The following is a 136,772-nucleotide window of genomic DNA, read 5'->3' as shown; positions in this document are numbered from 1 at the left end:
ACAGAGCTTCCTTGTCCTCTCTGAGCATGCCACAACCTCCCACATTCACCAACCCATTAGCTCTCCAAACCCCATCCTTTCCTGGGTTTTTTATGGAGGCCTCATTACATGGGCACCGTTTATTAATTCACTGGTGACCTGAAATCTCCAGCCCCTGTCTTCTCCCCAGAGCTGGGGGTGGGACTGCACAAGGTTAGGTCCCCAGGTAAACAGCGCCCATCCTCAGGTGACCAAGGACCAGTGGGCATTCCAAAAGTCACCTCACTGACATAACAAAACCCCTTTATTATTCTCACCGTTTAGGAAATTCCAAGGGTTTTAGGAGCTCTGCGTGAAGACTAGATATATATTTCTTATATATCACAATATCACAAGCCCCTAGTTCTTTCTCTCCACATCCTTGAAAAAGACCCAAATGGCCCCAACGAGGGCTGCTAATCTGTAAGCACACCCCATTCCGACCAGCTGTTCCTGAAACCAGCTGAACTTCCGCTCCCCCCACTCCTGCTGCAGCCTATAAAACATTCCACTCCCCTTCCCAAATTAGAAGTGAATAAAGGCTCATGCTAACGCTGTGCTGGAAGAGTTCATTACACACTGTACTCCTTGTGATAAAATGGCCCCATCTGGGGGGGGGAGGGTCTTCTATTTACCCCAAGCAAAGGATGAGCAACATGGAGGGGGGAGGGGACAGGGACAGGAAAGGAAGCTCATTTGGCAGCTTGAGGAGGGATTTGGAAGCACATGTCAGGAAGGGTGAATGGGAAATAGTGAGGTGGGTGCAGCCTGCACCACTCCCAGCGGCTGGGCCCGGCAGGGCCCCTTGCAGGCTTCGCCCTCCCCCCCCCCCGCATTGGGTCCACTAGGCTCCCAGCTCCCTGAGCCCCACCCCATCCCACTGTGCTTGCTCAGGACCTCAAGTTCCCAGCAGAGCCGCCCATCACCCATCTGCTGAGTTTGCTTCTCCACCTTTCGCCTTGGAAGAGTGATTGGCCAGGGAACTGGCACGTTGCAGAGGAGATGACCCTCTAGAGAGGCAGGCTCAGAGACTCCAGCTCGGGGACTGGTCTTGATCCCTGCATTGAGCTGTGGGCCTCCCAGGGCGGAGGCAAGTCCTGGTTCTCTCCACATGGCTGCTGGGAGTGAGGGCAGAATTCCTTGGAAGGGATGAACAGGATGACTACCAGGCCACGGTCCCACCTGCAGGGTCCACTCCTCGGCCACGGCCTCTGAAGGGACAAGGGGTTGCTCACTGACCACAGCATCCTGCTCCTGCTCCTCCGGAACACAGTCCAAGCTTATTTGCAGAGCTGAGGAGTCTGCCAAGGCCAGAGTCTTATCAAAGGGCCTTTGTCTCCTGAGCTAAACATTGGCTCATTGTTACCTCTCCTCCTGGCCCCTTCCGGAGGTGGGAGGCTGCCGAGCGTCCATCTGTGTGCGGCTCTGAACGCAGTGGTGCAGGAGAAAGAGAGCAGCCCCGGTCCCAGAGAGAGAGAGAACCCCGGCACTGGGGACAGGCCAACGTGATGTCAGCGCTCAGGGCTTCCTGTGCGGGATGACAGGGATTCAGCTGAACGGCCGACCGCATGCCATTGTCTTCCTTCAGGATAAGGGATTCCTTACGTCTTTTCCTTCCTGCCTTCTAAACTCAAGCCCTGCAGAGAATTTTTCTTTCTTTTCTTTTCTGCTTGCTTCTCCTTCATCCTTTAAAGATGGAGCTCAACAGGGGCACCTTGGTGGCTCAGCCAGTTAAGCATCTGTCTTTGGCTCAGGTCATGATCCGGGGGTCTTGGGATGAGCACCTCATTGGGCTCCCTGCTCAGCAGGGAGCCTGCTTCTCCCTCTCCTTCTGCAGCTTCCCCTGCTTATGCCTGCCCTCTCTGTGTCAAATAAATAAATCAGAAAAAAAAAAAAAGAAAAGAAAGAAAAGAAAAGAAAAAGATGGAGCTCAACATCCTTTGCTTCCAGTTACTCCCTTTGATGTAGCAACACTCTTCCACATCCCGTGAGCGGTTATGTACCTCACCTGAATTGTGCTCATTTGCCCTCTTTCTCTGGTGCTTTTCATCTGCATGTGTGGCTCTCACATTGGAAAGCTTTCTGAGGGCACAATCTACGTCTCCCCATTAGACTGGGAACCCCATTCTTTGTTACTCAAAGCCTGAAGACAAGAAATCATGTCCTTTAGATGTTTGTTAAGTTCTGATTCTAGCCTCGGCTCTCCCTGGACAGTGTTTGGAGGGTCTGTGTGGAAAGTCTGTCTCTACCTCTGTCTCTTGCTCTCTCTAGTCTGGACATAAGCTGCATGTTATTTCATGTAGATCAATCATCCACCCGTCAACAAGTTATGGCGATGACTATGGGAAGTGATACAAAATGAGTTCAGTTAGATCCCTCCAAGCCTTGAAGGCAATTGCAGGTTTCAGGAAGGGGTTAATCACCTCCTCTCCACCAGGGCACTCCCCGAACTCTCATTCCTGAGAAGTGAAAACTTCAGAAGGAACAATTTCCTCCGGCCAGTGTTCTGCTGTTCAGACCCCAGACTCCTTGGACACTGACACACCTAGGAAGGACCTTGGCCTGCCCAAATGGACGTCATGGACGCGAGCGCTCCAGTTAACTCCTTGTTCCAGGCCCCGCATTTTCTCCTAGATGCAAAACTCTGACATAGCCTCGATATTTCACCGAGCACTCCTACTTTCTGCCTTAATTGAAACATGCCTCCCCACCTTCTATCCCTCCCTCCCCTACATCAAGGGACTGGGATGGCCCTGGAAGGCAGTATTAGTGTTCTGCTTATCCCAGACCACTTCCAGAAAATGCCTTTTCTGCCCTCTGAAGTACAGTGCCCACTGACAGCAGCTTCAAGCACCGTCAGGACTCCAGGGGGTGTGCACAGGTTCTGGCAACAAGCAAGGGTGGCAGCAAGAGCTGTGGATTTAGTGTAATCGAGTGGAAAACTGGGGCAGTTGTCTTTGCAGAACGATTGTTTTCTGCTAGGGTGTTTTCTACCTGGTAACTGGGTAATAGTGAGGGAGTGGGCCTCAGTCAGAGCACCAGGGTTGAGGACAACTGCGCACTCCCTCCACCTGCATCGACCCTCACCACCTTCCTTTCTCTGCACGCCCACACTTTCCTTAAGGATATGTGGGTCCCTCTGACGTCATTGGGGGCTTCCGAGTCACCACACATTCTTCTCTCTGTCATTATTCCAAATGCACTTTATTTCTCATCCCTGCCTACAATGGTTATTTTATACCTTTTCTCTTATCAAGTGCCTTCTCCTTTCCCAACTTCTCTTGCTACCAGGAGTTGACATTATTTTTTTTAAGATTTTATTTATTTATTTATTTATTTATTTATTTATTTATTTATTCATGAGAGACACACAGAGAGAGATAGAGGCAGAGACACAGGCAGAGGGAGAAGCAAGCTCCAAGCAGGGACCCCGACGTGGGACTCCATCCTGGGTCTCCAGGATCACACCCTGGGCTGAAGGCAGCACTAAACCGTTGAGCCACCAGGGCTGCCCAGGAGTTGACATTAAAAGGGAAAATATAAAAAATAATAAATAAATAAGTAAATACATACATACATACATATAAAAGGGAAAATATAATCCAATAAGAGGGAGCTCTGTCCATTTATTTCTCAATCTTTGCCCATAAAATTGGATGGGTTTGGTTTTTTGTGTTTTGTTGTTGGTGGTGTGTGTAGGGTTGTTTTGTTTTGTTTTGTTGTTTTACCTCTCTCCATGCTTTCCTTCTCTTGCCCTGACCTGGAAGAGAAGGTGCTGACCCTTACGCCAAGAAGAATTCATTCTTGTCCATTAGATTCAATCCCTTTTTTCCTTCAAGAACTTTGTTCTATAGTGATCACCTTTCCTATAGATTTTTAATTTCTTCCTCTGTTGACTCTGTCCTCCTAGCAAATGATCATGCTCAATTATTCTATCTCAAAGCAAAAACAAACCAAACAACGCTCCTTGACCCTGATGGCCTATTAATTCCCCTGGCTTCCTTCCACCTTTATAGCTAAGCTTAAGTCTATGCTGTCTCACTTCCATATACTCAGCTCTCAAGTTAGCTCTCCACACTCAACTCTCCACCAGAATTGCTTTTGCTGAGATCGTTGGTGACCGCCAAATTTCCAAATCCAATTTAAATGTTTTAGTTATTGTCATATTTGCTGTATCTGGGCATTTATTTGATACTTTTGACCATGTCTCCCTCTAGAAACTGTTGGGTGTTTTTTTTCTTTTTTCTTTTTTTTTTTTTTTAGCTTTCAGAATCTCTCTCTCTCTCTCTCTCTCTCTCTCTCTCTCTCTCTCTCTCTCCTGCCTTTCAAAGAAAACCTTCCATATGTTTATTAAACAAACATTTGTCAAATGCTTGTTATGGGCCAAGAATTCTTCTACAAGATAGGCAAAGCCCCTGCTTTCACAGAGTTTACTTTTCGTTGAGTGTGAGGGAAAGAGAAAGCAAATAAAATAAGCAAACACATCAATAAGAAAATAGGAGATAGGGCAGCCCGCGTGGCTCAGCGGTTTAGCACTACCTTCAGCCCAGGGCCTGATCCTGGGGACCCGGGATTGAGTCCCACGTCGGGCTCCCTGCATGGAGCCTGCTTCTCCCTCTGCCTGTGTACTCTGCCTCTCTCTCTCTCTCTCTCTCTCTCTCTGTGTGTCTCTCATGAATAAATAAATAAAATCTTAAAAAGAAAAAAGAAAATAGGAGATAGCGGTGAGTGCCAGGCAGAACACTAAAGTGTGGTTTGATGAAGGAAAAGATTGAGGGCCATCTTTAGATGGAGCATTAGCAAAGGCCTCTCTGAAGAGCTGAAATTTAAGACATGAAGGCTAAGAAGGAACCAGCCGCATAAAGATGAGGAGAAGAGGATTCTAGCAGAAGGAACAGCCAAGACAGAGTCCAGAATTGGGTCAAACTCGATGTGTTTGAAGAACATGCAGACATGTTCTGTAGAGAGCCCTGGGCCCAAGAGGATGAGCGACAAAGACTTAGAAGAAGCAGATAGCACCCAGAAAACAAGAGAAGGAAATATTGCAGAAAGAACGGAGTTGTCAGCTGTGTGAACACTGCTGGGAGATAGGATGAAATGAAGGCAAGGAGGACCATGAGATCTGCCAACACAGGCATCACTGGTGACGTTGACAAGTGCAGTTTTGGGGGCATGGAGGAGACAGACGCTTCTCTGAAGGTGGTAGAGGAGTAAGTGATGGATGAGAAAGGGAAATCCAGGACTATTTCAAGGACCATTTCCAGAGGAAAAGCAGAGAGATTATAATCACATTTTATTGTCTTTTCCTCTCGCTAGAATATGAGCTCCTTTCTAATCTGGATTAGTTTTCCCAATATTGGGTAGAGGGCTGAAGCTCAGGAAATTGTAAAATGAATGAATGAGTGTACTGAAACCGGAGATCTTGATTCTATCCCCAGTTCTATTTTTTGTAACTTCATGAACTCTCCCAAACTCATTTTCTTTCTATGTAAAACAAGAGTAATAATTCTACCTTTGCATAGATCACAGGGTTGTCTGGTGTTCAGATGAAATCATTTGTTTGTGGCAGCTCTGTAATGGCAGAGACAGTACTAGCCTTGCTGACAGGCAGATGCAAGTTCAAATCCATGTGTACTAATTATTAACTTATGAACTTGGGCAAGGTGAAGAGGCTCTCTGAGCCTCAGTTTCCTAACAGGAGGTTGTGTATAAATGTGTGGAGCTGTGGTGAGAATTAAATTGAGATATTGGAAGTGAGAATTTCTGATTCATAACGGGGGTTCAAGAAATGTTAGGTGAAGAGGAAGGGAGGGGAGGAGGTCTTCACCCTTGGTGGGATCCCACCAGGGATGCCCAGTGCCTGGAGAAGAGCTGTAGTCCAAATGCTACTGAGTAGTCAAAGCCACAGATCTCTGCTTCCTTTGAGTGTGTAGACAGCAGCCGCCAGGCCAGCACCTCCATGCAGAACTGCTCTGGTCCTTCATCCCAGCACAGAGGAGTAAGAAGAGTTACTAACATCTGCATAGCACTGAGAAGACCTCCTGGTGCTTCCCTGTAAGTCTCTAAACAACTCTGTGAATCAAGAAGGTAGTAGAGATGTGATGCTAAGTGATGGAAGAATCAGGTCTTACAGCTCCATATTCTAGAACCTTTCCCTGCTTCCCCTCTTCCAAGACTGAAGGAGAAGAAATCAAAGGTTTGAGCTCCTAAGGAATGAGGAAGCCTTGCACATGGCCAACCTATGCTATCAGGAGCATGAGAAGGGAGATGGAGGGTTGGGGAGAGAGCTCACTGGAGGTGCATGGAAAGGATCACCAGCATGGGTGAGCAGGAAGCCAAAACCAGCCCCAAGCCTCCTATAGTTGACAGTCATTTCTTTGAGATGAACCCTAGGAAAAGAACTGGACCCAGAGTTGGGGTGGACTTTCTGCCTCCCATGCAACTCATGTGCCCACCCAGAAGGTTCTTTCTTAACCATGTGTCCAATCTTCCTGGGCCCAAATTCCTTCCACGGAGTCACTTACCAGTTAAGCTCAACAGAGGAGATGATGCTTCCAGATGCTGTTAAAAGTGCATAGTCCTATCTTGATGTGACAGGCGATCAGAGCAGAGAGGCCACAGGAGCGGACGCCTAAGAGACCTTTCCCACTGGAATATCTCCTGCAGTTGGACAGTTTTCACCTCCTTGAAAAAAAAATGACGAAGAAAGGACAATTTTAGGAAGTTTGTATAATAGCCAGAGTTCAAGGCCTGACACCACTTGTTAGCTGTGCGACTTGGGCAAGTCTCTTAACCTGTTTATGCCTCAGTTTCCCCCTCCACTGGGGCTGTCGTAAAGACTGAACAGGATAGTGTGAATGAAGTGCCTACCTCTGTGTCTTGTTTGCATTTAACTTCAGTACAAGTTGCTTAGCATTACAACTCTCAAGATGACCTCTAGGATCTGACTCCAGAGTCTACCCTTTTTACCCTGTTCTCTGCCACCTTTCAGGAACATGAGTGTGTTCCTGCGGAGTTAGGATGAAGTTCCTCATCTCTGGTTAGGAGTTTCTCAGTAAAGTCCCAGGCTCTGGGTGGAGACAATGTCCACACATTTGCTTCTCAAAGCCTGGCAACCAGGAGGACCACTAGAACACCTGGTTATCTACCACCTTGCAAGGATGAATGGGGCATATCTAAAAGAATTTAAAGGGTGCACCTGAGACATGGTAAATCAGAATTGTCCCATCTTTGGTTTAACCTGTAGGAATTATGTGCCTTTGTGGCACCCTGCACCCAATACCACCGTGCATTCCTTTATTCATTCAACAAATATTCATTGAGTGCATACTATGTGCTGGGTATACAATCATGACCAAAAAGAGAGGTAGTCTTTGGTCTTATGGGACTTAGTTTAATGAAGGAGCAGACATTAATGAAACAGTTATGAGCAAATGATTGTTGGGGATGAGAATGACTATTTCAATGAACTACAAGAGTGACTAAAGCTCCGAGAGAGGTAGGGGAGGCTGGAGGGACAGCCTGGGGCTGGAGTCCATGTTTAAAATTTTGGACTGTATCTTTTTTTTTTTTTTTTTGGACTCTATCCAAAGAGCAGTGGGGAAGCCAGGTCATGACTGCTTCAGGTCTTTATTTTAAAAATGTTTTTTTCTTAAAAACTTTTTAATTTTAAATAATTCCAAACTTTAAAAAAGTTCCAAAAATAGTTCAAAGAGTTCCCACATACTCTTCACCCAGCTTCTCCAAATGTTAGCATCTTATATAAGTACTGTGTGGAGGTTCCTCAAAGAGTTAAAAATAGACCTGCCCTACGACCCAGCAATTGCACTCTTGGGGATTTACCCCAAAGATTCAGATGCAGTGAAACGCCGGGACACCTGCACCCCGATGTTTCTAGCAGCAATGTCCACAATAGCCAAACTGTGGAAGGAGCCTCGGTGTCCATCGAAAGATGAATGGATAAAGAAGCTGTGGTTTATGTATACAATGGAATATCCCTCAGCCATTAGAAATGACAAATACCCACCATTTGCTTCGACGTGGATGGAACTGGAGGGTATTATGCTGAGTGAAATAAGCCAACCGGAGAAGGACAAACATTATATGGTCTCATTCATTTGGGGAATATAAATAATAGTGAAAGGGAATATAAGGGAAGGGAGAAGAAATGTGTGGGAAATATCAGAAAGGGAGACAGCACATAAAGACTCCTAACTCTGGGAAATGAACTAGGGGTGGTGGAAGGGGAGGAGGGCGGGGGGTGGGGGTGAATGGGTGACGGGCACTGAGGGGGGGCTCTTGACGGGATGAGCACTGGGTGTTATTCTGTATGTTGGCAAATTGAACACCAATAAAAAATTAATTTATTTAAAAAAAAAACAAATCAGGGTGTCCTTTTCTAATGCAAGATCCAACCCAGAATCTTAGATGGCATGTATTTGTCACTTCTCTGTCTTCTCCAATGTGTGATGGTTCCTCGGTCTGTCTTTCAATATCGTGGTGCTTTTCAAGAATCCTGGCTGTTTTTGTAGAATGTCTCTCAGTTGGTATTTGATGCTTTCTCATGTTTAAGTTCAGGTTGCGCATTGCTGGGGCAAGAACCTTGTGACATTGTGTCCTCCTCCGTGCAGTGTAATGGGAGGCACTTGATATCAATACGCATCACAACTGGTGGTGATGTTCACTTGGATCACTGATTCGACTTGTGTCTGCCAAGTGTTTTCATTGCAAAGTTACTGTTTTTCCCTTTTCAATGCACATGTAGGTTGCAGACTACACAAAAATCCCATTTCCCATCATAGTTTTTCCCACTAATTTTAGCATATAGTAATGATTTTTGCCTGCAACAATTATGACCATGGTGTCTGCCGAATTGTAATTTTTCTATTTCCATCATTCTTCAACATTTATTGATTGGAAATCTACTGTAACAAAGAGTTGTTTCTTAACTCCCATTTAATTACCTAGTCAATAACTTATTTATATTTATATCAGTATGGAATCACGTATATTTACTTTATTCTGTGAGTAATAGCCTATGGTTATCATTTCTTTTGTTGCTTAACTTACTCCATATTTGGCTACAGAGAGACCCTTTATATTGGCTCTTCTGTCCTTCTGACATGCTCCCCACCTTACTCTTGGCATCATAAAATGGTTGGGGCCCCTCTCGCTCTTTCTTTGTTCTCACCCTGGAGTTTTTTAAGGACCTCTGGACCCTTTTTTGGAATTATATTAAGAAGCCAAGATCAGGGTGCTAGACATGTTCATTGTGCCTGGGGTGTCATTGCTTCTAGACCCGCTCAATGAACAGAACTAGGAAATATATGTGGGAATATACACACACATCTCTAGCTTTGTCTATACTTACCTGTCTATATACACACTTATATATATATATTTAAAGATTTATTTATTTATTTATTTGAGAGAGAGAGATGAGGGGGCAGTGGGAGAAGGGAGTGGGGAGCCTGTTGTGGAGATCTATCCATGACCCCAAGAGCACGACTGGAGCCAAAATCAAGAGTTGGACACTCAACCAACTGTACCATCCAGTGCCCCGTCTACATATATATTAAAAATCATGAGTTCATACTGATACCTCCAATTCTAATCCGAAATCACAGGTCTTTCTTGTTTTCTTATTTATCGTCTCTTCTCCAATAGTGAGAAACCTAGTGCTTTCATCCATGATAAAGTTACTTATTTGCCCAATTTTGTAATTCACATAAATTCAGAATGCTAACCTGCAGGGGCACCTGGGTGGCTCAGTGGTAGGGCGTCTGCCTTTGGCTCAGGGAGTGATCCTGGGGTCCTGGGATCGATCTTGCATAGGGTTCCCTGCAGGGAGCCTGCTTCTCCCTCTGCCTATGTCTCTGCCTCTCTCTGTGTGTCTCTCATGAATAAATAAATAAAATCTTTTAAAAAAGAATGCTAACCCATAAATGTGAAACACACCTTCATCAACTAGAATCTGTCTTTAGCCTTTGACAATACTGTGTGAACCGGACTAACACCATCTTGGACCCATGTGCCATGATGACTGCTTTGTGACCTGCAGCCTTCTCCACTACAGCCTCTGCTTCCACATTCTTCCCTTTTTGTCTAATCTTACCCTTAAGTACATCTTTGGGGCATAATATCTTTTATCTACTCCGAAGATACATTTCCTACCTGGTGGTCTACCAGCATGTACTCCCCAGGCTCTAGAGCTATAAAAACATGTCTTAAAGAACTGAGGAAAAAAAAAAAAAAAAAAAAAAAGAACTGAGGTTGCAGAGACCTACGTGCTTTGGGTCTTGGAAACGCCCAAGACATGCTTCTGTCCCCACGGCTCCTTAATAAATCATTTCTCATCAAGGTGGATGTGTCAGCCGGTCTTGTAGCTCCTTGGGCCCTTGGAGGTGGTTTTGCATGTACCTCCCTTTTATGGAGCAATCCCATAGTCAAAGTACATTTTTTTCAAAGTTAGACTAGTTCTTTCCTTCCTCACTCCCTTCAGTGTGGTGTGACATTCATTTTTAATATAACTACATTTCTTTGCCATTGTTTGCATGTCATTTGGGATCCCTCCACCCTCTTCCTCCCAGCCCCCGCCCCACACACATCCTGCTTACTTACTTATCATTTATATTTTTATTTCCTGGAGATATGAAACATTACCACAGTTCTAAAATCTGAGCTCTATAGGAAAGGTATCCTCCGAGAAGGACCGTCCTCGCCCTCCCTCCTACCTCGTTCCCCTTCCCTCTTTTCCCAACTTTTCCGCCCACCCTCTGTACATAATCAGTCCCATTAGTTTTTGGTTTATCATTGCCTTATCTCTTCTTGCACATATATGAAGGCACATGTGTATTTTCCTAGAACCTTTTACTCCTCCCATGAGAAGTAGTGGACTACAGATGCAAAGATAATTCTGGCTGCTGGGTGGAGAGGAGCCTGGAGGCGGGCTTGAGAGGAAGTAAAGGAAACAGCTAGAGAGTTGCCACCCAAGTCCAAGAGAGAGATGCGGGGGTGGGGGTGGGGGTGGGGGTAGGGGTGGGAGCCCTGTGCAGCTGTGGTGGCTGCAGAAAAGAAAGGAGGACAGGTTTGAATGTTTGGAGGTGACACGGCCCTGATTCGGTGACGGATTACCGAGGGCCAGGGAAAGGGCAGATGAGGTTTCTGCTTCTGGCTTAACTGATTGGATGGATGATAGTGTCACTCACTAAGATTCAGAGCATTGTAAAAGCATCAGATTTGGGTGGAAGCATCCCTACTTGGGTCTGTTTGGACATGTTGAATTTTTTTTTTAAGATTTTATTTATTATTTAAAAAAAAAGAAAAAAAAAGATTTTATTTATTTATTCATGAGAGACACACAGAGAGAGGCAGAGACACAGGCAGAGAGAGAGAGAAGCAGGCTCCATGCAGGAAGCCCGACGTGGGACTCGATTCTGGGACCCCAGGGGGCTGAAGGCAGGTGTCCGACCGCTAAGCCACCCAGGCGTCCCTGACATGATGAATCTGAAGTGGAAACAGTAGGCACTTGAGGCATAAAGCCCAGAGATGGGGTCTGAAGAGAAATGCCTTCAGGCTGTACAAATTCTGCCCTAGTTTTCTGGATACTTAAGTCAGAAAATAAGAGCACAGCTGCTTAGGGGGTATGATCTGCACCCAATTCCAGTAAAGGGGGAGGGTCCTTACACTGCCAAGCAAGTGTGTGACATCATTGACACTGCTACCTGGAGACACCATCAGATTCCACAGGCGGAGGGCTCAGTCCGGTAAGACTGCTCCCCACTTCAGATGCCAGTGTCAAGTCCAGCTGGGCATCTGTGCCTCTGACCAGGTGGCTATACAGGAGAAGCTTCCACGCCCCTGTCCTGGGTCTGATTAATTTGCTAGAACGGCTTGCAGAACTCGGGAAGCCCTTTTACTCACGAGATTACCAGTCTATTACAAGAGATATTAAAGGGTAGGAAGCACCATCCAGGTGAAGAGATGCACAGGGCAAGGTCCCGAACACAGAGGCTTTACCCTTGTGATGGATGTGCCTTGGTTCACCAGCCTTGGACGCTTTCCAAACCCTGTCCTTTGGGGTTTTAAGGTGGTTTCGTTACAAAGGCACGGTTGATTAAATCACTGACCAATGGCAATTGAACTTCTCCTTCAGTCCCTTCCCCTCCCCAGAGGTGGGGATAGGGTGGGGGTGGAACTGGAAATTCCAACCTCTCATCTCTGGGTTGGTTCTCCTGGAACCAGCCCCCTTGGTAGGTGATCTAGGGGCTTTCCAAAAGTCACCTCATTAATATAACAAAAGATACCTTTATCTCCCTCATCAGAGAAATCCCAAGGGTTTTAAGAGCTCAGTGCCAGAAACAGGGACAGAAACGAAGACCAATGTGTTTCTTACTGCAGATCAAAATATTGCAGGCAGGGATCCCTGGGTGGCGCAGTGGTTTGGCGCCTGCCTTTGGCCCAGGGCGCGATCCTGTAGACCCAGGATCGAATCCCACATCAGGCTCCCGGTGCATGGAGCCTGCTTCTCCCTCTGCCTATGTCTCTGCCTCTCTCTCTCTCTCTCTCTGTGACTATCATAATTAAAAAAAAAAAAACAAAAAAACAAAAACAAAATATTGCAGGCAGATATTGCAGTCCCACGCAGAAGAGGAAAACCTAAACCAAAGCCTTGGTAGTCACCCCAACCTCTCCTTGCAGGAGGCTGGCCACTCAGGTCAGCGCACCTCCCAGAAGACTGTGCCTTCCCAGTGGGTGAGGTCAGAGGCACAGGGGAACCCCTCGTCCTCCAGGTGGAGGTGGGATGACAGAAGGTCGGGGCTGCCTTTGTGCCTGATTTCAAGTCACCCTAAAATGTGAATGATGTTGTATTTGAACCTACTTCAGCTAGATCAGATCCCCACAGCTCAAGACCTACCAGGGGCCTTGGCTATTACAGGGCAGGGCCCCTGCCCCAGGGATTGAGGTTGGGGGAGTCTAAACCTCTCCTCATATCCAAGCAGATGGACACAGCAGGGAGCAATCGAAAGGAAGCCCTTCGAATTCCTTAGGAAGTGTTTAGTGGGGGTCAGTATTGGTGTCGGATGAAGTAAGTCATCTTATGTTGTTGCCTCCTCCCTGTTTTCAGGCCTGAAGGTAAGGAGGTAGAGAACATTCCAGAGCTCATTTCGAGGAGATAGCCCTATCCGTGGATAAGAAATTTTTTGAGAAGCCTCTTGGAGCAGATGCTCAGATCATGAGGGGCTTTGAGTGAGGGTGGGTGGTGGGGGGAACTTCCTGGTTGACCTACAGGACACCAGGAAGGAACAAGAAGACGGAAAGGGTGGCATGGGAGGTGGAGGCAAGTGTGTGCCTTCTGTTAGTTCCCTTGACATCTCTTACCTCAATCTTTAGTTAAAAACTCAGAAAACAGCAAAAACCCTTGAAGTCCCTTGATTTCCCATGCAAATCAATTAAAGGCTCGGGCTTTGAGTCTTGCCTGGCGTGGGTCTGATTAACTTGGAGAGAGTGGGGACCGTGAGGGTCAAATGGGGCAGCAGCACATGGAGTGGGAGGGCAGGCTGTGTGGGGAGGCCTTGGTACCGCACCCCCAGACAGAGAGAACACAGGGCCATGGGGAGGTTGGTTGTAGGTTCTGGAAATTGGAGAAGGGCTTTTGACTGTTCCAGGCTGAAGAATTCAAGTGTAGGCTAATATTAACCCCGTCCTCAAGGGCACCCACTGGCGTCTGAATTACATATGTATATGACACTAATATTAATAGATTCCATATTTTGAATAATGTGCTAAATGTTTTTCATATATATTATCTCCCTTGGATTCTGTTTTCATAACAACTGCAACAAGTATTATTACTGCTTCTACAGGGTTCATTCCTATTAAAAGTTTGTTTTTTTTTAAATACTCTGTATTCGAACTGAATAACTATAGGATAACATATAGTTTCCTAAACTTCCCAAGGAAGTTGAAGGAATCAAAAATAAACTGAAGAGGAAATCAAGGTGCAGAGTACCTGGCAGCCTGACTCCTAAGTTTCCACTCTTAGTCAGTAAATGTTCTCAATCCTTTCCCCTCCTCTCTTGCATCTATCACCCACCCATCCACCCAATCACCCATCCACCCATCCTTCCACTCATCCATCCTTCCACCCATCCACCCACTCAACTATCCACCCATCCACCCAGCTATCCACCCACTCTCCCATCCACCTACGCACCCATCCATCCACTCATCCACCCATCCACCCACCTATCCACCCATTCACCTATCCACCCACCCACCCATCTACCCACTCATCCATCCACACATACATCTTTCCGACTATATCTATATCCACTTATAGATGTAATTCCTTTTTGATTGGGAAGTTGGATTAGATAATTGAAAACTTTTTTTCCAGGTCTTAGGTTCTATGAGGTATATTTTACCCTAGACTCTACTGTGATGTTTGGGAGAGTGTTTACCTTCCTAATTAAGTTGCTTGGATTCATTTTAACATATGTTTCAGAGCTGGCATGGATCTAGGAGATAGTCCAGTCCAAGCTCCCCATTTTACGAGTGAGACTAAGTGACTCACTAAAGTCCATCTTGCCCAGAGCTTTGCCAGGGTTCCACTCTGCTTCAGATTATTTTGAACCCTGGATACATGGCAAGTGCTGAATAAGGACAAAGATCCATATAAGCAATGAGCAAGAGGGAATGGCAGCCTGGAATTAGAATGTCACATGTCACCTCACTTAAATGTCAAGGGTCATTGATGACAATGATGATGGTGGTGGTGGCAATGGTGATGATGGCAAGGTCTCCTGCAACTCACCAGGCCCTAATGACAGAAGGGATGTGGGGAGTCACCCAATACACCTTCTTGCTTCCTGCCAACTAATGCCTGATTCATTCCCGAAAGATGCCTACCTTATTTAGAAAATGCCCCAGAAAGCTTGAAACCTTTCCTAGTCTCTATCTCTTCCTGATTTGAACCATCATTCGTTCCTGCTATGTGTATTTTTTCTTCATTTTAAAAATGAATAACTATAGAACAGCATTATAGTTCACTGAACCACACAGCAAAAGGAAGTTGAAGAAAGGAAAAAAAAAAAAGTAAACTACAATGGTCACGGGCCACAAGACCTTGATGATAAATCAAAAGCTGGGTTTGGAAATAGAGAAGTTGGCTTCACTGAGACATAAACACTACATTCACACTGATCCCTTTCTTTTCCAATTCCAGGAATCCTGGCGTGGGTGAAGTTGAGTCACCTGGAGGGTGTGCCAAAGCCTCATTGGTACTTTGTACTTTTTCTTGCAATAAGGTCTCTCCCATTTCCTCTCAGAACTGAAATTGGGTGAGCTCTTGGCTTCCAACCCTGTCTCCGTTTGGTCCCTTTGAGAAGGAAGAAATAAGGTGCAGAGGACAATACTATCATTTATTGAATATCTACACCATGTCAAGCACTGAGCTTTACACATGTCACTTGTTTACCTCAATGATATTGAAAGGATGGTATGATCATCCCCATTTTACAGATAAAAACTCCAAGGTCCAGAAAGTTAGAGTCTCAACCCCAGGGTTCCCATATTGGTAAGTGACGGAGGTCAAATTAAGTCCAGATCTTTTTTTTTTTTTTATTGTTAAATTTTATTTTATTTTTTAAAATATTTTTTAAAAATTTTTTAATTGGAGTTCAATTTGCCAACATATAGCATAACACCCAGTGCTCATCCCATCAAGTGCCCCCCTCAGTGCCCGTCACCCAGTCACCCCCACCTGCCGGCTCACCTCCCCTTCCACTGCTCCTTGTTCATTTCCCAGAGTTAGGGGTCTCTCATGTTTTGTCTCCCTTTCTGATATTTCCCACTCATTTTTTCTCCTTTCCCTTTTATTCCCTTTCACTATTTTCTGTATTCTCCAAAAGAATGAGACCATATAGTATTTGTCCTTCTCCGACTGACTTATTTCACTCAGCATAATCCCCTCCAGTCCCATCCACGTCGAAGCAAATGGTGGGTATTTGTCATTTCTAATGATTAAGCCCAGATCTACATGCTCCCTAGTCACTCACATGAGGAAAAGAGCATGGGAGCATTAGAGCCCCATTCCTCCTTAGATTCTGAAATGACCATGGTTTTTCCTGCCCATCCCACTGGTCTCCAACTCCTCCAGTCTGTGACCTTCTTGTTCTGACAGTATGGCCCTCCTCTTCCTGTACATATGATCAGGGATCAGGGATGGAGAGGTTCACTTGTACACTTACACAAATTGTAAAGTCTTAACTCTTCACCTCCAGCTTTCGCTCATAACATCAAGTAGGGCCTGCTCTCCACTCCTTCACCTGCCCTTTCTTCCGCGGAATTAACACCTACTTTTCCACACCTGTGCAAAGCCAGGTTGCAGGGCCGCCTCTGCCAGACTATGCCTCTCACTCTGGAGGGAGGCACCTGGAGGTGTCTGGGCCCATCTCCTGACTTCTGTGTAGGAGAGCGCTTGTCCTGGTCACACCACGTTGGAGTGCAGGACTCCCAGGGTAGCACATGAGTAGTGATTCAGAGAAGCAGCTGTCAACACAGGTAAGAGGGCAGAGCCCACTGTGCCAGGCTGAGGAGAAGCCAGCTTCAGTGTTTGGCAGATACTTTGTTCCCAGCAGCAGCAAGGCTGTAGCTGAGTTACAAGGCCAAGTGGAAGTAGAGTTGTCATTTGGATTTTTAACATCAAATGACCTTTACAAACTTCCATCCAAAATCTTTCAAAAGGGATAAAACAACAGTGACTCCACTCTCACCTCCACCCAGACAGTTCAGGCTGAGTGAAGAGCAATCCTACATGGATAAAAGAGGAGAGAGAAAACTCTGCGGGTGGGTGTAGCCTCACCTTGGGGATGGCAGGTGTCCCTAGGTGGATTCCCTTGCTCTTCTTCAAAATGATGACAGCTGGGTTCAGGTTTATTATCTTATTCTTGAATCCCAAAGACCTTCTGAAGAGCAAGATGTGCCCTCTGAAGGACGAGGACATGGGGAAGCCAGAAGGGAGTCGCCAGGGTAATGGGCATGTCACCAGATGAGGATGCAGAGCGGGAAGACAAACTGTATGTGACTCTGTTTTCTTGGGGAGATATTACCTTTACCTGGGAGTGAGGGTTTAAGAGGCTAATTGTGAAAAGAAAAAGAAAAAAAAAAGAGGCTAATTGTGCTGATTAGCCTTGTACTGATGCTCCCAAGCCTGACAGTCTAGGGAGCACCGAGTTTCCCTCTTAATCAGGGCAATTGAAGAAAATAAAGTGACCAATCCTAGGTTCTCTTGAAATGCACACACGAAGCAGTTCAAACAAACACAGCATGTGGCAAACCAGTCCTCCAGGAGGGCGCCTTCTCTCTTTGGGGGAGTCTGTAATAAGGAATGGCTTGGCCAGTTGTGGGAGTCCCGATCAGCTCTGACAGACCAGGCCCTTACCCAGGGCCAGGAAGGCACCAGGATTTTGGGTGTGTGTGTTTGAGACTGCGAACAGAAACTGTCACACCCACACCCCACATACCATGACTGGGTGGGGCCATCTGTTGTCTGTACCTTAATCTTTTCATCATTTTCAGAATCACTATGCTTTGACAGTGCTGGGTCCCGAAGGACACAGCCCAGAATGGCTCAGCAGACCTAACGGGCACCTTTCCGACCGCAGTCCCCTTTTGTCCGCCCCTCACATCTGGGGCTTCTGGGCTCCAACCACAGCCAAGAAGGATATTTCTTTCCTTAGGGGAAGCAGGGGTCATGTCTAGCTGTGTCTGATTTCCGAACTTGTGCCCACAAGCCTGTACCACCTACTCGTGTTACCCTCCTTTGGCATTTTGTCAAGTTGCACAATGTGGTCGGGGAATTGGAGTTCCTGGTGAGTTATTATATCGCTGCTTTCCAAAGACGTGGTAGGAAAAAAACAACACTCGACATGGTCTTGAACGACATTTAATCTCTGACGTTCCAGGAGACACTCGAGGATCGGGAAGGGCCTGAGAGTCGAGTCGTTGACGGTGACTGCTGAGCCTGAGGGTGCGTGTGGATGCACAGAGGCACCGCAGGAGGAGGCATCGTGCGGCGTGGCCTGAGAAGCCAGAGTCCCTGTTCTGCTCCTGAATGGCAGAGTGACCACAGGGGAGTCCCTTCCCCTCCCTAACAGTATGGGACAGGGTTGTCTCTTCTCTAGGACTCCCCCCAACCCCCAGCTCTGATATTCAGGGAATAGCAGAGAATGTACCGTGTTGCCTTCCCATAGAAATGGGCACGTCTACATGCAGAAGCCACGGCTTCCCTTTCCCCGCGGCCTAGGCAGAGGCGGCCCCGAGTTCTTTGGTATTTATAGGGCCTCAGGGCTTAGACTCCCATCTCAGCGTGCCCGGGCCTGGGATCCCTCACGTCACGTGCAGGCTGAGATAGGGAGCAGGAGAGTCGGGGACCGCGGCACAGTTCACTCTTGGAGATCTGTCCGGCCCACGACAAGGATCCTCCCCACTGGACGGGTGCTGGGTGGTCACCTCTCCTGCCTTCCCAGGCCAACCGGACCTTGCCTGCTTCCAATCAGCTGACAGTTCTCGTCACAGGGATGTGTCCCACCCTTGGGCCCGGTGGGGAGAAGGCAGTGGGGCAGCAGATGAGACACCCACCCCTGCTGGCACCCCCGTCCAGAAGACCAGAGCGGAGAGAGGGATCCCCCAAGGCATGAGCCGGCCTCCTGCCGTGGGGGCATTCTGGGAGACCCGCATTTCACATGACCCTGACACACCCATCGTGTCGTCGGGCTTTTTATTCCTCGGGCTTAGCCGCCCATGTCTTCTCAGCTGTGGCTGGGCTGAATCCATCCTGCATGAGCAAGTCTCCAAGATGAGCACAACTGTGAGCGACGACTCGCTGCATCCTATAAATAGCTTCAGTGATACACGCAGCCCAGAATACACACATGCACATGCACATGCACACGCACACGCATGCACACGCATGCACACGCAGGCTGTCTCGTGGAAATCATCTTCGGGATGATTCGGGCAGGCACTCGACAGCACAGCGCGCTGGGTATGAACGTCCGCGTATGCTCGGAGTCCCGTCTCCCCCCTTCGCCCCAGCGAGGGGAGCCCCCTGGAGAGAAGCCTGCTCACCCGAGCTCTGAGCTGGAGGCCGGGAGGCCCGGGCCTCCTGGTCCTGGTGTGGCCGTGACTACTCCTTCAACAGGCCCAGCTTCTTCAGGGCTTCCCTTCTGTGCTCGTCAGGGACGCCTTTGGGGGAGATCTTGACACTGATGCAGGGGGGGCGAGGCAGCCTGTCGCGGCCCTGCCCTTGGAAGGACGAGCGCTTGGAGGCGCTGGGCTGCTGCAGCTCGGCCAGCTCGGCCACCCGGACCCCTGCGAAGTCCTTCCCGGTGCCCAGGGACGCCGGGCGGGGCCGTGTGTTCCGCAGGACGTTGGGAGACACCTTGCCCAAGAAGGAGTCTCTGCCCAGGGACGAGCTGGTTTGGGGGCTGGGGTCCTTCTCAGCCGGGAGGCGGCTGCCCAGGCCCACGCCCGAGCGCTCCAGGGTGTTGGACTTGAAGCTCATCTGTCTCAGGCCGGGGATGCTGCTCTCCTGGAGCGTCAGCGCCGGGTCGGGCCTCCGCTGGGTCAGGGGGCCGCCGGCCGCCGGGGCCTTAGGGATGGGGATGGGCCTGGATTTGGCAGTGGGCAGCGGCGGAGAGGCCTGGGCCGGGGCCTGGGCTGGGGCCGGGGTCGGGGTCGGGGCCGGGGCTGGGGCCGAGGTCAGAGCCGAGGTCGGGGCCGGGGTCGGGGCCGGGGCCGGGGCCGGGGTCGGGGCCGGGGCCGGGGCCGAGGTAGGGGCCGAGGTCAGGGTCGGGGCCCGCGTGGGGGCAGGGCCCGGAGCCGCGCCAGCAGGTGCAGAGGCCTGGGGGCCAGGCCTGGGCCACGGGCCGGGGCAGCCGGTGCGGCCACTGAAGTGGGGTCCAGGCTGGTCCTGGTCCTGGGGTAACCCCAGCTTCTCCAGCGCCTCCCGGCGCGCCCTCCTCTGCTCCTGCAGCGAGGTGGCAGCAGGGCCCGAGTCTCCGGGGCCGCCGTCCGGGTGGCGGGACAGCCAGTTCTGGGGCTCGCCGTGGAGCCCGCTCCGACTGCTCTTCAGGACGATATTGGGGGGCAGCTTCCGGGGCTTGGGGGCCGGGAGCGGGGCCAGCCGGGCACCGGGGTCCACGCCCGCGGGGCTGGCAGCATCGTGGGCTCTTGCAGCCTGGGACCCCGGGGTGGGGGGAGGCGCGGGGCCGCCCTCCTGGGGCTCCTGCCACATGGCCTTTGTCGCCGGGGGGCTGAGGGCCCGCGGCCCCGGGTGGCTGTCGCGGGAGGCCCCGCCTGCCTGAGCCTCAGCACCTGGGCCCTCCGGCAGGTGCTCAGGCTCCCCGGGGCCGCTGGTGGGCCGGCTGCTCCTCCCGAGGTCCTGGCTGCTGCCGATGCGGATATTTCTGGGGAGGCTATAGGAGCCAGACCTGGGGCCCAGGCCCTGGGCCTCAGGCAGGCGGGGTGGCCCGGCTGGAGGCCCTCTCCTGGGCTCTGGGCCGCGGGGCGCGCTCCTCTCCGCTGGGTGTCCTGCAAGGGTCGGGAGAACAGGCACAGAAGAGTGGGTGCAGTGAGAACCCCCTGCCCAGGGCAGGCACATCCTTCCTGAGCTCCCACCTCGCCTTAACCGCGGGGTGTGCGCTTTGCGGAGTCTCTGCTAAGGGGCCCCCTGTTGCCTGGATATCACTTACACGGACAGATGGACACTAGCAGACTCCCTACAACCAAGGAGTAATTTTTCATGGCGGTTGGGGAAGGAGCAGCTGCACAGAACTCCCGTCCTGGCCTCGGGCTCCTCCCAGCCCTCTACAGAAACACGGGAGGGGGTGGGGGAGGACACACGGACTCAGCACGCCCGCTAGCTATCCTGGGGAGCCCAGGTCACCGAGTCTTGGGGAAACTCTGAACACGAATAGCACCAACAGCTGACATGCTCTTGCTGTGACCAGACTTGCCTTCCTCCGCCTTCACTTTGTTTTCTTTTCTTTTCTTTTTTTTTAAGATTTTATTTATTTATTTTTCATGAGAGACACAGAGAGAAAAAGGCAGAGACACAGGCAGAGGGAGAAGCAGGCTCCATGCAGGGAGCCTGATGTGGGACTCGATCCCGGATCCCAGGATGACAGCCTGAGCGAAAGGCAGATGCTTAACCACTGAGCCACCTGGGTGTCCCCCCACCTTCACTTTCTATGAGCACCTGAATGGCTCTGTGATGGCCACAGCTGTCCCCACACTGGAGAGTGACATGGGCTCTTTCCAGCAAGCGAGGCAGGTGCCTCAGGCCCCCTGGGCCAGGGAATCAGTCTCAGGGAGCAGTGGCGTCCTCGTCCCCACTTACTGGCCTATGTCCATGGAGGGCCTAACACACTGTCGGGACGCCTGGGTGGCTCAGCGGTTGGGTGCCTGCCTTCCCTGCATGGAGCCTGCTTCTCCCTCTGCCTGTGTCCCTGCCTCTCTCTCTCTCTCAGTCTGTGTCTCTCATGAATAAATAAATAAATCTTTAAAAAAAAACCACACACATTGTCAATCAATGTTTGCTAAATGAATGAATAAATGGTCGTAGTCGCTATGCCAGCGGGCTGTCCTCAGGAGTCAAGTGCCCGCTCACGCTGGGACACATGATCCCACAGTCACAGCCACACGTGTGTACCATCCTGTCCCCCTTCTACTGAGCCTCAGTACCACGGGCTCTCCACACTCCGTCACAAGAGCCACGAGGCACCACCCACTGAGGCTAAGGGAGCCCTTCCCTCCTATCTCTTGCAGCCTCCTTCTTCTGGATCATCCAGATTAGCTCTCCAGAATCACTCAGTGTCCCCAGAGCAACACCCACCCCTCCCTGCCTCCCTCCCCCGCCTCGTGGTCAAGTGTCTTCAGGATGTCTCTGGGAGAGAGTGGGAGCTGGTCAAACCCTCCCAGGCCTCCGACAATTCACAGGCAGCCCGAGAAGCCGGCCTGTGAGCAGTCCCTCGTCCTCTCCCCAGGACAAGGCCTCATTCCAGCCGGGAGGGAGCGGGAGAGGAGGCCTGTTGCTCCCTCTCAGCCCAAGGCCCTGAGAGCGGAGGCTGCCCGGGCCTCTGGGTCGGGCCTCTCTTACCCTGGGGGGCAGGCTGGGCTGCGGGCGGCGCTCGGGGGGCTCGGGGAGCTGCGTCTTGCTCAGACTCGTCGGTGGACAGCCCGCTGTCAGCCTCAGTGTCCAGTGAGCCGATGGTCTCCTCCAGGAAGAGCAGACACTCTTTCTCTTCAGCGGACAGGAAGTCGTAGCTGCTGTCACCCTGGAATGAGGCGTGGAGGACCGAGAGGATGAGGGACTGTGAGAGGGAGCTCCCCTGAAACTGGTGGGGCCCAGAACCACCCTGCGCCCTGAAGGAATGCTGAAGAGCTGGAAACCTTTCCAGGAGGCTTCTCCGCAAACTGTGCAAACTGTGCAGGTGTTGCCGCCTGAAACCGCAGGCCCGGACGGGGGCAGGGATGCGGGGCCGAGGGCCCACGAGCACCCATCGTGGGGCAGCCAGGGGGCAGTTGACCTTTCTTGGCTCAGTCCTGGGTGGAAGGCTGGGGGAACAGATCAGAAGCGGTCCCAGGTTCTAATTCCAATTCCTCTGTGTGAGGAATTGCCAAGCATTTCACGTTGTGTGTCTCCGATTTAGCTCTAAATTACACGGACAACAGAATGATTTGACCATAAACTTGAACGGTATGTTTTTAACTTTCAAAGTACTTTTGCATACGCGACTGGTATGTCAAGGACAGTATGAGGGACAAACAAGAAACTGTGGCCAACCACCGGCCGGCAGGCCAATGGGAACTGTGGTATGAGTAGCCACAGATAAATTTACTAAATAATGTACACTTGACTTTGCAACGCATTCCATGCAGGATTTTTTCCTTTGTGTATTTGCTCTCTTGATGGCATTCGGCGCTGGCTAACATTCAAATAAGTGTGCATTTCTTAAGCAAATATTAACTTGAGGAGGGGAGGGCAGAGAAACTGGACGGGTGTGGGAGGAGGAGAGGGCAACATGGTGTGAAATATCAAGTAGATTTTAAAGTAAATAATTGTCATGATGAAAAAGCACAGAGGGATGTTTGGGAAAGAGTATTATGGCCACTTCCAATGGTTACTGCTTGTGTCCTATGAGGCCAGCAAGATCCACAGAAGAGTCCCTCTCTAAAGTTGGAAGTTGAAGGGAAAACCAAAAAGGCAAATGGAGATGTAGGAGATTTGGCCTGAGTCCCTTCTTGGCATGTATCTCCACCTTCTTCCTAATATTTGAGATACTTCAGAGTTACATATTCTCCAGACCCACTCAGATGGCCTGGGAAGATTTCGAGACGGCCCTAAATATATCCTAGGATATGGATATAACCCTAGGATAGGGTTGGGAAGATTTCGAGACGGCCCTAAATATATCCTAGGAGATGGATATAACCCTAGGATAGGGTTGGGAAGATTTCGAGACGGCCCTAAATATATCCTAGGAGATGGTTGTTGGAATAACCCTACCAGCTCCCCTGGCTCCTTAAGGAGCCACCTGTCTGTTGACAAGAGTGAAGATTCCATGTTTAAGGAAGCCTCAGACATACCCTTGGGAACCCCGAAGTCAATTCCAGGGGTTCCCTGAACAAAATCTTCTTTACTGCCCTTTTCTTCCTCAAGTAGCCAAGGATAAGCCAACCCTGACTTTCTCCTTTCTGGATGATGTACTCGGGAAACCTTTAATCCCCGTCACATTCTGTGTCTAGTATGTAACTGCTCATATTGTTCTCAGCCTAATAGAAACAGGAAATTGTCTCTGTGGTCCCACCGTCTCAGGTCAAGAAGAAATTATACCCAGGTTGCCTGCACTTTGGATTGTGTGTGTGTGTGTGTGTGTGTCCTGCTTTCTCTGCTCGATTTTTACATATGTTGGCATTTGGTAGAGATTCTTATAATCCTTAAATTTCCAAGCACCTCCATAGGATATAAAGCAATAAAACATAAATTGTCAAGGCTTATTATGTATGTGACGAACACCACGAACAAAGCAACGCTTACATCCGGATATAGGGCAGACCTACTCTTTCACACCAGCCTCACAGCAACTGAGACTTAAATTCGTTCCCAGAAAAATTACAATTTACTTCACGTCACTCACAAACAGTTACACACGGTGACTTTGGAAGATTCTGAATCTCTGCTGGTAGACACGGGCTATTTCTTTTCTCTACAGAGGCATGTGCTAAGTGTTTGTCATTCACTCCCCCAGAACCCCATGAATTCCGTGTTTGCATTATCCCCACCTTAAAATTGAGGAGACGGAAGCTTACAGAAATTAAGTAATTTGCCCAAGGCCATCGGGCTTGTAGGTAGAGAAATTCAGACCTGCTTGGCTCCAGAACCCAGGCTCCTAATTACTCTGTCCCCTTTGATCTCTGCGAAAGGAATGCGGCCTGCTGCAGGGGACTTCAGGACTACAGGGCTCCAGGGATCTGCGATCCACGATCCATCCGGGTGCCACCAGGCCCCCAGATCGCTGGCCCTCACCCCCACCTCAACTTTGTCCCCAATGAATGAAAACTGGGAGCAAGTCTCATGGGTCCTACTGCTCTCAGGGGCCGTCCCACCCTCGTCTCTAGAAAACCAGGGTGACTCAGAGGCAGAAATACCAAGGGGTGTGATTCACTCTCTGATGAGGAAGATGAAAGCGGAGGAGCAGTGAGGCCGGGCGGGCGGGCAGGGCAGGGCAGGGCAGGAGCAGCGAGCAGGCCAGGCTGCGGACAGAGGGTACGTACAGATCCCGAGCGGGTGGCCGTGGTGCTCATGATGCTGTCGCAGCTGCCGACGCGGGTCCCGGGTTCCGAGCCAGGCCCCGCTGGCCACAGCTGGCTCTGGGGCATCGCCCGAAGCAAGTGCAGGGGCGGTGAAAGGGGCTCCCAGGGGGGAAGAGAAGGCAGTGGACAATGTCCCAAGCCGGCCTGAAAAGAGAAGAATCAAAGCCACGTGTGAGCCGGGCTGAGGCTCTCCGGCAAGGCGGCAGGGACACCAAGCAAGCAGGGGGCTGGCGGCAAGGGGCCGGCAGCGCCAGCACCCAAGGCCCGGCCTGGGGAAGGGCACAGAAGCGGGCTCACCCACATGCGGGGGGGTGGGGTGGGGGGCAGTGTAGGCAGGAAGGAAGGAGATTCCATCACTTCCCCAGTGGCCGTCGCTCTCGGAACCGGGGGCCTCCCCTACATGTCCTCGACTGCGAGCCATCAGGACAGAGGGGCTAGGAGCTTGGGTCCTGGAGGTAGTCAGATCTGGATTCAAATCCCACTTCTGCCATCTACAGTTATGTGACCTGAGGCAAATTACGCCTGGACTCCGTTTTTTCTCCTTAAAACAGGTTAACGTAGGATTGAAGGAGAACAGTTAGCACAGCTTAGTTGGTAGTAAACACTCACTTGATGAATAAGAGAAGAGCTGCTACTGTTCTCGTAATAAGAACAAGGCAAGATCCATCTAGGATCCACGTAAATCGAGGTAAGGCAACGAGAGTTTAGAAGAGGAGGGTTGGGGTTAAATGGGAGAGAAGGAACTCGGGGCCGTCAATAATAGCAGCTGCAGAAGGTCGTCATGAGCATGGACTGAAATAGTGCACACAGAACACGTCGTGCAGTAACTGCTGGCTGCCGTCAGAGCCAACACCGTCCCCCTCCCACCCCCACCACAACTGCCACCAAGCGGCTCCCTGAGCTGGGGGGCAGGCACAGGACCCCAGAGGCTGCCACAAACCCAGTCTCCCTCCTGTGCACCGCCCCCTGACGCTGAGCTTATTTCCAGTGAGGTTCCCCAACCCTCGCCAAGTGAACAAGAGAAATGTGCTGTGTAACTTCCTCCCGGACTCCAACCCGTAGGGGAAAACGGTTTCAACTTCGCTGTATCAATAGTGATAACAAAGGAAGGCAGTGCCATCTTCCTTCTGAAGATCTCAAGCTCTGGAAAGGCCACAGGTGACTCTCCCATGTTAAAATGAAATCCCGGAACAGTTACGTTCAAAAGACGGTTGCAAGGTCCAGTTGAGAGTTTGGGGAGAGCTAGGATCAGAATCCAGTTTGTCTGATTCTGAATCCTACTTTTTCCTGTGACACCATGCTGGATTTTTGACTACCTTTTGACTACCCGATACTAGGTAAAATGTCCTAGGAAAAACGTGTTCTACTGGAGATCTTGGGACCTGGGGTTTGGATCCCAGGGAGGTTGTCCCTTTGGCCTCTGCCAATAACTGCTTCCAGGGCCAAGTCAGGTTTGGGCTGGGTGAGTCAGCCTGCCAACCCTGCAGAGCTGATAAGCACAAGGTCTCATGGGGCTCCTCTCCTGCTTTCAGGGAGGCCTGCAAGTGGGGCAGGTAGGGAGGAGCAGGACAACGGGGGGAAAAAGAGGAAAAAAACCCCAGTGAGCCAGACACATGGAGTTCATAAGGGTCCATAGAGACAGGACCAGAGGGGACAGAGATGCCAAAGAAGCCCAGAGAGAAATCAACTTCGGGCAAGACGGCTCATAAGGTTTCTTCCTAAGGCTACTTTCCCAATCTCCAGAACCCCAAAGAAACAGGACCATGAGAAGTCATGTGGATGGGGTTCAGTCACCTTAGCTATCCACCCCATTCATGACCATCTAGATTCAGAAGGTACTAACTCATCCTTGACATTCTGCAGGGCTGAGGCCATTACAACCAAAGAGACCCATTTCTCACAAGCCTAGGCACGCAGAAGGCACTCGAAAAATGCTAGACAAATAGCCCTGTCATCTGTTCTAGTAACTATTGAGTTAAGCTGTTGGAAGATCTCTATTTATTTATTTTTTTTGGCTTCTACTCTATTACTATAAACTCTTAAGTATTTTACTGCCCTGAGAACAGGTGGTTCGGTGGCATTGGGGCCACGCTTCAGTTAAACTAACATTTCTGAGCCCCTGAGAGGCATGGGGCAAGCAACACTTGTGAGGCAAAGACACTGTTTCCAAGCAGTCAGTGTAAATCCAAGGGTCTACTTTTTTTATCTGTAAAATTATAGATAACTAATGGCAATAATTATCATTACCGTATTAATCATTGGGGCTGATATAATATTCTCTGTGAATGGGTGACCAGATGTTGCCTCTTTCTTTTCAAAGACAATTACTACCCTTGATCTTCCAAGGATGCTTCAGACTGTCTGGCAGCTTGTAGCCTCTCCTTCCTCCCAGGGCCACCTATCACACGCACATTTTGGAACTAAGGACAGCCTAAAGTAGCCAGGAGAGAGACGCAGTGTCAATAGCACTGCTTCAAAAACACACAGCGCGGTGAAGCCCCCAAAATGCCTTCAGATATGCTAATGAGATCTTCAGAATAGCCCGATAACAGGCAAGATGCGATACTTTCTTCTTTGACAGATGAGAAATCAGGGGCTCTTTCCCCTTCTCCCTCCCAAAGGGAAACGGGATGACATATAACGGCATAGACAGGGCTGCCTGTGGATCCCGGCCCCTCCGGAGATGCAAGAGGGTCTTGAACCTAAGGAAAGATCATTGGTCCCCCTGACTAAACACTAAGAGCTCTAAGGTCACCCTTCTACTTCACGCCTTAAACCCTCTAAATTACCTGATTCCACGTAATGCTTCCAGATCAGCTTTTTGCCCCCGCAAAAGGTATTTGCAGAGTAAACAAATGACACCAAATGCCACTGAAGACCCTGTCACCCACCAGACACTACATAATCACCGCAGAAGTGAACCTGAACCTGAAACCAAGGCCAAATGAGCCCTGAGGCACTTGTCTCCATGCCACATTTTCTGATCCAAAGAGTCAGAACCCCAAGAGTCTCTTCTCTTCGTCCCACCCTTGCACCCTTGCACCCTCCCTCCCCGCTCCGGCCTGACCTGGATGTTACATTTCCTTCCACCAACTTTACAACCTTGAAACTTGGGGGCTATTTCAGGGCAGCCATTGAGACCTGAGGTATTCCGACCTGATAAGAAGCCAGAGAAACAAGCAAAACACTCAAGGTGAGAGTTTGCTATCTTTGCACCCTTGACCTCTTGGAGGGGTTGGAGGGGAGGAGGAAGTGGGTTGTAGAATACACGCGCAGCCTATGGTCTGGGCCACCCGTGCAAAAGCACGTTAAATATTAACTACTCCACCGAAACCAGCCAAGTCTTGGAGGAGAGTAAATAAAGAGCATGTGGAGTGCTGGCATGGGGGGTGGGGGGCGGGGGCAGCGCAGGCCTCCAGCCCCATTCCTGTTTGGCTTCTGTGTACCTTCCAACCGGGCCCAAGGCCCCCTTGTCGCCCTCACGCTCTGAACCCACCCCCGTATCTCCAACAGCTCAGCCCCTTCCCCCACCAGTTGAGGAGATTTCCTATTTCCCTCAGACCAAGTGTCTCTCCTCGCTGACTGTCCAGGCCTCGGGCTGGGGAGCATCCCAAGGAGGATGGCAGGGGGACTAACAGTTGCATGGGGACTATATGTTCTCCACGAGCACAGGGTCAGGTTTCTGAGTGTGTTTAGTCAACGTTATCATCTCCTATTTCGCAGGTGGGTTGGAGGCAAGGGCAGGTGGAAACGTCTTCTGCACTGAAGAGCTTTGTTCCATACACAGTTCTCTCATCACCACGAGCTCGCCATCTACGGCGGCCTCTGTCCGTGAGTCTGCCAGGCCGGTTCTGTGGTGTGGGCTTAGCTGAAACCAAGAGTTGGCCAGGACCGGCAACCCAACACATTTGCTCAGGGCTTGCGGGTGCCAGGCCCTTGGAGCCGGGCACCGCGCTGTCCCCACTTTGCTCCTTCCTGCAGCAGGAGGACAAGAGGTGAAGTGAGGGGCCAGAATGTGACCCCCCTGGATGCCACCCCCAGCCCAAGGTGGCTAATGGAGAACTGACCAGCTACTCTGAACTGACTTGGACATCTGGCTTCCCCGTGCAGGGAAACCTGCCACGCATACCGTCCGCTGGGACACCTGGAGGAAAACAAAGCAAAGCCACCACAGTGGTCTGCTCCTGCTCTCTAGGGACGGCCACACAGCTTTGCCCCGAGCCCGCCGAGAACTCCAACCACTCAGGTACTACTGGGAAAGATGAAGGTGGGTGAGGTCCTGCCACAGCGTAGCGAGCGGCTGCTTGCCAGTCTCTGTGACTAGTAGTTGGAATCTTAACTGGGTCGAATCCAAATAAACTCAACTTTGCAACTGGATTATCCATGGGTTTTCCAAAGATGAACTGGTAGTCTGAGTTGGGAGTCTTCCCAGCTTCACATGCCCTTACAAACAACCTAGCACAGCTCATCCTTTACACGCTTGTCCACGCACAGCTCCATTATCACGGTACCATTATTGAACACACACACAACACTGCACCCTTTATTTAAGTAAAGATACACATTGAGTTGATAAACCATGAGACAATTTCCTGTGAGAAATGCAATGGAGAAACTAAGGCCCTCTCCTCCCCTGGGTGATCCCCCATTTTGAATCCCTGTACTCCCAACTCTTCCTTTCCAAAATCACAACTTCAATTGCTCAGAGAAGGAAATTTCCAAAACCAGCCAATTTTATTTTTCTGGTTGTCTGCAAAATAACGCTGACCCAATTGAAAGAGGCAGATGGGGAAAAAAAAAAAATGCATCCCAGCCCTGGTCTCCACAAAAACATTCCAATCTCAAGAAGCTACCAGGCTACTTTGATCCCAGACTGGACTCAGAGAGTTGAGGAGCCGAGAGGAAAGCCCCCTGGCTGGGGTGTACAGGGCTCCCCACAGCCCTGTGGCTGACTTCCCACGAAGCACCCCCTTCTTGCTGCAGAATAAGCAATAGTTGGTTAGTGATTAACTCACCTTCACTGGATGAGGGGCTGAAGAGAGGAAAGAAATATCCTTTTATTTCAGCGGGCAGAGACGGAGACAGAGACTGCTTCCCCTCCCTTCCACTGTTTTCTTCTTTTGACCTCCTCCAGACTTACCTGGACAGGTAAATGCTTCATCTGCGCTGCCCCACCCTACCCTGCCACTGACTCACAGCCAATCCCAGCCTTCCCTCCCTACTTCTCATTCCAGCTGTTTCTGGCAGGGAGGGTGTGGGAAGGGAAATGGGCAGGACCGGGCTGCTCTCACATAGCCAATCATCTCTTGCCGCCCCCCCCCCCTTTTTTAGAGTGAATAAAGAGCCCTTAAACGAAAAAAAGAAAGAAATAGAAAGAAAGAAAGAAAGAAAGAAAGAAAGAAAGAAAGAAAGAAAGAAAGAAAGAAAGAAAGAAAGAAAGAAAAGGAAGGAAGGAAGGAAGGAAGGAAGAAAGGAAGGAAGAAAGGGAAATAGGAAGGCTGGAAGGAGAAGAGACACGTTTGGGCTCAGACTGGAAGAGGAGAGTTGGCAGGAAGGGAATAGGTAAAAGATATTATTTTAAATTTTTGATATAAAGAAACACAGGCAGTATGCTTTCCTTTGTGTCTGCTTGAAACTTGGTTTTCTATCTGGAATTGCCTTCCTTTCCTCAGAGATAAGTATTGCCCTGAATTCTCCAAGTTAAAATCCGCTGTGACCAGTTTTGTCAACAGCTTTTCTAGCTGTTCAGAAGCACTTTCGCCCTCAAGCCTGGTCCTAGCAGCTCTTACTACCAGCACCTGCGCTCAGGACTGTTGGAGAAGGGGTCTGAGCCTGCTGGAGCTGAGCCACCCTTGGCCAATGCTCGGCAATGACCTTCTTAGCCTCATTTATTTGTGGGGGGTGTGGAACCATTTTCTCTCCCAAGAGGTCCCTGTCCTGATGAAAAAGTGACTGGGACAGTCTTGAAGGAGGGAACATGCCTGCTGTCATCTGGGTCTCCGGTCTCTTTTCGCTGCTCCAGGAGGTAGCAATGAATACGAAGACATAAAAACAAAATAAGCTTCCAACCAGTGTAGCAACCTGTCTCTTTCCATAGGCAGACTCTTTGCACCTGTTGTTAAAACAACCCAAAGAGAATTAGGGAGAAAGGTGTAGGTGGAAGAAATCACTGCTTTCAGCAGAGGAGAAAAAACCTCCCTCCAGGTATGGAGGCTACTTTTATCAGGACTTCTGCCTGGAAGCCGGTTTTTCCTGAATATAGGTTATCCCTGATACCAAAAGGTCAGGAAGCAAAATGAAAATCAAAGCACGTTAATAATCGCCAACATTTATTGAGCCCTTGCTATGTATTGAGTATTATGCGGTGTTAAGCATTTTGATGCATCATTTCATTTAAGTTTTATTTCAACTTCAAAGGGCAAGTACTATTAATATCCAAATTTTACAAGGACATGAAGTAACTTGGACAAGATCATGTAGCTAGGAGGTAGCGGAGCATGGTTTCCATTCAGGCAGTATGACATCAGGCTTGCCGTGCCCCGGTAGGATACCAGTCTCCCTCTATTTTGGAGAAATTCCCAAGCACACAATGTGAAACAGAGAGTTGGTAGGTCTAATTCTAACAGTTAGATTAATCCTTTCCCATCTCATTTCTGTCTTGTAGCTCTTCATGTCTCTATTAACAAGATGACACATGGCTTTCATCTCTCCTCTTCCTGTGATCACAGTGGGTAGGAAATGAGAAGTGCAGTGACCCTGGGGTCAAGAAAGAGAAGAAATGGGGCAGGACTAGTGAGGAGGAAGCAGGAAGGAAGATGCCTGGACAACCACGTATCCTATCAGCAGCATATGGGTAACAAATGCACTGAGCATTTAAGGCTGATGACCTCTCTTTGTGGTGTGTCACTCAAACATGTATGATGTCATAGTAGTAATGAAACAGGAAAGGCACCTCCGTATCAGCAGGTGTTCAGTGCTTACTAGTTACACCCATGGATGGAATCACTGAAGCTGATCCAGCTTTGTAGGTGTGCGATTTGAACATCTGCTAGAAAATTGAATTTGACTTATGAGCATTAACTTCAAAGACGGTAGTGGGCACAGCCTTGTTTGTGAACAAACACAGTTTCTCAGTTTATAATAACATATAGTTTAGGGGGGGGGGCGCCTGGGTGGCTCCGTTGGTTAAGCGTCTGCCTTCCGCTCAGGTCATGATCTCAGAGGTCCTGGGATGGAGCCCTGTGTCAGGCTCCCTGCTCAGCTTGTGCCCCCCGGGCTTATGCTCTCCCCTCCCCCCTGCTTGTGTTCCCTCCTGCTCTCTCTCTCTCTCTCTCTCTCTCTCTCTCAAATAAATGAATAAAGTCTTAAAAATAAATAAATAAAATTAGTGTAATAAGAAAGGACTCTTGTCTTTTCACAAGTAGAAGGGACATAAACAAAACGATTGTTTTGTTCCTCTCTTTCCTTTTAGACATCTCTTATTGAAAGTCATGAAGTATTTCAGATACCCTGGCATAACAATCACCACGGCGCCAACACCCAGCTCAAGAAATAGAACATTACAGTTGAAGTTACCTACAAGCTTTGCCTCTCCCTTCTCTCCTACCTACTCAAAGCACACATATGCCCCTGCTGAAGTGAGCCACCATCTTGAGTTTGGGGTTCTTCATTCTCCATATCTTTACCTGTTTTACCTGGAATCTTTTTTACTTTGCTTTCTGTTTTATTTTTGCTTGGAAGAATGCCAAGAGTCTAAAGGTTCCAAGAACATTGGAAAGGAGGCCTGGACCAGGGGAAAGAGAGGCCTTCCAAAATCAGAAATACTTGAAAGACTAAGCAGCTCCACAGTTGATGTAGGTCATCGTTTGAGGAGCAAAGTGTCACTGCTTTTTGCATATGAATTCTTGTTTGTTGACCTGACTCTGAAAACTAATTACAGTCCAGTTCACCTGACTCATCTATGTCCTCCCCTCTTCATCCTGTATGCTGTTGTGGTGCAGTTATTTGCTCAACCGACAGAGGCACGTGTGTGGTTTCCTTCCTCAGTGGAGTCTCCTGTTGACTATGCCCAAGTCATTTCTCCTACACACGCACGCGCGCACACACACACACACACACACACACACAAAGTTCAAAACCAAAATGTACCACAATCATTGGTTAATCTTTCTTCTTTGGGTCCCTTATTAAGTTGAACTCTGCACAATAGCTGTAGACCTCCCTTCTAAGCATTCACGATACTTATTCATTCACATTATAGTCACATCCTGTCAGTGTCTTTCTTTTCCTTTTCCTCTCCGAAGGAAAAATGAAGTGACTTTGGAACATGCATTATCACCACCCTTAAGAAAATACAGGGTGAAAAAAATAAAAATAAAAAATAAAAATAAAAAAAAAGAAAATATAGGGTGCCCACTATGTTTGTAGTATTGAGCATGTGCTATGTCTGTTTTTCCAACATATTAGGGGAAAGAATACTACTTATTCCTCAAGTAGTAGCAAGAGAAAACAACCAGGGAAGGGTTCAGATGAGGGTGTCTATAGTCTGGCTATGCGCCATAGAATTGACAGGCCATATTAAGACATCAAATAGATCACCATGTTCTCACCAAAATGGTATGAGTGTTAAGCCTACAATAATTAGAGGAGAAGTACAGGGTGTAATTAAGTGGGTTTGGATGAAGAAATTCTGAAATTAATCATTAAGTCTTTCTTGGGAGTAGATTTTTTTCTTTCTTTTTTGAGATTAGTGTCTCTTTGGCCCACCTACCACGGAAATTTGGAGGATTCAGCAGTTCTTTGCCTTCCAGTGCTAATGAAAGTTTGAGGTCTGAGATCATCTATTAGGATTAAAGAGTTTTGTAAGTAATGCCAAATCTTAATATTCAAAATTGAGCTCATGTTGTCCCCCCCACCCCACCCCAAACATGTCCTCTCTCCCTTTTCCCCACGCCAGCTAATTGCATCACCGTATTCTCACCCAGACTCTGTGCTCCATAGCAATCCTCTCCTATCTCCTGTGAGATCGTTCCAGCTCTTCCTCCTCTCTATTCTGCTTCAGGACTGCACTAGTTACAGGGTCATGCATCACTGAAGATGTGAAGAGACTACAGGAAGGTCGTTTCACATCTTCCGTTTTATAGATGGATTTGTAGATAATCTTGTCCATCCTCTCAATATTTTAATGCATTTTCATAGCATTCAGGATTAAATTCAAAGTGCCTGTGTAACATAGAAAGACCTTCGTGAGCAGGCCCTACTTGCTTCTCCTCTCACATATTCATCCGTATTGTTTATTACAGTCACATCTAGTATTTCTGAAACTGCCATGCTTTCATGCTTCTCACCTTTGCACAAGCTGTACCCTCTGCTTGGACCCATTCCTATGATGCCCTCCTGGTTGTCTTATCCTTCTTCCAAGTTTCAACTCAAGTACCATCTTCTTTTTGGAATATGATGTTAGGTGCTGCTTCACTATGATCTCCTGACACGCCGTATACATCTCTGAATTTAACCCACTAGGATGTACCTGTCCTCTTTTTCCCTATAAAATTGGAATTCCTGAAGAACATCAGATATTTCTGAGTAATAACTCTTATATTATAGTAGTTCTATATTAATGCCAAAACTGATGATGAGCTCTGAATCTCCCTTTTCTCTGCATCCTCACCAACATCTGTCATTTCCTGTCACTTTTAGCCATTCTGACCAGTATGAGGTGGTTTTTATTATGGTTTTGATTTTCCTGATGCCAAGGGATGTGGAGCATTTTTTCATGTGTCTGTTGGCCACTTGTGTGTTTTCTTTGGAGACATGTCTGTTCATGTCTCCTGCCCATTTTTTGATTATATTATTCATGCTTCGGGTGTTGCGTTTGAGAAGTTCTTTATAGCTCTTGGATACTAGCCCTGTATCTGATAAGATATTTGCAGATATCTTCTCCCATTCTGTCAGTTGGCTTTTGGTTTTGTTGACTCTTTCCTTTGCAAAAGCTTTTTATCTTGATGAAGCCCCAATAATTCATTTTTGCCTTTGTTTGCCTTGCCTTTGGAAATGTGGCTTGCAAGAAGTTGCTGTGGCCAAGGTTACAGAGGTTGCTGCCTGTGTTCTCCTCTCGGATTTTTTTTTCCTCTAGGATTTTGATGGATTTGTGTCTCACATTTAGGTCTTTCATTCACTTTGAGTCTATTTTTGTGTATGGTATAAGAAAATGGTCCAGTTTCATTCCTCTGCATGTGGCTGTCCAATTTTCTCAACACCATTTGTTGAAGAGACTGTCCTTTTTCCATTGGATATTCTTTCCTGCTTTGTCAAAAATTAGTTGACCATAGAGTTGAGGGTCCATTTCTGAGTTCTCTATCCTATTCCATTGATCTATGTGTCTGTTTCGGTGCCAGAACCATATTGCCTTGCTGATCACAGCTTTGTAATACAGCTTGAAGTCTGGAATTACGATGCCACCAGCTTTAGTTTTCTTTTTCTACATTTCTTTGGCTATTTGGAGTATTTTCTGGTACCATACACATTTTAGGATTCTTTGTTCCAGCTCTGTGCAAAATATTGGTGGTATTTTGATAAGGCTGGCACTGTATGTATAGATTGTTCTAAGTAGCAGAGACCTTTTTTTTAAAAAAAGATTTTATTTATTTATTCATGAGAGATACACAGAGAGAGGCAAAGACATAGGCTGAGGGAGAAGCAGGGCAGAGGGAAAAGCAGGCTCCCTCCCTGTGGGGAGTCCGATGTGGGACTCAATCCTAGGACCCAGTGATCATGACCTGAGCCAAAGGCAGACACTTAATCACTGAGCCACCCAGGTGTGCCATAGCAGAGACATTTTAACAGTATTTTTTTTTCCAGTCCATGAGCATGTGACATTTTTTCCATTTCTTTGTGTCTTCTGCAATTTCTTTCATGAGTGTTCTATAGTTTTCAGAGTACAGATCCTTTGTTTCTTTGGTTAATTCCTCGGTATCTTAGGTTTCGGGTGCAATTGCAAATGGGATTGACTCTTTAATTTCTCTTTCTTCAGTCTCATTGTTAGTGTATGGAAATCCAACTGATTTCTGTGCATTGATTTTATATCCTGCCACTTTATTGAATTCCTGTATGAGTTCCAGCTCAATTTTGGGATGGAGACTTTTGGGTTTTCCACGTAGAGAGAGTATCATGGCATCTGCAAAGAGTGAGAGTTTGACTTCTTCTTTGCTGATTCAGATGCCTTTTGTTTCTTCTTGTTGCTGATTGCTGAGGCTAGGAATTCTCGTACTATGTTTAACAGTGGTGAGAGTGGACATCCATGTTGTGTTCCTGATCTTAGGGGAAAAGCTCTCAGTTTCGCCCTGTTGAGAATGATATTTGCTGTGGGCTTTTCATATCTGGCTTTTATGATATTGAGGTATGTTCCCTCTATCCCTACCCTGTGAAGAATTTTAATCAAGAAAGTATGCTATACTTGTGAAATACTTTTTCTGCACATAGTGAGAGGATCATATGGTTCCCTTCTTTTGTTAATATAGTGTATCACATTGATTGATTTGCAGATATTAAGCTGCCCTTGCAGCCCAGGAATATTTCCCACTTGTCATGGTGAATAATCCTTTAATGTACTGTTGGATCCTATTGGCTAGTGTTTTGGTGAGAATTTTTGCATCTATGTTCATCAGGGATTTTGGTCCATTATTCTTTTTGGTGGGGGGATCTTTGGTCTGGTTTTGGGATCAAGGTGTAATGTTGGCCTCACAGAAAGAGTTTGGAAGTTTTCCTTCCATTTCTATTTTTTGAAACAGCTTCAGAAGAATAGGTATTAATTCTTTAAATGTTTGGTAGAATTGTCCTGGGAATCCAACCGGCTCTGGACTGTTGTTTGTTGGGAGATTTTTGATGACTGCTTCAATTTCCTTCCTGATTATGGGTCTGTTCAGGTTTTCTGTTTCAGTTTTGGTAGTTTATAGGTTTCTGAAAATGTTTTCACTTCTTCCACATTGCCTGATTTGTTGGCATATGGTTATTCATAATATGTTCTTCAAATTGTATTTCTTTGGTGTTGGTTGTGATCTCTCCTCTTTCATTCAAGATTTTATTAATTTAATAAAAGTATTAATTTGATACTTTCTCTTTTCTTTTTGATAATTCTGACAAGGGGTTTATCGATCTTATTCTTTCAAAGAACCAGCTCCTAGTTTCGTTGATCTGCCCTAATGTTCTTTTGTTTTCTATTTCATTGATCTTTGCTCTAATCTTTATTAATTCTCTTCTGCTGGGTTTAGGCTTTATTTGCTGTTTTTTCTCCAGCTCCTTTAGGTGTAAGGTTAGGTTGTGTTGTTTGAGACCTTTCTTGTTTCTTGAGAAAGGTTTGTATTGCTGTATCCTTCCCTCTTAGGACCACCTTTGCTGCATTCCAAAGGTTTCGAACAGTTGTGTTTTCATTTTCATTTGTTTCTATAAATTTTTAAAATTCTTCTTTAATTTCTTGGTTGACCCATTTTCAAATGTATGAGACTTAAGTGCAGTATCTCTGGAGGTAAAATGTCTAATTTGGTTCTCCGCTTTTTCACATAAGTAAATGCTATTGACAGACAGGTGGGCTGTGAAATATACTATGTTTCCTTTTCCTTTTCTTTTATCTTTTTTTGTCCTTCCAGTCTTGCCCACTGTGCAGATCTCCTCTCAATACTTTCAAATATAGTAGTATACCATTAGGTTCATCCTGAACATTTTCCAGAGCATTGTGATTTACTTCTATCTGGATAGGTTGTTCTCTAGCCTGTTGTATGGCTATCATTTTCATATCTGTCTCAATCATCCTCCTGGGAAAAATTCTTCTACTCTTTCTTTTGCTGGATTACCTGAATCTATCTTCCTCTTTCCTGAGTTATTTCTCTCAGTTTGGTAAAACACATTTTTCAGTAGTTTCCAGGGAAAGCGCGTAAATTCATACATGTTTGAAGTATTGATATTCTAGCCACTGATTTGACAGCCTCCTAGATCTCAATATCTTTGTTTTGCTACTAAGAGATTTCTTAAAATTATCTACAACTCTCTATTGTGTTTTCTTTCCGCTATTGTATTTTTAATATCCAATAATTATTGTTTGTTCTCTGAATTTTTATTACACTTTCTCCAGTTCCATGGATGTTAAAATCTACTTTTATTACTTTAGGAACATATATGTAAACAGAATGTTAGTGTTTTTCTGCCTCTGTATCTCTGTTTTTTCCAAGTTACTTTTTTCCCCCATTTGTTTTGGCTTTTGTTTCTTGTTAAAAAACATCTATTCAGATGTCTGGTAATTCTTGACTATCCACTCAAATTTAAGAATTTGTCAGCAAAAAAAGTTTCCAGCATGGCTGGGGGTGGTTAACTTGGGGACTTTGCTACAGAGTGAACTCCTAGGGCTATTTGGGCTATTTGGTTGGGAAGTCTTTGATGCTAGTATCTTTAATCTTTTTTGATGGCCTGTTTGGAGTCCTCAGAGAAGAGTTTTCCACAATCCTGCCTAAAGGGCCTAATTCTGACAGCTGGCATTCTTGGAGCCTAGTGGCAGAGGCAGGTTATTATTCGCAGCATCTAGTGTATAAACATGACTTCATTCCCTTAGTTTTAGTACAGAGACCCTATTTTACCCTGTCCTGAGAGGGGATGTAATAAGCTCTTAGTTCTCTGAGTGGGAGAGAAGATCTTTTTCCCCATCTGTTTCCAGGGGTACTAATGCCACCAATTCTTGGATTTTTGAGGGGGGATCTTCATGGAAAAAGTAGAGTTGATGGCTTAGGATCAGCTTTTTCAAATCTGCTAGGTCCATTGATACTCATCCAACTGCTGGCTAGCTTCCAAAAATTTGTGGCTATTGTTTACCCCACCATTTCTTTGTCCTTCAGAGTTTATGCCTTTCAATGAATCTCATGGTCATTGTGAAGATTACATGAGATTATACATGAAAAAATGCTCACAGCATTGTTAGCACTGAACAAATGCTATCATAATTATTACCATCACCACTTCAATAGGGGACTGCACCAGCCTCCTCCTAACCGGTCCTCCACTTCCATTCTTGTCTCCTTCAATCCATTGTCCACAGAGCAGTTAAAAGGCCTTGGTGAAACATAAATCTCATGCCCTTCTTTTTTTTTTTTTTTTAAATTTTTTTGTTAACTTTTATTTATTTATGATAGTCACAGAGAGAGAGAGAGAGAGGCAGAGACATAGGCAGAGGGAGAAGCAGGCTCCATGCACTGGGAGCCCGATGTGGGATTCGATCCCGGGTCTCCAGGATCGCGCCCTGGGCCAAAGGCAGGCGCTAAACCGCTGCGCCACCCAGGGATCCCTCATGCCCTTCTTAATATGCTATAATGTCCTCCCAATTATCTTAGGATAACTTTAATTTTTTTTTTTTTTTGAGAGAGAGAGAGAGAGAGAGAGAGAGAGAGAGAGAGAAAGCATGAGTTGGGGTGATGAGGGGGAGAGGGAGAGGGAGAGAATCTTAAGGAGGCTCCATAGCCAGCAGGGAGCCCAACATAGGGCTTGATCTCACAACCTGAGCCAAAATCAAGAGCTGGACACTTAACTGAGTCATGTAGACAACCCAGGATAATTTTATTCTTAAAGTTATACATTGAATTCATTCATTCATAAGTTCATTTAAATACATAAGAACAACTACTATGTGTCCAGCACTTTGTTAGGTGCTGAGAATACAAGGGTAATAAAGGAGAACTGATCCCTGCCATTGTGGACAAACTATTTTGAGATACACATATAAAATGAACAAGCAAATAAAATATGGCAGGTATGTATTCAGTTAACTGCTTAATATAGCTTATCGATGATGCAAATCTGGATCCTTGCTCACTTCTAAAATTTCACCTAATGTCCCTCTTTTTCTGATTATCACACTATGGCCACACTGGCCTAGAAAATGTTTCTTCCTGCAATATCAGGTTTGCAAATACTACACCCCTTACCTGGAATGCTCTTCATACTCTTCAAATGACTATCTCCTATTCATGCTTCAGGTTTCAACTTAGTCACTTTCTCAAAAAGACTCCCCCACCATTATTCTCTTCATAGCACCTTCATTGCTATTTCTTTATAGCATTGTTTGTGTCCCCCAGTCCCCCAACCTGTCCAGCACCTAGGACAGTTCCTGAAATTTAGCATTCAAAAAAAATTTTTTTTAAGATTTTTTTTTATTCATGAGAGACACATAGAGAGAGGCAGAGACACAGAGGGAGAAGCAGGCTCCATGCAGGGAGCCTGACGTGGGACTCAATCCCGGGTGTCCAGGATCAGGCCCTGGGCTGAAGGCAGCACTAAACCCCTGAGCTACGCAGGCTGCCCCAAAATATGCTTATTGAATAAATGACTATCCTTGTCAAATCCTACGGTATATGACAGTATACTTTACAATAAACACTCAAACGTGGGTTGTTAAACTGCTTAACAATATATCACAGATAAATTGACTTTTAGCCAATTCTGACTAAATCCAAGATCATTTTCTCAGTCTTCATTGTTATAGGTTAATAGTAAAATAAGGCTGGATCTAATAAGGTCACTTTGACAGAAGATCAACGTAATTCAGAGTCTGTTCTGTGGTTTTGTTGGTTTAAAATCTTGGTTTTATCAGTTTACTCCATTAATATTCAAGCTCCAAGAGAAGTAATTCAAGGCAAAACAATTCCTTTTTTTTTTTTTTTAAGATTTTTTTTATTTATGACAGACACAGAGAGAAAGAGAGAGGTAGACACATACATAGACAAAGGAAGAAGCAGGTTCCATGCAGGGAGCCCGATGCAGGACTCAATCCCGGGACTCCAGGATCATGGCCTGGGCCAAAGGCAGGTGCTAAACTGCTGAGCCACCCAGGGATCCCCAAGGCAACACAATCCCTAAGAGAAAAACTTATCAATTCCAATGCAAGAGTTAAGTCACAGTTGAAGGAAGTTTGGAAGTCTACTAGGTAGAATGTCCCATAGGCAATTAGGGGATGAATAATTTCATGAAATACTCATATAAGACTCTAAAAAATTATTATTCCATAAGGGACACAATTTCTACTGATTTCAATATAAATATCCAACAGAATTGAAATGAATTGTGCTAGAAATATTCATGGTTGAGAAACATGCTTCTTCCTTCCGGACTTTTTAAAATAAACACTGACAAATTCTTACTACCCTCCCCCCATTGATGAGAGAAAATTAATATTGTTAAATCATTTACTTCATACCTGGTATTTCCAAGTTATTTCTCCTTCTCCTTCTTTTTTTAAATACCAATTTTATGGTAGCTGTTTCTTGATTGTCATGTGAAAGGTGTTGCTGAGGACTTTCATATCCTGTAACATTGGACTAGGTAATTCAAATAAACCTTCTTGCTGAAGTAGTGGGGGGCTAAAACTATAATGAAGAATTTGAAGAACTGCCAGGCTTGGAAAGGATAAGGATAGGTGTGGGGCACCCAACATTTGGGTCACTTTTCTTCTGAAGACATTTCTCTATTCCAGAATGGGTGACTGAGACCCTGAGTGGTGCTTCTGACAGCTTTACATAAGCAGGGAATCAGGGATTGGAGTCTGGAATCCCACCAATGCATGGGATCTACATCCTTGCTGTAGGTTGGGAACTCAAAAGAGCTGGAGGAGTGAGCATGAACTCTTTCAACACTAGCTGGATTGGACTTACTGTTGTGGTGATGTCTACATACTCTATGAGACAATTAAGGGATTATCAGGAATAATTTTGCCCAAATTTTGTATTTAACATCAGCATCCATTGACTTTGAGCCGAGTAAGCTTCCAACTTCAAAATCATAGCTTTCAACCTACTTCAATTATTCAGTTGTAGAGTTTGAGAACATGGCCACTTGTCACTGTGACACCTGCTCTGATGTCTGAAGATTCACTAATGAAGTCCATCTATTTGAATACAAAGAAATGCCATCAAGTAAGATCAGAAAACTCTTCTTGTACAGAAGGAATTTTAGAGGACAGAAAGGCAGAGAAGCAGCTGAGAGAGGTTGTCATGGAAGCAGAAATAGGACTTGTTCAGAGTTTGTTCCTCACAAATTCTTGACTTTTTTTCCCCCTTTAACTCACACATAGGGAAATCTTAAGTTTAGTAAGCTTTAGGGAAGTATGTTCATGATACCCTGGCACTTGATTCCATCAGATAAATACCCTCAAAATCTATAAACACAACAGAGACAAAGGCAATCCACATTAGAACACATTTTTTTAAATAGGAAAAGTAAGATGCCTACTTTTTTCTTGAACCTCTCATTTTTAGTCTTCGAGATAAAATAAGCATAGTATATACTACTGCTCAGTATGTAAGTCCTGCTCTGCAGCCTCTGCTGGATTACTAAGAGCACAAGTCACTCCCTTCGAAACACTGATGGGACAGGAAAGAGGAAAAAACAAAACAAAGAAAAATGGGTTTTCCTCTAGTGGAGACGTTCTTTTTGTAAGTGATCTATTTATTTCATAACTAGCTCTGGAAACAAAATTTTCAAGATGTCAGGGACCTTATGACTTGTAGCTCTTTTTCTCACAATGCAGGAGGCCATTTCATAATACTTGAATTTCAATGTGAAAGCATCCTTTTCTATTTGCATTAGGTTTTTATAAAAGGTAGATTTTATTTTGCAATATTCACCCCTAATTGGCCTGAGTTCTCTCCTCTAGAGCCTTAGGGAATAAATCTACTTCATCTTTCACATGTTTCCCAGAATGTGAAGATGTTACATCGACCTGAGACCTCTTCTCTCCTCCAGTTCCTTCAGCTATCATGACAATTGTGGTCAGACAAGTTGGAGGGAAAAGAGCTATAGTCTTGGCTCTTTAGTTTGTCATTGTCTTACATGTAAAACCTTTATCCGAATCCCCAATGCAATATGACTAAAGCAGTGTACATTAACACTATTGCTTCCTTTTTTCTGGTTTAACTATTAAAATGCAACCGCTTCTGCAGCCCACGTCACATCACCCTGTTGGGATAGAATTAGAGTTAAAATATAAGTGCTATTTCTTCATCAAATCAACTACAGGAAATTTGGAGTCAAGGAAGGAAAATTTCAAATGTCCTGTGGTGTCAAAAAAGAAACATTTTCATTTCTTCGGTCAAAGTCATTTAAGATTCCACCTACAGAGTGAGATTTGGCAGTTGTTGACACCCTAGTCAAAACAGTGGCCTATTAGCTTTTGGTGATAAATATGTAACCTGAGTGTGGTGGCTGTTCACTGGCCCTCTGTCCTCACCCCAAAATACGCTCAGACAACAGTATTTTCACTTCATTTATTCCTTCAAAACAAGTCACTTCATACAGCATTTGGTATTTAAAATCACAGACCTCATAAATAAAATCAATTCATCTTAATGACAATGGCAAAATCATATAAGAGTTGTACAAAATGAAGTAAGACATCTCCCAGGTAGCAGCAGTGCATTAACTTTGAAAAAAAAAAAAATGCTGGCAAAAAGACAAAAGAACGTTTTTAAAACAAGAAAACACTGTCCATCTTAATAAAGAAAAATATGCCAAGAAACAGAACTTCCTTCTGTTCTGCCCTTCCCAACTACTTTTACAAGTCATGTCCTAAGCTCTAAATTTGACAATCTGGGGTTTCCTTCTTGCTTCAGGAATCTCCACCTCTACTACATCAGTACAGGAAATAGAGGACTATTGTCATTCTCTATTCCTTTTGACAAACTTACACATATTTATTTTGCACCTTAAGCTGAATTCAATACTTTAAAGGGAAAAATTACTCTTTGCTATAGAAATTATATTTCCTGTAAACAGCTTGAGTCATGAATGGCACCAAGGTGGACTGGAAACCTGACAAGAATTAGGTGCCCTGGTCCTTTTAAGTAATTCATGGACTACAACTTACTGCATATCCTATACCAGCTCTAAAATCAGGCTCATGTAATCTTAGTAGAAATTCTAAAACTTTCTTAGGTTAACCTGTTACCTACAACTTAGCCAAATCCTATTTTCACATCCATAAGCGCCTTGACGTGGGTATTTTTAAAAGACAAGTATAAAAAGGCATCATAGCAAAATGCTTCTATTTGTGGTTTATACATTAATGACAAGCTTCTCAGTTATGGCCCTGCTACATTCTATGCCAAGAAAAGGGTGAGGAGGGTTAGGAGGACACAAAGGCATTGCTTGAAAAATTTTTTGAAAACTGTTATTCATGACTAAGGAATGTATCCATTTGAGGATCTCTTCTGGAGAGATGTATCCATTTGAGGATCTTTCTGTTTATCCCCTTTCCTCTTTAAACTAAAAGAGTAATCTCCTTTAAATTCATATGGACCAAGACCTAAATCAGCACCCCACAACTCAGTATCAATGTAACAATTTCCTCAAAGCCAAATATTCAAAGCACTGTAAACAAAATGTCAGCTGATTTTCGGAAAAGAAAAAAATAAAATAAAACCCTTTCCCAAAATCAGGCAAGTTTTGTTGTCTAAGTTGAATTAGATGTGTTGAAATATTATAACTCTTAGTAAGAGAACATTGTTAGCTAATGAACTAGCTTATTCAAAATCAAGTGTTGCACTTTAGACTTAAAAATGATACTTTTAAAGCTAAAAAATCAGCTCCCTTAAAATAAGTTTGCTTAGAAATAAATGAAGAGTTTTAAGAATTTAATCTTTTCCAAGTTGGTATAGTCATCCTTGTGCTACAAGAACAAATTTGAATACTGCACTGCACAATGAATGATAACGAATAATCACATTACAGAAACAGGTAATTTTTGAATGCGAGGGCACAGAGCATGCTCCTAAGTTACTGAAATCAAGTTCCACTGTCATCAAAACACCAGAATGTTGTACCACTGGATACACTATACACTGATGGCAATTATTGATTAAGAAGAGCTGATTGTTAGCAGGTCAAGAATTATTTTTTAATGCCTTTAACAAGATCCCTGGAGAGGGCTAACATGTAAACTTTTACTTCATACTTTTTTAAAGTGCTGCAAATAATAACAAATGTGTGTCTCAACACATGAAAGAACATAAATCTTAATATATGAAAGTTTTCGGAAGGCCACCTGATCCATAAAGAAAACAATTATTCTGCTAATTTTGCATTCCTCATTCTAACTTTTTCAAAAAAGACATAGAAAAAACTATGTTTAGCTAGGGCAACTTGCAACATATGTTTTAATGCCTACACAGGATAGGAAGAATATGCTAGATAAGCAAGTTAGGCGTGGGCACTTAGGGGCATTTATAGTGAGATAACACATTAATGCGTTCCTGACTATGACTCTGCTGGGGCTTGAACTTTATGGAATAATCAACTGGCACGATTATATTAGTTTTTGCCAATAGGGTCAAGCTGACCAGCAGCCAAACTTTCAAGGGTACCCCTTGACTATGCTAATTTTCATTAATGCAAAATAATCAAGAAATCAACTAGGAATGATTAACTAAGAATGTACCACACTGATGGCCTTATATGGCTATCACATCACAAAATTCCCAGGGGTATTAATTTTAACCTCTGAAAACATTCTACCTAGAAGTGCATCTTCACTGCCATATACCAAATCTCTAAATCCAAAGAAGAGTTAAGGGAAAGAAAAAAATAAAAGAGGAGTGGGGGACAGGAAAGTGTAATTTTCCTTCACTCGGCCACTAATGTAAACTATCCTTATTTGAATTTAAAAAAATATTCTGGTATGGCACTCAAAAACGGAATAAATAGGGAGAAAGGTTTCATTCTGCTCAAGTGCAAATTTAAGAAAAAGTTTTGGATCCTGCTGCAAGTACTAAATCCATAGGCTTCCAAAATTCTGAAGATTAGAATTTACACACATTAATAAACTAATTTCAAGAGTTTCATAAGTGCAATTAAAAAAAATCTTTAGATTCTGTGAGGTTTATAAGCTTGAGTTTTAGAAAGAGCACAAGTTTAGGTTTTTTAATCTGCAGGAACTAAATCAAATTGCCTGCAAATAATGCATCATCTTGGATTTTCCATGATCAGAACATTCAAGTCCTAGTGCTGAATTTCAGCAACTAATTAATTTAGAACTCATTACTGAGAGCCATTTGACTATCAGTGTCCAGTTGGTGAATGGACATCCTAGATAACAGGTAAAACTGAGTACGATCCCCGGAATATCTGACACTTGCTATAGAAGTATAAGCTTAAATACGCAAACAAAAACACTTAAAATGAAAAAGTTTACTTTTATAAAATATCATGTTCTATTTCTATTTGTTAAACTAATCCAACGTAGATAAAATATACTCAATTTTAAAGTGACAGAAATTTGTGTTGGAAAACATATCAATACATGCCTGGTACATTATAAATTACCTAATAAATATTTGTTGCATGAATAAACTTCTCTAAATTCCAGTAAGCAAATGTCAAGTTTGGCTCCTGAAGTACCTAAGACAGAAAGGCAAGCTTTATGAATAATGATGTGTAAAGCTCAATTTGATGTATGTTACCCCGTGGTATACTCTTAACTTCTAGTTTTAAGTGTAATTATTTTCAGGGGGAGGGGGTGGGGTGGGGTAGAATAAGGGATAGAAAAATCTTTAGACCAAGAAGACAGCCAGGTACAAAGAGATTTTCAAACACACTCATTTGTACATATTATGATTGCCAAATGTTATCGCAAGTTCACAAGTGCTATTTTTAAGGCTCAGTAAAATAGAAAATTAAACACTTTTAAGTTACACCAATCGGTAACTTATATCTCAAGCAGCTATTCACAAAATAGGTACTCAAGAAATGTCACCTAATGATTTCAAGCATACTTTGGGAATTCTTCCTTAAAGGAACTTGTTCACTGAGTTGTTCACACGCTCCTTAATTTTATATGGCCACCTCCACCACGTGAAAGTGCTAAAAGTAAATCTCAATTTTAAAACATTTGCCAAGAAGATATGCTGAAAAAGCCAGAAGTGCTTTAAAGTATACCATTGGTTTTGTAAGTGAGATACTTCATCAAAAAATGAGACCAAGATAACAAAACTTCACAACACTAAGCCTCGTCACATTCTGTGAGATAATACATAACAAATTATAATTTAGCATCCCTGATCTTCAGAAGAATTACGAAAAGAGGTAGAAAACTTTTATCTGGAAGATCTCATGGTGGAGCTAATTTTAGAGGATGTGTCTTGCAGGTTAGCCCACCAAGCAAATGACTACACGTCTATTATTAGGAAGAAGCAGAATTCCAAAAGAGCTGTTAAATAAGGCAAGGATTTAAAAACTGTCGTTATTTTGGAAGTGAAATAAATTCATTCAACATTATTATCCCAACTACTTTAAAACTCTCCGAAAGTCAAAGTAAAAGATTGTAGATGAGCAAAGTGCTAATTTGCAGAAACATTAAATTACTCAAAAGCGCATCAGTGGCCAGATAAGGCTGGCATGAAAAAAGAATACTGTTTAGGTAAGCCAAAGGTCTCACAAAAACCAAGTCAGAGCACAGCATTATCACTTTAGCTGAAGACTGTTTTTTAGGAGTTGGACAAAAAGCTGAGAAAAGTTAATCCCTCCAGACAACTCTTTATGTAAAAAAGCAAAAACCAAGCACTCAAATTTCAAGAAACTTCAATTAAAAAATAAATACCCTGCTTAATTTAAAATTTTTATCCAACGTGACAATCATCAATAAATGAGTTGTGTTAAAACACGAGGCCGACGGTCTTTTAAAGCTTTTAGTAAGCTGCTCAGGCACCTTTTCCCTCATACATTCTGCTTTATACACTAGAAATCCTAAATTGGGCACTATCAGTTCCTTAGGTAATATTCTTAAGGAACGCACTCATCCCTGTAAAAATTGCTTGCAATGTACTTATAACTGGTTAAGTACACATTTATAAAGTCTACCAAATTGCAATATAAAATCGGTTTTGACAATTCTGAGTGTCTTCATTTGAGGAATCAATTCATAATTTAGAAACAATATTAACTCAGGCAGAGTTTTTAAAAGGATTCAATTACGGAGACACTGTGGTTTATGTCCAGTGGCCTCATGTGAGGCCTTCCGCATTACTCAAAATACGAAGTTGTTTTCTTCTAACAGGGTTAATGCTGCTGGGTGCCAGTTTACGGTACTAAGATTCAACTCCTCAGGTTACTGTCGGTAGGTAGCAAGGACCACCGCTTCTGTCACCCCAGCAGAGAAAGGGCATGGATGTATCACCACTGTAGACACACACCTGTAAACTTGCACACTAATTTTAATCTTAACAAGGAATTTCAGTGTCTTAGTGGTTTTAAGTTAAAAAGATGGTTCAAGCATTGTGTCCTTTGTTGTTTAAGGGTTACAAGTAGCTTATTGGAAAACCCAGAGCCTTCTGGATCTGTGAGGTAGTAGGCGGCAATCCTCATCATGCATAGATCACACTTCTCCAAAGTTGGTAGCCCTGCTCTCACCCCCCCATCCTTAAGCCCTGCTCCTCACCCCCCCATCCTTAAGCCCTGCTCCTCACACCCCCATCCTTAGCCCTGTCCTCACCCCCCCATCCTTAAGCCCTGCTCCTCACACCCCCATCCTTAGCCTGCTCCTCACCCCCCAATCCTTAGCCCTGCTCTCACCCCCCCATCCTTAGCCTGCTCCTCACCCCCCATCCTTAGCCCTGCTCTCACCCCCCCATCCTTAAGCCCTGCTCCTCACCCCCCATCCTTAGCCCTGGTCCTCACCCCCCAATCCTTAGCCCTGCTCTCACCCCCCCATCCTTAAGCCCTGCTCCTCACCCCCCATCCTTAGCCCTGGTCCTCACCCCCCAATCCTTAGCCCTGGTCCTCACCCCCCAATCCTTAGCCCTGCTCCTCACACCCCCATCCTTAGCCCTGTCCTCACCCCCCCATCCTTAAGCCCTGCTCCTCACCCCCCCATCCTTAAGCCCTGCTCCTCACCCCCCCATCCTTAGCCCTGCTCCTCACCCCCCCCATCCTTAGCCCTGCTCCTCACCCCCCATCCTTAGCCCTGCTCCTCACCCCCCATCCTTAGCCCTGCTCCTCACCCCCCCATCCTTAGCCCTGCTCCTCACCCCCCCATCCTTAGCCCTGCTCCTCACCCCCCATCCTTAGCCCTGTTCCTCACCCCCCCATCCTTAGCCCTGCTCCTCACCCCCCATCCTTAGCCCCCGGTCCTCACCCCCAATCCTTAGCCCTGGTCCTCACCCCCCATCCTTAGCCCTGCTCCTCACCCCCCCATCCTTAGCCCTGCTCCTCTCCCCCCCATCCTTAGCCCTGCTCCTCACCCCCCCATCCTTAGCCCTGCTCCTCACCCCCCATCCTTAGCCCCGTCCTCACCCCTCATCCTTAGCCCTGCTCCTCACCCCCCATCCTTAGCCCTGGTCCTCACCCCCCATCCTTAGCCCTGCTCCTCACCCCCCCATCCTTAGCCCCCGGTCCTCACCCCCGATCCTTAGCCCTGCTCCTCACCCCCCCATCCTTAGCCCTGCTCCTCACCCCCCCATCCTTAGCCCTGCTCCTCACCCCCCATCCTTAGCCCTGCTCCTCACCCCCCCATCCTTAGCCCCCGGTCCTCACCCCCCATCCTTAGCCCTGCTCCTCACCCCCCCATCCTTAGCCCTGCTCCTCACCCCCCATCCTTAGCCCTGCTCCTCACCCCCCCCCATCCTTAGCCCTGCTCCTCACCCCCCATCCTTAGCCCTGGTCCTCACCCCCCATCCTCAGCCCCGTCCTCACCCTCACCCCCCTTCCCGCTCCTCACCCCCCATCCTCAGCCCCGTCCTCCCCCTCCCCCTCCCCCATCCTCGCCCCCCGCCCCCGCCTGGCCCGCGGTCCTCCCGCCTCTGCCGACCAGGATCTCTGTCCCCCGCGCACGCCCCTCTCCGTCCTCCCAGGGCTCTCCCCGGCCCCAGGCTCGCCCCCCTTACCGGACTGGATGGGCAGATCCCCTAGAACCGTGTCCTCGTCGCTGAGATCCAGGCCCTCGGGCGGGTACCCCACGAGGATCCGCTGACAGCCCGGCGCGATCCCGGTGATGGCGGCAATTTGGCCCTGGAGCTCCCGCACTCGGGTCCGGCTGGACAAGCCCTGCAACACATGGGTGCCATCCTTGGCCTTGCAGCGGAGCCGCCACATCGTGTGGGTCCAGCTCCGGGCAGCGGCGCGGCCAGCCCGGGTCCCGGCAGCAGGTGGGCAGACGCCGCCGGGGCAACCAGCCGCCCGGGGGACTCCAAAATGGCCACCCTTGGCCGGGCCAGACATCGCGAGAAACCGCCGGGGGCTACAGTTCTCGCGAGGGTTGGCTGCGGCTCGGGCCTCAGCCCTCGAAGAAGCGCGAACTCTCTTAAAGTGACAGGTCCCTCGGTGCCGCCGACCGCGCGCGAGCCCGAGGATGGAGACTTCGCTGTGTACGGACCAGGTGGCCTTGCTCCCTGCAGAGCGAGTGAGGTGCCCTCTTGCCTTGGCCGCATATATGCTCCAGGAAAGAGGGCGGAGGGAGGGGATCCTGAATCGGCACCTCGGCATGTGACCTTGCACTTGGTGAGGTCGGAAACTATTAAAGCGTGTGGCTTGCAAACGACACCTGGAGAGATCCGAGTCATGGGGCAGGACGCAGACGAACGCCAAGAATGGTCAGTGAGTCAGGGGCAATCAGGCGCTCGTGAGCGGGCCCGCGGCTGCAGCAAACCTTGACTCACCGAGGCCGAGGGAGCCGGACGACCGGCCCCGCCACCTGCAGGGCGCCGGGACTCGCACCCGGGCCCCGGCCACCCCAGGGAGCGCCCGAGGTCGGCACCCGCGCCCCGGGCACTTGCTCCCTGCGGCGGCGGCCCTGAGAGCGGGAGCGAGGAGGACTGACCTGTGTCCGCGGCCGCCTCGGGTACCCCGAGTCCTCCCCGCGTCGGGAGGCGGCGGGGGTGGGGTGGGGGCGGGACCCTTGGCTGTCACGGCCACGCGATAATGCAGGACGCGGTCACCCTTCCAGCGCGCGCCCCAGCACCGAGGACCGCGCCCCACGAACGGCTGCTGGGCGGATGGAGGCGGCCGCGGCGCCCCCGAACCCTGAAGCTCCAAAGAGGAGATCCTGCCTGAGCTTTCTGAAGGATGAGTTTAAGCCCCAGGTGAAGGAGGAATAAAGACCTCTCTGAATTCCTTCCTTTTCCAAGAAATCCATAGTCTTTATTTACTTATTCATTTTTGCCTCTCTGGATTTCTTTCTTTTCCAAGAAATTCATAGTCCTTATTAATGATTAATTTTTTTAAATTTATCTTTGCCTCTCTGAATTCCTTCCTTTTCCAAGAAATCCATAGTCGTTATCTACTTATTTTTGCCTCTCTGGATTTCTTTCTTTTCCAAGAAATCCATAGTCCTTATTTATTCACTCATTCATTCATTCATTCATTTTTGCCTCTCTGAATTTTTCTTTTCCAAGAAATCCATAGTCCTTATTTATTTATTTTTTATTTATTTTTGCCTCTGAATTTCTTTCCTTTCCAAGAAATCCTTATTTATTCATTCATTCATTCATTTATTTTTGCCTCTCTGAATTTCTTTTCCAAGAAATCCATAGTCCTTATGTATTTATTTTTTATTTATTTTTGCCTCTCTGAATTTTTCTTTTCCAAGAAATCATAGTCCTTATTTATTCATTCATTTATTTTTGCCCCCCTGAATTTTTCTCTTCCAAGAAATCCATAGTCCTTATTTATTCACTCATTCATTCATTCATTCATTTATTTTTGCCTCCCTGAATTTCTTTCTTTTCCAAGAAATCCATAGTCCGTCTTTATTTATTTTTGCCTCTCTGAATTTATTTTCCAAGAAATCCATAGCATTTATTTATATATTGCTATATATATATATAGCAATAATATATATATTTATAAAATATATATAATTTATATATATAAATATATATTTATATATTATAAATAAATATATTTATTTATATATTTATTTTTGCCTCTCTGAGTTCCTTTCTTTTCCAAGAAATCCATAGTATATTTATATATATATATATATATTTATTTATTTTGGCCTCTCTGGACTTCTTTCCCAAGAAATCCATAGTCCTTATTCATTTATTTTTGCCTCCCTGATTTTCTTTCTTTTCCAAGAAATCCCTAGTCCTTACTTATGCACGCACGCGCGCACGCCCCCGGGACCCGAAGCAGCGCACCTGCGTGCCCTGGGGTTTGGGCTCATCAACAGAATCCAGCATCATCAGAAAAGGCCTGGGGGCAGCTGAAAAGTGCACGCGAAATTGCAAACTCCCCTCTCTACCCTACGAGCCCCCCCCACCTCTACGTTTTATGAAAGCTTTTTGCCTTTTCGGACACCTTTCGCGACCCCGTGTCCTTCTGCTGGTGTCTGCCGAAGCAGCCTCCCCATCTGGTGCTCGGAGCCGGCCGGCGCCGGGGGACCGCGGGAGGCTCCTGCTGGGGCAACCGGAGCGGCCCCGGGGTCCGGCCTACGAGCGCACGCACGCGCCCCACGGCGCCGTCGGCTCCAGCACCTTCTCGAGTTTACGCTGCAGCTCACGGGCGTCCCGAGCCCCCGGGGTTCAGGGAGGAAAGCGTTAACCCCGCAAGGCTTCCCCGGTGCTAACAAGTCCCAGCCCCTCCCGACGTCTGTGCCGGCCACTCTCGCGAGAGGAAGGCCCCCCCCCCGCCCATCTCCGGGGGGCGGGGCGTCGCCTTGGTTGGCCCCGCCCCCAAGCCCTGGGAGTTGCCTAGCAACGACGCAACGCACCTCCCCGGTGCGGGGACGCCGGGGAGCTCGCGAGCTCCGGGCTGCGCGGTTTCTCCTTCCACCTTCCGCGGCCGCCGTCCGCGGTTGCGATCGGAGCCCCGCCCCGGGGAGCCTGCGGGCGCCGGATTGGCGGATGAGCCTCTCCAGGTGAGGACCGACGCCAGGGTGGCGGAGCCTGGCCGGGGCACGTGATGTGCCGGCTCCCGTCCGCGGCGTCCCGGGGCCGGTGCGGGGGCCACTGCGGGGGGGGAGCTGCGGAGGGCTCCGAGGGTGAGCGGCGGCCGCGCCGCAGGGCCCGGGGCGGGGCGGGGCGGGGCGAGATGCCTCGCGGGGGAGGGGGCGGCGGCCGGTGCCCTGGCTCGGAGGGTTGGTGCGGTCGGCGGGAGAACCGTGCAGGGTGCTCGGAGCTGTAGGACCTTTGGTCCCCACGCGCTGCCTGTCTGGCTGCGGGGCGTGAGCACGAGGCTCGCCCACCCCAGCTGGGAGTCACGGCTTCGCATTCGGCAGGTGACCTTGGGGAAGTCATTTACCACCTCTTGGCTCCCCAGTGTTCCTTACAGACTGCGAGCCGAGGGGCAGGTGGGGAGAGGGTGCAGAGCAAGGGCTGGAGGGTGGGAACCCGGAGGAGAGATGGCGATGACGCGCCGGGCTGGTCACCGGGTCCGGTCACAGCTTTTCCATCAGGGACCGTGTTTGAGCTTTCCCCCACTTCTCCCGGTTTTTTTTGGCAGGACCGAATCCTGCCCTTGGACTGCAATGACTGACTTCACAAGCACGAACTCGACCGATCTCTGCAGCCCATTCGCCCACCCTTGACTTCTTGACTCGTGCCGCTGTTCTCCCCAGCCCCGAAAACGAGAATCTGAGGTCAGGAAGGAATGTGGATGAGCCACTTCATTTGACTGAATTCCGTCTTTCAACCTGTACATTTTGGGCGAAAGTAGCAATGGTAGCCACCTATGCCTTGCGGAAGTATTATTAGGAGGATTGGAGGAGCCGATTTGTGTAAATGTAACTCCCAAGTCAGCATTAAAAGGGCAAGGTTCTAGTGCAACGGAGTTTACAGACGAAGAAACAGGGCTAAGGAGGACTTATCTAGGGGCATCGGAGCTATTAACCCGGAGCAAGAGGGCTGAACTTGATTCTTGGCCCAAGGTTCTTTTTTTTTTTTTTTTAAACAATCCCTTTTTAAAAAAATGTTTTTACAGATTGTATTTATTTAGGAGAGACTATAGAGAGAGAGGCAGAGACACAGGCAGAGGGAGGAGCAGGCTCCACGCAGGCAGCCCGACGTGGGACTCCATCCAGGTCTCCAGGATCACGCCCTGGGCTGAAGGCAGGCTCTAAACTGCTGAGCCACCCAGGGTTCCCCTTGGCCCAAGATTCTTTCACTGCTCTGCACCTGTCCTCTTCACTGAGTCTCTTGAGGGATGTCTCCTTCCTTACATTCCTTTTGTCCCTTTCAGACATCTCCGGAAGTGCTGCCATGTCTGGGAGTATTGAATCTTCCTCGGAACAGAACAACAACAGCTATGAAACCAAAACCTCCAGTCTTCGAATGTCAGAGAAGAAATGTTGTGAGTCTGGGGAAACAGGAGGGGGGCTGCTCCCTCCCGGGATTTTTCTCTTAGGGCTATAGTTGTAATGCTAGATTTTGATACATGGTGGGAGAGAGAATTCTTTGACATGGGAACTTAAAACCCAAGTCTACCAGGGGAATTTCTTGTCTGAAATAAGTAGGCCCAGTGAAATGTCTGTCACTGGGGCCAGACGGCTGGTATATCCCCACATTTTCTTACTGCTTTCTCTAGCTGTCTCGTAGGGGGATCTGCACACTTGATTGATGTTGAAAGTTACCCACACAGAGATTAAGGCAGAGTGGCAGGTGCGGGGATTACTTGGGGCTGATACTGTTAACAGTTTCCTTTTATTTTGGGACCATGTTTTGTGAGGGTGCTGCGCACTGCAGAAATTGCAGGTAAAAGCCAGTAGTAGTTAATTTTGACAGGCCTCAGGAGAGTCAGGTTCTGACATCTGACCTCTCACTGTGACTTGGGCACCCTGTTTTCCCACTGGGCTAGCCTTTGCACTTTGCAAGCTGCCTTTCCTGCAGGTTCATTCCTCTGAGGACAGGTTTCACTGAGACAGTTTCCATGCCAGTTCTATAAACAGAGACAGCAGGTGGGTTTGCATAGTAGTGAAACATCGTTTCTTCTCCCTCTGCATCTGAGTTCCTAATCCTCATTTATAGACTGTATGGCCAAAAGGTCTTGCGCAACTGGTCCCTACAGTTTCTGGGGACCCTCCAGGAATGCTAACCCTTGCCCTTGCTTCCAGATGTACCTTTCCTTTGGAACCCTGTCAGTCCGTTCTCACGTCAGCGGTCCTGTATACAGCAAGTGGAAATAGCCGACCAGAATAAGACCTGGAAAATCAATCCTGTCATGATCAAATCTTTCCCCAGAGTCTCAACCTTGATGTCATGTCCTTGTCAGTCTCGTGATTGATGATGATAATCTGTTTTCATCTATCACTAATGAAGCTTGCTGGGCTTTGTGCTGCGACAGAGGCAGCTTGTTTGGATGTGATACTGGGGTTGGCACATCTGCACGATTAGGGTCTCCTTCCTCTACCAGGGCAGGAAGCCAGGTACTGAGTGCAAGACCCCATGAAAGAAAACTAGGATAGCATGATGTTTGAGTGCAGCCCTTGGAGTTGGACTGCCTGGGTTTGAATCCTTGTTTTACTCCTTTCTAGCTGCATGCCCTTGAACAAATTGCTTATCCTCTCTGCGCCTTAGTGTGCTTACTTATAAAATGGAGATACTAATAGTGCCTCCCCGAAGAGCAATGTGAGAACTAAATGAGTAAATATAAGTAAGCACTTAGAAGAGTGTTTATAGAGCAAAAGCGTATTATTTTTCATTGGTGACTTTTCGTTGCATATAAATTGAATCGTACTGTAAATGCCGTGCTGGGAGCTAACGATTTAAAAGAGCCCTATGAAGGATTAGATTTTCAGTAAAGAATGTTTTCTTCTCTAGACAATACTGTAACCCAGATTTGGGAGTACTAAAGAGAGCTGCATTTGTGTTATTGGAACACTTGATTCAAAAGGTTATAGAGTGCAGGTGGCAACGTGGGCTGCACAGTGTCCAGCGTCAGCTTTATTCTCCACAGAAACCTGCTATGTGCCATTCAAACTCTTCTGCAGTTTTTCTGCCTTGAGGGCTCTTGATAGTCAAGGAGACAGTAATCCCAGGTCTCCCCTTTTGATCCTCTAGACCCTGATTCCTGCTCCGTGCTCTGATTTCTCCTCTCCAAACTCCATCCTCTTCGCCCCCACTAGAAGCATCTGGGTTATCCTGACTCCACCATCATTCATTTACTCTCTCTTCTCCCCTCATGGGTTGGACTGGGAGACTGCTGCAGCCAAAGTCAAAGGAGAAAAAGGTGTTTATTTCCTTCTCTCCACTTGCCTGGGTGTTGGAGCAGGCTCCCGTGGCTGTGCTCACACCTAGCAATTGCTTTATTAATAGCTCAGCCGTTATCCCCTTGCTGCCAATTACACCTTGTTGGCTAACTTCACTCAGAGAAGGACTGGAGAAGGACTTCAGGGAGCCCAAACCTCCCAAAGGAGCGTTACTGGAACATCAGCGAGTGGTTGCTGGCAGAGGTTCCTTCAAAGTGCTCAAATAGACTGGTTTCAGGCACCTCAGGAATTAGGCAGGTGGGGGCAGGGGAGTGTATACATGCTTTTCTTTGTTTCTTTTATTCTGTGGGATTTTGAGTAGGTCCGAAACAGCTTCCCATGTGTACCTTTCCTCATTTACAAAAGCAAGACATGTTTGTGAAAAATTCAAACAAAACAGAAAGTAAAAAGTAAAAAAGTCTCCCACAATTTCTCCTGTCCTTAAGTTCGATTTTTCTGACATCTTCTGGTGTATCCTGTTAATGAAAATAGATTCACACTGCATATATTCTGTTCTGCTGCAATTTTCTTTTTTTTTTTTTTGTTTCTTTAAAAAAAAAAAAAATTTACTATATCATGGGGTTTTCCTTGTGTTTGTAAATCCAGATTTACCTCTCTGCATAGTATAGCATTATATGGATAGGCCAGCTTCCTTCCTTATGGACATTTGAATTGCCCTGTTTCCAGTGTCCCACCATCACAAACAGTGCTGCAGGGGAGCATCCTTGCACAGAAAGCTGCATGTTTGCACCAGCAACTTTTCCTATAGATGTAATAGGAGGAAAGACAATTGAAATGTTGAGCAATATTGCTAATCTATTCTCCTAAAAAGTTCTATATTGTTAGCTATTCGTAATATTTCAAAGTGCATGGATGGAAATCAGCATTGTCACCTAGAGCTGCAACGTTAACTTTCTCAGTGTTTAGCCACAGAACTTGGTTATTTCATGCTTATCAGTCAAATAGTAGGAGATAATTATGCAGTTTTATGACGTCTCATGAATGGAAAAAATACAAGTGAAACACATTTTAATCAGCTTGCATATTTCAAAAATACTGGGCCTGTTTAGAACAAATAGTGGAAGAAAGCCTTGTTCACCAAAAGGCTGGGAACCACTGACCTACTAGAGCACCCTTCAGGATTAGATTAGAGAGCATAGTCATGCTCACCACATGGCTCTCTTCGCCAGGTGCTGACAAGATCTGGTGGCCGGGGCTGATGGGGCAGTCACGAAACCAGGAGTCCGCTCAGAGCCCTGACCTTGACTTTCTGCTGTGGAATTGTGGGCCAAGCTCTTCACTTGCCTGGGTTTGTTTCTGTTTGTAGGAGGGAAGTTCCCAAGCCCTCAGTTCCTCTAAGTATGTTCAAGAGGCAGAGCCAGGTTTGAGAAAGTGAATTAAATCTTGTGTAAAGAAGGTAGGAGAGCGTTTCAGGCTTTCCATTATATGCCAAGAGGTAGGTTATATTGTCTCTGAAATGAATCAGCTTGAACTATCTACCGTTCAAATTAAGGTGGCAGTGGTTTTGTTTTGTAACAGGCAGGACAGAACGTTCCTAGTTTTGTCAACGTGGCAGTTTGAGATGGGAAGTGAGTTTTAGTTTTAGTTTTGTACTCTGAAAAATGAGAAGCCCGGACGTGGGAGGTGTGGTGCCTTGGGGAGTCCTTAGGGACCCCGGTTTTCTTTTGCTCTTTAGCATTCTCTGTTCAGTTAGGTAAACATGCAGCAGCTGGTCCAATGTTCAGCTTCAGAGCAGCTCCCGAGCATCAGTTCATTTTTAGCTTTAGGGGAGAGCAAGAGGACCTTTGGGGGGAAGTGCCTAATGGGCTGGGAGTTGTGGACAAAGCAGGCCCAGAAATGCAGGTAATGAGGCAGATCATGAGGGATTGAGCAGAGTGTGGTGCTGAGCTGGAGAAAGTGAAGATTCATGAGGACTGTACTGCTGACACCCGAGGCAGCCTTCCCCGGGCAGACCTATCGGGTCAGAGATCAGGGGTTCACATGAGCTGAGGCTGCAGGCTGATGTTCGCCTGCCTTCGTGCTCCCTGTTTGGACACAGATGAAAATCACTTACGTTGCTCTTTACCTGCTCTGGAGGAGTCCCTGCCCACGCCCAGGAAGTTTCCATGTGGGCCACGGGTGAAGGACCAAAGGCCAAGTCCTCTGACCCGGAGTCCGGGCATCCACTCCTCCCTCAGCACTGGGGCCACTCGTTGGTTTCTGGGTACTTGTTGCCCCACATCCCCAGGAAACGCTCTTCCTTCCGAGGTCACCTATAGGTCCTTCTGCCCGCTTCTCCAGTGAGATCTGTTGAAAATGACTTTCCCATGCAAGTACCTCAGCTTTACTGAATTGTTTCTTAGCTTCACAGGGTCACCTTGTCCCAAGCAGAGAAGCAGCAGCAACCTGCAGGGCACCTTCTGGAAAGCAGTGCTGGGAAGTGGAAAGCGAAGGCCTTTCTTTCTCCCTCCCATCCCTGGGCAGGGCCTCCCCTCACAGGAGCCCACAGAGCCTGAGTCCTCCTTACCCAACCTCAGGTTGGGTGCTGGCCCCAGGAAAGTGGGCAGCCGCAGTGGGGGCCCCTCTCCTCCCACCCCTCTGTGGCAGGATGGGCAGGGAGGAACCAGCCCTGTTGAGCAAGCTGCGGAGGAGGCACAAGCTCTGGATTCTAATGCCAGCGCTTCCATGACTCATCCTGTAGGCTTAGGCAAGTCACTTGACCATCTAGGTTGCCCTGCCTGTCGAGTGAGCCGTACGTGAGCGTTCCCGAAATAAGTCTCGTAAGGAAGGATGGATGAGTGGCTGTTCCTGCTTCTAAATTTCTTGTTTTCACATGGCCAACGAGGCCAACTGGCCATGATGCCCTTATAGGCTAGCTTTACTGTGAAGCTTCCTGAGGTCTACTCATAGACCTCAGGACACAGACCTTAGAACTTGCGTCAAGTAGGGTTTGCCACAGTCTGCATCCCACTATGGTTTAGAAATTCTGGCTTAAGCTTGTCTTGAGCACAAAGGCCAGAACGGCTTGAGACCAGGCCCTTTTTACAGTGGGCAAGCTAGGTCTTGCCCATGGCTCTGAAGGGATAGATGGGATCCTCAGGATAGAAACTCTGTTGGACCTATTGTAGGAGTCAGGCTGGCTCATCACTGGAGAATCTCCAGGCACAAGGCGTGCCTCCACAGCCCTATTGTTCTTGTGTTATTAGATATTTTCATGTTAAGGAAGGTGCCGTGGTTCTTAATCTTTCCATCTTTGCCACATTGGCCTCTCTTTCCACCTTAGGTACCTCTGTGGAGACTTTGTCCATGTCGGGAAGACATGTCTTGGTTGGGTACTTGGAAATTTATATGACCTTTTAGTTTTCTTTTAGGAGTTTGGTCTGATAGCTCTTCTATTTGCCATCCCAGTCCTCCCCCTGGCTTTACTGAGGTGTATGAAGATTAAACGAGGTTATGGTCTATAAGTTCCTAGCCCAGGGCACAAACCTTCCGCAGCCCCTAAGCCATTCAGTTCTGTTCTCTTTCCATTCTAGCGTGGGCATCTTATATGACCAACTCCCCAACTCTCATCGTTATGATTGGCTTGCCAGCCCGGGGCAAAACGTATGTGTCTAAGAAACTCACACGCTACCTCAACTGGATTGGGGTGCCCACCAAAGGTAGGTGCAGGTCATTTATTCCTTGGGAAGGGAAAGGACTAGTTCTTGGGCCTCGCAGGCCTTTGGGAGACTCACTCTCCTTGGCATCAGGGTTACAGGGTGCTCCTGGAAGAAATAGTAGTTGATTCCTGATTTACTAGATTTATTCCCTGTTTATAGACCTGTTTTCTCTTGGCCTGGGTGGACTGCCCTAGTTTTGAGGGCATGCCTTGGACGGTATAGGGCTTTACGTCCTTCTATATCATGTTGTCTAATCCTAGTAGTACTACTGTGAAATAGCCAAAGTGGCTGAGGAAATTGAAACTCAGACAGTTTAAGACTTGTTCAAGGTCTCATAAGCCTGAACTTGATTCTAACTTGACTCTTAAATCTGGTATTGTTCCCAAAGTACCATGGTGCTTTTTTTTTTCATTTCCTTGGCCACTCTGACGTTAGATCAAGAAGTCCCCTTTGGTGGGGCCATTGTATTGTTTCACTGCTGAAGGCTGTTGGTGTCATCTGCAGTGTTTAATCTTGGGGTATATCGACGTGAAGCAGTCAAGTCCTATAAGTCCTACGACTTCTTCCGACACGACAATGAGGAGGCCATGAAGATCCGCAAGTGAGTCTTCTTAGGCCTGACCTCCCAGCCAGCTCTTTCTCTGCCATCATAAGTCTGGATGTGGCAGGGCTTGGGTTTTCCTTTCACTAAATATTCAGTAATATCAGTGGGAATTTGAACTGGAAATTATTTGGTGGACAGGTCATGTTGGGCTTAGGTACGTAGAAGAACAGGCTCAGGGAGATGCATGTATGTTTGCAGAGTAAACCTGTAGAGGGATACCTTATATGCATGGGGCAGGGGAAGGGGAAAGATCTAGGCTGGTCCAAAAACAGTGGGGAAGTTGAAAAGTCTAGTTAGGGGAAAATTTTGACCACAGGGAAAACCAGGAGGGAAGGCACGTGACTCCCCCAGCAGCCCAGTGGTTCGTGTCTCTGGCTGTGCCTGAACTTACCTGGCACTACCCTCATGATGTCCTTTGTTCTGACGGCAGACAGTGTGCTTTGGTGGCGCTGGAAGATGTGAAGGCGTATCTTACTGAGGAGAACGGGCAGATTGCTGTAAGCCTTCCCTGCTTCTTCCCCATCTCGATCTCCATCCAAGAGATGGCACAGCCTCACGTTAGGTCTGCCTTGGTGGGATTGCAGTTCTCCTAGCCTACTCATCTACTTCGTGGCCTCTCTTCCCAGGTGTTTGATGCCACCAATACCACCAGGGAGAGGAGGGACATGATTTTGAGCTTTGCCAAGGAGAATTCCTTCAAGGTAGGATCTGGCTCCATGCTGGAGGAAAGGGATGAGTGGAGGTGGGGAGTCAGGAGGGACGTGCAGATCTGACTCTGGCGGGTGAGGACAGGATTGGCTGTCTGCTTTGCTTCTCTTGGGGAATACCCCCACTCCTTGAGTGTTTTCTTTTAGGTGCTTTCTCAGCCCCTTAGCCTGTATGTCTGAGGCCCGGGGGATGTGGTAAGAGCTACTCCTGAATGAAGAGGCCTTGAAGGCCACGTCCATGAAAGAAAATCCTGGGGGCTGTGGTGGCTGCAGTGGGGCAGGCGTGAACATAGGCTGTTAATGAACAGCCTGGGCATTTTTGGCTCATTTATCACCGCCTTCTCTCCCTGGCCAGGTATTCTTTGTGGAATCTGTCTGCGATGATCCTGATGTCATTGCTGCCAACATCCTGGTAGGTGACACCCCTTGCATACCGTCTCCTGTCCTTTCTCCCTTGGGTTATGTGTGTGTTGGTGGGTGATGGGGGGAGAGTCTGCTGGGTAATGAAAGAAAGAAAGAGACCCGGTTAACAGTGCAGGGTGATCTTTTTGATCTTCCAGAGCACTATTTTAGACTTCCACGTTCTTCCCTTAGGGGAAGAAACTGAGACTTTGAGGAATAAAGGAAGAATGGGCTGTCGTTTGAAGCCAAGACTTAGACTGTAGGAGTTTTGGTTCTGTTTTCTGGGGACTAGCTGGATGCTGAGACCTGGGGATGTCTTCAGAGTAGATTAGTCTCTTCACTGTTTGTCAGGGCCACCATGCAGTTAAGTGCTCTGCCCACTGACTGTCAGTGCTCTATGCCCTGAGTGCCTCATGCCCTGTCCAGTCATGGTATAAACCAGTGCCCATCTGATGGGTTGTACTGTGCTATGTAGACCTGGTATCATGTAGTGCTCTCCTAGCAGTGTGGGAACTCGGACACATCTAAGAAGAGGCATCTGGTCCAAGTCAGGCGTGCCACATCATGCACCCTATTCAGAGTGACCGTACAGAGAAATTGAAATCCATTCTGTGTCCCTAGCAGGACCCATAAAGGGATTGGGGCCCAGGAGCAGTTTGAGCTGTGTGACTGTCTCAGTCCTTCAGCCAAGGGCAGGCACATGACTCCCAGTTGTCTTTCCTTTCTTGGTTGCCAGGGTCACAGGACAGGGAGGGGGTGCTTAGTAAACAAGGACTGCCAGCGTGCCAGCAAAAGGGCCCTTCTATGGACTTCCTTCTCTTTATTTAGCATTGGCTGTTTGCAGGAGGGGTGTTAAGGGCACACCTCTGACCAGGCCCTACTCTCCCTATGATTCCAGGAGGTAAAGGTGTCGAGCCCGGACTACCCTGAAAGGAACAGGGAGAATGTGATGGAGGACTTCCTAAAGAGAATCGAGTGCTACAAAGTCACCTACCGACCCCTTGATCCAGACAACTATGACAAGTAAGGTTTGAGGCCACGGTTTGAAGGGCCTGAGGCAGGGGTCTCGCTTGAGAAAAGAGCCTTCCTCCCTCTGTCCACATACTTTCTGCTGACCATCCAGGCCTGTAATGTTTCCATCATTCCAGAGAAACAAGGTATGGATTTGTGGCTTCTGTGTAGGTTGCATCTTACACTCGCACAGGGAAGTGTCTTCTATCGTCAGTTCTTCCTCTCTGTCCTCTAAAACAGGATTTCTCAGTCTCTGCACTGCTGACATTTTGAGCCAGTTAATTCTTTGTTACAGCCCTAGGGGGCCCTGTGCATTGTAGGATGTCCAGCAGCCTCCCTGGCCTCTGCTCACTAGCTGTCAGTAACACTCCCAACCCGCGACGACCCAAGATGTTTTCAGGTGTTGCCATGTGTCCCTGGGGAGCAAAATCAGTAGTTCGGATCTAGGGTGTTGTAGAGATGCGTCATCAGCTTTCGATCAATTTTAAAGTTTATTGTGTGTATGTGTATGTATTTATACTCTACATATATATACTATATACTACATATATACACACACGTTATAGCGTAACATACGTTAGTGTAGAAGTAGGCATATTACACTTGGAATAGTAACAGTAAAAATGTATGTTTATGTAAAATGTACTGTACAAATAAATATATATACACAATGTTATGTATAATTGCACAAGATACAAATGTAAGTAAGAATGTAACAAACATATAAATGTTATATATAAAATGTGTGTATGTATGTACAGACACGTGTATGTATATACGCACACGTATGTATATAAAGCATGTAAAGTCCTTTTTTTTTTTTTTTTTTAAGATTTTATTTATTTGTTCATAGAGATGCAGAGGGAGAAGCAGGCTCCATGCAGAGAGCCTGACGTGGGACTCGATCCAGAGTCTCCAGGATCACGCCCTGGGCTGCAGGCGGCGCTAAACCGCCGCGCCACCGGGGCTGCCCCCTTTTTTTTTTTTTTAAGATCTCTTTTTTTTTTTTTTTTTTAATTTTTATTTACTTATGATAGTCACAGAGAGAGAGAGAGAGAGGCAGAGGCATAGGCGGAGGGAGAAGCAGGATCCATGCACCGGGAGCCCGACGTGGGATTCGATCCCGGGTCTCCAGGATCGCGCCCTGGGCCAAAGGCAGGCGCTAAACCGCTGTGCCACTGGCTCATCAGAAATGTCTGATGGGGTGCCAGCCATTATTAATGTGGTAGTGTCTGTTGGCAACACAGCCCTCAGTGTGGGTTAACTTGGTGTGTGTGAGATGTAAGAGCCGTAGTAAAATGACAAATCCATGTTGAAGATGGTGAGAAAAGCGTGCATAGTCCTCTGTTCCGGTGTGTTAGTGGTCTGCTCAATGTTTTGAGTCTTTTTAAGTTCCTTCAAGTCGATTGCCCAGAATGTTATATTGGGAGGTGTTCCTTCCTACAGAGGTTGAAACCATTGTTCTAGAAATGGTGTAATAGTATATTCTTCTACATAGAAGCCCAATGTAGGAAAACATTCTAGAACAGTGTGTGTAGGTTTATAGATAGTATTTCTGATGGTAGCGTTTGGGTGATTTTTGTTTGCATCATTCCACCTTTTTTTGAAAGTTTTTTTGGAATATGCATTTATTATTTTTACAGTGAGAGAAATTGTCTGATGATGCAACCACTGCGGAAGTACCTCTGAGAGAGGCTTGATTAGGTGGATGCAGGGGATGTGTAGAGATCTCTAAGATTCTGCAGAGATCTTGCCTGCCTGTGATGCTGTCCCCGGGCCGGGTCTTGACTGCCTCACATGGGGGTTGTGCTTCTCACCAAACTTTAGGGTTAGCAAAATTGTGAGGTCACCTAGCCTAGCTCTTGAGGGAAAGCCTGGATTCTTCATATCATACTTACCTACACTACATGGCATACCATAGTATGGAATGGTATGTTGGCCAGAAGTTTGGGACATCTTATCTCCTCGGGTCTGAGGTGTAATCCATCTCTTACTGCTTGGTTCCTTACATGGGGGTCAACTCTGACAGGAGAGGAGGAAGAGGGGCCTTGAGCCCACAAGTCATTGTGGGAATCCTTCCCTTCCTGCTGTTCTCCTCAAATTATCAATCTCACGGGTTCTCTCTTTCTCCTGCTCTGTCCCAGGGATCTTTCTTTCATCAAGGTGATAAACGTGGGCCAGCGATTTTTAGTGAACAGAGTCCAGGACTACATCCAGAGCAAGATCGTCTACTACCTCATGAATATCCACGTGCAGCCTCGTACCATTTACCTTTGCCGGCATGGAGAGAGCGAATTCAATCTCTTGGGGAAGATTGGGGGTGACTCTGGCCTCTCGGCTCGGGGAAAACAGGTGAGATGTTCAGCAGTAGGCTGGATTTCCCAGGCTTAGAGTTGGAGGAAGGGCGTGGTGGAGGTCATCTCTCTTATCCCCCCATTGGGGCTTAGATGGTAGTTTCAGATGGTCAAGCAAATGCTGAAGACCTCTTCTCATCCACTCATTCTGGCTGTGTTGTAATATGGTAACTTGGGAACCACTTCTGCTGTTAATTCAACCGTCAGTTATTTATTGGGCACGACTTGTATGCTTAGCACAGTACAGGATGCTCCAGTGGAAGTTCATTTCCTCTTGGGTTTATCATAACTGTGTAGCACTTTTTGGATTTTGATCATGGTCCTACATATCATCCTTTACAGGCCAAGTTAGCAATTGTGAGTATGTGTGTGTGCACACACATGCACACGCACGCACCTGTTTCTCTCCTTTGAAAATTTCTATCTCCAACCTCAGTTTGCCCAGGCTTTAAAGAAGTTTCTGGAGGAACAGGAGATAGCAGACCTCAAAGTGTGGACGAGCCAGCTAAAGAGGACTATCCAGACCGCTGAATCCCTGGGTGTGACCTATGAGCAGTGGAAGATTCTGAACGAGATCGATGCTGTGAGTAGGAACTCTGATGGCTACAAAGCCAGTAAGAGTCTCATATTCCAGCAAGAGCCCTCAGAAGTCATGATATGGGCGGTTTGACCTAGAAGACTAGAACTACCAGGTAGCACCTGTGCCAGTGACGGCCCCAAACCATTCTGTGACCTAGGCCCCCTGGCACCTGGGGAGAATGCAGCTCCATTTGGTTCCCTTGTATTTTTTTCTCTTGGGAAGAAGAAATAGCTGACAACTCACTTCTTTAATTTCTGCTTAGAAAACTCCTTTCCAATTTTTGGCTTCCCCGTCCTTGAACACAAAAGCAGGCATTTCTTTTTCTTTTCTTCCTCTGTACTCTTAACGCCTTCTGCAAGAATTTTCTTGCCCCTTCAGTTTCTTCTCCTCCCCTGCTTCCTGATCCCTTTATCCTGCTGACTTTTCTCGGACCTTTAACTTCTCTGAAGAGTCCGAGCAAGTGGCAGCATAAGCTGGAGATGCCACGTCCTCTGTGCAGTGGCCCTCCTCCTGCTAGTCCCAGCCGCCCAGGCAAGGACCTGGCACGGTGCCTGGTGCGCAGTAAGAAGCTGGATTCCTCAGTTCGGGTGGGCCGCGGGGGCTGGCCTCCCTCCTGCAGCCTGTGTGGCTCCCTGCAGGGCGTGTGCGAGGAGATGACCTATGCACAGATTGAGAAGCAGTACCCGGACGAGTTCGCTCTTCGAGATCAAGAGAAATACCTGTATCGGTACCCTGGTGGGGAGGTGAGGTTTCTCCTCATGTGGGGCGACTGCTTTAACTTGGGGGAAAGATCGGGTGGGAGGTGGGGGGTCTAGAAAGGGTAGTCAAGGCATCGTGTAGTTTCGTCCTCTGGCCTTTGGGTCACATTTAATTCAGCTTAGACAGTCGAATGTCTCTCCAGGGAAGAGAGTGCCAGGATGTCTTCTGTGTTGATTAGTTGTAGAATCAACATCTTTTTTTTTTTTTTTTTTTTTTTTTTTACTTTTTTTTCTTCATTGCACTCCCTAGGTCCCACCCCCACCCAAGCAGGCATAGGCTCGAGTAAATATATGGGGGATGAATGATTTCCCTGTCACCTTTTGTGTTTGAGGCTGTTGGCTGGCCTGAGCGACTTCATAGCTAGAGCCAATGGGAGAGGTTCTGGAAACCCCTAGGAGCCTCTCCTTGCCTCATGCGCTGCCTGTTCGTCTGGGGGAAGGAAATATAAGACACAGGCTGAATTCACATTTCCTCGTTTTGACCTGTAGTTTTCTTGACCTGACTGTTACTCTTGAGAGGTCTGAGTATTCTCAAGGGATCCCAGGGCTGGGGGAGTTAGCCGGCGACTCGAAGTCGCTGAATCTCCAGCAGGAAAGCCCGCTGGGGAAGGAGAAGTGGCCTCTTGACTCTGGAGCCAGCCACCGCCTTGGCTGCCAGCCTGAGCCTGGCCTTCTACCAGTCTGCCTCACTTCCCCCACAGTCCTACCAGGACCTGGTACAGCGGCTGGAGCCCGTCATCATGGAGCTGGAGCGCCAGGGCAACGTCCTCGTCATCTCCCACCAGGCTGTCATGCGCTGCCTGCTGGCCTACTTCTTGGACAAGGGTGCAGGTGACATTTGAGGAAAGGGCCAGGGGACACATTTATGGGGAGGGGTCTGGATTCAGGATGGCACCAGGATCCCGGGCAACCGAACCTCCCCCTCTTCTACTCAAATTGGAGTGCATTCTTCCGGCAGCAGTGTGGGGCTCCCAGCAGCCACTGCGCCAACTACTTGCTGATTTTACTCCTTTGGTACAAAAGCCCCCAGTGGAGAGTGGCTGCTGCTGGAGCTCCTTCATCCAGCTTGGCTAAAGGGCCGGCGTCAAGCTGACTCTCTTGGCAGAATCAGAAAAGTGGTTGAATATTCCCGGCTGGTTGTTTGGCTGTAAGGAGGGCCGTGTCTTAGAAGCATCTTCATCCTTTGGATGCAGCACAGGATAGTTTCTGGATAGAGCTGTAAGGAAGTTGCTGGCTTTTCTGCCCCTGCCCCTTCCCTTCCTCCTCTATCTGAGCTGCTGGGAAGCCCGAGGATTGGGCCTTCGGGACACCCAGGGGGCCACAGTCTGCGCTTCCACCGGGTCCTGGCTTCTGCACTTGTTCCTGTTCTGCCGCATGGAAAAATCTAAAATGGACGGATGTTAGCCTCTCAGTAGCTTGGGCAGCTTCTTGGTGGCCATCCTGATCATTGTCTGGGGTTTAGGGGTGGAGTTGTACAACCCGGGGTCAAGGTAGAGACAACCCCGCAAGCTCCTTAGATTTCCCCAGCGACTTGACCTTACGACGCGGTACTGAGAGACTTCTCTCCCCTGCCTTTCTGCTTCCAGATGAGCTACCGTACTTGAGGTGCCCTCTCCATACCATCTTCAAACTTACTCCTGTGGCCTACGGTAACCATAAGCTTGGCGGCTGCTGGGCGGGGGGTGGGGGAATTGCAGCAAGTCAGGCTGTTTGAATCTTCTCTAGAAGCCTGTCATCACCCCTGTGTACCAGAGGAATTGCTTCAGTACCTTCCGTTTTTGAAAGGATGTATGGGGGGCGCCTGGGTGGCTCGGTCGGTGAGGCGTCTGACTTCGTCTCGGGTCATGATCCCGGGGGCCTGGAATCCCACTGCGTGTCGGGCTCTGCGCCTAGCCAGGACTGCTGCTCCCTCTGCCCGTCCCCCTTCTGTGTGAGAGCTCACGTGTGCGTGTGCGTGTCCTGTCTCTAATAAATGAATAGAATCTTTTAGAAAAGGGATGTGTATGTGTGTTTGGGAATATATACATTCTTACGTGGTATGTTTCTCACACTGAAACTAAGGAATAGTTCTTGGAGCTTTTTTCCTGAAGGCCTTTCTCCTTCTTGTTTCCCCAGGATGCAAAGTGGAAACAATTAAACTCAACGTGGAGGCTGTGAACACTCACCGCGACAAGCCAGCCGTAAGTATTTTCCCACAGATGATCGTGCAGGCTCCCTGCCACCTTGAGTCTTTGAACCTTTGGCGTCACGAGACTGGGGTTTTGTTCACGTACAAAAGGAAGACACATCCAGAACTCATGTCCTATGTAGTCTGCTTACTTCCAAAAGGAAGAGATGTTGGAATTAATGGCTTTTTAAATTAGTACCTCTTTCATGAGTTTTAACTTCGAAAGTTGGCTCCTGGAAATCCAGTTAAGTATGGCAAGTGTTTGGCTGAAACACAGGGGCAGATTCCCCCCTGCGCCCCCCCCCCCCCCGGAGTGCTCCCTTTAGAAAGTAGGATCCAGAGGAGCCTGTAAGGTGGGGTCAGGAGGTATAGGGTTTGTTCCTAGGTGTGTCCTGATAATTTGTGTGATCTTAAATAAGCCTCTTCCTTCATGGGCCCTCCTTCCTCCTCTGGAGTAATACTCAAGGAGCTGCTCCTTCTACAACCCTTTAGTGCTCTGGGACTTAGCGATAAGGCCATGGCCCATGTCTTACGAGAGACTCTCTCTGCAGAGGAGCAGGAGTGAAGAAAACTGTTGTGGTTTCAAGCATTATTTAACCTTTATGAGTGAGCTTTTGGCTTGGCTTTCATTTGTGTGGTGTCCCTCCATTTCCAATCAGAACAACTTCCCCAAGAACCAAACCCCTGTAAGGATGAGAAGGAACAGCTTTACGCCTCTGTCCAGTTCGAATACAATAAGGCGTCCAAGAAATTACAGTGTTGGGAGCCGGCCCCTCAAGCCCCTCAGCCCTCTCCGTGCCCTGGACACGCAAGAAGGGGCCGACCAGCCGAAGACCCAAGTCAGCATTCCGGTGGTGTAACCGTGTGTCCCCTCCAGGCTTGGCCTCCTGCCCTTGTCACTAAGCACCAAGGAGTCATTTAACTTCCAGCCCCTACCCCCAGTGCTCCACCATGGATCTTAACACAGAACGTGAGCTCACGTGTTTCCAGACCAATCTTAGCTGTTCTCCAGTGTGAAACATGTCCCTGCCCAGGGGCCATTTGACCAGTGGGTATTTCAGGACACGTCCTCATTTGGGGTGGTCTGGAGAAGGAGGAAAAGGGATACGCTCCCCTGGGTGCTTAGCATAGCTGGGTCTGAGGTTAAGCCTGCCCCGTAGACTTGGTTCTTGTCCCTGGTGTCTAAACCCCTAACGTCCTTGTGTTGGTAAAGTGGGGGGTGGGGCGGAGGGGGACGCAGAAGCCCATTTTTCCTTCACCTTTGTCTCTTCGAGGTGTGCTCTACTCACAGCCCTTACTTGCCTGCTTTGTCCCCCCCTCGCTCACCTCCCCTTTGGATTGTCCGGTGTGGTGCATGGCATTGTCGTCGTGGTGTCTGTGGAGCAGGGGAGGGGTGGCGAGAGAGAAGTCTAGGCTCTGTTGATGCTCTCGGCAGGGGGCCTCAATGGATCCAGACTGGGGGAGCTTTTTTTTTTTTTCCCCCTCTCCTTTCCTCTCAAGCCAGGTCCTGAAAGGGTCAGTCTAGGCTGTAGAACATCCACAGATGCTCTGGAGCCTGCAAGTGGACATAGGGTGAGAGTACGTGCCTCCTTTGGTGAGAACCAGTCCTGAATCTACGAGGCCCTGGGGGGAGTTGGCTCTGAGTGTGTGCAAAATGTCTTGGTTGGTATTTTTCACTTCAAAAGCCAGGCATAGGTTGTTTTGGCAGCTGTAGAGTCAGGTTTAGGGGAAGAGGACATTCTCTAGCTCTTGCAGGTCTCTTGTAGGGCAGCCATGCCTTTTTTTTTCCAGTGGCTTCCAGCTTTGCCATCCACAGCAACTTTCCTGCCGAGGCCAGTGACCTCTGGGGCTGTGTAGGACAGAGTTAGGTTAAAGAGTCACCAGTGATGCTGGCATTGCTCAAGGCAGACAGCAGGGAAGAGGTCACTAGAGCTTATTTTCCTGTAATTTTCAACACTCCACTTTAGATTAAAAAAATTTTGCATGAGCAATGTTGTTGTTGTTTTCTCCTAAGTCTGGGAGAGGCCTGATGATGAACTTAATCTTCTCACGGGTGTATTCTTTCTTCCATCTTAATGTCCCGGAGTCTTTGGGACCCTGAGGGGTCTAGCTCTGAGTTGTCTGGAATTGCCTATTTGCTTCTGTCATTTTATTTTCTCCGCAGGGTTAAACAGGAAATGTTTAGAGCAGGAGATTCTTAGCTCCTTGGTGGCCCTCCAGTTGTGCATATAAAACATGAATATATGTGCAGTCTTCTGAGAGGGACGTCCTGATTTCTCATGAGATTTTTATAAGTGATGGGATGAATCCACACCTTAAAGTTATCAATTTGTCATTCAGAGGAAACCGGCAAGAGCAAGTGAGCTTTAGGCCAAGGGTGTTTTTGTTTGCTAATAGAAGACCTTTTGTCATGGTTCTCATCTAGGAGCATTCATTCGAATCCTCTTTAGAATTTTTTTTTTAAAGATTTATTTATTTATGATAGACATAGAGAGAGAGGCAGAGACACAGGCAGAGGGAGAAGCAGGCTCCATGCAGGGAACCTGATGCGGGACTCGATCCTTGGACTCCAGGATCGCGCTCTGGGCCAAAGGCAGGTGCTAAGCCGCTGAGCCATCCAGGGATTCCCCCCCCCCCCTTTAGAATTTTTGAAACATGTATGTGCTCTGGTCCACTTTAGACTTCACACAAATTCAGAATCTCTGGGGTTGGGGTCTGGCTATGTATGCGTTGAAATAACTTCGCTGAAGATTCCGATTCATACTCGAGTTCCACTTTAGCTGTGGGGAGAATAGTTCCTTGGCCAGAGCATCAACCTAGAATTCTGAATTCTCCTTGGCTCTCAAAGGGCAATTCCCTGGAGTTAGACGTGAGAGCAGATCACAGTGTTACATGAAGTGACCCCCTTGAGGGCAGGCTGCTGTGTTTGAGAGGGTTGCTCTAGGTTCTAGTCCCATCTTTAACCCTTTGCGCTGCAGGGTGATGTGATTCACACAACCACTGTGTGAATAAATGCCCTTGGGTCATAGCTGGGAATTTTCAGCGCTCTGGATAAAGGCACAGAGATAAAACCTGTAGGATGGTAAAGGTTATCATCACAAGCAGCCGACTTGTGACCTGGAGTCCTTTATTCTTACATCCCGAGTAGGACATCACAGTGTTTCCATAAAGGTTGCACGCCTAGCTTCTGCCCCCCCCCCCCCCCCCCCCCCCCGTTGCATCTAAGCTGCCGTACAGCTTTGCCGTTACATTCCGTGTATGTAGGGTCTTCGTGAGGGCTTCAGGCTGGGTGGGAGGCAGTGATGATGGTAGAGGACAGGGAAGTAGAAGAGAAGGTTCTTGCCCTGAAGAAGGTTATTTCGAAGACAGGTTATATGACTATAACAGATGAACGTTTGTGAAAGAGCAACACCTTGAGTCTGTAAGTGTGGACATCAAAGTGGAGTTTAGATTACTTCTGGCTTTTCTCTTGTCCTGTGAGACTAAAGGGGTAGGAGGTGAGAATCCTCCTCCCGCAGGTGGGGATGAGATGTGATCTAGGCAGAAGGTGGGGCACTTTTATAAGCCCTGGTGGAACCAGAGTGGCCGGCAGCACCCTTAGGCCAAATGGTTATTCATTCAAGTTTTTTTTTTTTTCCTGCTGTGCACTAAGAACAATTCAGAGCTAATGAATGACAAGCAGGAGCATTTTGATCCAAAGACTTTGGATCTGAGCTGTGCATACTCTTAGAGGAGGATTCTCCGGCGCACAAGCCTTATGTTACCCTTTTTGTGAACCCCAGCATGAGACGCAGGTTGCCAGGATGTTCTCTGTGGCCCTCAGCCTGCTCCTCGTATCTCCACCCTCCCCCATGCTAGTTTGCTTCCCCCAAAGGGAGAGCCCGAGGTGACACAAGAAATTAAGACACGAGAGAGACGGTAGTGAGGCTCTCGGCACCCTTCAGGTTTTAGAGCAAGATCCCTCCAGAGAAGTTTGAGCCGCAAGAAGCCAGGAGAATAGAGTGGAACAGAGCTCTTGCTCCACATTTCAGAGACACTCTGCTTCCTGCCCTTTCTCTCCTCTTCTTCCTTTCTTACTGGAACATGTGTTAGTTGTATCTACACGTTACCGTAATCATGTCTAGGTCACGGATCGTACAAAGAAAGGAGGGGTCCCAGAGCACCTTTTGCTGAGGCTTTCGGTTTCATTGTGGGAGAAATAAGGGAAGGCTTTAGCCTGTTTAAATTATTTAATCTAGTAAATGGGGAAAGGAAAATCCCTGTATATTTTATTTTCTTGTTTGGAAGCTGAATGATGAATTTCGTGACAGACTTGAAAGAGGAATCTGAAGAGGATTGGGGAACTAGCTTCTCTTTGTCTCTTAACCCTCAAATTAGAATTCAGTTCTTATTAATCTGTATTGCCTTTGGTTTGGTTTGGTTTTGATAAGGAGAGTGTTTTACATTTAGCCCCAAAGTAGAGTAAGAAAATCTTTTAAGAACATTGCATTGTGCTGTTGGGTCTGTCCTATCTTATTGTCTCAGGGTTGGTTGGTTGGTTGTCCCCCCCCCCCCCCCCCCCCAAGAATTTAGAGTTAGGAATACGACGTGTCTGTATTCCCAGGCTGAATGGATGAGTGTTTCCTGTGAGGTTCTGGGTGCTCCTCTTTGTAACCCACAAACGGATCTACAGAGGCACCAGCATTCTCAAGAAACTTGACATAACTGTGGAAATAAATCCATCTTACGGTTTTTCTCTGAGTAGGAGGTCTAGGTTCTGGAGAAACCCACTGGTGCTTGGGGTAGCCAAAGGACAGGGGGAAGAAAGTCTAATGATTGAGGGACAGTATCTGGGTTATACAGTCTTACGGACGGACATTCCATTGTGCTGAGTTCAGAAGCCATGTTGTGTTTGTTTTCCAGAAATTTGACCAATTTACCCAGGTTTCCTAGCATACATTTTAACTTGGTCATGTTTTAAAAATTTTAATTTTAAAAAGATCTAACAGTTGAGCCAGGTTGCAGCATTGGCAGGATGGATCTCTGACTTCCCAGGAATCTAATTTAGACGCCTGGTGTCTAGAAGACTGTATCTGGCGATAACAATATGCTGGCTGACTGGCTGACGGACTCCAGTAGGTTTCTTGTCATCCAACAGTCTGTTTGCTAATTGTACCCGTTAGTAGCAGATGCGTATTACTAGAATTCTGTGTCTGTCGCATGTGTCCTTCAACAAAAGGACGTAAACACTTCACATGTTTTTTCAGGGGGAAGTTCTGTACACTATGATTTTTAATAGACATTTCATTTAGAGTAGCAGCCAAATTCTCCTCATTTTGTAGCAAACGAAGACTGAACATCACTTGTGTATAATGTTTTGTGAACTCAGCGAAGGAGATGCCTGCTCAAAGCCTGAAATTGTTACCTCTGCCTGCATTCATTCCACTCATTCACCCACTTGTAGGCACGACTTGCCTTTCACCAGCGGCTGCTGACCCTGCTGTGTCCTCAGCTTCCCTGTCCCGGGATACAGCAGTGGATAATGCTGTTGTTTTCTGTCTCCCGTGCATCTGGCTCTTACTCTAATAAATAAAAATGCAAAGGAAATTTTACATTTAAAAATGGATTTTAAGAGGTGGCAAAAGTATTCTTTCCAATCAGCCTTTCACTGGGGACCTAGGACCAATATCTATCAACTCAATGTTTTTGTATCTGAATTGTTTGTGTACATTTCTTTTTTATTGTGTTGAAATAACAAAATCCACTCGTCTGATATGGTGATGGTTTTACTGTGGCAAAAGCAAAGGACTGATCACCAGCTGTGCCCCTTGGAGGGAATAGGAAATGGTTGAAGGGAACGGACTGAATTGGGAACTCACGTACTAGAGTTATCCTGTGGATTTTCTAGGCACAGCTCTGGTGAAACAGTAATGTGAGTCCTTACCAGCATTCTGATTTAATGTGGTGACATGATATCAAAATATGCGCTCAGATCCACAGAAGGTGTGTATAACTATATTTGAAATGTGCTTTTGTGTGTATGTGTGTGTGTGTGTGTGTGTATAGAACGGGTAAATAAAATTGTTGAGTAACTTGAACCTATCAGAAGGCTTCTGGGTTTTTTGTTTTGTATTTTGAGTTGTGTTCTCCATCCACTCCCCCACCTCCCAAACTGTGTGCTGCTGCTCCATGATTGAGCTCAGACTCCTGAAAGCCAGTTGGCAGCATGACTGGATTCCTTGGTGTGGGCATGGCTCTCTTCCACCACCTTCTGGGAAGGATGGGTAGGACATTATGGAAGGCACGTGAACTCCGGTAGAAGCTGTGTATACGTTTCTGGCACCTCTTCAAGAATTAAGAAAAAATTGCCTTTGCCTACACTGTACTATGACTCCCGTTAGCAACACGTAACTCATTATTGTAAAGAAAAAAACGTGGAGATCTCTTAGAATTTAGTGGGCCGCCCCTTCTAGAACATGACCTGCCTGTTTCTAAAGACCTTGCAGTCAACAGAATGAAGTGGCATTAAACTTCTGGGACAGGAAATACAGGTGGAAGTGTGTCACCGCCTCGCGCCTCATTCCCTGTTAGCCTCAGGAGGAGCAGGAACTCATTAGCCATGCAGACCCTGTCATCGGAATCTTCATCTTCATAGGCTTATTACCCAGTGATTCACATGCAAATTTAACACTTGGGATTCACTGCTCTAGGGGGAAGAGCTCCTCACAAAACGTTCAGCCCCAGCTTCTGGGAAGAAGCTGATTTCTGCTCTGATGGATTTCGGAAGGGACCCTAGAGAGCCTCCTCAGAAGCCGAGGAGCCTCTGACTGCAGTGCCATTTGTCACCATGGTCTTTTGGTTGATAGCAGCCTCCATGCTCTCCTTTTTACCACAGGGCTTCCCACAGCTTCCGCCTCCTATCTTGGGTATATAGCTTATGGTCTAGGTCTGGAAGGAGTGCCTGGTCCAACAAGGCCGCAAAGGTTGGTTTCTCAGGGAAAGAAGCCCCTGACTGTGCTGTCGGAGTTTGGTAAAGGGTCAAGGGGAGCACAACGGAGGGTCCATGCATGTGTGTGGACGTGGGGTCATGGGCAGTGGGGGGCCAGTGCAAAGGAGGGGAGGGGAGGGATTCTTGTGTTTTGTCCTTTGTCGGTGTGGGGTTAACAGCTCTGTCTCTTCCCCTCTAGCTCCCAGGCGGAAACTGGGTTGGCTGTGCTTAGGCACTCACTCCCCTTCAGCGTCCCTCACCCCGCTTTGCCGATGATGATGATGGTGATGATGATGATGACGACGTGAAGGCCGAGGCCAGACCTCTCTGAGATCTACTGCAGAGCCTGGGGATGCCAGCTCCACGGGGGCTCCATCAGGAAGTTAAGCTGGGATTGGACATTCAGGGCCACCAAAATGAGGCCTGGAAAAACATTACATGTCTTCCCCTCGGGCCTAATGGGAATGTCTGTTACACAGGAAGACTTGACTTCCCTGTGCCTCAAAACATCCAACAGCCTGAGCCGATGAGTTTGTATTATCTCTGCTGGGGTGTGAGCCCAGTTGGCCAGTCTTGTTCTGTTTCTGAATTTCACTTCCCACCTGCGATTGTATCCCTGGCTGCCTATTCTTTTCTGAAATGTGAACGCGCCTCTTGAGATGTGTTTCCAAGGGGAGGGCTGCACTGCCGCAAGCCTGTTCTGTGCTGTGAGAGCTGGTCTCTGCATCCCTTCCAGGCTAGCGGGCGCGCGCACAACGGATGCATGCTAGCAGTCCCTTTTTTGTCACATTGGAAACGACACAAACTCACCAGGTGAATAGCGGGTATCTGAGAAATTCAGTCCCTGAATTGTCTCTTCTGCGGTGATGGAAGAGCAGTCTCGGTCAGCCTTCTTGTCATTAGAGAGATTTTTCCTTGTTCCAGGCCCCATAAGGGTAGGATCATGACTGCGAGGCTCCCCAGAACGAGTACCCATCGTCAAAGTTCCTGTTTCAGAAGTAGCTACATCCAGTATTTTCTACTGGATGCTGTGTCCCCTCATAGCTACAGAGGGCTAGGTCATCCTCCACCAGTTGGGAATGAGGGCTGGAGAGAAAGGTAGGGTGCCGTTGACATTACCTGAAGAATGAAAGAGGGTTCCTTGGGAGTTCTTGCTTCACAACCGGTGCAGGGGGACATGACTTCCTGTGGGGTCTGTCACTATGATGTCTCTAAGAAAGCAGCTGGTTCTGATGCCTGCCTCCTAGCTAATTGTCACTATTAGGTCTGCTGGTCTCTTACGCAGACCTCTTATGTAGGTGTCTTATGCTGGGGGAGCAGGGAGAGCCAAGTCCTTGGTACATCCATCATTTGGTTTCCTGTGAAGTTAAGCCAGGTAGTTCTCTAGAGCAATGTGATTCTCTGTCAATGTGATTTAAATATGTCACTACTCCAAAGGAGGGTATGGAAGCTCCAAAGGATAAATATAAGCAAAATCCTTTTTTTTTTTTTGTTTTTTAAGAATAGTAAGTTTTTAGCTTTCTAAATAATTTTTTCCTTTCATGCAGATACCCACTTGCTGGGCAAGAGGGTAAGTAAAGAGAAAGGTAATGAAATGCAGCTTTTCATGGTTCTTTTATACTGTGGATGATACAGGGCTCTGTTACCTAAGATGTGATGAGCTGGGCTGCAGGCAGTTCAGCATCCAGCAACCAGGAGCTTATTTTATACGCACAAAGCTGCCTTCAGAAAGGCTCCTGACTCTGCTCTGTAGCAGGGGCTTTTCATCTGGCCGCTCGTAGCGTGCGGTACTGTGACGATTTTGTTCTTGTGATGCAGGTTTCTTTCTGCATCTGAACGCAATGTCTGTTGATAATCAGATAATGTTTTTATTTAGCTATTTATTCATCCATGTGAGATACTTTTAAGTCCCGTAGTAGTGTCTGCATGTATGTTGATCGGAATGTTAGATAATTGGTGTTGTCTGTTTTTCGGTAGAAATTTAGGGAGGTTGAGATTTTAAGTCTGATGTCCATAGTATTACCTTAAATTAAATTTCCAGGGTCTAGGTACCTGCCTTCTGAAAAGGATGACAACTATGGTAGGGCACAGTGGATTTCTTTTGAATATTTTTCTTTCTCATTGATTTTTATTATAAGTATCAGCCAAGAGATGCATTTCTCTGGTGAGAAGTTTATCTCCTGGATAAATAAAAATCATGCTAAAATACGTCAGTAATATGTATTGCTTTGTAATAAGAAATAAAAGTTATTTTTAATTTAAAGATGTAATTACTTTTTGAAATCACAAAATAGGATAGCATTTGGTGCATTAAACACACAAAATGTTAATAACATTGTGCAAAGTGTCTTTGAAACTAGTTTCTTTAAAGTGATTCTCAAATTTTTAGATCATATATATATATTTCAAGCTAGTGTTTGAACTGGTGATTCCTGCCTTTATCAAGTTACATTAGCATTTCAAAATGATAAGAGTGAGATCATTATTGCCATGTAATTACTGATATTCTGGAGCTTTTAAAAATTTATTTAACAAATATTTAATGACTACCTATTGGTTGCCATGCACTGAGTAAAACCCAGTCCCCGTCCTCTGACCTTGGAAAGCTCTCCAAGCACTATTGCGAGTGTTATCTGACCCAGCGGTCAAGCCATCATTCGTAGAAGGATAAGCATGTCTGGGATCATTCTTATTTCACGTAGGTGAATGAACGCCTCCGTTAAGTGACTTACCTCAACACTGATGGATTTTTTTTTGTCAAATCCCATACTCAGAACAGGGTAAATGGTAAGATGTAAAACAGTGAGGGTCCAACAAACCTATAACTACTATTTTTATTTTTTTTTTATTTTTTTTTAACTACTATTTTTAAATGTAGCTAGAATTTAGAATTTTAACCATAGAATTAGGATATGACTCAGAAAGTCTCCAGTGTTGGGTGATGGTCATTATTTGCCTTATTTCTGTAGCCTTAATTATTTCCTCATGTCATCAGCCTCTCCAGGATCTTACTGAGGACTTTGTGAGGAGACAAGCCTCACTAGCTTGGCCTGGTCAGTGTCAACCCCACAGGCATGTCCCATGGCAGTCCAGCAGTTGCCCATCACCATGCTTTTCAGCCTTGAAGTATCCACACCATCCAACCTATATTCATTGTCTTGAGCTCATCTGAGAATTTGACAAAAGCTAAGGCCTCTCCGAAAAGATAGATGCATATAAGTTCTGCGTACAGTGAAGCGGGAGTCATGACCTCAGGGTAGCAAAGCAGGAACTAGATGATAATGTACACACATACACACACACATACACCATCCCTTTCTTTGACATTAAAAAAAAAAAACTTTTTTAAGCAGAGGGGAAGAATATGTGGGATTCTGAAATGCTTACTTGTTGGACATTGTAGGCTATTGAGGAATTTGAATGGATTATAACAGGATAGAATCACTAACCAGCGGGGGAAGTCTGCGGGGGGGGAGGGATATTTTCTCCACAACCTCGAGGCACTGAGCACGTATGTTCTTGTCAAGCCAGTGCCACACTGTTCCAGTCACCACAGGTGGAACACCTCACTTGCGGGCTCCCGTCTGAATGCCCGAGGGCACCGAGATTCCCTCCTGGTGGTGTGCTGTGCAGTACCTTCCCTGTGAAAACTCAGTCGGTTCCGAGAGACAAGCTGCTCTTGACAGTTGAGTAATTCCACCAGCACGGGAACCCTTGGGAAGAGCCTTCCAGAGCTTATAGGGCCTCGCCTCAACACCGGCAGTGCCTTCCCCAGGCGTCCGGCCCACTTTCAGGGAATAGCTTCTTTATCCCTTTGGATTTTCTTTGTTAGTGATCCTCTTTCTTCATCGTTCACATTCAGTTTTCATTTGCCAGAGTGTCTCCTCTTCTGCCCGTTGCCTTTTCAGAATTTGTGGGTGGAGAGGGAGACAGTCTGTGGGCACAATGTAAGAAAGCCTATTACACTATTTCCCGAGTTTCAACTCCTGGGTCCTTTTGCTCAAACCGTGGTAGACCTTCCTTTTGCTTGCATTGGTCAGTGATTCAGATCAGCAGGTGAAGGTGCTGGCAAACCCAGAAGAGCAGCAGCTTTTATGTGACAGGTTACTCTGGCCTCACTGAGGTGTGGAGAGGAGCGGCCCCGGGCCGGAACGCTGCTTCCTCAGTCACCAGGACCTTCCGTCCTGCAGTCCTTCTATCCCATCACGTCGACCCATCGTCCACAAAATGCACTGGGAGCCTACCCCCTCGCAGAGCGTAGCTATCCAAGCACCAGAAAGGGGCCTCAAGGCCACACTAACTTCAGGCCCTGGTGCATGTCGGTCTTGACTCACCATCACAGCTCACACCACACAGTGTCTCACGAACAATTAGAGCTTTTAGACCTTTATATGCATTTTAGTCTCATGTAGTCTGCGGAAAGGCTACTTTCCTGGCCCAGCTTGTTCCTGGTGAGGCATTCAAGAAACACCAGCTCAATACATTAAAAAAATAGTTGGAGAAGCATTTTCAATCTTTTCTGAATTACCTTGCCCAAGACCAAAGGGAATCCAATTGTAACATCCTAGAGACTTCTTAAAGTCCTCTTTTCCCAATTCTCTTGAAATCTCACACACACACACACACACTGCAGGGCCCCCCCACTCTACTGCCAGCCTAGGCACCGCTGACTTCCCTGCTCACTCCCGCGTCTCTTCCACCAATCGCGGTCTCCTCACTCCTTGGACGAGCAAGCCGACCGGTCAGTACAGCTTCTGTGTTTGGTGTGTTACCTCAGTTCTCCAGAAAACAACCTGGATGAGATCAAATTGCCGTTAATGTCCAAAGGGCTAGAGGGGTTTATGAATCCTCATTTAGTAATTTTTCTAAGCTTGGACACTCATAATAAAACATATAATCCTAAAATCCCTTATAGGCAATCCCCAAATCCACAAAGCTTTGAAAGCAAAGTTTTCTCCCATTTTATTTAACAGGAAAATCTGACCTAACCGTTGTGAGGATATTTATAGTCTCTGTATATCTCACTTAAAGATTTTTACATTTCATAAAAAATATTACTAAGATAATATTATGAATCATATAGTACCTTTCTAAGGCCCTAATTGGAATCTGAAATGAATTGAGGTGAAGAATTATTGGCAGTTACTTCCTGTAAGAATGCTCTATTTTATTAGGAATTGAGGAATTTCTCAGCGATGAAAGAATACCTAATTTTAAGAGTAAACAAAATTTTCTTTCACTATTTTTTAAATCATTTATTTTACAGACATACACATTTGCATGCAGGGGAACTTATATGCCTCAAGAAGTAGAATATGTGATGTGTTAAGCAAAATTACTCAAAACCTGACAAAAGAGACAAAAAGAAATCACTGGAGAAATTTTTCAGTGGGTTACTGAGTATTGTTTTGTAGACCCTCCCTGGGATTATTGATTTCATGGGGGGAGGTAATTTTTATTGACTTTCTATTAATTAGTCTTTTTTTAAAAGATTTTATTTATTCATGAGACATACAGAGAGAGGCAGGGACACAGAGGGAGAAGCAGGCTCCCTGTGGGAAGCCTGATGCGGGACTTGATCTCAGGACCCTGGGATCACATCCCGAGCCAAAGGCAGATGCTTAACCACTGAGTCACCCAGGTGCCCTAATTAGTCGTTTTTACAATTCCAGAAGACTAGAGGTTAATTTGTAGGAAATAGATGGGAATACAAATGATTCTTTCTGAAAGCAACGCAAAGGATTCCTAATAATGAGGCCAGTGAATTTTGTCCAGTAGAAATTCAATTAATTTCCATCTCCAATGAGAAAAGCTCATTCCAAATATTACAGTTTGTTACCATGTATGCTATTAACCAGTTTGCCATCGATTAGGAAAGTCACCTCAGAAGGCCTTTGCCTTGAATACGTAAATCTCCGTTCCTCGCATTCTCTGAATTAGTTGTAGCATCTTCAAGGTTTTCTCATGAAGGAGTTGAATAAAATCTTTGACATGAATTCATTTTATATTTATAGGCACGTCATGTTGTTTACTCTTTCGAGAACTATACTTAAAAAGGTGTCTGCACATAGGAACTCATAGAGTTGTTGAGTGAGGATAAGCTATGGAAACCCCATAAAGGGCACAGCAAATGACAGATTATCAGTATGGATTTGAGCGGCTCTGGGAGAGTTTCTGTATGACGACTGTGCTCTATTTATTGGTCCCCTGTTGCTCTTATTTACCTAGCAGACAATTCTGCTTTGCATTATGGAGTGCTGAGGAAGGAAAGGCACATGGGACACAATCCTTGTCCTAGAGTTAACAGCCTCACGTGGGAAAAAGACATGAGCAAATCATCATAAGTAATGGTAATGGGCAGAGAGGAGAAAAACAGTTAAGACCTTACTGTGTCCTTAATGCTTTATACTCACTATGATGCTTTATATTAGTTCATTACAACCTAAAATCGTGGAGGAACTTTTACCCCAGTTTCATAACCGGAGCAAGGACAACCAGCTGATCGCTGTAACAGTCATGAATAAGAAGGCAGGAGCCCCCAAACAATTTCACATGTTTTCATTCCTGAAACCAAGGTTTTTTCCCTCATCTCCCTCTTAGTTCATTTGGTTGACCCTGGACTCAGGCTCGAGCCTGAGGCCCAAAGCCGCGCAGAATGGGAACCCTGGTGCAGGCCTGGCAAATGAGGACCAGGTGTTGCTGTAGGGCTTTGGAGTTTTTCTCAGGTTGGGACATTATCAGGGTGGGCTCCTTGCTGGGAAGCCTCGGATCTGGAAGATCCAAGACCAGGTAAGGTTAGTTAACTTCCTTGAGCCTTCCAGGCTGCAGTGATCGGTGCTGCTTGTAGACAACCTGGCATTTGAGGGCCCGGGGGGACGTGGCACTCAGAGCTGTGTTGCTCTCCTGAAAGCACTGGACATCGGCCTGCCCTCCTCCACCTGCAGAGCTGAAGGGAGTTGCAGAAGCTGGACTGGAAACGATAGCAAATATTGACAGAAGCGAGGGTCAGGGTAACACCCTCTGGCTAAGTCGGCTGCGGAGGGATAAGCCTGCAGATCCAAAGGAACTGGTCAGCTGGATTTGCACAATGGACCCTGGCAAGTTCTAAAACTGAGTTTTAAAACTGGCAGCTCGTCAAGCCACCAGAATCCCTCCCTGTACTAACTTCCTCATAGCTGTTCTTATTTTCTGTTGTAGGATTTTTTTTTTTTTTTTAATTCTTTCCAGGGAAGAGAAATCAGGACAACCTCTTAACCTCTTCCCTGGAAAGGAGGTATCGCAGGCAGTGTTAGAAGATCTGCTTTGATCCGAACCAGGTGTTGGCTGGTTTGGGTTAATCCCAGCCTGGCTCAAGCAACCCATCACGAAATGTTTTTTCGGTTCATGTGCTATCTCGTGGTTGTGTGGCTGATTCCTGCCTCAGATGGTGCGTATGCCTGATTAAGATTGGTTTACAAGGCACTTGCTACCAGTTTGGGGGTGTATGAGGCATTCTGTCTTAGGGTTTTTAATGAAACTTAAATTTCTGAAATGCATTTCCTTTGTTGAAAAATCTCATTACTTGGCCTAATGCTCTGTACTCAGTAGGAGCTTAGTAAAATTTAATGATGATTCTGCTCTATGAAGTGGGTGGTTAACTGTTTACTTTCCCTTTCTGTTCTGGGGGCAAAGAGTACCAATTTCAGAATCTTGAGAGATCTGTTGTAACCCCCCAAGACTGCTCCTTAGAAAGGGGACTGTTTCTTTAGGGGGTAGATGACCTATGGCTGAATTTGAGTGAATCCTATTAGCCTTTCGAAAACACAACTTTGGGAATTATCGGGAAGGGAGGCATGTGGGTAGACCTGGACGTGGAAGAGGACAAGGAATCAGAAGCCGTACTCCTGCACGAAGACCCTTGGATGGCAATCTGGGGGGCCTCCTCCCGGCATGGGGTATGTCAGGTGAATCCCTTATCTTTTTCCTTCCAACAGAGAGCTGTTCAGAACTTCCTCCAGTGGAAAATAGCATATTCGTTGCAGAGGAGTCAGAAGGACAAATTCAGGGAATTTATGTCTGTATCAAGGGCTACCACCTGGTCGGAAAGAAAACCTTTTTTTGCAATGCCTCTCTGGAGTGGAACGCCCCCGTTCCCACATGTCAATGTAAGTTTGAGCTTTCTGTTTCTTCGTACAGCTTTTCGTCCCACTCAATGCTTTCACATCCCACTTCCAGGAGGCCATGTTCAAACTTTATAAGGCAAAAATTCTCAATTTCTAGGAATTCATTTTTAAAGCACTCTAGGGTGGAAGGTCTTCTCTGAGAAGCTACATGATCAGCTCTTGCTCAGTACTGATGCAATTAGCTAATTAATTGATGGAATGAATAGACACTATCAACCCTGCAGGAAGAAAAGAATTTCTTCCATGTATTAAAACAACTTTTGGGGGGGCTATCATTTGTTTAGTATCATACGCCTTTAAAATGTTTATGTTATAAGAAATTTTAAGCATACAAAAGATGGAAGAGTAAAATCAATTCATATTACTTACGACTTACCTTCAACAATTATCCACCTATAACCAATCTTTTCTACAATCCTATTTTGCATTATTATTTTTTTAAGATTTTATTTATTTATTCATGAGACACACAGAGAGAGAGGAAGAGACACAGGCAGAAGGAGAAGCAGGCCCCATGCAGGGAGCCCAGTGTGGGACTCGATCCCAGGACCTCGGGATCACGCCCTGAGCCAAAGGCAGAGCCACCCAGGCGTCCCCACTATTATTATTATTATTTTGAGGTAAATATGTCATAGTCTATTTCATCCATTATATAACTTTTGAACCGATAAAAATTCATGTTCTCAATATACAAATGTGATAACTGAGATCCAAGTGATTTGCTCAAGTATAGAAAACTCACTTGTGAAGTCTGTAGAGACAGAACCACTGGTCGATATCCTCGTTATTATTACTATTTTTAGGACTAGCTGGGTTCGTTCTCCCTTACACTTAAAGCACATCAATATGTCTGTCCTTTACTTGTATAACCAAATTCATCTCTCTCTGCATTCTCTCCTGTTTTTTCACCTGGGAAAAGCAAAACGAAACAAAGGACTGGATGACAAACATTTGATTGGATGAAGGGGAAGGGAACACTTGCCTCAGACATAGGGTGCAGAATTTTCAGCAGTGCTTGACAGGAGGATGAACACACTATTGATCATTTCCAGTTATATGCTTAATTAATTTCTTTTAGCAAGTTCAAGTACCAACTGCCAACTGTCACCCTAGTGCATGACTGGAGACCTTTCCAGTCTCTCTTATACCAACCTAGTCTTTCATCTGGCATTGACATGGTTTAGTGCCATGTACAAGTGCAGTTTGTAGTCCCTATGAAAAAATGCAGTTTTGGGGCACCTGGGCAGCTCAGTGGTTGAGCATCTACCTTCAGCTCAGAGTGTGATCTGGGGGTTCCAGGATCAAGTCCCACATTGGCTCCTCTGCTTCTCCCTCTGCCTGTGTCTCTGCCTCTCTCTGTGTGTCTCTCATGAATAAATTAATAAAAAAAATTTTTTTAAGTGCAGTTTTAGTTCTGATTTCTATTTTCTCAGTGAGGTCTGAGGAGGTCTAGCCTTTGCAGTGGTGTCCTTCCAGATCCCTTCCTGTTTTCTCCTTTAGTGGGCCACTGTCCTGTCCCTGTGCTGGTGAATGGTACCTCCAGTTTCCTGGGTCCTGTGAATGTGGGTGACAAAATCACTTTTGAGTGCAATGAGCACTACATCCTCAAGGGCAGCAGTTGGAGTCAGTGCCTGGACAACCACACCTGGATGCCTCCCTTGCCTACCTGCAAAAGCAGTAAGTATGAGAGAAACAAGTGCAAATCCAAAGGTACCAATTAGATATCTTTTTTATTTTTTTTTTTTATACCTGGGAAGGCTTGGGAACTAGGAAACAACCAAGAAACAAGTGGAGTTCACAGAGCCAAGGGCCACCTCAAACAATGTGTTTCAGTGAAAAGAATAGCTTCCAAACAGTAAATTCTTTTTCTACCCCTCTCAAGTAGGATTCAGATCCCACCCACTAAGTCCAAAACAAGGTTAGTTTGAGGCATCTGACTTTTTTTTTTTAATTTCACAATACTGACTTAAAATTCTTATTTGAAGAATACACAAAAACAGGAGGAAAGGATCATAACTCATCCATTGCAAAGTTATATAAAATAAGAGTTGAAAGTACTTCCTTCTGGGATGCCTGGGTGGCTCAGAGGTTGAATGGTTCAGCGTCTGCCTTCGGCTCAGGTCGTGAACTTAGGGTCTGGGGATCGAGTCCCGCATCGGGCTCCCCACAGGGAGCCTGTTTCTCCCTCTGCCTGTGTCTCTGCCTCTCTCTCTGTGTCTCTCATGAATAAATAAATATAATCTTTAAGAAAAAATATAAAAAGAAAGCACCTCCTTCTAACACGGTAATTCACAGCTTTCAGAGGTACTTAGTTGGATGTGTTTGTTTCATGACTTTTATGTTTGTGCAGACATTTTAATAAAAGCATACTCACACATATCTATACACATATACACCTACAAAAATGGGACTTTATGTATTTTTTTAATTGCTTTTTTGGTGTAACATTATACGTGGGAACCATTTTCAGATCAGTATATGTTGCTCTATCCCCTGTTTGTTTTTTCTTAAGATTGTATTTATTTATTAATGAGAGACACAGAGAGGCAGAGACCTAGGCAGAGGGAGAAGCAAGCTCCTTGCAGGAAGCCCAAAGTGGGACTCGATCCCAGGAGACTCCAGGATCACGCCCTGAACCGAAGGCAGATATGCAACCTCTGAGCCACCCAAGCATCCCTTTATCTTCTGCTTTTATTTATTTATTTTTTAATATTAATTTGAGAGAGACAGAGCATGAGCAGAGAGAAAGAGAAGCAGACTTCCTGCTGGGCAGGAAGCTTGATATGTCAACTGGATCCCAAGACCCTGGGATCATGACCTGAGCCAAAGGCAGATGCTTAACTGACTGAGCCATCCCAGGTACCCTTATATTCTACTTTTAAATAATAATATGGATATGCCATAATTGATGAACATTTATTCTATTTCTGTATTTTTGCTATTTCAATGCTGAAATGATTGCTATATATTTGTATACATATACATATATCTTTATATCTAGCTCTTATTTCTGTAGTCTAGATTCCTAGAATGATCAATGGGTCACAGGGTATACTTACTTGCCAAATATATTTAAAAGATCCAGAAATTCTGCCAAAAAACTTTATTCTTGAACAAAAATAAATATTGAAAAATCAATAGTATTACTTGCTAATAATAATTATGAGATGAATACTGAAATGTAAAATAATTTCATTCATGAGACCTATTTGAAAATTTACTGAAGGACATAAAATAAGACTTAAATAAAAGAAAATGCATTCCATGATCCTGGATGGATAGTTTACATATTACAATGTAATTCTGACCAGAATTTCAAATTTAAAAATATAAAAAAAAAAAAATAAGTTTAAAATCTCATTTGGAAAGGTACCTATCTAACATTACAGATTTATTTTTTTAAAGACTTAATTTTTTAGAGCAGTTTTAGGTTTATAATAAAACTGAAGGGAAGATACAGAGATTTCCTATATAATCCCTACCCCCACACATGCACATTATTGATCATTCACCAGAATAGTACTTTTTTTTTAATTGTTTACCAAAGATGAGCCAGTGTTGACACATCATGATCACCCTAAGTCTATAGTTACCTAAGGACTCACTCTTGGTGTTGTACATTCAGTGGGTTTGGACAGATGCATAATGACACATATTTACCATTATAATATCATGCAGATTTTTTTTTGCTGCCCTGAAAATCCTCTGTGCTGTTTATTCATCTCTCTACTCACCCCACCCCTTTCAACCACTGATCTTCTTATTGTTTCCATAGTTTTGCCTTTTACAGATGTCATATATTTGGAATCATACAGTATGTAGCCTTTTCAGATTGGCTTTTTCTACTTAGTAATATGCATTTAAGATTCCTCCATGTCTTTTCATAGCTTAATAGCTCATTTTCTTTTATTAAATAATATCCTATTTCTGGATGTATCACAGCTTATTGATCCACTCATCTTCTAAAGAACATCTAGGTTGCTTCCAAAGTTTGACAATTATGAACAAAGCTGCTATAGATGTAGCAGGTGCAGGTTTTTGTGGGGACAAAAGTTTTCAACTCCTTTGGATAAGTACCAAGGAGTGCAATTGTTGGATTTTAGTGTATTTAGCTTTGTGAGAAATCACCCAACTGTCTTACAAAGTGGTTATATCATTTTACATCCCCACCAGAGGATGAGAGGTCTTGTTGCTCTACATCCTTGTCAGCATTTGGTGTCATCAGTGTCCGAGATCTTGGCCATTCTCATAGATGTGTAGTGGTATCCCATTGTTGCTTTAATTTGCATTTCCTGATGATATGCACTAATTTTCCATCTGTGTCTCTTCTTTGGTGAGGTGTCTGTAAAGGTCATTGGCCTATTTTTTAATCAGGTTATCTTCTTGTTGAGTTTTAAGAGTTCTTTGTATGCTTTGGATAACAGTCCTTTATTTGATTTGTCTTTTGCAATTATTTTCTCCCAGCCTGTGGCTTATCTTCTCATTCTCTTGATATGACATCCATAGCACTGAAGTGTTAAGTTTTAATGAATTGCAGCTGATCCATTATTTCATGGATGATGTCTTTACTGCTGTATCTAAAAAGGCACCACTATACTTAAGGTCATATAAGTCTTCTCCTACATTATCTTCTAGATGCTTCATATTTTTATATTTTACAGTCAGGCCTATGATCCATTTTGAGTTAATTTTTGTGAAGGATATAAAATTTATTTCTCAGTTCACTTTTTTGCCTGTGGATGTTCAGTTGTACCAGCACGATTTGTTAAAAAAAAAACTATCTTTGCTTTATTATATTGCCTCTGCTCCTTTAAAGATCAATTGACACTATTTATGTGGGTCTATTTCTGGGTTTTCTATTCCATTTCATTGATTTGTTTATTCTTTCACCAATACCACACTGTCTTGATTATTGTAGCTTTATGTAAGTTTTGAAGTCAGGTAGCTTTAATTCCCTAACTTTGTCCTACATTTTAAATATTGTATTGGCTATTCTGGTTTTTTTGCCTCCTTTATAAAACTATCATATAAACCTTTTGTCAATATTCCTAAAATAATTTGGTGGAATTTTGATTAATATTGCATTGAAGATTTAGTATAGATCATATTGGGAAGAGCTGACATCGTGACAGTATTGAGTCTTCCTAACCATGAACATGGAATACCTCTGCATCTATTTACTTCTTGTTTGATTTCATTCATCAGAATTTTATAGTTTTTCTCTAAATAGACCTTGTATTTTTATTTATACGTAAGTATTTAATTTTTCATGGTTGCTAATGTAAATGGTATTATATTTTTAATTTTAAGTTCCACTTGCTCATTGTTGATATATAAGAAAATAATTGAGCTCTGTATATTAAACTTGTATCCTGCAATTTTGACATAATAGCTTATTAGTTTCAGGAGTTTTTTTGGCCAATTCTTTGGGATTTTCTCCATAAAGAATCATGTAATCTGTGAAAAACACAGTTTTATATCTCCTTCCCAATATGTATACCTTCTATTTTCCTTTCTTATTGCACTAGCAAGGACTTTCAATATGATTGTTTGAAGGTATAGTGAGAGGAAACATTTTACAAATTTATTATTTGGAAAACGATGAGTAATATATATATTTGGCTAGATAAAAGGGGAGGAAACACTTTATCAGATGATAAAATGTAAAACAAAATTACTATAAGTGAAAGAGCATTAAAATGGCAAATTATAGATGCTATAATTCATATATCACTAAAACAACTAAGTAATGACACAGAAAAGTAGAACAGTTTATTTTAAATTAGTGGGAAAAGTCTGTATTCAATGATAATGGGATAATTATCTATTTAGAAAAAACAAAATTAGGGATCCATGGGTGGCTCAGTGGTTTAGCGCCTGCCTTCTGCCCAGGGTGTGATTCTGGAGTCCTGGGATCAAGTCCCACATCTGGCACCCTGCATGGAGCCTGCTTCTCCCTCTGCCTGTGTCTCTGCCTCTCTCTCTCTCTCTCTCTCTCTCTCTCTGTGTGTGTCTCTCATGAATAAAGAAAATCTTTAAAAAAAAAAAAAAGAAAAGAAAAAACAAAATTAGAACTCTACTTATGTCATATTAAAAATTAATTCCAAATGGGTTTAAATGTATAACTGAAAAAGGAAAATTATTGAAGAAAATATGAAAATTTATTATCTTGGATTGGAGAAGGTTTTTTTTTTTTAAAGGTTTATTTATTTATGACAGACACACACAGAGAGAGAGGCAGAGACACAGGCAGAGGGAGAAGCAGGCATCATACAGAGAGCCCGACATGGGACTCGATCCAGGGTCTCCAGGATCACGCCCTGGGCCAAAGGCAGGCACTGAACCGCTGAGCCACCCAGGGATCCCAGAGAAGGTTTTCCTAAGAAGTAACAAAACCCCTGAAGTCCTAAAGGAAGAAAATGGACAGATTTAAATGAATTTTTTAAATCAAAACTTTTATCTATTCAAAGACATCATAAAAACTAAAAGATAATAGGCTTAGAGAAAATATTTGCAACATATTTGATGGCTAAGAAGTTAGTGTTTTTAATATACAAACCCCCCCCCCCAAAATCTGTGACAAATAGGCAACCTAATAGAAAAATGGCAGATTTTAAGGATAGATAATTCCAAGATAAGCCCCAAATAGCATTTATATTCCTCAAATTTATGGAAGGACAGTGAATGTAACTAATAATTACAGAAATGAATATTAAGATTAGATACACATGTTTTACTGATCAGGTTGACAAATAATTTAAAAATTTGATTTGATCTAACATCATTCAGGATACGAGGGACTAGCCACTTAGGTCAGAGAAAGAGATATCACTCTGTGGATGTATTTTGGCAGTAGCTATTAAAACAGTAGATAGGCTGTTTATTTTATTTTTTATTTTTATTTTTTGGCAGTTTAAAAGCACAAACTAGAGCTAACTTCTTTTAAGGAGTTTGTGGTTACTTAAAACATGCATATATGCTACATGAAGTTAAACTACAAGCATATAACATTATCATTAGCTGGACATAAGCTTGAAGTATTTGTTTCTCAAAGATCTTTTCTCTTTTACTCTCTTTAATTTAATACATTCTATCCTAGCTCTAAAGTACAGGATTTCTGTCTTTTTATGTTAGTTCATTGCCCAATTTTAGGGGAAGCTTGTTGGGTCCCTGAGTAAAGCAAATCCTTTTCTGCTTAGACCCAAGATCTGTATCATCTCTTTCAGTTCACAACTATATTCTTCAAAGTCACCAGTAGAGCCCTGTATAAACTGGGATGCCTATGATCAATTCACTGAAATTCTTTTCCTTTCCTCTATACAGCTTTTGAACTCAGTTTCTTATCCTTTAAAAATTATTTATTAACTGTTCAAAGAAAGCATCTGTGTTGTGGAAAAAATACAGAAAATAAAAGAAACATTTAATTATCTACAAGCCTACTATCCAGAAATAATAGAATACTTTGATATGTAATTTTCAGGCTTTTTTTTTCCTGTTCATATATGTTTATGCATATTGTGTATTTTTTACAGAAATAGTATTCTATGCTATTATAATTACATTTTTATTTGTATGCATTATTATACACAGTATCCTATACTATGTACTATACTAATGCATGCTCTTTTATGCTTTGCTGTTTTTACCCAAGTATTTGTTTTGAAGGCATTTGTTTCTATAGATATATACATACCTAATTATTCTTAATTTATCCTTTAATCTTGATCACCATGTTTAGACTCATAATGTCAGAGCTCAAAGGGACTTTAGAGGTATTACTATTTAAACTGCTCATCGAGGCACCTAGGTGGCTCAGCAGTTGAGCTTCTGCCTTTGGCTAAGGTCATGATCCCGGGGTCCTGAGATCCGGTGAGGAGACTGCTTCTGTCTCTGCCTGTGTCTCTGTGTCTCTCATGAATAAATTAAAAAAATCTTTTTAAAAATAAATAAACTGCTCATCTTACAGGTTAGGAAGGAAGCCAAGAAGGATGAAATGGTGGTTAGTGGAAGAACCAGAACTGAAATTCACAACATCTAATACTTTGTTCAACTCTCTTTATACACTCCCCTTCTTTCCTCCCAGCTGTATTCTCCTTGTTTCTGAAGCTCTCATATTGCACAATTCTGTCCTACAGAGAATGTCAGCTTCCGTTTGAACTTGCGCCATTTATCTCCCAATTTAGGGAGTTAACTTTTCCCACCTCTACCTCTGATTTGAATTTTTTTTTCTTTTCTTTCTTTCTTTCTTTCTTTCTTTTTCTTTCTTTCTTTCTTTTTCTTTCTTTCTTTCTTTCTTTCTTTTTTAGAAGATTTTATTTATTTGTTTATGAGAGACACAGACAGAGAGGCAGAGACACAGGCAGAGGGAGAAGCAGGCTCCCTGCGGGGACCCCGATGGGGACTGGATCCCAGGACTCCAGGATCACACACTGGGCCGAAGGCAGACGCTCAACCGCTGAGCCACCCAGGGATCCCCTGAATTTTTTTTTCTTGTTCACTGACAATCTCTACAACTTAAACTTCCTTTCCTCAAGCTCATGCCAATGAAAAAGTACTCTTAAACTGTTAATGACTCAGAGGATAAGCCGGGGGAAGGAGTCTTTCCAATGGAAAAACATGATTTTGACCAGAAGGAAATGAATGGAGAATGTGTCCCCAGATCCCACATGGATGACAGTTACACTTAAGGGGTACTCTTAATTGAGTACAACCCATGACTGTCACTCCTGTACTCCTGTTTCTCAGGAAACTGTGGCCCTCCTGAGAATCCAGCTCATGGCTATTTTGAAGGGAGAAATTTCAGCTCAGGATCTACCATTACTTATCACTGTGAAGACGGGTAAGTGTATGCAGCCTTTCAAATGCAGGATCTTGCCCATTGACTGCTAGCATTGTTTTGGCGAATGACCCAGTCCATCTCACCTAATGCCCTGATTTCCTACTGCCTCTGGTATCGGAGCTCATTCTGATTTTGAGAGCTGCTTTAGCCCATTGCTAGCTCTCCTCAATCTCTAGAAGACAGACTGATCCTCTTATTTATCCTAGAGAAGATATTTAAAATGTATATTTTTCTAAATAATCTCAGAACAAAAACTCAAAGAAATATAGAACATATGGAACTGCAGAAAGAGAATGATTTATTGTTCCATCCTGCCCCACCCCGATCTAGTTTCCCGTTTGTAGTTACTTGAATTAAAAAAAAAAAAATCCTTTAAAGAAAAGGAAAGATTTAGAGAATGATTTATAGAGCTTTAATACATCTTAATTAAAGGCTAATTTTAATTTAGACTACCCAGTCACCCACCTTACAGATCTATTCTTTCCTTGGCTTCAAGTCTTATTCAGGGTCATGTCTCCTTATTAGCATTTCAATTTCATTATATACTTCTAGTGGACTTTGCAGTCAACTTTTATGTTTTTCTGATTAAAAGCTGTAACTCCTTCATAAAATTTATTTGAGGGCTATCTCTGGCTTCCCAATCCCTTTGAGTATAGATAGCAGATGCTTTTATAAGTTACTGAATGATGACAAGCTTTTTCCCTCACGCTCTCCACCCAACAACTGTTGTAAACACACACATTCAGAATCTCACTCCTCCATGTTTTATAGATTGAACTGGCACTTGGGTCCTGTCCACCCCAAGGAGAATAGTTTTAGTTGATTACTGTTTTGTAATACTGAGAGAACTTAAACACGCATTAAGGGTCGGGGGTGGATGCTATCACAGTAGGAAATAATGAAATACAACTACACAAAACCAGCCTTAGTTGCCCAGTTCAGAAGGTGAGAAGGCTAAATTCATTGCCCTTCTGATTTCTGTTCAGATACCACTTAGTGGGCACACAGGACCAACAGTGCATTGATGGGGAGTGGAACAGTGCACTTCCAGTCTGTAAATTGATCCAAGAAACTCCCAAACCGACTCCACAGACTGAGTGTGAGAAGACAATTGTAAGTAGTAGGCTTTTGTCTGTCTTATTCACAGTTGTATCCCTAGATCCTAGCATCATTTCTGGCACATGCTCAGTAAATAACTGTTCATTGTGGGATGTTTTTGAAGGGCCGTTAGAAGGGGGCTCATGACTTGTGTGTATTGCTGTGAAAAGTCTAAAATTCTTCTAGGATCCAAAAACCACTGAACAGATAAATTTCCATTGAAATTCCCTCTTTTATTTATATTTATTATTGCGATAATAATAAGTATATAAAAGCCAGCAAATTTAAATGATTCATCATGTTGAAGACTCCGATTTGTCTTTAAGCTAGCCTGGTTCTGAGCCCCCAGTCACGGGCCTGAGCACTACTCATTAGCTTCAGACCATCCAGCTGGATCTCAGTTATTACATTTTAACTTAATTTTTTTTCTTTTCTTCAGTTTGCCTTTCAGAAAGACATAGAATATTGCAAAGCCATAGAAGACTTTATACAAAGACTAAAGGAAAATGGCTTCACAATGGAGGAGCTAAAACATTCTCTGGAAATAAAGAAAGCTGCGTTGGTGGCCAAAATGTCCTGACATTGTAGCTGAGCAGACTGGGTAATAGAAATGCATCTACGAATAAATTTTCCTCTTGGTTCTAAAACCATTTTCAATTTTTTTTCTCATTAGATTGGAAAGCAACTTCATAGTAACAACGTGGGTGTGTGTGTATGTGTGTGTTGTTCTCACAATGTGGAAAGATCAAGTATGGTGGTTGTCTGTTTAAGACCAGAATTAGCAGCACATTAATGGGGAGTGAAGGGTCTAATTTCCTGTCTGTAAGGAGAATGGGAAGCTCAGATCACAGCTAAGGATATGCCTCATATTTTAATGAGACACAAATGATGAGGCAAAAAATAACTTCAAATTAACCAAAACTTATGAAGCAAAAATTAACCTCTCAATTTGGGAAAATAGATTCAGGATAGTTATATCCTTAAAATGATCTGTTGAGACAAAAGTAGAATTAGGACCTAAACTCTCTTCTGAGTCTCCCCTATATCCTGTTTAAGGAACAAGTTCCTAAATCTTCTGCAGTAATACTGCTTACCACCTTTGGATGAAACCCAGCCCTGCAAGGTAAATTTGAGATGGTGAAATATAAGTGAATATATTTTCTTCTCTTTTTAGAGGGCAGAAGAAGCAAGAATCCTGAGGTAGCGTAGGTTTTCCTATCAGGATGCCATATTGAGATGATATGACAAGCTTCTCCCATCTCTCACTCTGACCTCTACCAAACCACATAGGAAATTTGGATGAAATACAAACAAAATACAGAAGAGAACTTGAAATAATGGACTGTCCCTAGATGAAGTTTTGAAGAAGAATAAGAAATAGGAATAAGAAATTCTCAAGTAGGGACACCTGGGTGGCTCAGCAGTTGAGAGTGTCTGCCTTCAGCTCAGGGCATGACCCCCCAAGAGTCCCAGGGTCAAGCCCCACCCCCACCCCCACCCCAGGCCAAATTGGGCTCCCAACAGGGAGCCTACTTTTCCCTCTGCCTATGTCTCTGCCTCTGTGTGTGTGTGTCTCTCATGAGTAAATAAATAAAATCTTAAAAAAAAAAAAAAAAGAAACTCTCAAGTAGCCCACAGTCTACTAAGACACAAGACAGGTATACACATATCATTAATTCAGGATGGTTCGAATAAAATTAACACTTTTTACAGAACAGTGTGCTAAGGGAACTCAGCTTTGAAGAGGAGGAGGCAGGAAAATTGTTAAGGAGAGTCAGTTATTGGGCCTTTAAAAGTAAGTAGGATTAAGAGACAAAGATTAGTGCAAAGGATATTACAAGTGAGATGCAGTAAGATCATCATAAAGAGTCATAAGCTTTTGAACCAAGTAAATCTACTACTCAGATTATTATTTTTAGTTTGAAGCTAGTCATTCTATCATTGTATATATTTTCTGTACTGGGAGACCTTGTGAACATTTGAAATGTCCAATCTTAGGAAAATTTTTAGTATATTATGGTACATCAAATGTAATGCAACCTTTTACAAGTTACTTATGAACAGAAAATCTTAAAAATATAATTCTAAGTAAAAGTGGAATACAGAATAATAAGAACTTATGATTGCTTTTCTATAAAATCTTTCTTCTTGTAAAGACCAGCACAGATGAAAACCGTTGTCTTAGGATGATGAAACTCCAGGTGTTTATTCTCTTAAAATTCTTTAATGTTTTAAGTTGAGTTTTTAATAATAATGAAAAAAAAAAAAAAAAAACGTGCAGAGAGGCAAGGGAGATGGAGCGTGTTTAGGGAATGGGACATGACCTAGCTTGGCCTGGATAAAGCATGAAGTGATGAGTAAGAAGGCTGGACAGACACATTAAGGCCAGTTTCTGGAGGCTTTTAAAGGGCATGTTCGAGAATTTAAACTTTATTTGGTACGCAGTGAGAAGAGATTGAAGACATCTAAGAAAGGAAGTGATAAGCACCGAACACAGACTTGGCTCACAACAGTATGTAGTACCTGTAGAAGTAGGAAAAGAATAGAGAGAAAGGAACCATTTTAAGGGCTACTGCAGTAGTCCATGCAGGAGACAATGATAATCTGAGCAGCAGAAACAGAGAATATGTGAGGGACATTGGAAAATCAAATAAAAACAACTTAACTCATCAAACATTGGAGGATGAGGGAGAGGAAGGGTTTAAAGGTGAATTTGAAATTCCATTCCCGGAAGTCCAAATTACTGTTGGGGTCAGAAGGTGAAGCATCTTTCTGGGCAGGAAATGAGAAGTTCCCCTTTGGATGTGCGGCATGTAAGGTGCTTCTAAGGTGTCCGATGGGCAACAAACACAGTAAGTCTGCATTAAGGAGAGTGATCAGAGATACAGAGGTGGTCATGGGGTAGTTCTCTTATAAGGAATAAGGCCATGACGGCAGGTACGATAAAGGTAATGAACAGAAATATTTTTGAAAAGAAGAACCTGGGACATATCTATATGTAGGGATGAGAAAGAACAAGAAGAGGTAAGAACAACTAAGCATTTTGTAAAAGAGGTGAATCAGAAAAGTTCATGAAAATGGAAATCAAAGGAGAAGAGTTTCAGAAAGGAGATTATCAGCAGGGCTGATAAGAAATCAGGAGATAAGAAATTAAGAGCATGCCTGAAAGAGGTGTGTCCCTAAGCGAGGGAAGAAGCCAGAATGGGAGGCCACAACAGGAGGGGCGGAAGGAGGGGGATTAAGGAGAAAGTAAGCAGGAAACTCAGGAGACCTAAGAACTTAATTATCTCATGACGGAGCAAAAATGGAATTTGAGGTTTTGGCAAGATTTAGGGAATATTTCAGGATGAAAGATGCATTGAAAATAAGAAAAGAACAAAGAGATCTCTTCTGAAGCAAGAGTGACTAAGAGGCGGCACCTGAGTGGCTCAGTCGGTTAAGGGTCTGCCTTTGGCTCAAGTCTTGATCCTGGGTTCCTGGGATCCAGTCCCGTATCCGGCTCCCTGCTCAGCGGGGAGTCTGCTTCTCCTTCTCCCTCTGCCCCTCCTCCTCCTGCTCTCTCTCTCTCTCTCCCTCTCCTTCTCATTCTCTTTCTCAAATAAAATCTTGAAAAAAAACAAAACAAAACAAAAACTAGGAGAGAAATGTGAGGTGAATAGAAGCTACTGTAGAATGATTGTTTGGAGGACTAGGAGGCAAGATCACCAGCTGAGAGGAAAACCATTCGGTGACCTGGAGAGAAAAACTTGGAACAGTCACTGTGGAAAGGAAAGCAAAGCACTCTGTAGATTTGGGAAATGGTACTTCGAAAACTCAACTTTAAAGGTGGTATTTCCTTCAATTTAGCTCTCAAGATTCGGCATAATCTGGAATCCTCCTCTATACTCATTCTCGGCAAATCAGCAAATCAGCCTCACCTTGTGACTTGGCCCATGTTCTCTTTACCTTCTCATTTTTATCTCATAATTTTGCTACTTTTCATTCAAAGCCCAGCTCAAATCTCGTATCTCTGTCAAAGCTTGTGAGATGCTTCAACTCTGCTCTTTTCTGAGACCCTTACGAGACTTCTGGTATTTCTGACAGAAAAAGTGAAGTTTTCGGGAAAAATTCCCCTTTAATAGCCTTCTCCCGAGCACACAAACCTTGACTTTGAGGAATAATACCTTAATTAGATAAATGTCAGAGTTTGAGGTTCTTCCTAGATCTGAATGATCACAAACAGCGCTCCATGACAGATCAACTTCTGGAAGTCATTTGGTGTCCGACAAATGTAGTAGTTAATGAACATGTATTGAATACTGATTATATTCCAGGCAACTGGGCACATTGCAGAAATTGGGTAAATTTGTTAAACTCCCCCACCATTGTGCTTTCTTGGGGTGGAATGAAGACCAACAAGGGCAAAGTCATCAGTCACTGAGCCCCAGGAAGGCCTGCTGGACCTAGCATCATGGAAAGTGGATCAAAGTGGACCTAGTCTCAACCCTACAGTACCCAAGTTTTCTAGGCTAGCTGCATTGCAACATATATGTCTACCTTGTATTTATGAAAAGAAAAAAGAATCTTGGCATCAAATTCATATTGCCTTTCCACTTAGGGGAAATGCTTGGCAGAGAAGAAAACAAATGATTGCAACATGTTATCAAGAATAAGGGTTAGTGCCCAGAAAAGGAGATTAGGTAAATACCAGTGCTTTATTTCTGTTGTTAATCATTCACTGGGCCAGTAGAAAGTCTCTGCCCATCCATTACAACTTAGCCATCCCTGATCAGCCAATCACATGCCTGGAATTCAGGGACTTTGTGGTGGTGCAATTACCAGCTAGCTTCAGGGGACTCTGGTAAACTCTGATCTGGGGAGGAACTAAAATTATTAGAGATCCAGACCGTTTTTTCCCTGGAGAAACGACCCAAGGCCCCACAATAGAGTCTTCTACTTCTTCTTCAGCTACCTGCAGGTCAGTGGGTTACTTGGGGTACCTTGAGGAAAAGGCCGGTGTGTTTGGCCTTTTAAGGAGGACAAGATTAGAAAGATAAGACAAACACTTGTAGGGTATTTTCAGCTGAAATCTTTTCAGGAGTACTGCATTAGTGGATTATATGACTTGAAAAGTACTTCTAATCCATTTGAGCCTCATTTTTTAAATTATAAATGGGGAATAATAATGCATACTAATAAACTAAAGCAGAAAGGACGTGAAAGGTGACTCTCGCTATTGTATCTAAAAGTCAAGAGTGTTGGTTCATTGATTCTTTACCATCACTCCACACAGGAGTTGAGGCAGGAGGTAAAGCAGTCTTTCCAAAGGGTTTCACAGAAGACCTGATTTGGGGATCCCTGGGTGGCGCAGCGGTTTGGCGCCTGCCTTTGGCCCAGGGCGCGATCTTGGAGACCCGAGATCGAATCCCACGTCGGGCTCCCGGTGTATGGAGCCTGCTTCTTCTTCTGCCTCTCTCTCTCTCTCTCTCTCTGTGACTATCATAAATAAATAAATAAAAATTTTAAAAAGAAAAAAAAGACCTGGTTTGTATAGGCTACAGCCTAAAAATTGATGCAATGCCCTTTGAGATTTTATTAACCCCCCTCACATCTTCTCCACCATCAACAGCAAAGATCTTTTGATTTGGTAATAAGGATGTTGGTCAGACTCCGGTTAGCTTTCTGAAGCTAGAAGCCTTAGTTGTTCTCACCTCCTTTCTCTTCCTCACTTCTCTGAATTCAGCAATGTTGATTATTCTTCTTTCTTGAAGTTTCCTTCTCCCTTGATGGGGCAAGACACAGTACTATTCTTGTTCTTATTTTTGACTCCTCAACCACTCTTAGCTGATTCCTGTTCTGTCTCTCTAAATACAGTATTACAAAGAGAATGAAAAATAGAATATCTAGAATGAGCAGAAGCATCAGAGAAGGTTTGGCTTAAGTGTAGTGATACACTTGAATATAATATGAGCACACAAGGAAGAAGCTGATAGATAAAGAGATTCCAGTGTGTAAGCAAGTTCTTTCTGGGATCTAGAAGTGATGTGATTGAGTGTGCAGCTATAAGAAAGGAGCTGAGACTGGAGAAAAATATTACCCTTTCCAAAGGTAGGCAAGCTTTTTTCCTTTTTTTTTTTTTTTTTTTTTAAAGATCTTATTTATTTGAGTGAGAGATAGCGAGAGAGAACATGAACAGGAGGGAGAGGGAGAAGCAAACTCCCCTATTGAGAAGGGAGCCCAACCTCAGGGCTCAATCCCAGGACCCTGGGATCATGACCTGAGCTGAAGCTGCTACTGCTACTCATAACTGACTGAGCCACCCAGGCACCCCAGGAGGTATGTAAGCTTTAGAGTGTAGACAAAATAAATACATGGACTTAAAAAAGTAATCTTTAATGGAAGGAGAAAGTTGGGGGCTGAGGATTTTTCCAGTGCCTCTCAAATTGTGCTGCACTGTGCAAGCCATCAGAGACCTGCCATGTTGGCTATAACTCTTGAGTTGGTTTCACTTCTATAGGAATTTAAAAAGTGAAGATGTCATCAAAATATTAGGGCATTTGCCTGGGAAGTCTAAGCTTTTCAGTGGGCAGCTAATAGCATTCCAGACTTAGTATGGAATGGAAAGATGATCTAAGTTTACTGTCATCGTTTGAGAGTTGAGAAACTAAGACCCACGGAGCTGACACAGCTTCTTCAAGATCATAGAATTAAACTGTAGTGTGACTGGGGCTCCAATTCGGGTCTCCTTAACTCTCAAGTCCTAGTCTCCATCCCCATCCTCTGTGGTTTGCTGAATCCTGTGCAGGTTCTACTGACGGACCACAGGCATCATGATGGTGAACTGCGGATGCCACCCCTGGCCCACTGAGCCACCACACAACCGAAGAACTAGTGAGGGAAGTGGGATCACTGTATTATTTATCTCTCCAAAATTTATGAAACACTTCATAGACATTATTCCACTTGGTCTTCAGTAAGGCAGTTAGTCATTCTTACTCTGAAGATAAAACTATATTGAGTTTTATTTATTTCACATTTATTGGATAACTATTATAGTTACAGTATCAGGTCAGCAAATTAAGAAGTTGAATTAACATCTTCATGTCTTCATGGGGCCTGCAATCTATTTTAGGAAGTAAGTGAATAGTGAATAGAAACAATACAATGTGGTATTACGATTAAGGTATCAGGGAAATACTAGGGGAGCATAGAAGCGGCTCATATTTCTCGATGGGTTTGGACAACTCTTCATTAAGGAGGTGACATTTGATCTGGACAGTGAATCAAGAGCATCCGTGCACAAGAGATGTTATATGCAAATGCTTGTAAGAGTTAAAAAAAAATCCAAGATGGGGCAGTTGGGTGGCTCAATCCATTAAGCATCTGTCTTCAGCTCAGGTCATGATCCCAGGGTCCTGAGATCCAGCCCCAGTGTTAAGCTCCCTGCTCCATGACAAGTCTGCTTCTCCCTCTTCCTCTGCCTGCTGCTTTGCCTGCTTGTGCTCTCTCGCATGCATTCTTTCTCATAAATAAATAAATAAATAAATAAATAAATAAATAAATAAATAAAATCTTTAAAGAATCCAGAATGTGTTTGAGAAAGATAGAAACCTTCATGAAGTTAAGGCACAGTGTTTCAAGTGAGTAGAAGCAGAGGAAGGTTGGGAGAGGTATGGAAACCTAGTGAATCTGGGACCATTGGAGTTTTTAAGTAAATTGCTTTTTTGGAATCAGCCTACAAGCTGGTTTACAAATGTTTAGGGGCTTTAGTAGTGGTCTAGGGTGGGTGAAGGAAATTATAAGTACATAAATCCAGACTATGGAAGGGGGGTGGGTTTAGGAAAGAGTGCAGATTCTAGTGCTGCTATGGCCAACGTAATGGGACTTGGAGACTGAACATGGGGGGCAGGGGTGGGCAAGAGAGAGGAGGCCAGGATGGCTCAGGTTTCTAGTCCAGGAGGCTGGATGGAGATGATTACCTTAGCCCAGACAGAAAACACAGAGGTCAAGTGTGTTGGAGAGAAGATAGTGGGTTTCCTTTGAGATACATTGGATTCAAGGTGCATGGGAGATACAAATGATACAGTTAGAAAACTGATGTAAACCTTGGGAATTATACCTTAAACGTAAAAAAAAATAAAAAAAGGATTGTGCTTAAATAAGAAATTCAACAATCGGTTGCCAGGGGTTGGGGGTAGGGAATAGGGAGAGCTTGGTAAAAGGATACAAATTTTTATCTGTGAGATAAAGAGGTTCTGAGGATCTAATGTAAAACATGGTGACTATATTTGATGACACTGTACTGTATAATTAAAATTTGCTAAGAGAGGGATCCCTGGGTGGCGCAGCGGTTTGGCGCCTGCCTTTGGCCCAGGGCACGATCCTGGAGACCCGGGATGGAATCCCACGTCGGGCTCCCAGTGCATATGGAGCCTGCTTTTCCCTCTGCCTGTGTCTCTGCCTCTCTCTCTCTGTGACTATCATAAATAAATAAAATTTAAAAAAAAAAAAAAAAAATTTGCTAAGAGAGTAGAACTTAAATGTTATCACAAAAAAAAAAGATAAATATTGAGGTGATGGACATGTTCATTGACAAAATGGGTGGCTGAAAGGGAGGCAGTCCTTTCACTAGGTGTACCTGTGTCAAATTACCATGATATACACTTTAAATATCTCACAGTTTAGGCACTTATACCTCAATAAAGCTGATATTTTAAAAAAGAAATCTAACAAGATGCCTGGGTAGCTCAGCTAGTTAAGCATCAGACTCTTGATTTAAGCTCAGCTCCTCATCTCATGGTCTTGGGCTTAAGCCCCGAGTCTAGTCTGCCTGAGATTCTCTTTCTCCCTCTCCATCTACCCCTCCTCCTACTCAAACGGCTCACTCACTAAATGAGTAAATAACTAAACAAATAAAATCTTTTAAAGAAAGAGAGAGAGAAGTCCAACAAAGAGAAAAGTTTGAGTTTACTTTCAGAATTACAAGTGAAAATTGTAATAATTTATTTCTGGATTTGCAAAGAACACTCACAGGTATTGTCACACTCAAAAACAGAAATGTAACTTAAATATTATCCCAGACAAAAAAGTAATTTGTGAAGATAACCAGTTAGAATGATAGACTTTTCCGGAGTCTATAATCGAAATGTTTTGTTCAAGTGGCAGAGCAATGATCTCTAAAGTCCCGAAATAATATTTGCAAGGTCATCGTTTTGATGAGGATGTCTTCTTTTGGGCAGCTACAGGGGAAGACAAAATAGCTTCTCCTTACTTTGCTGGGATTTCTTTCACTGATTTTTTAGAAATGTTCACTATTTCAAAGCTAAACACTGGAATTCCAGTTGCTAGTGACAAGATCAATGGAGGTGGGCCCAAAGACTCAAAATTTATGTATGGGACTGAATAGCGCCAAGTAAGATTTTTATTAACAACTGAGTTTATGAAGCCTGTAAGTTTTTGCACTTATAGAAGACAGCTGGGTCCAGAGGTCTGTGAGTGATTCACGGGTGATGGTCAATGTCGTGGGACTACGTGAGTTCCTCTCAGGAAGACAGTGAAAACTGGGGGAAGAAGAAGCCCCAGGACAGGCCCTTGTGGGCTCCAGAGTCTCTGCTTTGCAGGTGGCCCTGCGTGTCACCATCGCAAAGGCCACGGTGAAGACCGAACTGATGGCTTCTGGCCCAAGTCCAGTGGGCTTTCCTCTGCACTGGAGTTTAATTGAAGTACCTGGTGATGCAGCCAAATGTCATTGTAATTTTCATCACTAATTTTTTAAATTTTATTTTTATTTATGAGAGAGAGAGAGAGACCAGGCACGGGGAGCAGCAGAGGGAGACAGGCAAGCAGACTGCACTGAGCACAGAGCCCGACTCTGGGCTCAATCTCAAGACCCTGAGATCATGACCTGAGCCAAAATCAAGAGTCAGAGGCTGACTGAGCCACCCAGGTGCCCCATACATACATCATTTTGATGATGATGTTTTGACTTCAGGTGGGGTTGGCACGTGGTCCCAATCCCTTCACTTTCTTCTCTGACATTTCTTTTGAATGTTTTCTGTGTGCCATCTGTGCACCGAGCCAAGGTGGCTCTCAGCAGTTCTGAGAGATGTGTATATTCCTCATTCCTATTTTATAAAGGAGGAAATTGAAGCTTAGTGGAGCGGAGTATCCTGCCCAGCGACACCCGGTTCCCATATGCTGGAGCCAGGATTCAATCCACATAGCCTGGATCTGACTCCAGAGTCCATGCCTCATGGTCTGGCCACATACTGTCCTCTTGTATCTCCAGCACTGTGTCTGTGGCCTCAGCGTGAGGCCAAGTGACATGAATTCCTCAGCGCAATGGAGGGTCTGTATGGAAGGCTGCCTTTTCTCCTCTTTCATAACCTGTGGAGGGAGGAGAACTAGTTTTTGCCCATTCCTTCCCTCCTCACTGTCCTCTGGTGAATGACTGAGGATTTGATGGCTTCAGCTTAAGGATGGGGAAGAGCTTAGAGTAAAATCACTGGGGTCTTTTCTCATGAAGATACAGGTGTGCCTTGCTTATTAAAGTCAGTTAAAATCTGACCTTGACCAAACAAATGCTGTTAAGAGTAACTATGGATGAGGAACAGTATTATTGTTCTTCAAAGCATTTTATCGCTAGGTGCTTTTGAATGTAACTTCAACAGACATGGATTGAGCACCCTAACTGTGGGAGGCAGGGTGCTAGGTACTAGGTGGGGCAGAGGCAAGTAGGAACCCACCTCTGACTTCAAGGACCTTATGGCCTAGAGTTGAAGACAGACTTCAGATGTCAGTGATAGGCCACAGCTGAATAAAAATGATAAACACCGAGTTGTAATAAGAATATGAAGGCTGGCCAGGAGGAAAGGAGGAATCACTGGAGAAAAGACGGGCAGAACGAGTAGGAACTGGAGAGGGAAGAAGGACAAGAGGGCAGGTGATATGGGCAGGGGTGCGTTACAGGAAAATGTTTGGGACTATGAGAGCTCCAGGTTGTCCAGCACAGCCAAACCCTGGGGGCTCATACCACACAACTGAAAAGCTCCTTGCCAGAAGCCAGTTGTGTGAATGCCAACTCCTGAAGGATCAGTTCGCTGAGATCAATTTGCTAAGTTCATCAGATGATCAATTTACTGAACATCATTTTAAATACTCATTTTGAGTCTACTCAATGATTATAAATATATTCTCTTCGAACACAGCTAATGAATATGTTCTTTGTAGCAGCATTTTAAGTATTTCTTTTCAATTCTTATAAGTAAGGATGTAGTCTTATGGCTATATTTTTATAAATATGATCAGGAGTATATTATACTGAGTATATGAGTATATACACTCATTTTCCTGAGTATATACAATGTATATGCTTCTATTGTGAACATAAGAACTGCAACAATTCATATGGGCAACTTGCACTTTATACTATCAGCCTCTTGAGTTTTTACAGTCAAATTCTATGATGTCAATATATTGGTATTTTTATTTAATTTTAGTTTTCTTCATTTTTTAAAAAATTAAAAACAGTTTCCAGCTTATTTTGAAATTTTAAAAAAATACATGGTATATTTTTGGTATATTTTTATATTGCTATATTTTTATTCTCTATTTTTTAGTGGTATATTTTTAAATCTCTCCAAATTCACTGAAATTCAGCAACCATACCAACTCTCTGAACTCATAAAAAAAGGAAAGAAACTCATTTCTATAGGTTTTACAATTCATAACAGTTTTCATTGGATGGGAGAAATTTATATTTTGCAAATGTCATGGATGATTTAATGGACTGGGTTTCACTACCTGGAACTACCCTTACCCCCACCTGTCTTCCATCTCATCTGGATTGTTAAGGCAAGAGGAAGAGAGTCCAGAGGTTGGGAGAGGAGAAAGGGGCAAAGAAAAAAGAAAGGAGGTGTGTCAGGGCCCCAAATTCTGATCCTGGCTCCTAACACCTCTTTAGACCACATTAAGGTGTTCAGTACAAATTCTGTAAACATATTTCAGTAAGCGAATGCATTTGGCAAGTGGATCATCAGGTTGAACTTCTTTTTTGGTGGAATTGTCCTAGTGGCCACGTCCAGAGCTCAGGGGCCAGAGTGTCTGTCAAGGTAGACTGACAGTCTTTGGAAGAATAGCTTTAGCAGAACTGAATTTTCGAAAGATAAGACCAAATGAGTCATTACTCATTGAAGAAGTTAGGCCCACCCCTATGGTATGAAGAGTCATTAGAAACTTGTCTCTTCCTGTAAAATGTGGGACGGAAGCATCTTTGAGGGAAATTTTGAAGGCCCTCAAAAGATTCACGCATCCTATGAATTGTGAACACATGGGGCATAGAGAATCGCCTGGTTCTAACAGGTATCAGAATAAACAATGAAATTCGGTATTTCTTTGGGAGTTAACTTTGAATATTCCTTTAAGGACAAGGACTCTTTCTAATGTAAATTTAAGATAGATTGTTTTTCCCAAAGGGAACAGGAGTGGCAGTGAAAAGGACTCTTCGTGATTCTTTAAAAGAAGTCTTTACATGGATGAAACTGGAGGGTATTATGCTGATTGAAATAAGTCAATCAGAGAAGGACAAACATCATATGGTCTCATTCATTTGGGGAATATAAAAAATAGTGAAAGGGAATAAAGGGGAAAAGAGAAAAAATGAGTGGGAAATATCAGAAAGGGAGACAGAACATGAGAGACTCCTAACTCTGGGAAACGAACGCGGGGGGGGGGGGGGGGGGGGGGGTCGAAGGGGAGGTGGGCGGGGGGGGGTGACTGGGTGACGGGCACTGAGGGGGGCACTTGATGGGATGAGCACTGGGTGTTATTCTATATGTTGGCAAATTGAACACCAATAAAAAATAAATTTATATATTAAAAAAGTTTCTATAAAATAAAAAATTAAAAAATTAAAAAATAAAGAAGTCTTTAAATTTTCCGATCAAATATGAAAGTACAATTTGTCATAAATATTTTTCTTTCTCTTTATACAGCTGCATGTATAACTACACATACATATATTTGTATCTCTCCATAAACCATTCTCTTAAAACTGCAAATGGCATGAATGTCTATTGCCTCTGTCGGCAGTTGTCATGAGGAACTCTCAGTACTCTAAAGATTTGACTCCTTTTCTCTATCTCATCATTTTCTTGCCTTTTGTGATTATTTTCTCTTCTATTTGTTCCCTCTTCTCCATCTCCTCTGCCATTTTCTTGGTCAGACCATCTCTGCGGCTCACCTGGACAATTGCAATAGCCTTCTTCCTCAACCGTCCAGTTTCTTCTCTTTGTTTACTGTGGTCTATCAGGTACACATCTGCCACAATGATCTTTTTAAAGTGCAATCATGAGTCCTTTCTTAGCTTAAAAGCAAACAAAGGGATGCCTGGGTGGCTCAGTGGTTGAGCATCTGCCTTTGGCTCAGGTCCTGGTTCCAGGATCCTGGGATCAAGTCCCCCTTGGGCTCCCCACAGGGACCCTGCTTCTCCATCTGCCTGTGTCTCTGCCTCTCTCTGTGTATCTCTCATGAATAAATAAACAAAATCTTAAAAACCCAAAGGGAAAACAAAATCCAAAATGAAAAACAGTGGTTCTTTATTCCCTAAAGGGTAGCATCTATAAATTCCTAAACCTGCCTCTTGTGTCCCATTCAGACACATCTATAAGCTGTCCCTTCTTAGCAACCACCTCCCCATCTCTTCTCTGAGCCAAGGCTGACACCCCCTGCCCTGTGTTGGAACATTTATGTGCATGTGCTTCCTTCTACTCTAGGCCATGATTTCCTTGAAGATGTGGACTGTCCCCATAGTATTTATTCTCATGCTTTATGACAACTAGGAATCAATGACTACTGATTAAACTGAGTTCTTTTGGCAGAAAAATGTGGGGGAATCATCAGGTCAAGCACCTCAGAGCTCCAAATGGGATCCTTCACAGAAATGAGAAAATGGCAGCTCGGCCCTTGTCTAGGCTATGGAAAGTCTCTGATCCAACTCTGTTCCAAATGACCTTGGTCGCTGCTCTATTGGCTACTGTTCTTGGTGAGTAATAATAGAGAGATAAGTTCAGATCAGCAACAAACATTCAAGATCATCCACCCATTTGCTTTTAAGATGAACAGATGATTAAGCTTTTGGTAAAAAGCCACCTTCAGCAACAAGAGGTTTATTTCACCAGGAATTTGGAATTTGGCATTTAAGGGGATTTGGAATTATTTGGGATGTAGAGAGAGAATTTGTTTTATCCACAAAAGGGATAGTTGTCTAGACTAGAATACCCTCTAGCATTTCTAGAATGCCCCCTAGCATTTCTCCTCCAGGAGTTTCCAAAACAATTTGTCTCCCAACCATGACTTAAAACAAGTGTGTGGGATCTATCAGCCCAACTGAACAATTTTCACTGCCTCTAGGTCTATTCAGAATAGAGAGGAGAAATAAGTAAAGACTTCTCCTAGGTCTCCTGTGAGGTAATTTAGTCCCCTATTTAATTCTTGCAAGGAAAGCTGAATTAAAATTTTTATGTTTCCAGGACTCCATGCGTCTTCCTTTGCATCATTCAACATCCAACATATACAAAAAGATGCAGATTAAAAATGTGGTTTTTATCCATCTCCCAGCCACCTAGTTTCCCTTTCCCAAGACAACCAATCTTACATAATGTTATTATTGATTAAATAATGTTTCTGCTGAGGAAAATTGTAGGAACTACTGGCTTTGTCCAGCTATTTCTGGGTCAGCAGATAGAAGGAATCTGATGGGTAGAAAGTCTGCCATCCTTTAGATAAATTATCTCATTTACAGTAGAAAGGGAATGAAACATTTCTGCCTTTCATCATTATCATTTATCAGCAAATGGACATTAGTGATCACTCACCGGATCCGTTGAACAATGGGGACAATAGGAGTTGTTATTTTTCTTAATTAGAGGAGAAAAGCATGGCCCTTGATCTAAAAATCATACTACTGAAACATTAGGATGCTGTGTTTCAAGCCATAACTGCTGGCTCTCTTTGTCCTTTTCACTCTCCAGGAGATTGTGGCCCTCCACCAAATTTACTCTTTGCTTTTCCAATGACAACTGTGGCAAATGAGACACACTTCAACTCTGGAGCTACCGTGAAATACACCTGCCGTCCCGGCTACGGTAGGGTTAGTTATAAAACCTCGACTCTTACCTGTCGGGATGACACATGGAACTACTCTGAATTCTGTACCAGTAAGTAGGAACATTTATTTTTCTTACCTATACTTTTCCTTTCTTTGCAAAGTTGTCTCAGGAATTAAGAGAATGACCAGATGAGAATCTTTGATCACTAAGAAACCATCGTTGTTAAGTCACTGATTTCAAGGTACATACATGTGCTGCTTTTTGGAAAAGCATAAACAAAAAACCAAATAAAGCAGAAATTACGAATTACCCAGTTGCAGTGAAAAAGAAGCTTATCCTTTACAGTGTAACTCACTAAACACTTCCTTCTGAGATGAACTACAAATTGAATTTTAATATTTTGAGACCCAGATTCATGCTCTCCAAAGTTACAAAAAGTTATGTAGCTAGAGAGAGGCAGTGTGATTTCCAAAGAAACTTCACCCAAAACATCTGCTATGTTTGAGAGAAGATTCTGTGATTCACTTATAGTTGAGAATAAATTCCGTAATGTTCTCCCAACAGTGAGGGTATTTACACTTGGTGTTGTCCCTTTTGTGACCAAGGACATGCATGCCTCAATATGAAGTACGTACCACAGATCCAGAATGGAGCGTAGCTCCCTGAACAGTGACCAACTGTCCTGGACCACAGACTCCATTACCACAGAGTTTTAACTGTTTTTCACTGTTGGTGAAATGTACCAGAAAAACATGAGATCAAATTTTGTAATCATTTATCCTCCAAAGTAAAAATTCAGTGAGTCGGGATCAGACATAAATTTGGATCTCAACCTTCAGATCTTTCTGGAAGCCTCTGTCAAAGCTAATCACTCGGTCTTCTTTTCTAATGCCTTATCTGTGAGTACTCGGAATCACTAATTATCATTTTAATTTTTCTGTCAGAGAAACGATGCAAAAACCCAGGAGAATTACAAAATGGGCAAGTGATAGCTAAGCCAGATCACTTGTTTGGATCACACTTGGAATTCGTTTGTTCAGAAGGGTGAGTGTGAAGCCGTCTAGATACAATGCTTTTAAATTAATTTTTCATAAATAGCTCATATTTTTCAAAAGTAAAAATGATGTAAAACCATATACACTGAGAATTCTCACTTCTACCCTCTTGCCATCCACCCTATTCTTTCATGTCCTTATACAGGGATCCACTTTTATTGGTTTCTTATGTATCTTTCTGGTGTTTGCTTTTACAAATGCAAGCTAAAAATTAGTACGTTTTTATTTTACACCTCTCCAATGACAAGTGTAGTTTTGAATCTTGCTTTATTTTTGACTCATCAATATGCATAGGACATCGTATCGCATTTGTGCATAGAAGTGCCGCACTGATTTGCCTTTACAGCTTCATAGAATGTTATCCTGTGATGTGTCGCGGATTAACAATCTGATGGATCCAAAGATGTTTCCAGTGTTTTGCTATTCTGATCGGTGCTCTGATGCATCATTTTGTACATATATAATTTTGCACAGATGTAGTTATATCAGTAGGGTAAATTTCTAGAGTGGGTTTTCTGGGTCAATGAGTACACATATTTGAAAATTTGAAATATTTTTGCCAAATTGCTCTCCTTAGAGGTTACAATGGTTTACACAGTATGTAAACGCCTGTCTCTTCATAAACTTTTCAACTGTGTTGTCAATCTTTTGAAAATGTGAAATTTTTAAAAATTTTCCAATTTAAGAGGTAAAAATGAAATCTTATGGTATAGTGTCAAGGTATAGTTCTCTTATTATGAGTGAGGTTGAGCATATTTTTTGTGTGTTCAAGAGATATCTGTATTAATTTTTGAACTATTTGGCATATCCTTTGCCTATTTTTTCAATTAATTTCATGAGATTTTTATTAATTTCTAGGATAGATACATACATGCGTGAACATATATATATATATGCATATTAGGGTTTAGAACTTGTTTCTGTTAGGAGCTGAGTATATTATTTTTCTTTTGACTTGGCTATTGATACATTTTTTCTTTTCAGGGAAAAATTGTTTTATGCTTCGAATTTATAAAATTCTCTTTTTAAAATGGCTTCTGGTTTTTAGGTCTTTATTCATTTATTTATTTTTTCATAAAGATTTTGTTTATTTATTCATGAGAGACACAGAGAGAGAGAGGCAAAGACACAGGCAGAGGGAGAAGCAGGCTCCATGCAGGGAGCCCGATGTGGGACTCCATCCCAGGATTCCAGGATCATGCCTTGAACCAAAGGCAGACGCTCAACTGCTGAGCCACCCAGGCGTCCCTTAGGTCTTCATGTAAAAGCCCTTCTCCAGTGCAGGATTTTAAACTATTTGCCTAGAATTCTTCTGCTATTTTTATGTTTCCACATTTTTTTAATGTTTAAAGCTTTGATCCATTTGGAGTCAATATATAATTTACAGTGTAAGGTAAATATCCTAGGCTATATTTTTCCATATGACTTTCACATTATCTCAAAAGTCCATCTTCAGTTCACTGATTTGAAGAAGCTTTTTAATATTATACTAAATTCTCAAATGTATCCTGTATGTATCTGCATATGTTCTATTCAATGCCATTATTTTGTCTACATACTCATATACACATTTCAGTGACCTACTATAAAGGCTTTATAATATGTTTTAATAGCCAATTTGAGTACTCCACCTTATTGCTTTTTAAAAATTTTCCTGACAGTACTTGTTTATTTTCCTATATAAAGTTTAAAGTTAGGCATATTTTAAAATCAGTGCTGGATTAGTGTTTAACTTAATTTTTGAAGAATAGATTTTTTTTTTTTTTTTTACGTTGAATCTCCCTGGACAAGAATAGGCTAGTATAAGGAAGGGAAAACTTTTCCTCTATGCTCTTAGGGTCTCTGACTGGGCTTGAGAATTAAATTGACATAAAGCAGATTAGCAGAAGAAAAGCACACAAATTTTATTTTTGATGTACATGGGAACCTTCATGAAAACTAAGACCCAAAAAGTGGTTAGGCCACAGTCTTTATATAGTAGATTGAACCAAAAGTAGCAATTGTGGAAAAGGAACAAAAATCCTTGGGAGGGCTACAGGAAGATAAGAGTTATTTTGACGAGGTCTATTTGTACAGATTTCTCTTGGCTTCACCTCCCCATCTCTGGTGATAAGATTATTCTTTTCCTCCTGTATAGGGAGAGCATCGTTCACATGAGAGTTTTATCTACTGAATTCAGGAAGAAAAGGGGAAGTCAGGGTGCCCTTCCTTTGTGTATTTTATGTGCCTTCACTCAAAATGATCTTTAGTAATTTTAGTTTTTTTGACACAGGCCATTGAGTTCAATACTTGTTGCTATGTACTGCTATTTTCAAATGTAGATTAAGTATTATTTTATTTCGCTAAGGCTTACTTGAAATACATTTTAAAATAGCTGTTTTGTTCTGTTTTGTGTTCCTTCTTCAGGTTCTCCAACTAAGTATATGCTGATTGTCCTTTGCTTGTCATCTGCGTTTAACATTTTCCTCTAACGTTGTTTCCCTTTGTTTGGTTTTCTCACATGAATCCTTATTTATCTCTTACTGTGTATGGCTCCCCAGATGGAAAGTGAGACGATTCAGAAGGGAAGTGCTGTTGGAATGCTGAAGTGTTCCTACTGGAATAACCGGAAACCATACCTTTCCCTTGGTTTCCTGGGTAGTTTAGAAAACTTAGATTTTTAAGAAATTTCAAGATAAAAAAAATGCTTGATTCTCACTGTCTTGTATCTTATTAAAAGGTTCATTTTTCTTTAAGTTATTACTAAATAAATCCCAGGGGCTCTAGTTTGCTGAAGATAGTATTCAATCATAGTGTACATTTATTCCTTGATGATTATCATTTTAAAACATACAGACAATGCTCTTTCTGTTACCATGATACACAGAGGGCAGTAAAACAAACTGAAGAAGGCTTAGAATTTGCCAAGAGCCATAAAAATGGGGATCGTGAATGGGGGAGTTAAGGGTATATTGGAGAAGGTGAGATCTGGAAGTCAGAGGGAGGCTGCATGTCAGAGGGCCTGAGGGTTTGGGGCTGGTAATCTGGCTGGTACTGTCATTTAGACAAAATTGTGGAACACATTCAAATGAGTCTTTTACCCAACATTGTGCTGGTTGAGCTCTGGATGAGCTCCATGCATAATATATAGCTGCTCCCCAATAACAGATTCCAGAATACAAGAGGGAATGAACACACACACACAGCTCATTGCAATGATGAAGTTTTAGTTGTATGGAAGGCTCAATGGCAAATGTTCTCTGGAAAACATTCTTTCTTCCTTTTTACTATTGAATAACCTGTTTATTTGTTCAGACCCTTTTATCCAACTTAATTTAGGGTAAGAAGAATTTCATTAAAATCTTCAATACTATCTCATTCAGATATATTTTAATTGGCCCAACTACTAGTTATTGTGAGATCCAAGATAAAGGAGTTGATTGGAGTGATCCTCTCCCACTATGTATAAGTAAGTAAAGGCTTTTTCTGACTTAACTGTAAACCTAAGCCATGTTAGAAAATAAAACTCTAGTGCATCTTTGTTGCTTCTTGTACCCTCTGTTAGAATTTTCAGGGGATTCCCAGGTGGCTCAGTATGCTCAGTAGTTTAGCACCTGCCTTTGGCCCAGGGCGTGATCCTGGAGTCTTGGGATTGAGTCCCCATCAGCCTCCCTGCATGGAGCCTGCTTCTCACTCTGCCTCCATCTCTCTCTCTGTCTCTGTCTCTCTCTCTCTCTCTCTTATGAATAAATAAATAAAAATTTTAAAACAAAAAGAACTTTCATCATGAATGCTAGATGCCACGATAGATACTAGGTGCCCTGATTATTTCTTCTTCACTCACCCCCAGTTGCTAAATGTGAGCCGCCTCCAAACATCGACAATGGGAAGCACAGTGGTGGAGATGAAGATTTCTACACATATGGCTCGTCTGTCACCTACAGATGTGACCCCAACTTCTCAATGTTAGGCAAAGCCTCCATTTCTTGCATGGTGGAAAATAAAACAATAGGTGTCTGGAGCCCAGGTCCTCCTATTTGTAAAAGTAAGTCCGAGTGATGAATTTTGGTTTGAACTGTTTGTTTAAAAGAAAAAGGTAGGTAAATTTGTTGGGAGAAAGGGAATGATTCCAAGATGAATTATTGCTGCAACACAGTCATTTATTTGCTCAACCGATATCTGTGTATGATGTACTGGTGTGCAGTAACAAACAGCACCAATATCTCATTGGCTTTGCAAAGTACAAGTTGATTTTCATTCATATGGAGTCTGCTGCTCATCCAGGGCCAGCTGTAGTCTAGAAGTTAATTTAGTGAGAAGTTTAGCAATCCAGGTTACTTTGATCTTGTGGTTTTTCCACATCAAAACGTGCTTTCAAAATCTGTTCAGTAGGTGAAGAGAGAAAAGTAAATTATGCCCTGGCTCCCTAAAAGAGCTTTGGTCTGAAGTGAACACCTATCACTTTATAGCCTTTTGTTCCAAACTAATAATGTGTAGACCCTACCTTGAGGAAACTGAGGAATATTGCCTTTTGTCTGTTCAGGGAGAGGAAGTGGGAATATTGGTTAGTGGTTATAATGTCCATCTCAAGTGCTTGTAGGACAAGGCCAATGGTAATTAAATTAGAAGCTCTATTGTGTATTGTTAGTTGGCTAATATGAGGCATCTTCCTTTGCTCCTAAGTGCCTACGGGATATCCCTTACAATTCTGATTCACCACAGAACACGATCAAATCAGGGGATGAAAAAACATGATACTGCAAACGATTCAAAATGCCAGGAGTCCAGACAGCAAGAGGTGGAAATGGCAGAGACCGAAATAGGAAATTAGCAGAGGCAGGTTACGAAGGGCCTCATGTGTCACTCTGAGGAGTTGGGAGCAAAGGTGAACATTGAAAGGCTTTAACCAGGGAAGTAAATGTGTTGCGTTGCAGAAAGACAAGTCTGACTACAGAATGGACAACGATTCAAAGTGGGACAAAATTCAACACAGAGACACTTGTTGCAACCATCTAGCCAAGTAGCGAAGGTAGCTTCAATCCTAGCCATGACGAATCAGGGTGGCAGGACTGATATGGTAGCTGGTGGGCAGTTGGTTCTTTGTGAGAGCACCGATTGCTGATGCCTGGCTGCCTCCTCCTCATGACCACCATACCATTACCATGGGCCACTGTCCCATACTGAAATCATGCAGAAAAGTAGGCCACCGTAAGCGGAGGATTTGAGGACTTTGAGGGATGTGTTTCTTCTAAGTTATATATGGCAAGTTTTCCTTGAGTAAGCTGGAGTTATTCACAATCGTATCATAACAGAACCAATATGAGGGGGCCTCATTTTACTGCGGCTTTTAAAAGCTGGAATTAAAAAAAATAATAAAATAAAATAAAAGCTGGAATTATGTTTGCTTTAAAATGTTTTCCTTGTGGATACCTGGATGGCTCAGCAGTTGAGCATCCGCCTTTGGCTCAGGTTGTGATCCTGGGATCCTGAGATCGAATTTCCATCGGAGTCCCCGCAAGAAGCCTCCTTTTCCTTCTGCCTGTGTCTCAGGCTCTCTGTGTCTTTCATGAATAAATAAATAAAATCTTAAAAAAAAAAGTTTTCCTTGTATCTACCTGACATATACTGTTTGAGGCTTTTGTGTTATAGTTGAAACTGGATTAGCAATAGCAAGTACCATTCTTATTGCCCTTTCTCTTTTACAACCCACTTCTCTTTTCTTGTGATTCTTTAGAAATCATCTGTTCTAGGCCAGAGGTTAGAAATGGAAAAATAATCTCTGGAGTTAGACCCACCTATAATTACCAAAACAACATGGTATTTGAGTGCAATGAAGGTTATATTCTCAAGGGAAGCAAGTTAATCTATTGTGGAGAAGATGGTGAATGGAATCCTCCTCCTCCCACTTGTGAGCTCAGTAAGTATGGACCATGAAGGAATTTCAATGTTTGGCATCCAAATGACCCAGAAATGTTGGTGGGGGCATACTTGCGTGCCTAAATTCACGTGAACCACAGTAAAAAATTTAAATTTAGAACAGTAATTGGGTTTATTTTTTCTAGTTGTTGGAAAAAAGAAAGGTTACGGTACACTGGGCAAGGACTTACATAATATCACAAAAGGCTCCCGTATACAGTTGTACAGATTGTGAACACTCCAACCCTAAAGGGAGACATCAGCATTGAAGACATTGTGGATTAGTGTATTTATTTCAATAATTTTCTTGCAATTAGTAGGAAACTGTTTTGTTCTAACAAAATGATTACATTATGATAATTGACTTGAAAGATAAATAGCAAAGTGACTGTGGGGGAGATGCCTTTTTCTAACTTCCACAAAAATATTATATGGACTAGCTATGATTCTGACACTCTGCAACTATAAACCATGTGGATCATTAAAAACTATGTTAATAGTGATAATGATAACTTGGTGCTAGTTTGTTTTTTGATGTGGCTGTTGCATCAGCCATGGCAAGAGGGTGGCTGCACGATGAACACAGCATCCTGTGATAGGACGGGCTTGGTGATGATCACTGTTGCATCCTCAGTAACAACGTCTTTTCCCTTTGTTTTTCCTTTACGAGCAGATAGTTGTCCTGAGTTACCAAACATCCCAAATGCCTACTGGGAAAGACAGAACTCGTTCTTGTCAAAAAAACAGCAAATGTTTAGTATTGGAACGACATTGAGCTACAGGTGCCATTTTGGCTATGAACCTGCTTCAGATGGTCCTACAACTCTGACCTGTCAGAAAAATTTGACTTGGACCCCACACATAGAATGTAAGGGTGAGTCTCTGTTTCTTCAATCTTTTTGTATATCAAGTGCCCAGCATAGACTTTTTTTTTCTTAAAATGGATGCAATTTTATCTTTTGAGATAAATTCAGCATTATTATAATTCAACAGAAGAGCAAAGTATTATTGTCAGAAAGGATCATGAAAGTCTTGGAGGAACTGAGAAACGATAGATAACCTTTCCTTATCCCATTTCAAAATCAAATGAGACATGGATACACAGAAGGAACACAGAAGCGAGCCATTGTGCAGATTGAGTATTAGCTTCATCACTGGTGAAAGTAGCATGGAGAATACTGCTCAAGAATGACCAGAGCCAGACCTCCATCATGACCCTTTACTCCCCAGTGTAGACTTTGGGGTGCTTAATAGAAGGAAAGTCTGTGAAACAGCCATGAATTCAATCAGCTGCAAAGTAACTTTGTGTCTCATGTCTTTGAGCTATGGGACTGCGGGCTGCAGGAGCTGGGTCTTGTGACCTGCCTCTAGAAGACAGACCCTGGCCCCTGACCCCTGATCCCGGACCCAGTACTCCTGCCTCAGAAGGATAAAAAGGAGACTTTCTTCAATCTCAAGATGTCTTTTCTCTTTTTGAGAGAATGTGTGAGGGGCTGAAAGACAGGCAGATGCAATTTTATGGGCTTCAGTGGAATTGATGACAGAGGGAGAAAATGTTTCCTTCCATACACCAGAATCTTGCCATTTTAGAGGTGAAGACACAGAGGCCCAGGATATAGAGAACTTTGGTCTGCAGATTGGAACTTGAAAAGTGTATAAAATGAACAATTAATGAAAAACAGTAGTTTAGATCAACCCATTGGAAGACCTTTCATTTCACAGTAGGACTTAAGGCTTAATTGCAGTTATTTAAACTCATTTGGGGGGCAATAAACTGAAAAGTTTTAACAAAATTACTGAATTAAAATATATTTAACAATGATTGCCACCACTTAAATAACAAAGTATTAATAAGTGCAAGCCTTTGAGGATTCTCCTTAATGAATACAAAATAGCAACTTGTAATTATACCCTATTTTTTCTATATAAATGAATATTTATTTATACATGCTTAAAAACCTACTTCTTTTTTTCTCCATCGTTTTCTTTTCTTCTTTCTTATTACTGAGGTGTAGTTGACATACAATGTTATATTACTTTCAAGTGTACAACAGAATTCAACAATTCTGTGCATTACTTAGCGCTCATCACAAGAAGTAAAGTCACTATCTGCCACCATTTGTTATTACAATATTACCGACTATATTCTCTATATTCTTCTGTACTTTTCATCTCCATGACTTGTTTATTTTATAACTAAAAATTTGTACCTCTTAATTGCCATTACCTTTTTTTTTTTTTTGCCATCACCTTCTTCACCCATCCTCCAGTCTCCTCTCTGGCAATCACCAGTTGTTCTCTGCATTTAAAAGCCTGTCTGTCTATTTGTTTTGTTTGTTTGTTTGTTTTTTAGATTTTACATAAAAGTGAAATCATATGGTATTTGTCATTCTCTGTCTGATTTGTCGTTCTTTGTCATGGGCCTTCTAGGTCTATCCATGTGTCACAAATGGCAAGATTTCATTTTTTTTTTTTACTGAGTAATATTCAATTATCTACATCTTCTTGATCTGCTATCAATGGACACTTGGGTTGCCGCATATCTTGGTTGCGCCAATTTACATTCCAACTGGGAGTGCACAAGGATTCCCTTTCCACTGCATCCTCACCAAATACATGCTATTTCTTATCTTTTGATCTTTAGCCATTCTGACAGATGTGAGGTGATATCTCATGGTGGTTTTGATTTGCATTTCTCTGATGGTGAGTGATGCTGAGCTTCTTTTCACATGTCTGTTGGCTATCTGTATGTCTTCTTTAGAGGTCAATTCAGGTTCTCTGCCCATTCTTTAGTCAGATTATTTGATTTTTCAGTGTTGAGTTTGATAAGGTCTTTGCATATTTTGGATATTTACCCTTTATAGAATATATTGTCTACAGATATCTTCCCCCATTCAGTAGGTTGCCTTTTTGTTTTGTTAATGGTTTTCTACACTGTGCAAAAGTGTTTCACTTTGGTGTAATCCCAATAGTTTATTTTTGCTTTTGCTTCCCTTGCCTGAGGAGACAGATCCATAAAGGTGTTGCTGATGCTAGTGTCCAAGAGATTAATGCCTATGTTTTCTTTTAGGAGTTTTATGGTTTCAGGTCTCACATTTAGGTTTTTAGTCCATTCTGGGTTTACTTTTGTGTGTGGTGTAAGGGAGTGGTCCAATTTCATTCTTTTGCACGTATCTGTCTAGTTTTCCCAATACCATTGGGAAAAGAAAAGACTGTGAAAAGACTGTGTTTTCCCATTGTATATTCTTGCCCCCTCTGCTATAGATTACTTGCCTCTATAAGCATGCCCTTTACTCCCCAGTGTAGTTCCAATTTTGGAACTCTCTATTGTGTTCTATTGATCCGTGTGTCTATTTTTGTGCTAGTACCATACTGTTTTCATTACTATAGTTTTGTGGTGTGTCTTAAAATCTGAGATTGTGATACGTCCAGATTTGTTCTTTCTAAGGATTGCTTTGGCTGTTAGAAGTCTTTATGGTTCCATATAAATTTTGGGATTACTTGTTCTAGTTCTGTGAAAAAATGCTATTGGTATCTTTATAGGGATTACATTAATTGTATAGATTGTTTTAGGTAGTATGGACATTTTAATTATAGTAATTCTTCCAAACTATCAGCATGGTATATCACTCCCTCCTTGTGTTGTCATCTTCCATTTCTTTCATCAGTATCTTATAGTTTTCAGAGTAGAGGTCTTTCACTCCCTTGGTTAAATTTATTCCTGAGTATTTTATTCTTTTTGGTACAATTATAAATGGAATTTTCTTAATTTTTCTTTCTGCTACTTTGTTGTTAGTATATAGAAACACAATATATTTTTATATATTAATTTTATATCCTGCAACAGTTCTGAATTTATTAGTTCTAATAGTTTTTTTGGTGAAGTCTTTAGGGTTTTCTATATATAGTATCATGTCATCTGCTAATAGTGACAACTGTACTTCTTCTTACCAGTTTGAATCCCTTTTATTTCTTTCTCTTGTATGATTGCTACAGCCAGGACTTGCAATATTGTGTTGAATAAAAGTGGCAAGAGTGGGCATCTTTGTCTTGTTTCTGATCTTGGAGGAAAAGGTTTCTGATCTTGGAGGAAAAGCTTTTCACCACTGAGTATGATGTTAGTTATGAGTTTTTCATATGTGGAAAAGGTTTCTGATCTTGGAGGAAAAGCTTTTCACCACTGAGTATGATGTTAGCTATGAGTTTTTCATATGTGGCCTTTGTTATGTTGAAGTATGTAGAGAATCTACACCCACTTTGTTGAGACATTTTGTTATGAATGGATGTTGTATTTTGTCAAGTACTTTTTCTGCATCTTTCGAAATGATTGTATGTTTTTTAAAATTTTTCCTCTTGTTAATTTGATGTATCACATTCATTGATTTGCAAATATTGAACCATACTTCCATCCCTGGTATACATCCCCCTTGATCATGCTGAATGGTCCCTTTAAAGTATTGTTACATTTGATTTGCTAATATTTTGTTGGGGATTTTTGCATCTTTGTTCATCAGGAGTATTGCCTGCAGTTTTCGTTTTTGTGGTGTCTTGGTCCGGTTTTAGTATCAAGGTAATACTGACCTTGTAGAATGAATTTAGAAGTTTTCCTTCCTCTTCTATTTTTGCAACAGTTTGAAAAAAATAACTATTAACTTTTCTTTGAATGTTTGATAGAATTCACTTGTGAATGGTGAAGTCATTTGGCCCTGGAACTTTGTTTGTTGGGAATTTAAAAACCTACTTTAAAATTATATTTATTTTAGAAACTATAGTTTTATTGATTTAATTATTTAATAAAGGATATTTTTTAACCACTTAAAAAGCAGAAGTGAAATGGTTATTTGTCCTAGGTATCAGAAAATCTGATTCAGTGTGGATTTGGATTCATGACTTAAATATTTAAAAGTATCTTCTACAGTATTACATATACACTAATGTTATAATTTAGAAAACATGAATATTGGGTATTTTATTGTAATTCACAAATAAATGAGTGGTAATAATATTTGCATATGCACAAAAGACCCCTATTATATATAGTGCTAGTCAAGCTCCTTATGTGAATAGGGCATTTTAATCTGCTCTGATACTTTCTCTTACATCAAGCAATATCAAGTTCTACCTGAAAGTATTTTTACTAATGAATAAAAAATATCTTCATAGCAGTTCTTATTGCATTAAAAATGAAATTTGAGTAGCTATTTCTCTTATATTCAGCATCAAAAAAGTAAAATCCTGGTCATTTGCAATAATTTAAATTTATTTTTGTGCATTAGCTGTCAGGTGGATATAAGCTTTCAAGGACATTTTTCCTCCTGTGACTGAGGAAGTGTAAGGTATTAGAGAGGTTAATAATGATGTAAACCTAATGAAGCCATAAGCAATGGATGATGTTATTTGTCATTGCTTTTGAATAATTCTGAAAATTTACATTTTCATGCAAGTTTCTTTCAATGTCTCATTTTGGAGGCTCCCAGTGAAATTATTTAGCTGGAGGGAAGTGACTGGGTTGGAATACCTTAGCAATCAGGGACAGTGAAAGCAGACCCAAAGTGTCTCAGGTCTCCTTTTCTGTTTCCCAAATCTCTCTTCAGTGGTGAAATCTTCAAAAGGCAGAAACGAGCTTATTATTATCCATAGGAGCTTCGTTGCAGTGATTTTACTAACCATTAGCCTCACTTTTTATTTTTTTAGAGATATGTTGCCCAGTACCAAAGCTGGAGAATGGTGAAATCGTTAGATCAAGAACTAGTTCTAGGAATAACTGTACTTATTTCCTCGGAGACACAATTTTATACAAGTGTTATAAGAAATATCAACCTGAATCTAGATGCCAAGGAGATGGCACGTGGAATCCCAAAACACCAACATGTGATGAAAGTAAGAGCTTATGGAATTTTATGTTATTTTTTTCTTTTCTTTTCTTCTTTTTAAATTTAAATTCAAGTTGGTTAACATAGAATGTATTGTTAGTTCTGGGGTAGGGTTTAGTGATTCATCAGTTGCATATAGCACCCAGCACTCATTCCATCAAGTGCCCTCTTTAGTGTCCATCACCCAGTTATCCCATCCCCCCATTCCTGCTCCCCTCCAGCAACCCTCAGTTTGTTCCATGTTTCTTCATATCAAAGTGATGGAGATTGTTAAGGGAAGGCTTCAAATTAGGTAAAAAGAATTTGTATACCCTGAATGATTTTTGGAGTGGATAAATTTGTTAGAAAGCATTGCCCACCCCCCTGGTCCAAATTTCTACCCCCTCCCCTTCTCATTATTTATTCCCATTCTTTTGACCTTGCTGCTTTTCTTTTCTTTCCTGGATCAGGAAAAATAGGCCACATCAAATAGATCAGCTGAACTTTTCCATGATTGCCTTCTGTTTCTTGGTATTTATTGTCTTCTCTTCTTTCTGTCCATACGCCTAAATCTATGGCTGAAGACCCACTCACATTTCTTCGAACCCATTTTTCTAAACTTGCTTCCTGTCTTCCTCAAACTTCCTTCCTTCTGCTACCTCTAAGTCCTCCTTCAGATGATCCCCCATTGTGAGGTACCTATCCCTCACCAAGAGTACCCTCTCCCATTGTTTTCCATGGCTCTATTTCTTGATGACCAAGAACAATTACCCCTGCTGAATAGCAATGCTTTTTCTTCTTGCCTTGTGTGTAGGTAGGAGCCCAAAGGAGATCTAAAGTGGTTCAAGATACTGTGTTCTGAAAGATACGGCCAAGTCATATTGTAAAGTCTCATCACCATTAAATATTGCCCTTCAACCCGCACTTCAGCTGTGCCTTTATCAGGCCATTCCAATGTCCAACAGGTCTACAGGTTCTGGGTGATGTAGTCTGTAATGTGAGTAGTACATTCCATGGCCATCGTCTCAGTACCACACCTCTTTTGCTGTGAGTAGGTCTTCTAGTCCCACATAGTATAATTCTATGCCAATTACTTAAGCACTCTAACCTTCAGATAACAGTGTCGACTGAAGTCCCACAAGCAGAAAAGGCAAACCCGTACCTAGAATACTTGTCTATTTCTGTCAAAATAAATATTTGTCCCTTTCAGGCAGAAGGGGTCCAATACAGTCAACTAGCTACCAAGTGGCTTTGTGGTTATCTCAAGGGCTGGTATCATATTAGGGGTATGTGGCTTAGCATTGTGGCTGGTTAGAAGATTCAGTGACAGCCGTGGTAAATGGGAGTCCATATTGTTGTGCCCATGCTTGTTCTTCATCCATACCACTGCTTTGCTCCTCTTCTTCTTGTGACATCACTGGTCAAGTACAGAATGTACTGCCTCGATAGTCTAGAAAGTTCTACATGATGTTATACAAGCTTTTTTGTGGTGCGATGTGCACATCCCATTAGTTTGGATGGGATAGCCTAGCAAGCCCTGAGTCCTGGACCTCTAAAGACTGTATTGATATGGCAACCCTTGAATCCTTATCTTCTATATTCTGGAGCATCATTATGGGAGTTGGAAAAACCCAGTTTTCCCCTTCACTTCCCATGTTTTTCTTGTGTGTCTCTTTTACTACTCATACAGAATACTCAACATTTCTGGTGATAAATGGTTGAGGGTTTTTTTTTTTTTTTTTAAGATTTTACTTATTTATTCATGAGAGGCACACAGAGAGAGGCAGAGACACAGGCAGAAGGAGAAGCAGGCTTCCTGTGAGGATCCTGATGCAGGACTCAATCCTGGGACCCCAGGATTACAACCTGAGCCAAAGATAGATGCTCAACCACAGAGGTCCCCAGGTGCCCTGAGGGGTTTTTTTTTCTTCTCACAACAAAGAATTCTCTACAACACCATGTGGGTGTGCTATAATTTAACTCAATTCCAGCACTATCTACCTGGAGATAGTGTCAGATCCCACAGGTTAAAGGCTCAGTCTCATGACACTGCCCCCCCCCGCCCCCACTATAGATGCCAATTATGGGTAGTATGTCCCCAGGTTATTACCAAAGTCTGTTCAACTTGGCTAAAATTGGAGGTTCCTATGACTCCCTTCTTGAATTCCATTAATTTGCTAGAGTGGCTCACAAAACTCAGGGAAATATTTACCATTTTATTAAAGGATATAATGAAGGATACAAATGAAAAGATGCATAGGGTAAATTTTAAGAGGGTCCCAAGCACAGGAGCCTCTGTCCCTGTGGATTTGGGGTGTATCCCCCACCAGTACATGGATGTGCTCACTCACCTGGCAGCTCTCTGATCAATAGGGAGATTTTAGGAAGGTTTGCTCACTATAGGCCTGATCAATTATTAACACTATTTCCAAATTCTCTCCCCTCTTTGGAGAGGAGAGAAGGCCTGAAAAATTCTAAGCTTCTAAGCTTTTCATCATGACTTGGTCTTTCTGGTGACTAGCACTAATCCAGGAGCCACTAAGCGTTGCCTCAAAAGAACAAAAGATGTTCTTAGTGTTCTCAGCACCTAGGAATTTACAAGAGTTTATTTTAGGAGGTTTGCACCAGGAACCTGGACAGATTTTATAGAATTAACGTGATGCCATTGATATACTGGATCAATGTAGATGTACAGATAACTGTAGTATTTTCAGACTCTGAAAATCATGACAAGGGCAAGTGAGTTATCGTACCCCAGAGCTAAAATTACAATTGTGTGATTTGATCCTTCTGTGTGTATGCAAATTGTTTCTTGCCCTATTTTCTGATAGGGATGAAAAGAAGGCATCTGCTAGACCAGTGGCCCCCATCTACCTATAGATACAAAAAAATCTACTCTAACAAAGATACCATATCTGAAACAAGAACTAAAATGTTGTTGAGTTTTCAATAGTCTACTCTAATCTCAAAATCTTAATTTTCTTGTAGACTGATTGGGGAATTAAGTGGCAATATGATGGGAAAGCAGCTTAGTTCTTTAAGAATGGCACCAAATTCCTCCATTTCATCTGCCACCTTGATATATGATGTATTTCTTTTTTTTAACATACTGTCTTTGCTTCAAGGGGGGTTGGATAAGGACAGTACCAGTGGTTTCTACTTGACTTCTTGGATATGACAGGTCTTACCCCATAGGTCAAGAACTCAGTGTGGGGGTTGAACAAAGTAGTAATTTTTTTCCATTCTCATCATATTTTTGAAGATGTTAGAGATGACCACCAAGTGGCCTAATGGTGGGGCCATGGTGGTTCCTCAGCCTGAGGCTTACAGGAGGGTAGCACAGGTCTTGGTTTTGGCTGAATGATCCTATGGATAGAGAAGATGACAGGACAGAATGAAGCCTTCTAAAACACACAGATTCTGGGATGTCATTTTTTATATTCTACAAGCTCATGCTCTCTCACTTTTATCTCTCACCATCAAGGTTGTGATTATCCTCCTTTTCTTCCCCATGGATATCATGAACGAGTAAATGGATTCAATGTATTCAAGAAAGAAGAAGTGATATATAAATGTTATGAAGGATACACTTTGGTTGGGGAGCCTAGACTCTCTTGTAGTTACTCACGCTGGTCACCTGCAGTCCCTCAATGTAAAGGTAACTCCAGCTCCCTTTTCAGTCAGGTGGTGGAAGTATCACAAAAGCACAGAAACATTTGATTTGATTTGATTTGGTTTATTTGAAATCATTACTATGTGCAGATAGTCAATTCTTATAATCCTAGCCTGTTGTCACGTCTTTTTTTCTTAGATTCACATATTGCTTAAAACCATGTTTCCATTGTAGCTCTGTGTCTGAAACCAGAAATAGCCCACGCAACGCTGTCCATGGATAAGAATCAGTATATTCAATCCGAAAATGTCACCATCCAGTGTGACTCTAAGTATAAGTTGGTTGGTCCCCAAAGTATCACTTGCTTAGAGAGCAGAACCTGGTACCCCGAGATGCCCAAGTGTGAATGGGTAAGTGGCACGATTCAAAAAAATCTCCTGTGCTATCCAACCCTAAAAATGAGGCCTCCCCCCAAGCACTGTCCCAGCCAGCAATGGTGAGATCTGACTTGTCGGGAGTCATCTGAATCCTTCAAAGGAACTCCCTTTTTTCTTGAAGCCCTGTGGTCAGGTGGGAGTGATGAGTATTCCTCTCTCACTGGAAAATAAGGAAAAGCTGAGCCCCTCTGGTCTCAGATGCCTGGGAGTACTGAGTCCTAACTTGACTCTTTCTAGACTATTTAATTGATTGTGTTCCATTTCTGGATGGTCTCAGACACAGCCTCTCAGAACAGGTCCCTATCCCTCTGGAGAGAATGGTGATGGGACATGGGACCTGCTCACCAGGCAGTCCTGGGCTTGGTCTTGACCCTGGGCCTGTAGTCCTGTCATTGTCAGAAGATCCCCCCAACCCTGCTCCTTCTTGATCTGGAGAGAAGCCACTCAATCCCACTCACACCTACATCTCTTTTAGGTGGTCCCTGAAGGCTGTGAACATATCCTAAAAGGCAGAAAGACGATGCAGTGTCTCCCCAACCCAGAGGATGTGAAAATGGCCCTGGAGATATATAAATTGTCTTTGGAGATTGAACTACTGGAACTACAGAGAGACAGGGCAAAGGAATCGACTGGACAGTCACCAGTCTGATTTCCCTCAAAAGAGGGAGAAAAATGTGCTGCCTTCTATACAATACAGACCACTTTGGGTTTCCAACTCTCCTGTCCCCTTTGCACCACCATTCAAGGCAATAAATGTCTAGAAAGAATCACTTGTTCACATCTATGCTTTGTGACTGTAAACTTATTAATTATCTTGTAGTTCATGCCTTTGCTTCTGGACACAAAGTGCACATGCTTTTCCAAGTAAAATTTATGGGTCAGAGATGATTTGGTCTTTGTGGTCATTAGAACTCTGTCCTTAATGAGGTCCCCACACAAAGCCATTACATAAAGCTAAAACATTTCCTTTCCTGTAAGGGTCTTGGACATGGATGTGGGCTCCCAGCAAAGCATTTCCCCGATTGCCTCCCTGCACACTTCCACAGGTACAGATCCTGAGATTTGAGATTAAATGTCAACACCCTCCCTAATCCTGTTCCATTCTCCCCATTTGAAGGGAGTCATGCCCTTTACCAAACCCCATGCACTCGCCCTCTGCCTCACTAATGCTACCTCTCAATTTCTGCCTCACAAGGGAAGGATTCATGTTTGTGTCTGGGCCTCCTTACTCCACTTTGAGAAACAAACTCTTGAAAGCCTGATGGATGAGGCCCACATGGTGGCCCCTGTGTGTTCCCAGCTCCTCCATCTTATCTGGTCCCCATTCTCCTTAATGGAAAAGTCAAACAGCCTGAGCAAGTATCCCACTCATGAGGAGCAACCCCCATCTGTATAGCTGGATACCTATATATCTTGGGGTATCCTGGAGACTCTTGTTCCTTCTACTCACCACCTCCTCCAGGGCTTACCTCCTCTGAAATCTCTCATTCATGTCCCCATTCCTTCGGTTGTCTCTTCTCTCTTTGTACACACACCTCTAGGGAGGAATGTTGGCCTCTTTTTGTTTTAATTTCACCAACTATACTCTGCAGAGAGTATACAAGAGAAGGAGGGAGCTTTTTGGGGGGTGATTATTTGGTTAGTTAACAGGGTTCGACAATGCCAACCGTGCTCTGAGAGCACGTGGGACACGGTTCTGAGTAGTCTTTCCAAGGCTGAGGACCTGAGGCATTCGGCTACCAGTTCCCTCCTCTCGTTGGTGAAGACTTGCTCCAACAGCTTGGATTGCCAACACTGTGGGCCCCCGGAACAGGCTCCTGTGGACAGGGATCGCCATCTGGTGCAGAGACCCTGGTATCCCAGGGCCCGATGGCACTGCCTGCTGTAGCCTCCAGGGCAGGGACATGGACAGAGCTCTGCTGGCCTCTACCACAGTTGCCTCTTCTCTCTGGCTCTCCTCTGACATCTCTCCTGGCCTGTCTCTCTCTCTACGCAGACCTCTCCCATGATCAGACCTTTGTATTATGTGCTCTTAATTGGCTCCAAACAGAATTCTCTTCACTTTCTTAGAGAGTCATTCAACTTTCCATCTCCCATTGGACCCTGGGCTTACAGATGTATCTTTTGTTATCTGCTGCCTCATAAATCAAACATGTCCTAAGCCTGCCTGAAAAATACCTTGAGTAAAATTTACAAATAAGTTAAAAATCCATTATGACAAAGAGTGAGTTTTCCTTGCTGGTTTGGGGCAAGAGGATGTCCCATGGGCCCCTGGGGTGCCTCAGCCATTTTCTCAAGAGGAGGAAATCTGCTACTTGTATTTTAAATTCATATGCATTTTAAATATCATTTTCCACTTTATTTCCTGAAAACCAGGGTTGTAGGTGAGGCTAAGGAGGCACAGAAAAGCCTTCTCAGAGAATTTATAAAAGAGGAATTTGTTCTGTCTGATGCTCAGTGATGCTTGGAGGAAGAGGAAGGGAAGGAGACTGGATAATTTTATACCAAATATTAAAAATAAATTTTAGAACATACAGAAAAATCATTGCCTTTTCTTTACCATGGCGGTAGGGGGGGGGCAGCTGTATCACATTAAAAAACAAAAACACAAGCAAAACTGGATTGCCAGTGTAGTCTCATGTTAGCAGGAGCTATTTTATTGTAAGCCAAGGAAACTGAACCAGATGCCCATTTTATTTTTATTTTATTTTATCTTATTTTATTTTTTATTTTACATATCACTCTTTATTTTGACAGCATCACTAGAAGTTCCCACTAACAAAGTAGTTGCCCATATTGTATATGTCAGGCATAGATTTAAGCTCCTTACACATTTTTTCTCAGTTAATCCTGGTGATGATCCCAAAAGGTTAGAATTATTAGTCCCCTGAATCCAATGAGGGAGCCGAGGCTCAGGAGGTTAGTGAGATGCACCACAAAAGGTGGATGGAAGGACATGAGTGCGATAATCTGTTTCTCCCCCCTCTCCCCCCTCCCCGGGTAGGGGCACTCACAGTTGATGCCCTTGTTTCTGGCTTTAGAACTGCCTACACATGGACAAACGGTCCTGAGTCTTTGCATTCACCCTCCTCAGCCTTACTGAGCAGCCGCTGCAGAGTGGGGGCTCTTTGCTCTGTCCTCCAGCCTGCATCTGGTTGGGTGCGTGGAGAATCTGCCCCCTATCCTGGCCATCCTCTTGGACCCTCATCTCCACAGCCTCATGTACTTCTTCCTCAGCGACATGTCTCTTCTTGGTATCTTTTGTATCTTTTTACCACCTCCATCATCCCCAAGATGCTGGAGAGCCACGTGTGTGGCCACGCCACCGACAGATGCCCATTTTATGTATCCAGCTTCCTGCAGTGGTGCTTTCTATGTACTTCCAAGGTCTGCATAGCCTGGAAAAAAGAGGAGGTTAACCAGTTCCTTAGGGTTAGATATGAGTAACTATCTGTTTCATTTACTTGCTCTCACTAATTTTCATTTATCATCTCCCACGAGCCAGCGTGACTAAACCCTCCCCACCTCCCTCTTGTTGCCGCCAAGCATCTCCCAGAAGTCTTCAATCATTAAATAATAATTTTTAAAGCCACCGATTTTCTCCGTTAGGTGCTTTTCGAACTCATTTTATGTCTTAAACAAAGTATTTCACTGTTCATTTACATTAGAACAAACTTTTTCGAGAAGAGAATGGAAACCTTCTTGTATTTTGTGTTGTGTCATACTTCATTCTGCTTGTAAAAACTCGTTCTTGAGTTCATCGAGTGTTAGATAATTAGAAAATTGATATTTTAAATGCGTTATATATTCAGGATACTTGAATACTTGATGGATAGCTATATATGTGCTCAAAATGTTTGTGTGAATATTTCAGAAAATGAGTGGAGCGCTGAGACAGAGAAGGGAAGGGAGCCAATAAGAGGTGCATTGTCAAGCCACCCACCTCTGGATGAACTGAATCCATGGGGAAACTATGAAGGGATGTCGCATATCTGAGAGCTATCCCGCTCAAAGGGCAAGGGAGCTAGGGTATTGATACAGTGATTTCTATGGATATTAAGGATATTAAGGTCTGCTACTGGGAAGTTTTAATTACCTGGTATTTTTGACCTGCTCTCATGTTGTCAGAATAACCTTCAATAGTTCTTGAAAAAGCCTGGACAAGCAAAGCAGATACTAACTTCTAGAAGTTGTCCAGAGTGTGCCAAAGCTGTAGAGCCCTAGTGATATCAACAGGAACTTGACAGTGTCTGCTACACACTTCAGTATGAGCAGGTGCTCTCACATCTGTAATACTCACCTTCCTGCTCTGTTTTTGCTTCTTGGATTCACGTTTGCTTCTTTCTTGGCTTATTTCCTCTCTTTACTAGAGAACTTCCTCAACGAGCTGCCTAGGAAATGGTCCCTAGAAAGTAAAATACTGAGCTTTTGCATATTTGAAACTGTCTTTATTTGAATAATCGGTTGATAAGTTCATTGAGTGTAGAAAACTGGTTAAAAATAGTTTTCTTTTAGGACTTTTCAAGAGTATCTACTTTGTATAGTAGTTTCCAATATCGCAACTGAAAAGTCAGAAGCCATTTTTATTATAGAGTGTACAGGATTTTTTTTTTCTCTTTCTTTTCCTCCATAAGGAAACTCATTCTTTATTTCTGAGAAATTTTCTTTGTACAGTTTTTTCAGGAATTTTCTATTCTCTAGTGTTTCTCTTTCTTTATGGATATCCTACTGGTCACATGTTGGATCTCTTTGTCAAGCCTATAATTTTTAAATTTTTTCTTCCTGTTTCCTATACCTTCATCTCTGTTTTGCCCCTCCCCCAGGTTCTTTGGGAATATTTCCTTGTCTCTGTATTTTAATTGTTTTATCAATTTTATAAAATGTTCACAAGCTATGAATACATGGACTACTCATAGATATTATAGAATATTGCTAATAGTGTCCTTGGAAGTTCCAGTCTTAGCAAACTTCTGTTATTGATGATTCTATATTATATGTTCATTCTTATGTCCACATAAGATGATTTAAGTTCTATGTATATGAGGAGACTAGACAGTAAGCTATTCTTTTCTTTCGGGGAGCTATGGCAGAGACTGCTAATTGTTTCCTGGTATCCATTTTCTGGATTTACCTCCTTTAAGTAATAGAACTACTCTCACTCCTTTAAATGTCAGCAGTGCACATGATCCTTTGGAATAATTTCCTAGTCATTTTCTTAAAAAGAAAGCTGCTTACTTTATGTCTTTCACTCTGAAATGCCTACAGGGTTCTGGTGAGTAAGCTTGTACCGTGCTGGTGAGGATAATGCCCCAGGGGATGTTAGAGTGACAGGGAAGCAGGGGCCTCATCCCCAGATGACCTCCTTGAATAGAGTGGCTGATCACCCTGAATATGTCTCTGCCTCTAGATTGTTGCATAAGAGAGATATAAACCTCTGCCTTTCTTTTTAGCAACTTAACTTAGACCCTAACACATTCAGAGGATCCCCCAAATATCAGTGTTTATTGGTATCTTCTCTGTTGCTGTTTAGTTTCTTACAAAAAAGATCTCCAGTTTCCTGCCTGCTTCTTTATTAACTAGAATTTTTTGCATGTAAAATGGCATTACTACATCTCTGCTTCTCCGTAAACCTCTTGGCCTGTTTTTTTTTGTTTTTTAAAGATTTTATTTATTTATTCATGACAGACACATAGAGAAAGGCAGAGACACAGGCAAAGGGAGAAATAGGCTCCCTGCAGGGAACCCAAAGGCGGACTCTATCCTGGGACTCTGGGATCATGACTTGACCCCTAAGCCATAGGCAGAGGCTCCATCACTGAGCCACCCAGGTGTCCCACCTTGGCCTGTTTCTAATGCAACATTACTTTGACCCTGTCAGCATTGTAGGCTTTACTATCCTTCTTGAAGTGACTTCTCCCATGCATAGAAAGTATCTTGGGGAGAATGAAGTTGGTAAATCAGACACTTTCAGATGAAAATTTATATATGACAAAAAAGAATATATGAATGGAGACTATGGATTGAGCTGCTATTTTCTTTACTCCTTTCTTATTTTTAAGATTTATTTATTTTAGAGAGAGAAGGGAGAGTGTGCAAGCAGGGCGGGGTGGGGGGCAGAAGAAGAGGGAGAAAGAATCTTAAGCAGACTCCCCGCTGAGTGTGGGCCCAGCACTAGGCTCCATCTCAGGACACTGAGATCCACTGAGATTGACTCACTGAAATCAATAAACAGACGCTTAATGACTGATTCATCTAGGTGCCCTGAGCTGCTGTTTTCTAATGAGGGATGCAAATGGTCAGAAAAGGAACAGTGTTTTCTAAAAATTTATCCAATTCGAAAATGGTCCTGTGAATAGCTCCTAATTCTCTATTCCCATTGTTTTAGCAGCTCATCAACTGTCTGATACTGATATTTTTAGGCTTAAAAATAACATTGTCAAAAAAAATAACATCATTCACTATAAATACTTATAATTAACAAATAATGCATATTTATATAACTGAAAATTTTTCTTGCTATAGAGTTTTCTTAAGTAGTTTTTCTTTCCTCTGTGTTTAAAACTCAGTACCCAGTAGAAACAATAATTTCAAAAAGAGTTAGAATATATCAGTTTATGGTAGATATGCATAATTTAAATTGCTAAAATAAAAATGAAAAATCAAAATTATGAAAGAGATTCCTAGTCATAAGGGAAAATCATTCAGTGTTTCAGTATTAAATATCATTTGTAAATTTTTTTACATGGATTTTCTTACTTTGATAGCTCTCTTTCCAAAGGTCAGAGAACTAATGTGAGTGTCCTACAAACTACTACAAACTATATACACTTAAGAGCCACAGAAATGACTGCCCTGTGGGCCCATAAACCCAATGGATCATTGTGAGATAAACATGAACTAGGGATCCTTTCATTGCCTGGCTCCTGTAGCTCCTATTTTAACTGGGGTCATGGAGATACTTTTTGTTCCCAGGCATTACAGACAGCTCAGATCCAACAAGTTCTCTAAAATATCCTAGTACACAATTACTAGAGTAAATCACTGAAGTTTCCTTTGAGAAAGGATTGGAGAAATATTACTATATGTACTTCCTATGGTGTTACATGGTCCTTCCCCATAGGGATCTGTCCTTACTTTAAGCCTGAGGATGGGGGGAGAAAATTGCCAAGTTAAAAAAAAAAATACTTGGGCAAGAGATCACGACTTTTATTGGAATGGCTTATCTCAGTCTTTAGATCATTCATTCTTGGCCTTTTTTGATCATGCAATACCTATGTTGGCAGACCTTTACCCTATGGAACACCATATTCTATTAACCTTCTTCAGAGATTCCTACAGGTCAGGATGTCCTCTCTCCTGGCTGTCTCCCAACCCTGCTGCCTTACATGCCTTATTCTGAAGTAGGCACTCATTCTGGGGGTCAGTACTTGCATAGCCCTGAGAATGAGTGTCTTCTTTGATTTTGCATCTTAGGCACATTCTTGCATCACTTAGTCCTGGCCCTTCAGTATTTTTCAACTAGTCTGCTTCTGAAGCTGAAGTTCTATTACTTAGTCCTGCTATTCTTGGGTTCTATAATCCCCACTGCTATTAGGCAGCCACATTTGATAATAGCATCTCTTGCCAAAAATGCAGCCTACAGATAGGTAGCCAGAATATACTTGCTCTGTAATATTGGTCCCTGCCATTGGTGCATTCTTTATTGTCCTGGTAAATGGTACATCCTAGGGTTCTCATAAAGAAAATAGCTGTCACGTCTTCTGGTTTTAGAGTACTTTAAAAAAAAAATCATTCTTTTTTTATTTTTTGTCTGAGAGAGAGAGAGAGAGCACAAGCAGGAGGAGGAAGAGCAGACTTCCCACTGAGTAGGGAGCCCATCTCAGGGCTTGATCCCAGAGCCTGGGATTATGACCTGAGCCAAAGGCAGACACTTAACTGAATGAGCCACTGGTGCCCCTAACATAGATCATTCTTATGTCTGTGAGTCTTTAATCATTTTCTACTTAGTTTGCCTCAGCAGTTCTGGCATCTTTATATCATTTTTGACCATTATTTTCCCTAAGCTTCCAAAAGCATCCTAGAAGCACACAACAACTGACTCCCAGGGCACTTGCACTGCTATCTTGTGTTGTGGAACAGTGTCTCCATCCTGACAAACTCTCCCTTATAGAGCTTTTTGATCCCCTCCTAGGCATACCCTACCGAGTCCTAACACATGCTACTTTGGTCTCACCAATCCTGCATATGATTCCTCTCCTCTCTTAGCAGACTCAGCAGGTCCCCAGTCAGTTCATACCAAGATTTGATTTCAGCTATTGGTCTGATGTCTGGAGGTGAGATGGTGGCAGATCTTGAGGAGAGTAGTTATGATCTCATAAGATATTCGATGTATTTGATTCTTCTGCATGGAGCACTCTCTTACAACAAGGGAAAGTGGGCCAATCATATAAGCTCTTTGGGCTTGGGGAAATCTTGAGTTCAAGGCTCTGTGGTGCATCTACCCAGATATCCTAATGCCAAGTCTAGAGACACCACTCCTTCCATGAGGGTCTTGACTTTTAGTAGAGACTTGCCAAGGCTAAGAATTTATTTTTTACTGAAGTTTTATTATTGTTTTAAGATTATATCTTGTCCCTAGCTCGTAGCATAATTAGTCTCTAGGCAAGCTAAGATAAGAAATTTATTTAAATACTAGCTGGGAGGGGGGTGAACTCCTGGATTTCACACTTGGATTTGAATTGTGATTGATTGCCTTGAACTTTCATTTTAAGCTAAGGGGTGCTGAGCTTGCATTGACAGTACTCAGCCACTCAATTTCACAACTCTTTTTCACAATCCTATTTCCACTGCAATTCTCAAATGTCAGAGATATTTCACTAGCCAATGCATCTTTTCCCATCTATATTTCATGACAGTTTACCAGGTGAAAATGTTCATAGTTGCAACGCCACAGTAAGACTATGGATACTTTACCTCTCACTAGTGATGGAGTCTTGATTGTCATTTGGCTGGTGGGTGATCCCATTCTAGAATCTCATTCTTAGAGTTTGCTTTTTAGATCCATTTGTGGCATCAACTGTCTTCAGTGAGTTTCTCTAGAAGGGATTCACATGCATATGAATTTTTGATGTGTGTTTTTCAGGGAAGAAAAGGAACAAGAGGGTAGCTGAGCAAAAATGTACTCACAGGTTAAGTGTAGACTTCACCTGATCCACTGTGGGCTCTAAAGCATCAATTTTACCACAGGGTCATACAGACTTGAGGCAAGGAATCAGTGCTTTTGTATCCTAAGCTCCGTCAGGCATTGGTTTCTCCTGGGGGAGCGGGGTGTAACTTCCTATATCAGGAACGAGGTGGCTTCTGTCCTCACAGTTCATGTTTTGGAGGTCACAAGTCTAAGCCATTAATTGCAGTGCCAGCAGTGTCTGGAGGATGGGCATACCATTGGGTAAAAGCCAATAGTGTTGATTTACTCCCAAATGGCTGGTTCTGTGCCCTGACAGGAAATCATTATTGGCCAAAAAGTACAAATTATTTTGGTTTAGAGACAAAACTTGGATTTTAGTATAAATCTTGGGTTCAGAATTTGACTTAGCCACTAATTATCTGAGGATTTTGGGGGAGATGGTTTACTTAATTTATCTGAACCTGTTTCCTCTATGTAACAAGGAAGGCAAGAGCCATGTCACATGTTTTTGAGGATTCATTATAATAATTTATGCAAAGTAATGGTACTCTACATGCTTAAAGATTAAAAGTAAGTTAATGCAACATGTTGACTGATCATTTAAATTACTTCTTTTTATTGTGGTTCCTTGTTCTAAAGGAAGCAACCATTTAGTGGATTTACTTGCTTTCTTTTTTCTTTAAGAAGTTCAAATTTAATTGTGCTTCCCTCAATATTCCAAAGAATTTTGTTCAGCTATATTTAGTAATTCTTATTTCTGAGGAATAAGCATTTTGGTTATTGCTGGTATGTAGCAGTCATTCCAGTTCAGCTGAGTGGTGAAGCTCATGTTAGGACAATTTTCAGAGTTTACTCTTTTGTTCAGACAACCATCTCTGTCTCTTCCCGGAACAGATATCCACAGTTGGTGGGCAAGAAGTAGAATCCCAGTTGGTAGTTTCATCTGTCCCACTTCAGGAGACTAAATTTAGGAAATGATCTAGATGACTAGCCAGGCAATCCCAGAGAGTTAAGGGAAACTTAGACTTGGGGTTAACAATCCACGAGTAACAAATGTGCCTTCCATTCAGCTGTCTTTCATGCTTGGAAGCAAAATACTGGGTTCTCATCATTCAGATGAGTCATAATAAATCTTTCTTTCTCCTTAATTAATCATCCTCAACCATTTAACATTCAGTGCATGCTTTTTCTGTGTTGCAAACACCGACTAGAACAACTTCCATACTAGAACAGTTTCACAGAGTGAATCATTTGGTGTTTTATGTACCTTATAAAACCCAGGAATTAGGGAAAAGCAGTGCCTCCTGAAGTACTGTAATTGTAATTGTAACTGTGTGGACTGGATCCTTGAGTATTTTCACACTGAGAGACTCATACTACTCTGTTCTGCCTAGACTATGTGCGATCTAGAAAGAAATTTAATTTTCAAAATTTAAAAAAAATCCATTCTTCTATGGGAAAGTTACACCTACTTCTATTCACAGAAACCATTTCCCAAACAGGCACCACTTCTCAGACATTCTATTGTGTCTCATGCTATGACTTCTAATTCCTGTAGAAGCCACCACATACACTGTGCCTTGTGAGCCACAGTGCCTTGTGCCTTTTTTACTCTTGTTTACCCAGAGAGGAATCATGGGTATATCCAGAAAGGAACTCAACAGGTGCTCCATCTGAACAGCAAGGGAGTCTGAGGATTATAACAGTAACTATAGACAGATCCCAGAGGACCTTCCATCTCTCTCTCCAAGAAGGGGACCTTATCCGTTTACCCCTGTCAGAGCTGTGCTTAGCACCTGGTCACTCCCCCTGTCTCTCCCCTTTTGTGACACAAAGTTGGGTTTTGCCAAGGCTGGTTAGTTTGGCTTGGGCACCATTTCAATTGTTACTTAGAATTCTTTTCTTCATATTGGTCCAAGTGTCCAAGGACACTGAGCCTCTGAGACTCTGTGCCACGGCCCCCAAGTTGCAGAACACCTTCCCAGCTCTGTACCTCCTTGGGGTCTTGACCCTACTGCTGTGCCCTTCTGGCCTGTGTGGTGGGTACAGTAGTTATGGGGAAAGGAGAGTAATTTCTCTATGATATGGAGGATGAGTAGCCAATTAAGAATTAACTGAATATAGTCAAATAGTACTTCATAATGTTTTGGGGAGCATCTAATGAGCTGTGTATTAATAAAAATGAAGAATTTTTAAATATAAAGGAAATTGTTTTAATTCAGCTGTTGTTATGTCCAGAATAAA

General features: G+C 43.8%; 5 protein-coding genes across 12 annotated transcripts; 3 read left to right on the top strand and 2 right to left on the bottom strand.

The window, feature by feature from the left end:
• Positions 1-17,949: 17,949 nt before the first annotated feature.
• Positions 17,950-30,077, bottom strand: C1H1orf116 (chromosome 1 C1orf116 homolog). Of its 2 annotated transcripts, none has more exons than XM_041724994.1 (4): positions 29,913-30,077; positions 24,859-25,041; positions 22,181-22,358; positions 17,950-20,613 (listed from the first exon to the last, which is right to left on the bottom strand). In XM_041724994.1, the coding sequence occupies exons 2-4, from the start codon at positions 24,961-24,963 to the stop codon at positions 19,208-19,210; spliced, it is 1,689 nt and encodes a 562-aa protein (XP_041580928.1). In that variant the 5' UTR covers positions 24,964-25,041; positions 29,913-30,077; the 3' UTR covers positions 17,950-19,207. The 2 variants fall into 2 exon arrangements, with proteins under 2 accessions (XP_041580928.1, XP_041580919.1); XM_041724985.1 differs by lacking the exon at positions 29,913-30,077 and adding an exon at positions 22,474-22,638 and having other exon boundaries at positions 24,859-24,995.
• Positions 28,610-51,231, bottom strand: YOD1 (YOD1 deubiquitinase). Its single transcript, XM_041750058.1, has 3 exons — positions 49,694-51,231; positions 28,821-28,872; positions 28,610-28,765 (listed from the first exon to the last, which is right to left on the bottom strand). The coding sequence occupies exons 1-3, from the start codon at positions 50,395-50,397 to the stop codon at positions 28,610-28,612; spliced, it is 912 nt and encodes a 303-aa protein (XP_041605992.1). The 5' UTR covers positions 50,398-51,231.
• A 1,405-nt stretch (positions 51,232-52,636) lies between these two features.
• PFKFB2 (6-phosphofructo-2-kinase/fructose-2,6-biphosphatase 2) lies at positions 52,637-77,567 on the top strand. Of its 7 annotated transcripts, none has more exons than XM_041758185.1 (17): positions 52,637-52,771; positions 53,356-53,491; positions 54,091-54,201; positions 59,629-59,754; positions 60,259-60,355; positions 60,789-60,855; positions 60,985-61,059; positions 61,421-61,477; positions 62,366-62,490; positions 64,623-64,830; positions 65,269-65,415; positions 66,051-66,155; positions 66,872-67,001; positions 67,757-67,819; positions 68,286-68,350; positions 68,997-69,188; positions 75,504-77,567. In XM_041758185.1, exons 3-17 carry the CDS (start codon positions 54,111-54,113, stop codon positions 75,534-75,536), a joined length of 1,581 nt encoding a protein of 526 aa, XP_041614119.1. In that variant the 5' UTR covers positions 52,637-52,771; positions 53,356-53,491; positions 54,091-54,110; the 3' UTR covers positions 75,537-77,567. The 7 variants fall into 7 exon arrangements, with proteins under 7 accessions (XP_041614119.1, XP_041614129.1, XP_041614146.1 ...); XM_041758195.1 differs by lacking the exon at positions 52,637-52,771 and adding an exon at positions 52,794-52,894; XM_041758212.1 differs by lacking the exon at positions 52,637-52,771 and adding an exon at positions 52,949-53,131 and having other exon boundaries at positions 54,091-54,198.
• A 4,795-nt stretch (positions 77,568-82,362) lies between these two features.
• Positions 82,363-94,050, top strand: C4BPB (complement component 4 binding protein beta). The gene is made up of 6 exons (XM_041764750.1): positions 82,363-82,730; positions 83,278-83,448; positions 84,967-85,143; positions 92,212-92,305; positions 93,292-93,418; positions 93,843-94,050. The coding sequence occupies exons 1-6, from the start codon at positions 82,673-82,675 to the stop codon at positions 93,981-93,983; spliced, it is 768 nt and encodes a 255-aa protein (XP_041620684.1). The 5' UTR covers positions 82,363-82,672; the 3' UTR covers positions 93,984-94,050.
• Positions 94,051-98,202: 4,152 nt separating this feature from the next.
• On the top strand, positions 98,203-126,224 carry C4BPA (complement component 4 binding protein alpha). The gene is made up of 12 exons (XM_041726189.1): positions 98,203-98,360; positions 107,260-107,423; positions 108,412-108,597; positions 109,434-109,533; positions 112,907-112,992; positions 113,374-113,568; positions 115,258-115,440; positions 116,113-116,313; positions 121,134-121,319; positions 124,776-124,949; positions 125,139-125,314; positions 125,817-126,224. The coding sequence occupies exons 2-12, from the start codon at positions 107,264-107,266 to the stop codon at positions 125,988-125,990; spliced, it is 1,821 nt and encodes a 606-aa protein (XP_041582123.1). The 5' UTR covers positions 98,203-98,360; positions 107,260-107,263; the 3' UTR covers positions 125,991-126,224.
• Positions 126,225-136,772: the final 10,548 nt, after the last annotated feature.

Source organism: Vulpes lagopus, chromosome 1 (genome assembly GCF_018345385.1).
Source record: "Vulpes lagopus strain Blue_001 chromosome 1, ASM1834538v1, whole genome shotgun sequence".
Lineage (NCBI taxonomy): Eukaryota > Metazoa > Chordata > Mammalia > Carnivora > Canidae > Vulpes > Vulpes lagopus.
The sequence above is the reverse complement of the archived record's forward strand: the minus strand, read 5'-3'. Positions and strand labels throughout refer to the sequence as shown.

Excerpts from the sequence above, each read along its gene's own strand:
- C4BPB (XM_041764750.1), top strand. The coding sequence starts at position 82,673 with ATGTTTTTTCGGTTCATGTGCTATCTCGTGGTTGTGTGGCTGATTCCT. Across the intron at positions 85,144-92,211 it reads CTTGCCTACCTGCAAAAGCA|GAAACTGTGGCCCTCCTGAG; the intron begins GTAAGTATGAGA and ends CCTGTTTCTCAG. Across the intron at positions 93,419-93,842 it reads CTGAGTGTGAGAAGACAATT|TTTGCCTTTCAGAAAGACAT; the intron begins GTAAGTAGTAGG and ends TCTTTTCTTCAG.
- PFKFB2 (XM_041758185.1), top strand. The coding sequence starts at position 54,111 with ATGTCTGGGAGTATTGAATCTTCCTCGGAACAGAACAACAACAGCTAT. Across the intron at positions 60,856-60,984 it reads AGGAGAACGGGCAGATTGCT|GTGTTTGATGCCACCAATAC; the intron begins GTAAGCCTTCCC and ends CTCTCTTCCCAG. Across the intron at positions 67,820-68,285 it reads ACTTACTCCTGTGGCCTACG|GATGCAAAGTGGAAACAATT; the intron begins GTAACCATAAGC and ends TTGTTTCCCCAG.
- C4BPA (XM_041726189.1), top strand. The coding sequence starts at position 107,264 with ATGTGGGGGAATCATCAGGTCAAGCACCTCAGAGCTCCAAATGGGATC. Across the intron at positions 109,534-112,906 it reads GAATTCGTTTGTTCAGAAGG|ATATATTTTAATTGGCCCAA; the intron begins GTGAGTGTGAAG and ends TATCTCATTCAG. Across the intron at positions 124,950-125,138 it reads TGCAGTCCCTCAATGTAAAG|CTCTGTGTCTGAAACCAGAA; the intron begins GTAACTCCAGCT and ends TTTCCATTGTAG.
- C1H1orf116 (XM_041724985.1), bottom strand. The coding sequence starts at position 22,584 with ATGGGTGCTCGTGGGCCCTCGGCCCCGCATCCCTGCCCCCGTCCGGGC. Across the intron at positions 22,359-22,473 it reads CGGAGAAGCCTCCTGGAAAG|GGTGACAGCAGCTACGACTT; the intron begins GTTTCCAGCTCT and ends GCCTCATTCCAG. Across the intron at positions 20,614-22,180 it reads AGCCCAGCCTGCCCCCCAGG|GACACCCAGCGGAGAGGAGC; the intron begins GTAAGAGAGGCC and ends CGACCCTTGCAG.
- YOD1 (XM_041750058.1), bottom strand. The coding sequence starts at position 50,397 with ATGCCGAGGTGCCGATTCAGGATCCCCTCCCTCCGCCCTCTTTCCTGG. Across the intron at positions 28,873-49,693 it reads GCGGGAGGACCGCGGGCCAG|GAAGGAGCAAAGTGGGGACA; the intron begins GCGGGGGCGGGG and ends CTCCTGCTGCAG. Across the intron at positions 28,766-28,820 it reads GCTCCAAGGGCCTGGCACCC|CTAAGCCCACACCACAGAAC; the intron begins GCAAGCCCTGAG and ends TCTTGGTTTCAG.